This window comes from Abrus precatorius, unplaced genomic scaffold, assembly GCF_003935025.1.
Source record: "Abrus precatorius isolate BTA unplaced genomic scaffold, Abrus_2018 Scaffold10, whole genome shotgun sequence".
NCBI classification, from domain to species: domain Eukaryota; kingdom Viridiplantae; phylum Streptophyta; class Magnoliopsida; order Fabales; family Fabaceae; genus Abrus; species Abrus precatorius.
In genome coordinates this window covers 32,163,628-32,307,806 of record NW_020874292.1, presented here as the reverse complement: position 1 = coordinate 32,307,806, position 144,179 = coordinate 32,163,628, and the positions used below count along the sequence as shown (strand labels likewise).

Here is a 144,179-nt window from a genome sequence, read left to right as displayed (position 1 = left end):
AACTATTACTCTTAAGGTAATGGTTAAAAAAATAGTAGTAAATAAAATATTAATAAAAAAATTGATGAAAATATATAAATAATATTAAATATTATAATTTTTAATAAAAATTATTTTAAATTGTTATTACTGTGTTTAAGATAATGTTTAATAAAATCACTATAGTTTTTTTTCGTCTATAAAATAATAAAGTTTTTTAGGGGCAACTTAACAACAGAGCAAAGGGCCACAGTAAAGAGCCCAAACCAAAATATCATGTAGTCTGTTGCTTAAGTGGTTGCCTCAGTCTTTGTTATCAGTGTTATGTTTGAATATCTAATAATGAGTGAAATGTAATGAAATATAATGAAAAATATTATCATATTATTGAATGGATTACAGTTTTATTTTACTATATGAAAATTAAATAAAATAGTAAAGATTGGTGAATAATTAGTTGCTTCCATCCCATTCTATTTCTTACTCCAAATTAAAAATTCTAGTATCAGCTTTTATTTTAATCCCCTTTATTTCATTATTCTTTATTAAGAATTAATTACACTTATCTCTACTTGTAGTTTCACATTTAACTTATCTCATGTACTTTTTTCATCATTAAACTCCCTTAAAGTTTGGATTAAAGTGAAAAATATTATGACTACAATCAAAACTATGGCTTTTAATAAGATTAAAGTCATAATTAAATTAAAACTGAAGGCAATGAAATGAAGGTGTGGATTGACTTTAATTTATATAAATTGATAAAGAAAAACATTAAATAATGTATAAAATGTAATGACACTCATTTCTTATTTTTCTTAACTTTTATAATTTTTTATTGTTAAAATAATGTCACGTCGTACTTTCACTGTATTGCTATTAATTATTAAATAAGATTTAGGGGTTTAAACAATAAAAAATTATAAAAGTTAAATACAATTAATTAAAATGAAAGAGATAAAAAATTACTTAGACTAAAGTATGAGGGTTAAAAATGTAACTAGATTAAAATACTAGAAATGAAGTTGGAGCAAGAGAAGAAAATAATAAAAAACTATTTCACGTGATTTACTTGTAAGAAAAGAAAAATACAAAGTTCTAGCAAAAATGAAAGATAAAAGATTAAATTACAGAAAATATTAGTTACTCTAATCAAATGTAAATTTATTTAAATAAAATTAATTTTAGATTGTTGAACATGATTTTGTTATGTAACAAAATTGATATTAACCATAAGTTTTTATCAGGACATGCGTTTTTATTTTAAAATAAGAAATTAATTTTTTAATTACTAGAAATAGACTGGCCTTAGTTTTTAAGACGATATAGAAAAAAAGAAGATTATTCAATCCTTATCAAAGGTATTTTTGCCAAATATTTTAACTAATATAGAACATATAACACATTCTTCCACACCTAAAACAGACATTTAATGCATAAATTTGTAATATTGAAAATTTATGTGTACTTCAACGTTAAAATTAAATAAACTTTAATATTATATTGAAAATAAGTTATACATCACTTACTATCAAAATTTAACTTTAAAAATTATCCAACATTTAAATATATATATATATATATATATATATATATATATATATTAACCATATTATTAATGTCATCTCTAAAATAAAATAATGAGACACACTTTTTCTTTATTTACTGTAATTAATATTTCAACGATACATATAATACTTTAAAAATAACAAGTGGTTTCGAATTTAAATTTTTGTATATGTAAAAAAATCTTTAGTAAATTTAAGCTTACCTATCACATCCATGCTAACTCAAATCGAATCTGAATTAAATCAGATAAAAAAAAATAAGTGTAAGGCCCCAGTTATATTAAAGAAATGCTGCAAGATCTTGTAATAATATTTTTTCTTTTCTTGTCTGATGCTAATGTTTTATTTGTTTTAAGTAAAAATAAAATCAAGGGAAAGAATAAGCATGGATAGAAAAAGGGTCCATAAGAAGAAAAACCCAGTATGATGCAGCTCTCACCAAAATATTTTCCTTCAACATAATTTTGCATCTCCTTGTAGAATAAAAAAATCATGCTACCCACTATATACCTTTTATCTTCATGAGAAATTTGGTAAAAAAGACTATTAAAGACATTTTAATTTATTCACCAATCAATATTCTTTGACTTACCTATGAAAAACAAATAAACAATTTTTTCAATCTAAATAATCATATTTTTTTTTCTCCTTAGAACCTTTTTAAATATATTTCCTTCTTCTTAATTTTTTTTATCCTCTCAATTTTGTTCTCTTAAAAAGAGGACCACATCCAACGAGAGGATCCAGTACCCACCTATGAAAATCAATGTCAAAGGAATAATGGGAGTAATTAGGCACCTAGTCAACTACCCTTCTATTGCCCACATATAGGCCATATGCAATTTTGACATCCACAAACCCACTGAGAGATAGGTCGAAGAAGTTGAAAACATGGATGGAGTAGGAGAGTTTTGTTTTTTCTACACTCTTGTTTTTTTTCATTTTTAGCATACCAAAATGATATAACATAAAAAATAAAATAATACAAGTCCAATTTTTTTTAAAAAAATGCGACTTGCCAAATTAAAGTTCCTACTTACAAAATATCACTTAAATTATTAATATAATGTTTGAGTTAAATGTGTACCATGAATACTACTACTTACTTTCCAAATAATGGTTTTACAATCATATTTTCAAAATATGACTAATGTAACTTGTATTTTTGAAATACAACACAAGTAATATTTATTATTTTTTAAAAAAAGGTAAGTTCGATTTTGAATATGTGACTTATAAAACTTACTTAAGTTGTTTTTGTATTTGTGGAGATGAATTTATATAAAATTGAAAGTCTAGGGGTTGAACAGTAAAACTAAACTAAAAAATGGAATAACTAATTAAATTGATAAGCAAAGAATTTAACAATTACTTAAATTAATTGGTTTGATTTGATTTTTATTCTTATAATTACAATCGAACTGATACTTTTATTTATTCTTATATATTTCTTTAGTTTTCCTATTCTACCCCAATCCCAAAATTAGTAACTTTGATTATCTTCCCAACATGTTATTTTGTCCTTTAACTATACGAGTGTTATATATATTCTTTCTATATTGTAATTGACACTAATTTATAAGTTACTGCCATCTTTTTGGTATAAAATATGTATATTTATTTTCATAGTTACCGTATCATACAGGAATTTAATATCGTAGTGTATTGTTATTCCATTGGGTATAAATTTATTTTTAAATTGAAATTTTTTTGGAAAAGTAATTTTCTATAAAAACAAATTTAATCTCAGCTATATCAGCAGTTTTTTTTTACCTAACAGAGTCTATATAAGCATTGTAAGAGGTGATTAATGGAGGATGAGTGAGTACAGTCAATATTAGCAGTACAGCAGTGTTATGAAAAAACAAATTCAATTAGTCAATCTAATCCTAGCTGTCAATCATTCATTTTTTTTTATAAATTTTACATTATACATCAATCAAACTAAATCTAATCCTAAATTGAGATGCAATATTATTTTAACAATTGATTTAGATAACATTTTACCTCACAATCAATCATTATCATATGAATTTTCAAAAATATATTTTAACACATATCACTCCAATGGAAGAAAATAGCCATGAGATGAAAAATGCATATGGCACAGCCACCAAATGTGACAGTTGAGGCGTGCTTATTGCAAATTAAATTAGTAGAAGTGTAGTCTTTTGTATCCCATTTAACTTTTTCTTCCAAACATCATACACAGGACTATAACTGTGACCACCAACTCTCACTGGATAATTTTGCAAGTGTGAATGTATCTCATCGACGGGGAAGAAAGAACGAAAAAGAAAAAAGCATCGATCAATGTGTCTCCCCCAAATCAATCATTGCATGCCAAATGAAACATTATGACGAAAATGGTTGAGGGGATAATGTTGGAGTGCCTTCTATCTTTATCAATTCAATCCATCAAGCTCCACTGTACCCAATAATATAAATAGTACTATATAAGCACACCATCACAGCTGTATGCAAGTAGAATTTTTAATCTTTTCCATCGGAGAGAAAATAAGATACGTAGATCACTATGAGAAGAAAGTGTAAATTTTTAATTGTTAGACTCACTTTAATTAGTATAATATTTGTTTGATCAACAAAATTTAAACTTTTAAGTTTTAATGTCAATTTAAAATGTAAAATACATATCCTTCTTTTCTGTCTCTTCACATATGTAGGTTTTAAGATCTCTTTAAATCTTTTAAAAATTTGAGAAAAGTTTGCTTTACTTCTTTTTATCGCCTATAATTTAGATCTAAATTTTTTAAAATACGTAATACGATCTTTTATACTTTAAAATATGTGTAACAAAGCTGTTTCATTATTCAAACATTCAATGTTTTTTTTTATAAAAAAACACTTTCAAATCTTTAATCTTTTCTTTCTTTGTGATAATAAATATTTTTTAGTATTTTTATTCGAGAAATTAAACCCTTAAATAATAGAAGAATTTCTTTGCACACTTAAAAAAGTACAGGACATCGCGTTATATATTTTCAAAAGTTTAAAATCTAAATTAAATATAAACAAACTCATAAAAGGATAAAATGAACTTTTCTGAAATAAATATCTGAAGCTCAAAGTCACAGTAAAAAGAGGAGTTACTTGTGAATTATCAATATATTTGTTAAATGATTATGAGAAAAATTGATAAAATAAGTTATTTGACCCATTTAAATTGACCTGCTTGAGTGTTCGCTTTTAATGGGTAAAAAAAGTCTAAATTTAATTTGAACTTGCAAAAATATATCTAAACTCCGTAAAGCTTGATTTTTATAAAATTATTTTGCAAGTTTTTGTAGACTTAATATACATCAAATTTAGTTGGAAAAAGCTAAAATAACCTAAATTTAATACGAGTTCAAAACTTAAAATTTAAATTTTACATTTTATCAAACGAGTTTAAGCCAATTTAATTGAGCATAGCAGTTTTACTAGCTCTAGTTAATAGTGTTTTACTATTTAATTTAACCCATATTTACATATTATTTAATATATTACATTTAAAATAAAAAAATATTATTACACTTATAGTCTATCAACTTATAAATCTAATAACTTAATTTTTTTTAACTCAAAACGATCAAAAATCATAACTCATTATTATTATTATTATTATTATTATTATTATTATTATTATTATTATTATTATTATTATTATCCTTGTGATTGTGCCTCATTACTAGTAAAAGCTGTTTTTAAAGTTCACTAATCAACGAGTATCGATCATTGGCTCACAGTTTAATAGTTTTAATTTATCTTTATAATATTTAAATTTTAAAATGAGTAAAGGGTAAGTATCAATTCTAAGCATTCATAAGATATAAAGACTAGTGCTAAAGTTACGCATGTTGTAATAAATAGTCAAACCTACATGAGTGTAATCCCTAGACGTGATTCTCTAGAGGAGCATGACCTCTCCTAGTCTCTTTAGTATCCCAAGATGCTTTTATTTATCTTCCTACCAGCGTTGGAGGGTTTTTTTTTTCATTATAATTTATATATATTTTTTAAAAAAGTTACTTTATATATGTATATATAAAATTATAATTTATTATTTCATTAATTGTTATATTAAGTTAAATAAAAAGTACAGATTAAATGTAAGAATTTTTAAACTATATTATATACTAACAATGTTTTGAAATAACAAGTAAGATTGTGTTGTAATTTAGGTGTAACTCACTTGAATATGAGACTTATATGAGTCATAGTATCCTAACCTAAAAGTGTGTAGTGAGAAAAGCTTTAAGCTTTAAATTATTTGTTTAAGAAGTTTCACAATTTAAACCCATACATATTTTACTTATATTTTTTTTTCACTTGTTATCAACCCACTAATTTGAAATTTTTTATTATTTAATAATACTCTTTCTTAAGTTCAATACCATTCACTTAGTTACAACTTACATTCAAACTTTTTTCTTAGTCTAGCTAACTTTATACTTTAAGTTTAAGTCTTTCTCTTATTACTATTTTTTCCTCTTTTCTTCTTTTTTATTTTCTAATCATGAGCTCTTTTTTTTTAATTTTCTTTTATGTCACATGTATATTTTTTATCCCTTTAATATTATTACTTTTAGTTCAAGGAAAGGGATATTGGAATCGGAGGAGTGAGACAGCGGTAAGAATTTTGCATGTGGCAAAATTTGAACTCTATTGATTATATATAATCCCTTTAATTTACCACTAAGCTCATTCAACTTCACTATTTTTTTTCCCTTAATATACCCTAATTCAATAGTGTGGATAAAGAGAGAATTTTAAATTTAAGTGACCTATTTATATAAAATATCTTGACAATTTAAATTTAAAGTCTACTCACATATACTATTTTATTTATTATTAATCTGTCAATATAATTTTTTTATTATCAAATATATATTATTATGTTCAAATACATATTAACTTGATAATTGAACACGTAAATCAATTGATAGAAAGTTATTCTACTTTAATTTGTGATTTTAAATTTAAATTTTAGTAAATATAATTATATTAAATATTCAGAAAAAAATTATCGCTTAAAATCTCTTTACAAATTCCAACCTTCTCACAATTTTGTAATAATACGAAAACAGGTCGAATGACCCTACAATTGACCAAAAAAAATTGAGCAGGTAAAGTATATTAAACTCATTAACCAAACATTTATTTTGATCAAATTAAATAGCTACAAACAAGCTAAAACAACTTCTCAAACACATTCTTTGTATAGAATATGGTAGGCATCATCTCCATTTTTTTAGCAGGCCGTTTTATTTAAAACAGGTACCTATTCATACCATCAGGCATAAGCTCTGTACTTTAGGTTAATTAAAATATAAATCATAATTGTATGCTTATTCTCCTTTATATTATTATTATTATTATTATTAAAGTGTAATATAAAATATATGACTGCCGAAAGTGCTGAACAAATTCACGTGTTAACAAGCTATTGGAAGAATATTAATATAAAAAAAATAAAAAGTAAGATTATTGACAAAAATCATACTGTAAATACAGCTTTGTATACACCATCACTAAAAAGTATTTTTTCCAATTGAAAATTCATTCGATTTGGATATATAAATAGCGAGCTATTTCATTATTTTGGTGTAATATTATGACAATTAGGGTTTGGTCTACGACGTTTGTTGCGTTACAGCAGTTAAGATTTAATCTTAAATAGGTTTTGACCTGTGTTACTGTGTAGCGCGCGTATATAGGTTTAATCCAATACTTGCATATGTGAGAATATGCATCACTAGGTAAATTTGAGGAGGTTTCTGAAGTCAACTTAATTAGGAACATTTAAGAACGTGTAGTATTTTGAATATAGTGGAGATTAGGTAGTTTTGTGTCAATGGAAAATTTGCAACTTTGTTCATCTAAAATTATAAAAATTAAGATTTACAATTTCGTCTATTTAAAAATTGTAAATAAGATGGTTTGTAATTTTATATTGTAAAATAATAAATTATATTTATAGTTTGTAAGTATAGTCAAGAGATGGTAAATCATCTTAAAGTTATGTGTTTCTTCTCTTTTCATATTATTAATGTGTTTCTTTCTTAACTTGTAGTACCGTATCTCTTATCAACAGCACACGCCTCTCGATCTTCGTATCATTAGAAAAACTTTAACATAGTTAGGCACCCACCCATTTTCTATATCTACGAATTAATAACATAATTTTTCATTTTGTAAATTTTGAGGGAATGAAATTACAAATCATCTCATCTACAATTTTTAGATTAACAAAATTATTTGCCTTTGCAATTTTTAGATGGACCAAGTCCCTCTACACCAAAGGACTACGTGTTGTTTAGGTGAGACTTTGCTGAGAAATTATAACTCATAGTTGTAATAAATTGTCTTGTCTATTAAAAAATATATATACTATAAATATGTTTGTGTATAATATATTAAATTTAATGTCTATACTTAGTTATATTTTAGTTAGTATTATTTTATTAAATGTTTTCTTTAAAATAATTGTATACTAGTTTAATTTAAAATAAAATATTAACATAATCATTACTCAAAAAATAATTTTTCATTTAACTTAATACAAAACAAAACAAAAACAAGAAGCTTTTCAGATAAACTTTTTAACAAGTACTTTTTTTAAAAAATAAAAATAATAAAGTAAATTAAATTTCACTTATAAATTAAAATTAATTTAAAAAATTCAATTCATTTTAATAAGTACATTCTTCCCTGTAACATATCATTCAATAAGTTAAGTAAGTACGTGAAGTTACTTTCAAGTTATAAAATTTTAACTTTACATTCAATCTTATAAAATTTGTGTATCTACTATATAATGATTTTTCTGCATCAATTTTTAACTTCTCTCAAATATCTTTAGACAATTTTTAAAATCTTCTTTAACAATATTTAGAATCTTTTCAATATGAGTGGTTTCATCTTTAGTTAATGTGTTTGAATATCTAACACTATACTCAAAATTATCAAATGTATGTTGATCATTTTATGTTTCACCATATTTTGTCTAACAAGTATATTTTTTTTATCAATTTCATTAGACATTATATGTTCTTCCAATTCTTCCATAATTACTTGCATCATATTAAGATAACACCAACAAGGATATGAAATAAGATTTGTATTACTATCATACTCAATCACAAATCTAATAAACTCATTTATTCCATTTTCATATTGTTGGATCAAACGATCAGCGAACATTCAACTTTAATCCATATTTATTCAACCAACTAAAAGGATAATTACATATGATATAATCAATGTCTTATTTTGTTTAATATGGTAGGACCTATCTTATTCAAGAAGCAAGTATTTTCTACATTAATTAGCATTTACTACTTAAATATATATTATTTTATACTTGACAAAATTTCACATTCCTATGTAAGTACACAACTTAAATGTGATATCATTTACCATAATCAAGCATGCATCCAGGAACAATAAGAAATATCCAAACTAAATTTCTTCAAGTATAATATACAAAATTTTAAGAGGGTAATCAAATAAAAATAATTTTCAAACTATTTAAATTGGACAATTTAAAATTCAACATAATGACTTGTTCAATCATTATTTTGAGTTTCATATATATGTGTGTGTGTGTGTGCGCGAGCGCGCACGCGCACATACACTCTTAACAACAAAAATAAAGAAAACCTAGACTATACAACAATTATGTATGTAAAAACAATTCTACAACTTTGTGGATTTGTAATGTCAATAAAGTATTGTAAAAACTATGAAGAAACATGCTAAAAATGGGTAACTTATTTCAAAAGTGTATGTGACAAAACTCCACGAGAAACTTGAAGTGGGAAAAAACTTAATCTTAGTCATTTGAAAGTCTTCAGTTGTATTGCTTATGCACATGTCTTTGATCAACTGAGGAAGAAGTTTAATGACAAAGTAAAAAAATACATCTTTGTAGTATATTATGAATAAACAAAAGCATATAAGTTGTACAATCTAAAAATTCAAAAGGTAATACCAACCAAGTCAATATGTTACCTTTGATGCAGATAGAGCGTGAGATTGGTCAAAAAAAATAAAAGTTCCTACATGTGCTAATAACTATAAATGAAGAACTAAATAATAAAGCACATGAACCACCAATAGGTGTTACAAGTCTAAATGCATCAATATTAGATTCATCATCTCATAGATATCCACAAAGAGAATATTATCCACCTCCACACTTGCAAGATTGTGTGAAGTTGGTGAAGATGATGATCCTAATGATAGGGAGGAAGATGCTACTTATTATGGTTTATTTATTGATTATGATCTTGTGACATATAAAGAAGCAATCAATAATAATTGTTGAATTAAAGTAATAGATGAAGAAATTCATGCAATTGAAAAGAACATATAGGGGTTAACAATTCTTCCAAAAAGAAAGAAGTCAATTGGTGTTAAATTGGTGTACAAGACATAGTATAATCCAAATGGAGAGATAGATCACTTTAAAGCACAATTAGTAGCAAAATGGTACAAATAGAAATCCAACATTGATTATTTTGAAATATTTACTTCAATTACTAGATTGAACACAATATGTATGATTCTTTCTTTTTCTATCAAAAATCAATAAAAAAAATATTTTAAATAGATGTCAAGTATGTTTTTTTGAATGGTGTACTTATATATATATATATATATATATATATATATATATATATAGAGAGAGAGAGAGAGAGAGAGCAACTACCTGACTATCTAAGATAAGGAGAGGATATAAGTTAAAAAAAGAACTATATGAATTAAAGTAGGTGCCCAAAGCTTGATACACATATTGACAAATACTTCATGAACAATGATTTTCACATAAGTCTATATAAACATGCTTTATATGTTAACAATAACAAGCTTGGAGATATTATAATTGTATATTTATATGTAGATGATTCAATCTTCTTTGGCAATAACTATAAAATTTTTAGTTGAATTTAGAGAGAATATGCTCACATAATTTGAAATGACAGATTTTGACTTAATATCTTATTTTCTAGTTATTAAAGTGAAACAAACAAATGATAGAATTTTATTTCACAAGAGAAATATTTAATAGATATTTTAAAGAAGTACAAAATAAAATATTGAAAACCAATGCTAAACTTGTGGACAAAACATTAAAATCAAAAAGACAAAGTGGTGGTGATATTGTCAATTTAACTAATTTTAGAAGGTTAGTGGGAAGTTTTAAATACTTGATAGCAACAAAACTTGCATTGTTTATTATGCATTTAGCAAGCCAAAATCATTGACAAGCTACAGAACAAATTTTGAGGTATATTAAAGGTATAATTAATGAAAGTATCTTTTATTCAAATTCAATCCAAAGTTAACTGGATGCATACATAGTAATTGAAAAAATGAAACTGAACTACAAGTAGTTGTTGTATCAGTAACAAAGGTAAAATATGTAACAATGACAAATAGTATTACTCAAGCTATTTGGAAAAACAACACTAACAAAGTGGGTTCATGAAAATATTTTTGACAAGAATCAACAATTGTTTTAATAAAGAATCCAATTTTTCATGAATGTAGCAAACAAATTGATATCAAACATTACTACATTCAAAACTTGATTAAAAATAAAGAAATGGAAGTTAAATATTGTACATCCAAAGATCAAATTGCTTATATTTTTATAAAGTTACTTAAAACCAATTTGTTCTTCAAAATGGAAAATATGTTTGGAATGATCAACTAAGTTTAAGAAAGAATGTTAGATATTAAATTTGGCAGCCTAAAAAGGTGCTAGAATTACTTAACAACTTAAAACTTTAAATGGTCAAAATTTGCAACTAAGCATAGTGGATAATAGTTGTCTTATTATCACTTGAATTGTCAATTAAGTAGCTATAAATTAGCCTAACATATTTACATTGAAAAGTCAAAACTAATAGTTGTTACTAGTTGGTTATGTTTTGTTTTAGGAAGCTATTAACCTTTTTTTTTTTATAAAAAGACTAATAAATTTTAGGATTTTGTTAACTTCAAAGGATTGAAAATAAATCGCTAATAATAGTAAAATTTTATTAAAAAAAGAAATATTTATTATATTTTTATAACTTTAGTATTATAATTGTGTATTTTTTTTATAAATTTTTTTTATTTATATATGCTTAAACTCAATTCTTAAGGTTAATATTACCAAAACCATAAATTTTATTTCTTGAGTATTTGTATTTTTTAGGCAATTATTTAGTATTGTATCTGTTAATTTCATCAAAGTTAAAAAATTCTCAAAATAGCCAAAAATTAAAAATAATTATCATAAAAATAATTAAAAAAATTAATGTGACTAACCTGAATCAACTTTACTTTAACCTAAATCATCGTTTATGTTAATGACATGGATGAGCATGTATTGTTCTTCAAACAATGTTAAGACTGACTACAAGGAGCATAAAGTGTTGAGAGAGATGAACCATAAATAAGAAATTTACCTAGACAATGAGAATGAATGACAGTGCAAATAATAGCTAAAACTGTGTGCAAACAATAATGGTAAAACTGTGTGCAGAGGAGAGTAAAAATATAGGGACAATTGGAAAATAGGTTCACACGTCAATTGCTCTCTAAAGCAAGGACTTTTAAGATCATTTATATCTTAATAGTTTTTCAAGTGAATTTTAGAAGGTGATTCTTATTTACTTTTTAAGTGAGTTTTAAAGAATAATTCTTTATTAACTATTTTTCAAATTTATTTTAGAAAACATTTTTTTACTACTATTTTACAAGTTATCATTTCAAAAAATATTTGAAACAGTGTTTAAAACTATTTTTTACTACTTAATATTCCAGTTAAAAGCATATGACAGACCATAAAAGGCCATGAAGGAAAAGATCACAAACCCATGTTAGGGATGAAGTGTGTGACATTCTTTTGAGAGAGAAAGTGACAGAGGGAGAGAGAATCTTCTTATACAAAAGTGTGATGAGATGAGGCGTCCATTGAGAACCACAGGCTTTCACCTCCTCTTTTATCATCTCTTTCGAAAGTGATGTATGTTCATTATCTTTTCATAATGTGAGTTTTCTTTTGTAATTTTCTTATATTTTGCTCTCACCGATTTTATTTATAAGTTTTTAACTAAAATATATCAATTACAAAAGTTATTAAAATTATTTAATGCGTTATAATTTTTAAATATTAGTTGCTACTCTTTATCTTTACCTTAAAATTAAATTTTATTATCATAATTAAGTGGAACATGGCAAAAGAAAGCATAAGTTGCAAAAGTTGCAGCACCAATAATTAACCAATGTAACAAAGCAGAAACGATATTAATAGAGCACGTTGATTGAGAACATGAACCGATAATTAGATGGCATGTTGTGCTTTGATGACTGAGCTGTTACTTTCTAAGGTTCTATATATAAAAATTAATTATTAATATTTTTAAAATATTTTTAAAAAAATATAATAATTATTAAAATTAATAAAATTTATGTTAATAAGTGAATATATTTATTTATTTAATACATCAATCACTAATTTTATTATTTGATGTTATAAATAATATTCTGAAATATAGTATAAAATTATGAAAAAAATTTAATTTTTATTAATCTTGTGAATTATTAATATATTTCTTATAAGAAGGATTGGATGAAGTATATTTTTATATATTTTTTGTAATTTTTATAATTTTTGTTATTTTTTTCAATAAAAATGAATTATTAGTATAAATATTTTTTATTTTTTAAAAACAGTGTAATATATTATACTAACAAATACTTTTATTAGTACAAAATATTAATATATACTATTAATAAGAAATATTGGTAAGTATATTATTTATTCATATAGATCATAAAAGTCTTCACTGGTAATTTAAATTTTTTTAAACAAAAATTATATTAATAAAATTTATCATAATATATAAATTTTTTATTTATTAGTAAATGAAAATTTTTGGTAATGATAAATTTTAAAATTTAGTCAAATCAACCAAAAATTAAATAAATTAAAAATTTAAACACTAAAATATTATTAGATTGAATCTGAATTTGAATCTGATTTTAAAAATTCATTTAATCCAATATAAACTAAACATATAAATATATACCATTTTTATCATTAAAAATATTATACAACTCGTACTTGTATGACCAGAAATTATGAGATTATCATTACTTAATCTTCATGATTCATTTCAAGGATTATTTTTACTTAAAAAAACTTTTGAAATTTTATAAATTATTATATCAACTTTTTTAATAATTTAGCTATCCCAATGACTTCTTGTTAGAATGTAAATTAGTTTGATTTCAACGTTTTTTTAAGAAATTTTAAGCTCATTTTGATTAGTAGTTATAATTTTCCATGTGATAATTAATACTTTAAATTAATCTATACTATTATTACTATATATATTTCTTAAGTTTATTTAATATGAACTACATATTTACAAACAAATTATTTAGCTTAATCCAAATCACTTTTAAATTTGAAATTGTATTCAAATAAATAATTGAATCAAATGAACTTATATCTAAAACTCCATCTAAACCAAATCATAACAACATTGTTATGCTGGGTGGAATATGAAAACTAATTAAGATGAGGATGGGGAAGGAATTAAGTAGGTTTGACTTTTATTAAAGGTTTTTTTTTTTTCCATTGCTACTTTCTTACTTCTTTATTGTGCAGGTTTTTCAAAAGCATCATAAGGAACCATTCTAATTGAGTAGTCATCTAAGTTTTCTAGAGCCTTTTTTTTCTTCATCGTGAACAGGTAATCGAATGGTATTTTGATTATTTTAAGTTCTGTTATTTTTCCTTTTTGTTTCTTTCCTCTTTCCACTTAATACACACCTAATAGAAAAACAAGGTTCGATTATTATGTAATGACACTGAACACTGCCCTAGAGGAAGATTGTCACCAAATTAACCATGGTGTAATCTAAATTTGAGCTTAATTGCTTCCTAAAATTAACATAAGAAAATTATAAAATATAAAGCTTTTGTTTCGTATCTATTGTTCCAACACACCCCATGTGGAAAATAATGTTCTCGAATCACAAAACAATCACAAGCCATATTAAAAGTCGCAATCTGTATAAATATCAATTATTATTATTATATTATAAAAAATTTTAAAAATCTATTTATTAGTATATTTGATCTCTCAAAACCTTTGATTACCACGCACCTGTATTAAATGACATGAACTTATTTTATCTTAATTTGTCATTTTAAGTTTGATTTTGAATAATGCAATTGTGTTGAATATTTAAATAGAGAATTTTATTAATAATCTTTCCTAGTTTAAGATTGTCTTTTATAAATGATATTTGTGGTCTAATAATTTTTTTTTTTTAAACTCAAGTTTTTAAGATTGAGTTTAAGGATCTACAAATACATTTTTTTAATAAAAAAAACACTATATTTAAAGTTATAAAAATAGAATAAATGTAGTTTTAATAAAATTTTTATTATAATTAGTTATTTATCCTCTACCCTTAACTCTAAGAATTGAGGTTAATACTTAAAAAAAATATTTAATATAATCAATATTATATTTTTCGTGCTGGAGACAAAAAAAAATCAAGACCAACGTAAAAATATGTACATTAATAATATATTAAAATTGAATTCATCGTACAAATTTTGGTTTTCTTTTAATGAAAAAATTGTCAGTTATGGACATAAGAATTGGATTTTGTTAATATGTTTCTTTAAAGAATAAGTTAATAAAAAGTAATATTTATTATTATTTTAATTATTGTTAATATTTCTTATTATAAGAGGAAAACATATAATAAATACATATATTATTTTTAACATTTAAAACATATAATAAATACATATATTATTTTTAACATTTAAGGTTTTGCATAAGAATTAAAAGATTAATATTCTAAATTTTATAAAGAATCATTATTTGATTTTTTAATATATTTTTCTACTATATTAATAGTTTACTCATTTATTATTTTATACTAAATACACGTTAATTATTAAAATTAAAATTATAACAAGTTATTTGTTCGTTAATTTAATAAGACGAAAGTTTTGTATCCAAAACTTCTTTTGGATAGATATTAAATAACATTACTTTAAATAATAAAAGAAAACAGACCATTGATTCATGGGAATCAGGAATGCCAAATGCATAATCTTTCATATTTAATTTAAAATAAATGTTAATTAGTATAATAAATACACTAATTGAAAATACAAAATGAGAATTTTTATTATATTAAAAACATAAAATTATTTAAATTTTCATTAAATTATTGAAAATAATACTTTTATATATTATTTATTATTAAATAAAAATATTATAAACTTAAAAATATATATAAGAAAAATTAAAATTTTAGTATTTTAATTTTATTTTATATTTTTGTTTATTCTTTTGATTTTTCTATTTTATTCTCTAACTTTATTTTTATTTCAGTTTAATTCTTTATTTTATTTTAGTTCTTTGAGTTTTAAATGTCAGCCAAATAAATTTTTGTTATCCATTACTAGTTTTTTCCCTTCTCTTTTTATTTGATTGATATAATTAGATGTAGTTGATAAAAAAAAGTTTGTAATTAATACTTAAAATTTAATAAACAAAAATTAAAATAAAAAATAAAAAAGATTAAATCAAAATAAAAATAAGTTTTAAAAATAAATTAAAATGAAATAAAAAAAACTAAAATATTAATTTTATGAATAATATACTTTTCAGTATATTAAAAATAAATGTTGTGTGACAGATAGACTAGCGTACGGTGCTTCCATGGAAAATTACGTCCACAAAGAGAGAGATTCTGCGAAAGGTCTCAAATCCAATGATTCGCAGTGTTACTGTTTGGCCGTTGGATCAGAATCAGTGCATCGGATGCAGAAAGAGGGAATATTGCACGCCTGTGGTCCCCCCTTTCCCAGCCATTTCAATTCCCTCTCACCATATTCATTATTTATATCTGCAAAATAGTACTGCATGTAAAGATGTAAAAGTGTTTAAACTTTTAATTTTATTTATCAAATTATACTTATTTATTTAAATTAATTAAATTTAAAAATTTACTTTAACTTAATTAAAAAATTTAAGCTTAAATTTTACTTGTTAACTTATCCATATTTTTTTTATAAGTGTTGGATATTTTTTATTAATTTAATATTTAATAAATATTTTTATATTAAATAATAAAAAACTGTATTGTCTTATTTAAAATATAACTTTAAAAATTAAAAACACATAAATAATACACATGTAAAATAATAATATTAATAATAATAAAATATGTATAAATTTTAGTTAAATATAATAAATAAAAGAAATAGAATTCATTGACACTAAATGTAAGTTTAAAAAATTTACATCAAATTTTAATCGTACAAATTAAATAATCTAATAATTAAAAAGTTATTTTATTTAACTAAAATAATAAAGTACAAGTGTATAAAAAAGATAATTTTTTAACTGTTAAATTATTTAATTTGTACGGTTAAAATTTAGTGTAAATTTTTTAAATTTGTATAAGGTGTGAATGAATATATCTCTAAATAAAATAATAATTATTTAAATAAATATATATATATATATGTTATTTATAAAATTTAAATTTGACCTATTTATACTCATGACATAAGTTATTATTTATAATAAAATGTGTACAAGGATATAATAAATAGTTTATATATTATTTTTGTTACAAATATATTATTTAATATATAATTTTAATAAAATATTGTTATTGATTTTTTTTTATACACATATTTTAACAATAAATCATGAAATTTAAAAAGCCAAACTTTTGTTGTTTTTAGTTTGTGTCCACAATTGTTTTGTTCTTATAGAATTTTTAATGTGCACATATTTTAAATTATGATTTTTTTATTATTTAACTTTTTTTTACTTTAGTATTTTATCTTTTAAACATTTTAATTTAGTTCTTTAATTTCAAACGTTTTTTAAATAGGTTCTTTTATGTTAATTATATTTTTTATTGGATACTATTTATCATTTTTTTCTTACTCATTTTTCTCTTTCTCCACTTCTTCTTTTCTTGTATGTTAGTTATGTTAATTTTTTGTTTTTTGAAAAAAACAGAGAAAAAATAATGGAAAAGATAATGAAAAGTGCAGTAATAGGAAAGGACAAAAAAAAGTAATAGAATAAACTTATTTAATAAAAATGATTTATTTAAAATATATTTAAAAGTTAAATAATCAAATTAAATCTTTCAAAATTATAATTATAAATTTGCCCCTCTTTTTTACGCTATACTATCACTACATTTCCTTCTCAAATTATCATCCAAAGCTCTCAAATTGTTGCAAGAAACCTCTTTAATTTTTTCACAAATCATTTCCAACTATCCCTGTTTCTTGCATTTCTTTCCATTTCAAACACTTGATAACAAAATTGAAGCCACTATCATTGACCAAACTTTAGACATATCTCATCGTTGATGTTTTTATTATGACATTAAATATTTAAACATCTTTTGAATCGATAAAATTTGAAAAATAAACAAAATTAGAAGCTCATGAAACTTATATTAACTTTGGAGGATAAGTCGCAAGTGAAGTTTTATATCAAATAGTAATTAAAATATTGTCTTGTGGGAATTGTGTCATAAACGGTAAAATAATTGTGATTCGATTATCTAAATATACTAGTAAGTGAAATTAGTCAACAAAAAATAAAAAATTATAATTAAAGAACACTCCTCTTATTTTCTTACTTCATATTGCATGTGGGTTTGAAATATTAAGAATATGTTTGTTTTCGATTTTTTTAAAAAAATCTCTTTAAAAATAGAAGTGTTCTAAGTTTTTAAAATACTATTTTTCCTTTTTCACCTCTTTTATTTTTACTCGTTTTTATGCATGAAATGCAAAAAGTTCATTCTAGAATAAGAGAAAAACTAAGTTTTGATGTTATTGTAAGAGAAACCTCTAAGCACTTGCGGTAGAATCTGCTATTATAGCATTTCCTCAACCAACATTTAATAACAATTTTGAAAACAAAGAATAATGGAAGAAAGTTAAGTAGAAAATAGATAAAAAGATGAAAGAGAGTAGAAGGAAGAGGAAAAATTGTAAATTTAATTTTAGGATTTTTAATGGTAAGGTTCATCTTTAAAGCCTTTTCTTGATATTCAAAATAATGCAAATAAGGAGTTTAAATAAATTCACAAGTATAAAAAACACTAATAATTGATTAAAAAATTGAGACTAATAAAAGATAATAAAATATTTATTACATCATCATTAATGCTAATTTAGTTGTTCTTAGGCTCTAAAATATAAAAGGTTTTTAGTCATGTTTAAATGTAATAAATTAAATTATACGTAACAAGAACACAATAATATAAAAAAAACTGAGTAAAAAAAGTATTAATATCCACCCTTACTTGTATTACTCTTATGGACTTTATAATTAAGATGTCAAAACGAGCCAAATTATTTCATCCCTTCTAAAAAGTAGGCTAGAATTTTCACTGGCTTATTCAAGAGTGGCATGACAGAGTAATAGACTAACCCACCAAAGACTAAAAAATAAAAAAATAAATGATTGGTGGGCCCATAAGTTAATGGGTTAGTTCACTAAAAATTAATAAAAAATAAAAAAATAAAAAATATTTTTAAAAATATATTCATATTAATAAAAATTTATTTAATTAATAAAAAGTTATTTTTAATTTTAAAAATTGGCTTAATGGGCTTAGCCTGCTTTTGGTCTTTATTATGGTAAGTTAAAATGGGCTTAATAGCTATTGTTTATGACACTTATCTATAACGAGTTTATATATATATATATATATATATATATATATATATATATATATATATATATATATATATGTGTGTGTGTGTGTGTGTAATCCTAATGTATAATTTTTGACATGTAAATCCCATTAATGTGACACACATTTTTATTTATAATTAAGATATTAAAATCCTTTATAACTCACTCAATACTTATTAAAGACAAGCATGATGTGGATCATTTTAACATTGTTTTTCTGATGCTTCAATTATAGTTATGAAATTTTTCATAGACACACAGTTTACTTACAATAAATTTTAAAAATACAAGATAAAATTGTGTTAAATTTAAAATCTTTCCAAAAAATAAAATTATCTTACAATATTTTTATAATCTTATACTGTTACACTTTTTTAAGAATTGTTGTAAATAAAATTTATGATAATATAATAACTCATTCAATATTTATTTTTTATAAGAAAACACCATAGAATGAGTAGCTTTATTAGTGGCTATATAAAAAATAGCCATTTTAGGTTCAATTCGTTCAGTTTTCACTGTCCTGCTGTCAACTTATCTGGGTAATTATCATATAGTATCCGAAATTAATAATTTGTGTTGATTTAATTGTTAATAGGTTGAGAATGAAAATTATTTTTCTTAAAGACATCCTTTTTTACTTTAAAAATAATTTTTAACAGGTTGTGCTTATCTAATTTATTATTTCCAAATTGTGCAAAGTTTATTACACACTAACCCTTCTATTGATAGTTATTAAAATAAGATAACAGAACGATTGAGTTGACATGTTAACTACACCTATAAAAATGTTCAAAGTTGGTTATGGACTATTCTTTTGTTGATAGATATTAAGATTGTTTAACAACATTAATGGATTAATGCATTAATTGCACACATTAAACATTAGGTAAGTCTGGACATAAAGAAAATTATTAAAAAATTAAATAAATTACTAAAAGATTATAAAAAATTAATCTTCCAATTACCATTGATTTAGGATTAGTAATGATCATGGTTACTATGATGAGCTTGCAAATCAAAGTACAAAGTCTTCCAAAACTTGTGTTTTTTAAATGCAAGCAGTGATTGAGAATTTAAGTACAAAATTTGTAATCTCATATAGCTGGCAAATCAAAATACAAAGTCTTTCATAGTAATAGGGGGTATTTTTATATTTAAACATTTAGATTTATGAAGATTAAAACTAATAAGGAAATTTTTTGGAAGAGTAATATTAAAATGAACCAGAATTATTAAATTTATATTTACTTTAGCTTTATAATCTTTTCAGCTTTCTACGTAAATTGACTTGAACTTGCAAATAGATATTTAATAGACTTAAATTAAATAGATAAATTTTTATTTTAATTCTTAAAATATGTAATTTGACTAAAGTTAATCTTTAAAATTTAAAATTATAGTTCTTAAAATTAATAATTATTAGTTACATTAGTCTTTATTCTTAAAAGATATTAAATTTGAATAACAATTTGATTATATGTTACGTTAAATGACATGTGACAATCTATTCTAAATATACAATTATTGATGTTATTTTAAAAAAAATTTAAAAGATAAATTTTTTACCTTGTCTTCTATTTCTTTTTTTTTTCATGATATATTTTTTCTTTCTCCAACTACCTATAAAAATGTTCTCTTTTTCCATAATGTTTGTTTTACTTTCTTCCACCGTAATATAATTGTTTGAAGGAGCAAAAGGTGACACTGGATCAAGAAAATGTCAATAAAAGAGATAAAGAAATAAAAAGAGAAAAAAAGAAAAAAAATAAAAATAAAAGAGAAAGAAGGCAGGAAGAAGAAGAAAAAAAAGTAAATGAGACAATTTAAAATATAAAAAAATGATAAAAAGTTTCTGCACAATACACATGACAAACAAAATAAAACTTTTAATTGAGTTATTATTTTTAATAAAAATAACTTATTTAAAATATTTTTACAAGATATAAGACTATAAAATAAATAAAAAAAATTTTGAAGGAAAAAAAATTAAAATTTACCTTTAATTAAATTAAAAGATAAGAATATTTATTTTACTTAAAATTTAAGATTTGAGTTTAATTTATCTGTATATTATATATTTTTATATGATTTAATTTGACATTTTTAAAAGTTTAATTTGTTCTAAAAACCTATATAAATTATGTTTGTGAAACATGTATGATCTCAGCAAAGTTTAACAAATATTTTTCTTATCAAAATAATTACCTCAAGCAAGTAAGGTATTTTTTTTTTAATACCTGGGCCTAGAGCAGAAGAAAGTAAGGCATTTTTTTTTTTTTATCGTGAGTGTTTGGTTTAATTGAGTGACAATTCAACGAGGACTTGAAAAAATATGCTTAATAATTAAATGAAATCAATAAATTGGTTTAACCTGACTAATAAATCAGTCTTAAGAATTAGAAAATATTACAAAGAGATTTACATGAAAAGATCTTAAATCTAATTAGTTTAGATAGATTTGCAGTGTCACTTTTGTTATTTAACAAATTACAATAATTTATTATTATTATTATATATATATATATATATATATATATTATAGAACAAAAAAAAAATCATCTCCTACATTTTGTCTCCATTTTAATAAATGACAAGTACGATTATGAAATTGATTATTTTATTCTAAAATCATATTTCGAAGGAATTTTAAAATCAAGTTAATTAATTACATTGTTACATTAATCAATTACATTCATAAATTAATAAATGAATTAATCAACAATAAATTAACATACTAAATCATAGGGAATAATTAAAACTTAAAAGCTTTATCCAACTTACTAATTATCTCTTTTTGACCTTATCTCCAATGTCTTGTTCTTTGTATCTACACATGGATGGACTCTTTCTTAATACTGAGAGATCAAAGTATTATTTGATTTTCCATTGAGTTATCTGAGAACTTCAATTTGTTACTTTTTAATAGTGACGATGATAGGTTCTTCATTCCTTTTGTGTGATCTCTTTATGTTTTTTTAAGACTAGATGAGACATCCTATGGTTGATCAAAAGATTAAAAGACGTACTTGATATTTGTAAGTTTCAAAAAAGTTCATTTGTGAAAGTAAATACTTTTATTTATTAGTAAACATATGAATTAACTAAAAATAGTTGTTTCAGCTTAAATTTTAGTTTCAAATTTGATTTACAATGAATGCAAAATTTTAATCAACGAAGTATATGGTTTAGAGAAAGAAAAATAATTCAACATAGAGTATTTATATAAATAAATTAAATTTAATAAAAAAATTAAAATTCTATAAATAATTACGATATTTTTCTCAAACTCACACGTTTAATTATCAACTAATCAATAAAATCGTATCAAATTAAATTTGATAAACGACAATGGACTTTCACAAAACTACATATTACTATAAGTATTATTGCTTCCTTAAAAAGAAAATTACTTACTGCACTTTAAAAATGTTATAAATAGTTTTTTTCTTATCCAAATTTCAATTTAAAAAATTCTTATAAGTGAAAAACCATACAATAATTAACCCACTTGATTAATTAAATAAAAATATATAATTGTTTTATAAATGCATATATTGTCTATATAATATAGTTAACAACTTCAATAATTATTACTTCTTTTAAATAAAATATTAATCAAATTTGACTTCAAATCAATATCACAACAAAGATCGAGATAATATAATCGATTATCCACGTGAGATCTAATAAACTTTTAGATAAAATTATAAATTTTGTCATCTAAATTTAATTTATGTTTTAGTTCCATTTTTAGGTTTCTATTTAATTTAAAATGTACTCTATTCTTTAATTTTTTTTATTTAATTTAGTTTACTAAATTATTTTTATGTATTTTCTTTTTAACTTTGCTTTGTTTCTCAACTCAACAAAAGTTTTCTAAATATTGGCATTTTAGACAATTTTGTTTTATTTTTTACTTTTTTATTTACATTTTACAATCAAATTATTGTTCAAAAGTAATTTCCTGCAAATCATTCTTGATCAAATACACATTTTTACGTTTTTCACAGTTTTAAATACCTAACAACCACGTTGATGCCACCATTATTATCTCAAACTTCTATCATTATCATTATTACTGATTTTTTTTTATTATAAAATCTTATCTACATAAACATTGAAACAGCTTTTAAATTAATAAAATAAAAAGATAAAATAAAACTTGCAGGTTTAACTTATTCATCCATTTAATTGAATGTAATTAAAGAGTATATTAATATTATAAAATTGAAGAAATAATTAATATTTTATCAATAAAATTTAATTTAGTAGATATTATATGCTTTAAAATATAAGTAAATGAAGATAATATGCCTATTAATATTAAAATTATTTAAAATTTGATGTGCATAATCATTAAAATAATATCACATAATTAAATGATTGGATTTATTAAATTCACATTTTAGAATAAACTAATTAAATAAAGTAAGTTATCAGTTAGAATAAGTGAATTTCCACCCTATATTAGCCTTTCTTTCTTAATTTGCAATTTCTTTAGGATGTATTCATACCGAGAAAAAAAAAGGAGGGGTTGGATGTTATGTTAAATGGTCGTTATTTGATATATATATATATATATATATATATATATATATATTAAAATGCTATCATACAAGATTAAAATTATTTGAATAATATTGATCATAATTTCTTTTTAATGTGCATAATTACAAATAATGAAGTTTCATAATGTTTTATCCAACTGATGAATGTATCGATGGGATATATTAAATTAATTTGATATAAAAAGAACTATATTTTTATTTAAATATCAATATCAATTACTCCAATTTAAAATTTGTACAAATATCAATAATAATAAGAATTTACATTTTCTATGCCACAGAAAGACTTTATGACAAGTGGGATGTGTTTTCACTTCCTGATTGGTTCCTCGGGTACGTCATCGTACGGAGGAGGTTGATGTGTTTCTAACATTGTACTATTTTTGTTGTTTTTAACTATCTGTTATGCCCCACACTTCATGTTCACCTGCAAATGCAACCCCACACATTCTCGCTCTTTCCAAGTCTTCAAAATTTTCTTTCCTAAATCCTAAAGCACAGTGACAAAAAATTATAAACATTATTATTTTATTGTTCTAATTGTCCTTCTACCCTTATTTTTCATTATTATTATTGTTGGCTCATTTTGGAGCATCATTTCATTTTTAATATTTCCCTTCCCCTTTTAACTAAAACGTTTCTTTTTTGGGGCATAGACTTGGTTTTTTACCAAATCAAGAAAAGGATGAGGTTTCAATTTTCTATTACATTAAAACGCCTTGTTTCTTAATATGGTGGGGCTCGGGGAACCAATGGGGGATAGGTGGATGAATAAGGAAAGCTTGGTCTGATGAGTCTATATGCTTCCTTGCTTCCACTTTTTCTGAGTTTCTCTGCAGTTATTGCTACCTCTCTTTTGGGTGCTTCCTTTTTCCATTCTCAACTCAACACTTTTAATTTCTTCCCTTTTCTGTGCACAACTCCTTTATTCTCTCTTCATTGGTCAAAAGATTTCTGGGATTTTGCTAATTTGGTGCAAATCTGATTCCCTTTGACAACCCTTCTCTTGGCTTTTTGAGAAATCTACGACGATTTCAAGTTTCTTTTTTTAGTTGGTAAGAATCAATCAATCAGATATTAGTTTTTTTTTTATTAATAAAAAAACCCCATCTTAGGATATCTGTTTATTGGGGTTGAGATCCTTTTTTGGGAAGTCACATACATTTGCTGCTCCTTTGACAGTTGGGTTTGTTTCCTTAAAAATCTGCATATCTGAGCCCTGTGTGTTTGTTTCTCTTTTTGCTTTTTTCTTAGATATATGCTTCAGTTTCCCTTTAGCCTTAACAATATGTGATTCTTAGGTGTTGGAATCTTCTGTGCGTTCATAGCTTTTTCTGGGTCTTCTAGTCTTGCTTGGAAGGCACAAGTTTGGTGGAAACCTCCTATATTGGCTACTCATACAAGGAAGCATAGTTTGTGGTTCATTCTACTTGGTTAGAACTCCTTTGTAGTGAACTAGTTTCAGTTTAATGGGGGAAAAAGCGTTTTTTAAAGTATTGTTCATATTTTGTTGTGTTTTTAATTCTCCCTTTGTGTATGCTGATTCACTTCAGAAACGCTTAGAGATGGTGAGAGGAAAGACTCAGATGAGGCGCATAGAGAACGCCACAAGCAGGCAAGTCACTTTCTCAAAGAGGCGTAATGGGTTGCTGAAGAAGGCTTTTGAACTTTCTGTTCTTTGTGATGCTGAGGTTGCTCTTATCATTTTTTCTCCAAGAGGCAAGCTTTATGAATTTGCAAGCTCCAGGTATGTTGATTTATAAATGGATCCTCATAACAGTTTTCTTTTTCTGTTACTTTGTGTGATTTGCATCTGCATAATGCTAAATAAAGCATTATCCATCTTCATGCGAGGGTTTCCTTAAACTTTTTAGCTAGTAAATTTCAAGTAGACATATGTATGTAGTTTTACACCATGTAGAGACTCAAGGATATAGTTAAGACCTTCATCATAATCACCGAAGTACAATGGTGGATAAGATAGGAGCTAAGTAGTTTAATTAATGTTATGCTTTTTTTCTTTCTTTTGATAACCTCAGAAGTACGGTGGGGTATTGAGAGCAGCTAAGGAGTTCTAGTTGACGCTTTATCCTTGTCTCCTTTTTTGGGGGCTTCGAGGTGCTGAGAAATTCAGTTTACTAGGCAAACACATTGAGAGGGTTTTTAGATTCACGTATAAATTATTATAGATTTACATTTATTTAACAGTACTTAGTTGTAATCTATGCTTTAAATTTATGTTTATAAGTTTTTTAACTTATTTTCAGATATATTTTAATTTTACATCCAAGAGTTTATGTGATTTGGAAAACTCTTGGAACATTTTTGGTGACATTAAACGGTGTTTTGCATCTGCATTGGAGTCAATTCTATCTCTCTTTAACCATGCTTATAGTTGGCTTTTGGATTTGAGTGTCGTTTCTTTAAAACTTAATAAAACTTGCATTTTGTGGGTGGGATAGGCTAGTGTCTGTGTGAAGTTTTCAAGCTTTCTTCTACGTAGCTGATTATTTTATTACCCCATTTTCTATATTCATCTTACACTACTCCCTATTTCTTTCTTTCCTTTTCATCACATTTCCTGGTGCATTTAGCAAATATTATTATCAAACATCCAAACATCATTATTGTTTCTTCTGTGAGGCTCAGTTTTCTCTTTGTAATTGAATCAAAGAGGAAATATTTTAAAGGAGCTGTACTAGTTTCCTTAAATAAGGGATAAAGAGCCATCACATGCAGGCTATACAGCACTGTATCATATGTACGAAAACACTGACTTCCAATGTTGATGAGAGAGGCGCAATAGAGAGAGAAAGGATTCTGTAGATTGACATGCACTGCATAACTATGATTATATGCCTCTAGCAATTAATAATTTAATATTATTTTTTGTTTGAAGAAAAGAGGTCAGGACTCAGACTTCTAATATCACTCAACGAAGTGAGTGAACTTTGTTCAAGTGATATACTTAGCCAAAAGAAAAGGAAAATAAAACTTCATTTAGCGAGGAGCTTGTGAAGTTCCATGAAATATTGTGCAGTGATATCACCACAGTTTTCAAAACAACTAGATGCACATTAACCTCCTCACGAGGCTGTTGGTATATTATTCTTGTAATTATTATTATTATTATAAGCACATCTAGATCAGGGTGAAACTGCAATTGTTATTTAATTGAGGAAACTCTTAAATTGATACTTGTTTAATTTGATATTTTAATCATTGATATCTTAAAATATCTTCTGGTAATTTTTAATTTTGTAAAAATATATTCATTTTAATCTTCTTCTACTTTATTTTTTATAATTTTGTATTAAAAAATTAAATTGAATGTCATTTTTTCAAAATTAATAAAAAGATTTTAAAATCTTAAATTAAAATGTCTGACCTAATTTTGGAATTAACTTAGAAATATAATCTTATTTAATTAAGTCTAAACTGATTATTTAATAACCAAGTTGTAGTCATTAGTGACTAAATGGGTGATGTGGGAGTAGTTTAGCTTTAACAATTACTTTCAGAACATAATTTGAAAATCATATTCACCTGTACATGTCTTTCCTTTTCCATTCTCTCATACTTGTTGAGTTGCATATAAGGTACATTGCAAATATTGAGTACTTAAACTCATAAGAAAAATGACATGAACTGGTCAAATATATATAGTTAAGACTTAAATGAACTATTTGTATGCTTGTAGGATCATCTCGACCATTGATTTAACACTTGAGGCATGATATGATACTATTTTGCTTTTAAGTTGAAGTGTTTTCAGTGAACCTGCAATTTATTAGAAGCTTTGTTAAGTTTTATAGTAAAATTTCAAATATGGATTATATATACTTATAATCTTTTTTGTACATATGAGTTAGTTTATCTCCTGTCCTCAATTTCTAATAATATTCTTTCTTGTTGCTGACAAAAAAAAGAAAAAGAAAAAACAACCTTCTGTCCTATCTTTGGTTTTAATTTTTCGCTTGAAGTGATCAATATTTTGAATCTGAGTATCTACTTGAATTTTTTTTTTCTGCATCATTCCCATAAAAGAAAAGATAAATCAAACTTCTACGGGTAAAGGGCTAGAATGTAGTAACACCTCATGTGGTATATGTAGCTCTTCCTTCTGCAGTTTGCTCTTGTTGACTCACTGTGTTGGTGAACTAACTTCTTTTTCGTCCTCCTCTAGCTGAAATGAGAATAATTCTTACTTCTTAGTATTATATCAACCAAGATTTATTTCATTAGGTGAGGTCGTCTGTATAGATTATACAATGCCAAGGTCAGTAAAAAATTAAATTTTAAAAAATTTAGTTAATCAAAAGGTATCTTTTGATAACTTTGTCTGAAATATTTTTGAGTTTTACTCGACTCATCTTTACTTGATTAAGAGTTATGCAATATTCTTTTGTATACTGTCATTTTGTATCTTGTTCTTTATTGTGTATTCACTCATTCATATTAGTATTCTCATTCTTGTCACTCTCACTTTTTCTTGTTTTTTTAAGGCCTAACATTCACTATCACGTAGAATATAGGATAACTGGTTGTATTATGGTACAATAATTTTTTTTTCAGCTTAATAAGTACTTTACAATTACATATAACTCTCTTCGCTTTAACCACCCAACTTATATTATGTGAGTAACATTTTCATTAATTTTTCACCATTCTGTATAATTGATCTTAGGTACCTAAAACTAAAATTTGTGATATAGTTTCATATCTAATTTTAACTTTCTATGCATGATTCTCATCTTAATTTTTGTTAAACCTATAATGCATATACTTTATTATACTTTTACTCAAGTGAAATTCTTGTTCCTCATTAGTGAAGTTAACAACTCATATACTTTCACATTTGGTCATATTTGCTCAACTCTGCTCGCCTTGCACTACTAACTAATAGTTTGCACTTTAATTTGTATGTAACCTAGTGTATGTTTCCCATTTTTTTTAATTGAATTGACTGTGAAAGGTTTAATGTTGGAAGAGTGGATGTGAAAAGAATTATCTTGCATATAAAAATGATATTTTTAAATTTAGTTCAGAAGAATTGGTTGTGTAAATGAATAGTATGATCACTTTTGGAAGCCTCTCCCTCCATGTATATTGAATAAATTTTATTGGATGCAATAGTTAAATTGTATGGCAAGTATTTGTCTCATTTGATGTTTTAATGGAATTCCATTGAATACCATTGTGTGTTTGTTTGGTAGACGTAGGAGGATAGGAAAGGATAGGACATGCAAGACGAATAAAAATATAAGATATGAGGGTGATAAATTATTATTTTATTTTAAATTTTATGTATGCTAAGATAATAAATTAAATATATTTTACTATTCTATTTTATTTATTTCTAACACAAATTTTTTCATAAAATAAAATGTATACTAAATAGAAAAATATGATAATCTCTTAGAATATACTTATCATGTCGTGTTAACTAAATAAATATAAAAAAGTATTATATTTTATATGCTTATCGAGTTTACCAAACAAACTTTGCATTAAACAAGTTCTTAGTAGTCTCTCTCTTTTAATATAATATTATCAAAAGAGAATTTTTTTTTTTTTATATAGTGTTAGGAAGGTAGGAAGTAGATCAAAATTATAGCATGCAGCATATTGATTATTGGTTGGCTGCTTGATTGTAACATTTGCTTTGTGCCGCATGGAGGGAAGAAAACTTCAGATAATAAAACCTTAAATGTTACTGGTAACTGATATTAAACTGAATTAATCTGAGCTTTGCTGCAAAATTATTGATTAGGGCAAATAATATGAACGTGAAATTACTGATCATGAGCCTATATCAAGGTTTGGCTTGTGATATTAGCTAAGTACTTCAACTGTGGTTGATGACGAGCTAGGGCTTTGTAACTACTCACCTCAGTTTGATTTGACTAGACTGTTATAAAAATTGAGTATAAGGAATACTCTGACCGATACATAATACAACCAGCTTTTGCACTTCAAAAACTGTCAGTTTATAGTTCTAAGAACATTGATTGATATATTCATGAACCATTTTTTTTATCAGCAAAGGAAACTAGTGAGTATATAACCTTTTTAAAACTTAATAAATCTAAAAAGAATAAAATATTTATTATTAATAAGAAATAATTTATTATAAATAAGACTATATTAAAGAGATAAAATTTTTAAAACTACAATATAAATCGTGAAAAAAAAAATTAAAATAAGATTGCGTTAAAAAAAAATTAATATTAAATGCAAGATAAATCATATAGCGTGAGGAGAGGATAACTTGTAAAAATACTCTCATTTAAGATAATTTTTATAAATCATCCTTGATTAAAAATGAAAATTTACATTTAGTATACACGGATAAATAAATAAAAGGATACCAAACTCTTAAAAGCAACCAAAAAAATTATAAGCATGCCTAGAGTAAACCACCAACAAAATACAAAGCTAAAGCTTCAAAGATTTCAAGCAAATCATATTTTCTTTTGCCGATTCTATAAAAGAATGAGAGAAACCATACACATTAGCTTTAATCCAAGACCATGCTCTATTTTTACCAATTCAAAACAATAGTTCTATGTAACCATAAAGTTCAAATAGCAGTGAACCATATAATGATCCATGCCATTTCCCCTTTTTCTCCTAAGTTTGATTCCACATTCAAGGGGCCTAAACCCTGATTAGAAAATTGCAACTATCACGATCACAATCTAATTTTAATTAATCAAATCCATTATTCATAATAGATCAAACTCTCCTGCTCCAATCCTATTGTGTGTCTGAATAGACCATAAAGGTGAATCATAGGAGTTTTTATAGGTGGATTGACTCTAATTTACTCATTTTACTTACCTTTTTCACTTTAAGAGTTAAATTCTATTAATTTGTCTTCCTTTCACTAAACCCCTATATTGTAAAAAAAGCTTTTTACAATTTAGGGGATGAGCCACTTGAAAATCAAAATGGAGATGACCAAAACTAAAGTGGCAAAGAGAACTTACTTGTGAAAAGTCATGTGCTGTGAAGACTCTTAATTAGAATGAAAAAACGAATAACTTACTCAATGTTAAAAGACCAAATGCATTTAAATCAAACTAAGAAACATTGGGCGCACATCTTTAGAATTCTATTCCTAACAGCATTTGATTTGAAATGATTCTTCATCTTTACTTCCCTAACAAACATAACATGAGCAATTTATGGTTTTCTTATGCCAAGACACCACCCTCATTTTTCAATTCGCAGATATCTTCCCCATTTTACCTAAGTAATTCTTCTTCTCTCTTCACCTCCTTTCCACCAAAAGATCTTCGAATTCAGATTAAAGTTTAAATCACCTTTTTGAGCATTAAAAAAGAAAAATAAAAAATATAGTGCTAGTTTAGTTTAAAGTTAGATAGAATTAATTTTAAGTGCTTGTTACACTATCCAAACTTGAAAAGATATTCTCTACTTTTTTAGATTAATGGTTATAATTTCTCTAATATCTGATAAATTAGAGGATATTAACGTCTTTTTTAATTAAATTATTAACCCTACTATTCATTAATATAAAATTAACAGTAAAGATTATTTTATGTTTTATGTATAAAAAAGAATACCAAATCCTCTTAACTATAAGGGGTCTAGGAGATTTTACCTTAATTTTAATGAAAATAATATTAAGTCATTAAATATAATTAAGGTGCATTCATAAATTAATTTGAATCACATTTTTATAAGGATGTGAGTTTTTTTATTCAACAGTGTAAGAACACACAGAGGTTAGAATTTAATATTATCACAAATTATCAAGATAAAACTAAATTAAAAAATAGTACCAAAACACCTTAAAAAACTATACATAAGTTTTCTCCCTTAAAAAATTTGTTTGAATGAAGTGATCACCATGTTAATCCCAATGATCTTGCTTTTTTAGTAGTTCCTCTTTAGGTCAGGAATTAATCCAAAGCTTCTTAAAGTTGATTTGAACACCCACGCATTCTTCTCATTTCCCTTATCAATTTATCCTGTATTATAATCATATTGTAAATAAGAGATTTGACTCTTCTAATGTAAAAAAAAAAAAGTTGTAAAGTGGGAAAGTAAACTTTTTATTTACTTTTGATTTACAAGTTATTTTGATATTATAAATGCCTAAGTTCAAATTAGTGGTATATGCTATTTTTTTTCTTCACACTTCTCCTAACTTCAGAGGACTTAAATCTCCAATGTAATATTGCATTGCTTGAGAACTTTTAACTTGAAAGTTGAACTTTTCTAATGGGGCTCCCATTAACTAGGATAAAAATAATCCCGACACTGCATTACACCCCAGAACAAAAGACATATTTTAGGGAAAAATTTAAACATAGATATATCATGATCTTTTACTCCCTCATACGAGGATACAAACTTTTGATCATAACCTTCCCTAATCTACAAGGATTTAGCTTGGATTAGAGCCATGATGTGTTCCAGGTCAACACAACATTGAAGAGAAAATTATGCCTGGATAATTACAAACTCCATAATCCATATAACACATACAAATTGAGTTTCAAATTTTCCTATGCTTCTTTTTAGCCAAACCATTATGCACTAGCAAGTGTACTTTCCGTTCCTTAGGTAAAGCTAATTATTAACTTAACCATTTAACACTTTTGCCAAATTTTATAACACGTAGAAATGAGGAAAGGAGTTTTGAACAGTTTCTTCCTCATAAATTAATGCAGAGAACATAGCACAAGATATCGTTAGATGATAAAATACCTCTAATGAGCAGATTTATCCTAGTTGGAGTTATACCTAGTAAAGCTTTTCTAGCAAAAGTCTCCTAAAAGGTGGCTTTGAGAGAGCTAAACATGTCTATAAACCTTTATTGACTAGCTTTACATAAGACGGAAAAACATTGAGGTCCAAACTGATTTTTCAAACAATTAATGTATCCAAACTTGGAGGAGTCAAGGGACCAAACTCGTTCATTCACCTTATTTTTAATTATATGCACGCAAGAAAGCATATTCTGTAGCTCTAACACTCCTCCTGGATTAATAGTTTTCTTCTTCATTTAAACAATTACATCCACTTATCATCAATCCACCCTCCAATGTCAGCAACCAAATAACTTTTAGACTCATATATTGTACACCTACAAAAGAGATCCCTTAAACTTACTCCTCCAATTTATACATCCTCTCAAAATTTTGTTAAACTTCTGTATCTGAACTTTTTCTTTGTGCCAGCATAGAACCGATTTGAAGTCTTCTTAAAAACACCAATTTTACATATATCCTTTCACCATGAGGATGCATCCTTAAAATTCCCCCCACATGAGCAAAGCACTTATTACTACGATTCCCCTTGCATCTAACATTCAATACACAATACCATGAAATTTCCTTCTCCTATGTATTCTCGATGTTCATTTTTCTTGCCAACACATTAAACTATTCAAGGTTTCTTTACAAAGCTTCCCTCACTTCTTGGCTTACACACAAGTCCCAATTCACCCAAAATTTTTCTTTTATTGTTACTACTTTTCATATATTAATTGTGTGGTTGATAAAAAAAATTATATTAAAAGAGTTATTTGTAACAACAAAGTATTTATTAACCTTAAAAAAAATTATTGAATTGCAGTATGACTCACTATCCTATCTAGTTGGATTAATGTTAAATTTTAGAAGGATTACATGAAAAAAAAAAGTAAAAAAGTAGTATAAATAAAAGTGTTAAAATAAATGTAAAGTCATACAAGAAAAGATAGAAAAAAAATTGTATTTGATGAGAGATTGAAATAACGTCTATAGAGAGAGAGATTATAAAAGTTGATTAAGGTGGTTTGAGCTTGTGTAAGAAAGTTACCAAAAGCATGAAATGAAAAATGTTGATTGTATTGGATTTAGCCTAATAAAAAAATGTAGAGGGTGAAAAAAAAAACTGAAGTGACATTATTAAAAAGGATCTCATAATATATAATATTTTTGAGAATTAATTTTTGATCAAATTTAATAACGTCACACAATTTATATAATTAATCTCATCTAGTAAAATAAAAATTTGTTATTGTTGTATTATTACTTTTTATATATATATATATATATATATATATATATATATATATATTGGTTTGAATTCAAATTTTAAAACTCCCGTAGTTGTCTGAAAAAATAATAATAAATTATAGACTAAATTAATTAATTGATTCCTTAATTCTTAGTTTTGTTTCGATTTGGTTATTTAACTTCTTTTATTTATTTTTATTTTAATCCTTTAATATACAAAAGTGTTAAGTCTATTAAAAAATTAATGTTTATATTCCACTTTTGAACTTCGGTGAAAACACAGAATATATGTTCCAGCGAATTTTTTGAATATTTTTTTTTTCTTTCTTGCTTCTCTTTTATGGTTTGCTTTAAGAATTTGGTTAGGACTTACATGAACTAGATATTAATAATGCAAATGCAAGTTGGTGGCCAACATTCTTCATTCTAAGTGATCTTACCTCAATATTTACTACACTGATATAGATAGTTTAGGTTCATCATTTAGCAATGAATTTTAGACAATACTCTTTAGGTGGGTATGTCTCAAATGTGCTTTCCATATATGAAGAAGTTGTTATCTAAGTAAGAGGATCTAGAGTACAAAAAAGATGAAAAATACATAAGGTAGAGGAAGGACTTATTTGATTGGGTTATTGACCCTAAAATCACAAGCCAAAAAAGGAGATTGAGAAGAGAAATAAAGATCCCAAACTAAGAAATAGGTGTGCTACCAAAATTTTACTATACAAATTATTTATAGATAGGTCTCGATGTGAATAAGAAGTAAGAGAATGAAGAAAAAATAAATAAAAAATGAGACGATCAAAAAATTTACTTAAATATATCATGTTTTTCTTGAGTTCATAAAGAAAATAAAAATAAATAGTAATTTTTAATGAAATTAACATTTTTTATGAAAAAAAAAAAACTTATTTAAAACATTTTTTAAGTCAAGAGATTGCAATGAAAAAAGGTTAGATGAGTAAACTAAAACAAAACCTAGAATTAAAGAATGAATCTACTAATTTAGCTTAAATTAGATGACTTAAATTAATCTCTCAAAGTGCGTGAACAACCGGCTGATGTGTCTCCAATTTCTTGAATTAGCCTCTGTTGGGAAGGTTAAATTCTAGTAAAAGGAGGCAATAAAGAAAACTGAAAAGTATTATTGGATAATAATATAACATCAGAGGTACACGAAAGAGTCCTATTTGAGCTTTTACATATTGTTTATCGACCTTCTTATGTAGAGCTCTTGATACACCAGCTAATAAAATCATCAAAAACTTGTCTAATAGAGTGAAATTAATTAAAATGAATTGATGCAACTTGTGGCCTATTAGGCGGGATGAGGACACATAATGAATATGAAAAGTCTAGGGCTTAATTTCATGTATCAAGGATTGGCTTGTTATAAGAAAGATCTCTATGGGATACTTCAACCATTTTGTTGATAATGGGCTAGGTTTTTGGCTAGGGAGAGGCTGAATATCATGGGGTGAAAATGTCAAACAACACTCAATAATTTGAAAAAAAAAAATCTAGGTTCTGTTAGTCTTAGAAAATGTTTTTTTATTGGTTTTCTATTTATACTTCTAATCATAAAATAACTACTTTTTTTTTTTTATCGTTAAAGACTTTCATATTTATTTTTTGTTTCTTATACAAATTTTTTAAAATAATGTAACATTTTTATAATTAATATATATATATATATATTTTAGTTATTAACAGTTGAATATTATGATGGATCAGCTGACTGTAGTAAATTAGTAATGTGTTTCATGAAACAGCATGCAGGAGACAATTGAACGCTACCGCAGGCATAACAGGAGTGCTCAAACAATACACAGATCAGATGAACAAAATATGCAGGTTATTATATTTATACCTCCTATTTTTTTCCTTACCCAAAAACATCCGTTTTTTCTCTCCTAGTTTCATTGGATAGCCTTCCTATTCATCATCTAATTATTTAAATGCTGTTAGAATATCCTAAATATAATCACGATATTATAACAAACCTCTAGATACTCTAACTATGATCACACACCAGCAAATGAAAATGCCTATTTATGCTTTTTCTTTCCTTATAATGGTGTTTTGTTATCCAAGTTTTCATTTTTGGGAAGAAAACAAAATGCATGTTCTTCTTATTGTTCCTTTCAAGACTCAAGTCCGAACTAAATAACTATTGTTCATTTCCGTGATTGATTATTTAACTAGCTTTATAATTGCTTTTGATTCCAAATAAAAAGCTTGTCGATTAGTGAAAAATGGGTTACTAGGACAAAAAATTGGTGACTGAGTAAATATAAAGGTAAACACACATAATGTATTAATTTCAATTCGATTAAAGTAAAACTTTGATTTGAAACTAAGATTCTGTTAAGGAATATGTGTTATGCGGAAGAACAACATCAAAATTAATTGAAGAATTATGAGAAAAAAAATGAAATAATAGTAATATAATTTTATTAAGAAAAGAATACAAAAATTTTCTTATAATAATAAAATATAAAAAAAAAGAAATAAAGATGGACAATAAATTGATAATAAAAAAATTAATAATTAATTTCTATTTATGTAATATATAAATAGATTAAAACAAATAAATTAATTAAATGTTAATAAGAAACTAAAATTAATACCATTAAACTAATGGTAGAAAATAAGGTGAAATTTCAGTTATCCACTTAACAATTTCTATTTTGACTAGAATTCAATTAGATGTTTATCACCATGTCTTTAAACATTGTAGAATTTGACCAATATTGAAACTTGACATTTGGAAGAGCTTCAATAAGAATCAATGTTATTAAAAAATGGTTATGACGGTGCCATGGTAGAATGGCATGGTAGTTTTGAGAGATCCCGTTATAGGAATGGTGTGGCGTAACAGATTTTCGTGGCGATGTATAATGGTGGCTATGGCAAAAATGACAGAAATATGATATTTTTTGAAAAAAAAAAAAGGGTTGTTATTTGCAAGTTTGGGCCAACAACCCGACCTGGTCCAGACAACCTAACATTAAAGTTAAGTTTTTTTCCTCTCCTCCCCACGATCTCACTCTCTCTCTTCTTTTTGCTGATCTCTCTTTTTACGATCTGTTGATCTCTCTTGCTCTACTGAGATCTCTTTCTCTTCTGTTCTGCTGGGCTGTTTGGGTTTCTGTTATGAGGAAAGGAAGAAACATTTTTCTATTTTTTTAAAACACACTGTTTTGATTATTTTAAAGGTAGAAAGGTCATTTACCTTTGATAAAATATATATTTCCTCTTTGCATGAAAAGTTGAAACCTTAATTATAACTTTCTCCCATTCTCACTGACTCACTCACTCCATCTCACTGGAAAAATCAGTTTTTTTGGCGTTTCCTCTGCTTTTCTGTTCATTGGAGAAATCAGCTTTTTTGGCATCTATTTTGCTTTTCTATTTGAGCTTTATTTTACTATTTACTGATTATTCTTGCTTTTTTGTTCAAGATTTATTTTGCTATTCAAGCTCTGTTTAGCATTTTTTGTTAAATATGACATCTATGCTGCAGTATTTTTCTCTTTTTCACTGTTATTAGGAATGATGATGATGCAATCTTCAGAATTGCTTGAGCATTTATATTAAATTTTTGTGACCTATAATATTTTTTATATATTTTATTATATTTATCATATATCCGACATCACCCGCCATGGCAACTGCCAAAACTTTATGGCAGTTTTTTTTGGTTTCTGCCATGAGCTGCCATTTGTCATTGATAACATTGGTAAGAATATATGTTAGATTCTTGTATGTGTGTATCTTTTTCACTACAACTTTTCAACACTAACAATATCTTGGATAAAGTGATATTTTACATCAATGTGTTTGGTCTTATCATGATAACGATTATTCTTGATCAAATCTTATACTATCACAATACCCTGACCATCAATCGCAAAACACAAGAATCTTATGCTAGATCAAGTTCATTAACCAAACATCGAAATCAAAGAGCCTCTTTTACACACTCTTTTGCGACAATATATTATGCTTCTTTTGTAAATAATGGCCAATTGACTAAAATGTCACTTTCCAACTAATAGCACCATTGCAGAGAGTATAGATATAAATAGAAAGAGATCTTCTTTAGTCAATATCACCACCATAGTCTGAATTAACAAAACCTACATCATTGGTTGTAGTCTTGCTTCTGTCAAACACCAACCTAATATCAGAAGTACCTTTTCAATATCAAAAAATCTATTTGACTATATTCCAATGAACCTTGTTAGGATTATGCATATGTTGACTAAACATGCTAATAACATATGATAAATCAGGTCTAATGCACATCATTGCATTCAAAAGGCTACCAATTGCACTAGTATAAGGAATGTGTGACATATGCTCCATTGCTCCTTCTCTTTATCTTTTTGTGGGCAAAGATCTGAAGTTAACTTGAACTTTTCTTTACAGTTTCTCATATTAAAATTTTCAAGTACTCTTTTAATACATTTCTTTTGTGATAGGAATAATTTTTTTACTTGGTAATCTCTATGAATCTCCATATCAAGGATTTTCTTAGATACGCCTAATTTCTTCATATCAAACTCATTACTAAGTTAAGTTTTCAACTTCTCGATCAATAATGACTTGTCACATAATGCAATCAACATAAAATAATAAGTATATAAAAGATTTATTTAAAATTTTTTTGAAATAGACACAATAATCAAATTGACTTCGAGAATAACCTTGTCTAATCATAAAGGAATCAAATTTCTTTTACCATTGTCGAGAAACTTGTTCAAGAGAGTATAAATATTTATTTAATCAACAAACTAAATGCTCCTTACCAGGAACAACAAATTCCTTGGGCTACTTCATATAGATTTCTTCTTCAAACTCTATATGTATAAAAATTATCTTAACATTAAGTTGTTCTAATTTCAAGTAAAATAAAGTAATAAAAGAAAGCAAAAAGCAGAAAGAGGTATGACGAATAACACATAAGAAAATCTCATTAAAGCTATTATTTTCCTTTTGGCTAAAGCCTTTCATAACTAATTGTACTTTGCATCTAAGATCTTTAACCTCATGCATGCCTTCTTTTCTTTTATAGACCTATTTACATCTCAATGGCTTATTGCCTTTAAGAAGCTCTGTCAAAAAACCAAGTACTGTTCTTATGAAAACTCTCAATTTTTTCATTCACAACTACTAGTCATTTTGAAGAACCAGCACAAGAAATAGCTTTAGTATAGTTGCTTGGATCAACACCATAATGCATAAGCAGTTTAATTATTATCAATATATCTAGTTGGTCTCTTAATTTGTCTTCTTAATCTATCTTGGACAATAGTATATTCTTCTTGCGGTTGAATAAGAGAATTGACAATTTCACCATAATTATCACTACGAATATCAATGCTAGACTCATTAATAAAAGTATATAAAACATCAATATTAGGAACTCCATACTTCAAATCTAACACTACCTTGTCCCTAGTACATTGCAAATTACCTGTACTAGTAGAAGAAGTAATGGAAGATTGTTATCTAGAAGTGAATAATGCATTTCATTAAAAGTCACATTTCTACTAAAGATTAATTTTTGTGACTTAGGATCAAAATAACATAAATGATATCATTTAGACTTAGATGTATAACCAAGAACTATGTATTTAACAACTCTCAGAGCTAATTTACCATCATTGACATGTGCATATAGAACTTCCAAAAATTCTCAAATTGGCATAATCAACAGGATTAACTAAATTTCTTCTTTAACTTTGAAATTAAGTAACGTGTGTAGAGAATGATTGACTAAATAACAAGTAATAGATTCTACCTCAATCCAAATTAACGTTGATGCCATATCCTAATGTTTGAGAGCATACAACAAACTCTTTCAAGTAGAGTCTTGATTATACGTTTAGTAACACCATTTTGTTGCAGTTTACATGGAATGGTTTTTTGTTTAAAAATACCATGCTCTATACAGAACGCATTGAAGTTACTTTTACAAAATTCTAAGTCATTATCTATTTTAAGTTTTTAAGCCTTTTTTCATGTTTGGACTTTAACAAGAGTTTTTCAGTTTTTAAAATTGAAAAATGTCTCATTTTTATACTTTAGAAAGTAAACCTAAACCTTACGAGAAAAATCATTAATAATAGTTATCATGTAGTAACGTCCTCCATGAGAGGAAACTTTTGAAGGATTTCAAAGATCAGAGTAAATATAATCAAGAATATCTTTTGTACGATGAGTTGCCATAGAGAAATTGGTTCTTTTATACTTTCCAAAAATGAAATATTTCAACTTACTAATGTCATGTTTACCAAGATAACCTTACTTACTTAGGGGATGCATGTCTTTTTTCACTCACATGACATAAGCACATGTGCCATAATTTAGTGACGTCTTAATCAAACAATGAATAAGATATAGTTGTTAAACCTGTCACAATAGAATCTTGCAAGATATACAAGCTACCAATGTGGTTAGTTTCATTCAAGAATGTCAAGGGATATTAAGTTATATTTGAAGTTAGAAACATAATAAAGTTTAGTCAAAGTCTGTATAATATCATTATGAGACTTGATTTGGATTGTACTAATTCCAACAAGAGTGTTGCCAAGACTTGAATCCAAATGCTTCTTTTGCAGTTTTTTTATTGTCTGTCTAAGAACACATGATAAGAATTTTTAACTTATATAATAATTTTTTATTAAAAATCATAAGATCAATGCATTGATAATTTTAAAATGCTCTAATTTAAAAAAAAAAGTTAATTAATGATTTATTACGGTGTTTTTTTTTTTCAGGTCTTCTCCCTATTTTTCTTTAATAAATGAACTCTCCGTTATCACCATGATGCACCTAATTAATGTCAAGAAAATGACTTAAAAACCGTAGTCACTTATTGACTTCTCCATATCTTCTCTTTGTGGAGTTTTTCATTGTTTCTGCAAACAGTTTCTCTACTGCCCCGGTAACAGTTGGATTAGGGCTCAAGTGATAAATTAATTTTTACATTTAAATGGATCCATTAGTTTTCAATTTTGTTATATGTTAAATACTTTACTTCAATAGTTTTTGTGTATTAACTTCTGTTGACCAAAATAATGTTGTTTCACATTCTTCTTCCTCTGCCAAATGAAACTACTTGTTGTTGTTGTTTAGCTGGTGACAAACTCTTAGTTGGAATGTTAATAGTCTTCATAGCAGCCAACCTCTTTACCAATGTCACTTACGTACCACCCCCTCTAGCCACCCTTGCCGCCACTAGCGACCCCATCCTATTGCCGTCAACATTGGCATCCAATACGATAACAAAGAAGCAGCCTTCGACAAAGGTGGAGTCTATTCCATTATAGCCTCTTTTCTTTCTCTAGTGAACTAAGCTCCATGTACCATGACATCACCTTACCATAGGTTTATCAACAAATAAGACTTACGGAAAAACACGAAAGAAGGAAAAAAAAGATAACGGTGACAAATAGCTAAGGTTGTCGTAGTAAGTTTAGTAACAATGACGTCTAGAAATATTATGGGTGGAGTGGAGAGGAAACCTTGGAGATGGTAGAAATTAGATTAGTTTCAGTGTGAAATAACTTTATTTTGGCATTGCAGATGTCATTTAACAGTAAAAATTAATACCATTATAATAGAAATTAGTAATTAAATTGAAGTGTTCAACGTACGTTTGATAAAGTTAAAAATTAACTTGTGTATTAAAAAAATTTAAGAACTAATTTACTCAGCGCCTATAATCTTAAAATCTGAAGAAATAATTTAATAGTTTATTCAATTAAGTTTGGATCATGGTTTTGATTAAGAACCAAACTAAATGTTTTTTTTCTTTCTTTCTTTGACTGATCTATGAACTTTAAGCAATGTCTAAAATCTATATAGTGCTCTAGGTATATGCATAAGGGTGGTAGTACCCTTATACCCTCTATGATTATTAGTTTATTTGGCTGATAAAAAAATCAACAAAATTTACAGAAATCCTCCTGATTGAATTTGACCTTCTAAATTCATTTCACAACTTCTTTATCATTTATTAATTCTCTTTACGAGCTCCACAGTTCTGATCCTTGTCAATCATTGCTGTTTCACCTTATTTTTTTGAATTGGTTTTTTTAATACGTAGGAGGACGTACTGGAAAAATATTAAATAGTTTATATTAAATGTTTTTTTAAATTATTATAAAATAAAATAAAATAAAATAAAATAAAATATTATATTTTTATACAATAATTTTTTTAATAAAAAAATATGCTTTTATCTTCTTACCACATATATCCATATGTACACGTTAGGAAACACATTTTTTAAATAACTCGACCTCCTTAGTTTTATTGGAGTGTTCAGACAGATGAGGATGGAAAATTCCTCGTTTAAGTTGGCTATTTTTAATATGAGTTGGCTTAAATTGAACTTTATTCTCATTGCTCTTTTTCTGTAATTTTTGTTATCCTCCTAATTTCGTTTTTCATACTCGTCAAACAAAACCTTTATGATTGTAATACTTCCACTGTTCAAAATCTTTAATATACAACCTATAGCTTCTCAACATTTAAAATTTTTACCATACCTAACAAGAAAAGATGTTGAGAATGCCAAACTACTAAGCATGTGCTGAGAACTAAATTAGCACGTTGATTAATTATAAAAGGTTTTCGTAGAACTATTTATAAATCCTGAAAATTCTATATTCTAAAAGCCTCCTAATGCCTTAAACATTTCCAGCTTATACATGTTAGAGATATGAACATGAGTGAGAATTGGTTAATTGGCATTCCATTGATCTCTACTTGCTTACTGTATTCTCTTATCATAGACACTCATTCAACTTGGAATCCTGAAGACTGAATGAAATTCCTTAATATATGACAGCATTTGAAGCAAGAAACAGCAAACTTGATGAAGAAGATTGAGCTTCTTGAAGCTTCAAAACGGTTCAACATCTTGAATTCATATCCATCTTCATAAATTGTTTGTACAATGTTAGATTTCACTCACAACAAAAAGAATATACTGCATGTTACTATTCATCCCTCAGGAAACTCTTGGGAGAGGGTTTAGGATCATGCTCCTTAGAAGAACTGCAACAGATAGAAGAACAGTTGGAAAGGAGTGTAAGCAGTGTTCGTGCAAGAAAGGTTAGCTTAACAAACGTATAGAATTTTTTACTCAATATTTTTAATTTGATTAATATTGAACCCAATATTTTTATTATTCAGAATCAGGTTTACAAGGATCAAATTGAGCAACTAAAGGAAAAGGTAAGCTGTCCGTACATAGTTGAGGTGTTGAACTTGAATTTGTGAAGTTCATCTTGCATTTGATTTTGTAAAATGCCAACATGATATGAAACTGGAATTCACAATCAATCTTTTGAAATTTGACTGTTGTAAGAGCACATTATTTGATTCCAGGTTGATGTGGTCCAATGAGTCTCATATAGTGCACATTTAGTTTAGCACCCCTAAAGTAAGGAGTTATAATTTATAATTGAAAAATTAGTTTTAAGATTTACGCTACTGCATAATATTTTATATATGTATATATATTTAACCATGATTTCAACAGTTGATTTTCACTTAATGGTAATAATTCTTCATTTTACTTTCAGTAGTGAATAATGTACCACTTAGAAGAGTCAAATTTGTATACTCTACCTTTTCTAAACCCTTCCATATTAGGTCTGTGGACCTTACATTTAACAAAAAAAATGAAACTGCAAAAAAGAGGAGAAAAACAAACTTAGAAAATTAATGCTACTTGCTTGTACGTCAAATTTCGACTGGGGACAAAGTGCATAGGTGTCTGTTTCTCAATAAAATTGATTTAATTTGAACTGTTTGAGTCAAATTTAGATGAAGACCCTACAGAGCTGTGACTAATAAATATCTGAAATTGTTGTGTGATCAGCATCGTTCCTTACTTGAGTTTGTGTTTGGATTTACTTTTGCATTCTGAGTTCATGATACAGGATCCACAGAAAGATGCCTCAGTTTATTTTTTTAGTAAAGAAATTGAAGGTTCCTTTTTCCATTCAAAACGTTGAAAAGAAAAAAAAAATCTCAGCTAGGATTACATTAAAGAGATGCTAACTACTGTGTTTTGAATACAATTCAGGAAAAAACCCTACTTGCTGAAAATGCCAAGCTCTCTGAACAGGTGAAATTACACTTGTTACCACTGTCTAGAATTTATTTTGCAGATGTTTATTGAACACTTCATTTTAGATTTTGAGAATGCTAGCAACATACTGTCACTTTCTTTTCATCACAATTTTCGTTGTTGAGTTAAATTCATGTAAGTTTCTCTAAATAATAAGGAAATTTATTATGTAAAGAGTGATCCACATCATTTATTGAGACCTACATGAATTTCATCCAAGAATAAGAACCTTATTGAAAGAAGTATATGAAAAAGTGCATTAGTAACAAATATTTTTTTTGTAAGAGTTTAAAAAACACTTGAATTAGGCTGAAAACCTAACAAATAGTAACTGAAATTGGCATGCAGTATGGTATCCCGCCACAGCCAGCAACATGGGATCAAAGAGAAAATCAACCCTATGCAGAAAGCAGCCCAAGTTCAGATGTGGAGACTGAATTGTTCATTGGACTACCCAGATCTGGTTGAACATAATTTAATCCTTGTCTGTGCAAGTATGAAATAAGGGGAAGCCCAATTGTCACCAATGTATTATATAACATATGATTCCTAATGCTATGAGATGAATAATATTGACCCTTATAAAGAACCTTCTAACTGTATGATTATGGTTTAATTTAATATGTATGTACCTTTTCTTATTCCTGTCCTCTATTTGTCAGTACGTAGTAGAATTTTTGGCTTGTTATGGCTAATGGAGCTAACAAATGGATCCTTTAGTGTTTAATTAACATAACCTTCTCTGTTAATCAAAATAGTAATTTAAAGAAAATTTATGAAATTTAATAAAATAAGAGCGACAAAAATGCAATCAATATCTCCTAGATTTAATACAAAAATGTTGGATATTATTAAGTTTATTTATAGATTAATCTGAAGGCTTTACACACAGGAGAGTCATTTCGAAGGGAAATTGGCTCACAAAATTTGATAGACATAGAAAATGGATGAGGCCACTGGCACCTGTAGTTACTTATTCGTATATACTTTTGGATAACAATTTATAATTTTTTTATAATTATTCTAACCCAAGCAATTGCTATTTCTCTATTCATACTCCTAATAAATTAATCTTAATTACTGGTCTTTTTCTTTTATCTTAACAGCACATATATCAATAAAGTAAATTTCATTTAAATTTTTATTAATAATTAATAAAATCAAATTCACAAATCGGATGAGTGGCATTGTGGGATAATTAATTGTATTCATCGAATAACTACATTTATATTGTGCTATATAATCGAATTTTATATCATTAAATTTATTGCATTTTTTTTATTAGTGTGAGAATAGTTATATTCGCTGCTTCAGAGTCAAATTTAAAACTTGTACAATATCTAGATAATCGTTTAAAAAAGTAGTCCAAAATTTAAAAATAAAAAAGTAACAAGTGAGAGATTATCTGCATATATATAATAAAAAAGCAACATTAACAACACATTTTTTTAACATACGTTTTTTAGCATGTTATTAACTAAAATTTATTAAAAATTATTAAATTAAAAATAAAAAAGAATGATATTCACGTGATTATTAATAATTAGAATATATTATAGCGTATTTTGTTAACATTTCTGTTTCAGTATTTACTAAAAAGTATATTTTTTAGGAAAATTTAATTGGCAAATGAAAGTTATCCCATTTCAAAATTAGGACATGGCACAGGCTTCAAACTATAACATGAATTGAATCTAATACCTTTCAGTTGACCAATTTAGCTGCCAAATTGAGAAATGTTTCTTCTTATCTATCAGTTGAAATATGAGAACATAACTCTGAGAACCGTATTCTTTGTGGGGAGTGAAGGAATGGCCCCTCTCCCTGTCACTGTGACAGCACCACAAGCATTTGCAAAATCAAGAGCCTCCCTCAACCTTTTCTCATCCTGAAAGTGCCAAAGAAAGGAACACATAGCTTCAATTTCTCCCTCTGTCAATCACATTGGATCATAAATAACAATTGGGATAAGAAAGGTTAGAAACAAATTAAGGTTATATCAAGTGAATATCTTGACATGAAATTCTCCAAACCAAAGGTAAATGCATCAATATATATATTCCTCATGTGAAGCAACAATGTCTTTCTTGCTGGCCTATTACTCGTAAATGAATATCAAGCTTGGGCTAAAACAATACTTATTGGAGTAACAAATTATAAGATTAATGGAAGTTTAAAAGAATGAAAACGTGATAATCCCTTAAGGCCATTTTATCAGACACAAATTATCAAGATCATTAAAAGTAGTTATATATTATAAATTTATAGTGTATTTTAAAAATTTATATAATAATAAATGGTTAAATTAGTTATCCATATATTAAATGAAAGAATATTTAATAATTAGTATTTTTAAAAATCAGTCTTTATTTCTTATATATTTATGTCAAATAATTGTTTGTTATAATAAAGGACAAGAGGGGGGGAGGGAGTAATATTATAAATTTTAATTTGTAAATATTTCACTCTTATAATAATAATAATAAAGAAACAAATTTTTGGGCTGCCAATACCCTTTTTCTTTTAGAATAACCAACCATATATATTTTGACTACCCCAAAAGTTTTAAAAATCCTTTGGGGTAGACATGATGATCCCCAAATATAATGCACTCCATTCTTAAACTCAAGAATAAAGTTTCTTAAGTTTTTTTTTTTTTAAACAACATAATGAAAAATTATTATTTTAATGTGTCCAAAGCATAGAATAAGAATTTATGATTAGTAAATTTTTAATAAAATTTAAATGATATTACAAAATTCAATATATTAATAAAACAAATGAAATGTAAAATACTAATTGTCACCTTATAAATGTATTTGTGTGCAGCCACAATGCTCAAAAATCCACCTAGGAAGGAATCACCTGCTCCAGTTGTATCAATTGCTTCCACCACAAAACCAGCAACCCAACCTTTGAAGTCCTGTGCAACAGTGAGGAAAATCCTCATTTAATGCATTTAATTAGCCCCAATAAAATTTATTATGAGTGTAGGACAACATTAATTATAGATCAAACCTTTGTATAGTATCTACAGCCCCGTGCACCCTCAGTGACCAGCAAAAGTTTGAGATTATTATGGAACAGCTTCTTCATTATCATTATGTCGTCATAAGGATCATCACCTTCGCACAATATTCGAATTTCATCCACACTTACCTGTGCTTCAAAACAGACAGTATTTAGATAGAGTTAGTACCCATTTTCACCACTAAACCACAGGTAATCAATTTGGTCCTCCAATGAAAAATACATGAAAATGAAAATAGTCCTTCAATGTTGAATTGGTTCTTCAATTTCAGTTTTTGACATCAAATGGTTCCTTTAAGAGATGACGCTGAGGAACTTTTTTAAAAAAATACTTAGGATAGAACATTGCATCTTACACCACCTTTTATGTTTTGCTAATCGCACCACTCATTTTTTAATTTCAAAATGTATTAAAATCACTTCCAAAAAATTAATATTCTAGAAATGATTTACAAATTACTTATAATATTTTAATTCTGAAGTATATTAAACAGTAGCAAAATAAAATTTTATCAAAATAAGGTGGGTAGTGTGACTAACAAAAAAGACAGTGTTACTCCTATTAAGAGTGTATCAGAAAGAGTGTTACTCATATTTCTCATGTCTATAAACACACACTCAAAACATTTACCTTAATAATATCGGCAAACTTCCAAATATTCAAGATGCCTTCCCTAGCAGCTTGTGCTGATGACCACAGAGGCAATGCCAAATTTGGAGAATAAGAAAGGACACAACCAGACATTTTTGCAACATTCATTGCAGCAAGGTGAGCTGACCTGCAAGGCTCCTTAATCAAGCTAACTGAACCATAATGAAATATTGTGGCCTGCACAACATAACATTAATGAAACCAAAAAAACTAAAATATTGAGTTCTGTCAATTAAGGAGATATGGTTTTAGATTAAGATTAAAATGTACTATTTACTTCTGAAATCAATATTTTATTTGATAATTTATTTCAATCATTAATTTATGAAAATGAAATCGTCGATATATACTTTTTGCATCAATTGGCATTGCTATTACCTTCTTTACGAGGTTCACATCAATTTCTTCTGGATAAAGGAGCATATCAGCACTTGGGTTTCGGTAAAACATGAATTCAGGTTCTCCATCACTTTTAAGAGAATAAAATGCCAAAGCTGTCCTTGCATGAGCATCAAAGAGCAGGCCAGAATTGTCAACACCGTTTTGTTTCAGAATATCAGATAACATATGGCCAAATTCATCATTCCCCACCTTCCATGCAAATATTAGAGACACTGTGGTCAGACAAATTGATTCAGGTGGATTTGAAAAAAATAAAGAAATAAATAAACATTCACTTATAATTAATGTTTCATATACACATCGAATTTTGTTTCACTTAAGATGATAATGCTCAGTTCATAACACATACTATACAAAGCATTGAATTTGGATCCTTTCATGTTGATAAGTGACATGGTATGATCATGTTGGAGAGAGAAAGCCACAATCTTAATTAAATAAAGACCCACCTTATTGGTTGTAGGTCTCACTAATTAAAATTTATAAAAATTGTATCTTTCTCTCTCTATGGTCATAATATTAATCAAAAACATGAGAGGATCCAAATCCCAAAGCGTTAGCTCCTAAAATTGACATGACAGACATGAATCATAAAATTTGGCTAGTGTTATGTTGTATTCTATTAGAAATACTCTTGAATGATCAGGTGACCAGACTCTGAAATAACAAAATGTTCTGATTGAGATGAAGCTATCAAGAAAATATATCCCTTTTAATAGACAGGATCAATTTCTTTTGATGCATTAGACAAAGGATCAAATTGTTTTGATGTATTAGACTGATTACAGACATTTGATGCAAAATGCAAAGTTACCAGTACCACCAATCTGATTCTGCTTAAGCATTCTTGCAAACGGTAATAATAATAATAATAATGATGATTTTTTAACCATTACAATATTGCATATAATAAAAATGGATATATGCAATTTTTTTATTAAAAATTATAGGAGTTAATGCAATTCAATTCATTAATGCTATTAAATGCCACAAATTTCAAAACACAAAAAAATTACTATCTATTAGATTCTTATCATGTGCAGAATTAGAAAATTCATAATAATATTAATCCTGAAAAAAAAAACCTGGCAAAATATATAGTGAGAGCACAGTGCTAATATAATATTCTGAATGAATTTCACCTTGCCAATGAAAGTAGCTGAGCCTCCTAATCTAGAAATTCCAACAGCAACATTGGCAGTAGCTCCAGCAGGGGATTTCTTATAAGCAGCCGCATCTGCAAGGGACACTCCTTCTACTGAGGGAACTAATTTCATCATCATCTCCCCAAAACAAACAACCATAGGTCCTTTATGAATCTCCCTTCTCGAACGTTTATATGAACCTACAAATAAGAACTACTGTTAAACTCGTTATGAAATTGGACAGATTCAGTAGTTCATGTTGTTTAACTACAACCAATTTAGCATCTAATGAATTTCCTTAAAACAGAATTTTTTTTTAAGCTTAACATCTTATATCTCTAAAATTCAAGATTTTGTCCAAGAAAAATGATTGAAAATATGGGAATGCTGAAAGGTATTACGCATAGACATGTTCAAGACAAATATAAAATCAGATGATTGAACTCAACCTCCAGCTATATTCGAGTTTTTTGTCACCAAAATTGCAATTTTGTGTTGAGAATTGAGGGAGAAAAACCACGAACACCCCTATTCACGTAGTTCGAGATCTTTTTTTCGGTTGAAAATTATAAAAATGTCTTGAAGGGTTTTGTATATCTTGAAATTTGGAACCCAATGGCCAAAAACTACTCAAAATGGAAGTGAGATGAGTTGACTCTTTTAAAATATAGAAATGTGCAAAATAAGAAAATAATGGTGCATATGTCATTAATTTTAAGTATGCTAAATTTATTAGGTAATTCAATTAAAAAAATAAAAAAATACCCTCTTATTTTCTTATTTCACATTCTCATTTTTAGATGAATTAAAGTTAAAAATAGGCTAAATCATAGTTAATTGGGTAAAGAAGATAAGCTCTTATCCACACACAAGTACTCGTAGTTTTCTATAGTCCAAGAGTATATATGATTCTTCTTTCATGAACATTTAGATTGTCTTTGCCACATTTAGAATACAAGGTTTTTGTAGTGATGAAAAAAGATAATATTTTGTGCATTTAAGAATTCGAAACAGTCTCTTTTCTCATCTCACGCCCATTAATTATTCGTGATCGCTTGTTTTCAACCCAAATAAACCAATCAAAAACCCAAAATGTTCATAATTAACGTAAAAATATTAAAAACACACACACACACACATTGGTATGAATGAAACCAAAGAGAATCAAAAGCAATACCGAAAGAAGTACTTCTAACAAGCTTGAAGCTACCCTTGCGGGCCACAGGGAAGCAACAGCCTGCCATTTTTGGGTTTGTAGAAACCCTTTGGAGAGCTATGAGAAATTCACCATGGACATGGAGGATTTAACAAGTTCATAATTGGTGTGGTTCATCGTTGTTAAATAAATTACAGGAGTAAGCGAAAATGGGCATGTGTTCATACTAATCATTGTTACTATTTTTTACCATTCCTCCGATTTCGTGGGCAATCTCAAATCTTTGTCTTAAATTTGATTACGTTTTTACTATTAATATGATTGATTCTCATTTGATCATTTTGTTCCGAATCTAACAATGTCACGTATCTATTGTTTTCCAACTTCCGTAACATAAAAAAGTGCCGTGGCAATGCCAAGTCGGATACAAATTGGCAATTCAAATTTATGTTTTTTATACTTATTGCTTACCAGATATTTTGTGTACTCTGAAACCAAAAATCTTTTAAAAGTCTTCTCTCAATAACTATTTTAATTTTTATGCCATCTATTAAAAAAAACTGTTTTTATGGCATCACTTTAAGAAATTATTTTCTCACGAGAAAAAATTATCTCCCACCAAGAAAATTCACAATTATTTAATTTTTTATGAACTTACATGGGTTTCATCTAAGATGTTTATCTTTAATTACATCTATAAGTTTAAGTTACTTAAAACCAGTTTAGATAAATTTATTGAGAATTTGTTATAGAAAAAAATTAATATAAAAATAAATATTTTTTTATAAATTAAAAATAATTTATTTCTTTAAAATTTAAAGAAGTTAAATTAAATAATTTTTTAGAACTTTTCAAAAATTAGACAAGTATAAGTTATTTTTAAATTACAGGAGAAGTTTTATTATTTTTAATACAATTATTTTCTTGTAAATATTTTTTTTAAAAATTTTGCCCAAATTAAGCCTAAGTTCGTGACAACAATGTGATGCAAATAATAGACTTACGTGAGTTGAGTTCAAAAGATAGAGTTATTTAAGTGTCTAAAATAATGATTTAAAATAACAACTCAAGTCTAATTTATGCGAATACGAAGTTTATGCAAGTTGATTCATGTAATAATAATACAAATATTTTATGCAAGCCAACCGATTTTGAATCCATTTTTTTATATGAATTTTCTTCAGTTAAGCTTAAAAAGTTTAAATTAATTTAGACGTTGATTCATAATAAATTGCCACGTCTCCATCCCCTCTCCAAATCTCCAATGACCAACATGGGTAATAACTTCAATATTATTATATAATACTTTACCAGTTAAATACTTATAAACCCATGTAGACGAACTTATTACTCACATTTTGATTAATTTGAACATAGTCTTTTATCATGGATTGTTTGATAAATCAATAAAATATGAATATTATGAATATCAATGATAAAAAAAATCTAATAAAAAAGAATATTGAAAGCCGGTAAAATATGCAATTTAATTAAAGAAAATATTCAAAGATAACATCCATATCCATACATATATTGACAAAATTGTATGAGTAATTAGCAATAATTAGACTCGTTTGATAGATAAAACTACCTTTATGCATTGTAAGCAATTTTTATAAGTATTCATTAGATATAGATCCGATTGTCATTCCTAATTTCATCGTCAATTAAAAATTTGATCCAAGCCAAGCTGACTTGAATCGAACCAGGTAACTGTTTTGATAACTCTAATCTGGCAATTCTAATCATATAATTCATCTTTGAAAGGTTTATTTGAGCGGGAGAAAATTATTGTAAATATTTACTAATTTAGTTTAGATAAATTTAAACCTGTGAAAGTAAGATTTATGTCATGATTTGATTTTAATAAATAATTTGGTTAGGGAAACTAAAGAAAAATTGACAAACATTATAATTTTCAGAATGCTTTATGATTATTATTTACTTTCATTAGTGTAAATTTTATCTCAATACATAGTAGGATTAACAAAGCATCTGATTTTAAATAAGCCTTTTAAAATAAGATTTTAAGATTTGACGAGGAGTGTTAAAAATATACTATCTATTTTTTTTAACATATTTCTAATTAATGAATAAATTTTATCAAAAATTAAAAATATAAAAAAATCAATAAATTAGAAGTGAGAAAAAATAAAATGTATATGATTTTTGTAGTTTTTAATAAATTTTGATCATGTGTTTAAAAAAATATATGTTGTTAACATTTCTCTAAGAGTCTTGTTACTAAAAAATATCCATCAATTTAAGTCACTAAATGTGTTTAATTCTAAATAATGATCCTAAAATCAAACGAGAAAATGCACAGCTTAAAACAATATTTCAATGCTTCAAAGAGTAAAATAGTAAGACATATTCTATATCTGGATCCCATTATAGACAATGTTATAGAAGTCTGCTAACATCCCACACAGATCAGAAAGCATACATTTTTGTGTTAATAACAGTAATTAAGAATCCAAATTTAAAAAGCATATAGACAACAAATTCATGTACTCCAGTACTAAGTGAATCAAATAATCCATCCTTGGATAAAGTTAGTCTCATCAGCCATGTTCCTTGGAACATTAGATGGCTCAGCTTGAGAGTACCTGCAAGAAAAAAAAGTGAGTTTATCAAAGTTTCTGACCCTTCTTTTTTGTGCTTTACAATGCCTTTTTTTGGAGATACTGATCTGCCATTTGACACTTCAAATAGAAATTTGACCAAATGATTCAGGATATTTATTTTACATCTTTCTATGATCACAGAATTAAACCTGTACCTAACCTGCACATCTTCTACCTTCACATATACTTGTACCAGCCATATACATATATAGCACCACCTTTCTGAATCATTGATTAGACCATGATTATATGGTTCTTGAACTATTAATTATTTATTGGAGTTACATGTATAATTAAAACTTCGGCTGAATAATAATATATAGAAACTATCTTGTATTACGCTGAAACTTCTTCAAACACAGACCATATAATCATGATCTAATTAATGTGATATATAACATAAGACAGAGGGAAATTTGGAATACCCTATTTGCAAGAAAGATTCAGCTTGGAAATCCATGGGATTGATTTGAGAATGCAGAAAGGGAAAGCTGCCATCTTCAGAAGCAACAGAGGTAGAGCTCCACAGACTTTCAATTGCTTTAAGATTAAATCCATCTTCTTCAAGCTGAAAAATGAGGTTTCAAAGCATGATATATAATACTAAATCAATTGAAATGCGGGTCTGGAATATTGTATAGTTTACAAAATGCAAAACCTTTAGTCTAAGTTGCTTATTTATGTCTCCAAGATGGCGTTCCTGCAAGATGAATGAGATCAGCAACATCTAGTAAATAGAAGGATTCAAAATGATGAGCAAATAGAACCTAAGTCAATAATTTACCCTAAAAATTATTCCAATTGAATATAAAAAAAAAATTACAAGAGTAAAATGATGATGAAAATGAAACCTTTATCCAAAGCTCTTCCATTTGTTCAATCATAATTTGTGTCTGCAAAAGTAACAGACTTTCACGCATTGTCATCTAATACCCATGTTTCATTATATCAGCTGTAGTACAATAATCTTAAATAGCTTGAAACCAATAATATGTCACATATACAACAACCTTCATTCGGAAAACTTAAAATAAAGAGCTTTAAACAAAGATTTTGTGCAGAAAATTTCTTACTAACATTATCACTTCTCACTTATTTATTGCCATTGTCTCTCAAATTCAAGTCTCGAGTTTCAATCAATAGAGCCATTAATCACTTCTCGCATATGGCGATGGCAATGAAGTGAGATGATCGAAAATTCAGATTGATAGACACCCATGTATATAAATCATTTGAAAAACTTTGTACTAAGTAGATATTTTTCGTATTTCTAGCTATATTTTTTTATAAATTTTAATTGTTTTTGTAACAAAATGAGAGATTTCCTCATCCTCTCATCTTTCTCGATCTTGAAGATTAGAACCATAGAAATGAACAGAGGATTTTTACATTTAAGCGTACCTTCCTCTGCCGAGCTTGTGATAAAGCCCCTTCAAGTTGCTTCTCAATATTTTGCAGCTCTTTTATGTTCAGGGGTCCAAGATCTTCCCCAAGCAAATGCCTGAAATGACATCACATGCCAAAGAAAATGCTACATGCTGTGATTATAATATCCTATTCTCCAATCCTACGACTTTAAGTATCGAAGCATTTTATTCTGCTTAATGTAGGATTCATAACAAAATGTTGGTGCGTGAGATTGTTAGAAAGAACAATTATATAGAAAGAGCATAATTTATAACCTTTGTGTCATTTGAAGAGACTCGTATTTTGCCTTGAGCATTGACACTTCTTGGTACCAGCTCTGATTGCCAAAATAGAAATTCATAAAAATTATTGTTATACAAGATTGAGCTAATTATAGTGATTTGTATTATGAGGTATATATATTAAAATTAAGAATGAAATAAAGAATTGTACAGCATTACCTAATAAATTAAAGACATGAAAATGTTTCTGTGTGATCCTTTAGAAAAGAATGTAATTATTTTTATATGAAAATTTGTAATAATTGTTAAAGGGTTTGCATTCATTAACTAATGTCAAAAGACCATAAGAAGAACACAAATATCAAATGCCAATTACTGTTAAAGACAAAATTCTTGATATACTGTTTGGAGACACAACTGTTAATTTTTTAATATTTACTATTGAATATAAATTATTATAAGTTTTCTCCAAAAGGCGTAAAATTAATTTGAACAGATGGAATTAATGAACACAAGTACCTGAGTTTCACGTTCAACATTGTTGTCTAGATGTGTAAAAGAGAACCTCTGATATCGTTCAAGGGTTTTGGTAATGCTGAAAATTAAATGAAAATGGTTAAGAGTCCAAAACAACCTCCTTTAGACGTATGGTATAGCTCTATGCTATGGTATAAAACACATAATATTAATGTTTCATATCAGCAAATATGTGCATTAAAAAATTTGAAAAAGAAAAAGCAATGATCACAACTGCAAAAGGTGAGTTTTTTTTTCGGTGATGAGGTAGAGAGAGATACCCAGAACCAGCACTTGCAAATTGAGTGAGTTTGCCACGACTTGAGAAAATGATAAGAGCAACCTCAGCATCACACAGTACTGAGAGTTCACGAGCTTTCTTCACCAAACCATTCTTTCTTTTAGAGAATGTAACTTGCCGGTTTATTTTGTTCTCTATCTTCTTCAGCTCAACCTTCCCTCTACCCATTCAAACTTTTTTTTCTCTGTCGAGCTAGATTAAGATTATAGGGTCACACTCATATATATAAGTATAGAGAGTAATAGAATGCAAAGTAATTGCTGTGGTATAACACAAACATGCACATTTAAGGGGTCTTATAATGATGTCGTTCTCTTCTACAATTTTAATTTTAGCATTCACACCGCAAAGTGGGTGCACCACACCCATGTGGAGAAGTAATTTTGGCAATGCACTAACCGCTACCTGCTCATACACTTTACTACTTTAGTCCATAATGGGTAACACACAAATCACTCTGATTCCAGAATCATTGTTTTCAGAACCATATGTATGCTGAAATTTTGAAGGGTCTCTCTGTATTATTCTATAGAATAGGTAAGTTCTTATGAAGTTAAAATGTCATATTAATTTTTTATAAATAAAATTTTATTGATCTTCCTAAAATAAAACTATTTATCTCATGAAGCAACTCACACAAACTCAATTTTAAAATCAAGATTTAACCAAATTTTTAATCTTAAAAGTCAATAATAACAAATTTGTATAAATTAATTTTTGCTAAGTTCAAATTAATTTATACAAATTTGTTATTATTGACTTTTAAGATTACTTATAAGTAACTATAAACAACATTTTTATTAAAAAAATTAAATTTATTATATGTTTAATAACAATTCTAGTTTTTAAAAGTTAATATTTTATTGTAATTTTAATCAAGATGAATGAAATTTTTTTATTTATATTTTATTTAAGTATTTAAAAAAATTACTCTTTATTTTATATATAAAGAAATCAATAGAGCAAAAGTGGTGCTTTTATACCTTAGACTCAACCAATTAGTGTTGACCTTGAGCAAGGAAAAGAAAAGGCACAGAAAGCAATCGGAAGTTCTCTACTTTCAGAACAATACACGTTTACAATGTGATGGGGTTCTCTCTTTGAATTAGGGCTTTTTTATATGCAAAACCAGAATCAAGCATGTATCATTTTCACCAACTATCCATTGGTATAGATGTGCATAGCATATCCATGCATAGTTATATAATATTATATTTTATAATTTTAAATGTATTTTTACTAATTTCTTATTTTTGCTCATCCCTGACAAACTTGCAAAAATGTTATCTCTATGTAACGATCGATGTCAATGCAATGAAAAAATTCTAGTTAAAAGGTATTTTCTTGCACAAATCTCACTTATTAAAAGTACAAGTGTGCAAACCCAACAAGACCTACTCCTCAAAGCCCAAAAATTTATAATAAAATAATAATATAAATTCACATGTAATAAAAAATTATTAAATGAACATCTAATTAAATTATGTTTACAAACTTACCGTAATCAATTTTGGCTGGATCTCACGCCAACTAGCTTTTTGGTGGCATTGATAGGGTTTACTAGGCCTCTATAGGTTTACTAGACATCTTGTTGCTCATAATGCCTACATTCATAATGTTACCTTCAATAATAATGCAAGCTTATATAATGATCAACGAAAAGTGGGTAAAAATAGATGAAATTTTGTATTAATCTTTTTATTTACATAAAATTTATTTTCAAATAGTAATAAACTTACCTCACTTATCCCCATTGTAACTTGTGAGTATTTATTTAACTGACTTTTGGGCAATAATTAATAACTCATTTAATTCAACAATTATTCACTTTCGATTTTCAGATAAAGATTATGAATCATAAATAACTTTTCAATAAACATCTTATGAACTATATATTATGACAATTTCAAGATTTTCGATGAATGAAAAAGTAATAAAGATTATGAACTATATAAATCATAAATTCTGAAGAATTCAATTTGTTATATGTTATCTTCCAGCACAACTTTTCAGATAAATTCTATTTATCGAGGTAACTTAAAACAATTGTCAATAAGGACAAAACTATTAATATTTTTTTTCTATTAATTGATATTTTTATAGTAAATAATTTGAGTCATGCTTAATGAATTAAAATTGAAATATTTTACTACAGTAAAAAAAAATTGAAACAGGTTACATCAGAAAAGCTATATTCAAATATTTTTGTTTTGAGACGTATCAGCTAAGTCAAGGAATTAGAAAACAACGGGGTAGTTGTTACTCTTTTGGACTGGTTATTGCGTCACGAACTATACAAACTATTTCTTTGTTGATGGAAGGGTAGCGATTAAGAACTCTTTTAGCTCAAAATCATATTTAGAGTTTAGGATTATTGTGAATTACGATGCGTGCTGCTGTAATTAATTGAATTGCGCGCATGATATCTTAGTACATAATTAAAATAATAATTTTATTAATCTCCGTTCTTAACGAGTTCAAGTATATAATATAATTATAATAATAATTATTATTATTAAATACTTAAACTTAAATAATAGAAAAATGTTTAAATAATATTACTTAAGTAAAATTTTAAGTTTGAGTTTTCATGTATGTAAAAAGTATTCAGCAATAAACTTCAGATTAAATTTACATTAAATCGTTTAAGAAATAAAAAAATAGTAAAAGATTTAACCATATTGATCAAATATACTTAGCAATTATCAAGTATCAAATTATGATGAGGGTAAATTAGTAATATATTTTAATAATTTTTTCAATTTTTTTACCAGTAATTAGTATTTTTTTAAAAAATTAAAGATTTTTTAAGGCGTATTTTAAGAATATTAGTTAAGAAAAAATTAGTAATTTTTGTCAAATAATTTATTTTTAATTATTTTTAATATATCAAATTATGTGTTTTTATTTTATTATTATTTAATTTTTTAATTAATATTTTAAAAATACTTGTTAGGAAAATAATTAAATAAAAATTTAAAAAATATTTTATTTTAATCTTATACGTGAAAATTTTTTAGTCATAGATCAAATCAGCTTTCAAAGTTTTTCTATAATAACAAACTGTATTACAGCAACTTGTTGAGATTAGATTTGGACAATTTGGTGGTAAATCTGGCATTCAGCCGACAAGGATTTAATTATATTATAGTCCCATCTTTGATATAATTTTTATCATTAACATTTGATTTGATAAAGAGGTTCAACAAATTAAAGTGCTCGATCCTAAAAACATTGTTGAAATTAGAAGGAAAAGAAAAAAGCAACACACAACTTTAAATTTAAATATCAATTACAAAAATTATCTAATGGGAAATAACAATTCTTCTGTGATAATTAAAATATATAAATAAAAAATAACAAAAGTATAAAATATTATTATTATTATATAAAAAATTGAGGTTAATTAAGTTTGAGAACTTAAATTTTGGCCTGTTGATTTACGAGATAGTTATTTATTGTTTTTAAATTACTCGATCATAAAATAAAATTAAGAAAACGTTTAAATAAGAGGAAAGCGAGTAGCAAGGGACAGAAAGAAACAGGGTGTGAGAAAGCGAGTTGCAAAGGAAAAATTGACGCAAAAATTCCAGCCAAACAGAGGAGAAAGGGAAAGCATACAAAAATTACACATAACAACACTACACTTTCCTCTCTCTCTCTCTCTCTCTCTCTTTGTGTGGTGCAATGGTGTCAATGGATTTAGAATAGCATTACGCTGTCTTAAACCCTTACTTGACTCACACTTCGATTCAGATCCCGTTGTTGAGTTATGGCAACCAACAACAGAAGCAAGGGATCTCGTTTCCCTCTTCTGTCTTTCGTTCTTATTTGCCTTCTCGCGCCTCTCATTTTCTTCTTTTCAACATCTCTTCGCATTTATTCTGGTTCATTCTCTCTCTCATTTAAACTTTTTTTTTTTTTATGATTTACTGTGTTATTTCTCAAATGTTGCATGTTTTGCAGATCCTTCAATGAAAATAGAAACATTGGTTTATTTTTAATTTTTGCTTCTTTTTTTCCCCTGTAATAAACTATATCAGTATCTATAAAGGTGTAAAATAATGCGGAGCTTTTTTTGTTGTGACTTAGATATGCTTGGGACATTACTGATGGAAAACGTAGTGTGTAAAATTGAAATCAGATTTGAAGTGTGTAATTTTTGTCCCGTACAAAAGTTATAGTTGTTGATGTGTTGAATTCTCATTTTTGTTTGTTAGAGACTTCCAAATTGTGAAAAATTATATGCGGTAGAATGTTCTTGACAAGAGAAATAAAAAATAGGAGAAAATATTGTGATTAATGTTCTTTTGAATTTTTCTTATATGTGCATATAAATTAGTTTATTTACTTCAAATACATTGTGCAGATCGGGACTATAATTCAGGTGATACGAGCAAACAGGTAGCCTGTTTTGTACATTTTCAGATTTATTAGTTATATTAACTTACACATACAGCTTATAGCTGTTTGTAGATGGTTGTTTTAATGTCGGTGACTGTTGCAGGGTTCCAAATTGAGAGAATGGCAAGCATTGCAAGACCTTAAATTGCTTTTTTCAAAAGAGGCAAGCGGAGGCTTATATTTACTCTTGTTTTGTTCTCATAATATTTTTACGTAAGAGTTCATTCACTTCTTGGATTTCTAATAACTATTATAATTTAGGTTCTTGATGTTATTGAGTCCAGCACAAATGATGTGGGGCCTTTGAGTCTTGAGAATTTCAGAAAAAATAACCTGTCTGCTTCATGGAGAGTTGTTGGGTTAAGGACTTCAAATGCTACTCATCAGGTTTGGAAGACTGATGATGTGCTTCTGCTTGAATTGAAACTGTCATTTCCTGTATCAGAAGAAAAAAGTGCATTCTATTGCTTCTTTATGATAATCTATTTTTATTTTTAATTATAGCTAAACCAACCAGCAAACCATGTTAGACAAGAGAAGCAAAAGGGGAAGGGAGACAGATTTTCAGGTAGTATCATGCTATCAGGTAATGTGCCTATGTTGTATTGTAGTTTGCTTTCTCATTCAATATTTTTTTATGAATGCAGTTGGTCGTGCTCAGTGGACTGATAGTCCTGCACAACTTGCCAGAAGGGTGAGCATCATTGATCATTCTTTGATTTAACTTGCTTACAACTTGTTTGGAAACCATTTACCAATTTAAGTGGGGTTAGGTGTTTTTAGTCTTACTATAAATAAGCTAAATTTGATTCTTGTCCTTCAAAAAAAATTTATTTGTTTTGATGCTCATAAAATTTAACAATAGTGTTATTACCACTTATTGATGGAATGACATGCATTTAGACATGTCACCTCAAAATAATTGCTAATGTGACATGATTACATGCATGCCATGTTACCACTAAGTGATGATGGGAACCATGTTAAAAAATTGTGTGGACCAAAACAAACAATTTTTTTTTTGGGGGACTACAACTAAATTTAGTTATATTTATAGGAACTAAAAACATATTTACGCTAATATAAGTATCTACTTGGGATAGCCTGCCACACCTCATAACTTGGTGGTCGCAGTGGCTGTTATGAAAACAGCCTCAGCTAACACACACACACATATATATATGGCCTGTTTGTTTTAGTAATGCAACAGAGTTACTTTCAGTGAATGGAGCTTTGGGAATGGTGTAACTCCATTTGATGAGAAAAACAAACAGGCTTATAACCCTTATCAAACCCCAACCTGTGGTGATGGTAGCCTTACACACTAGGCTCTCTTATGATACCCCACATAGGCTTTAGAATATGATTAGAATACTTATTATAAGACAAGCAATCTTTTTAAAAAAAGCTAGCTTTTGAGAGTGAGTTAGACCCAAAACATTTTTAATACTATTTGTTAATTGTTACTACCAGCTGAATAAAAGTTGTCCCCGAATATATTTTGACAAATTTTTGTCCATACTTATAATATAAATATTATCTCATTAAATTTATACTAAAGTAATTTAATGCTATCCTAATAATGCTCATACAAAAAAACTATCTTAATAATTCATTCTTATAACTTGTGGCTGATGATTCCTAAACACAAAGCTTATTCATCTTCCAAGTATTCTTCCAAAATACTTTTGACTCAAAAGCAACTGTCCACCAATTATCCTAAAATTTGTATAAACTTCAATGTTGTTTGACCTGTAGAGTGAGAATTTGTTTTGGAAACAACCAAAAAAAATTATGGAAATAAACATTCTTTTGTTCTTTGTAAATATTTTCTGTAGCAATTAATAGAGAAAAGGAAAGAAAAGCGTGCTGCTGAGCTGAAAAAACAGGATGATGATGTAACTGTAAAACTTGAAGATTCAGCTATTGAACACTCAAAATCAGTTGATTCAGCAGTTCTTGGTAAATACAACATTTGGAGGAAAGAAAATGAGAATGAAAATGCTGATAATACAGTACGGTTGATGCGAGACCAAATCATTATGGCTAGGGTATACTTGAGTATTGCCAAGATGAAGAACAAGCTTCAACTGTACCAAGAACTGCAATCTCAGCTTAAAGAGAGTCAACGTGCACTAGGTGAGGTAACTTCTGATGCTGACCTACATCACAGGTATGAAGCTATGTTCTATTTTCTCTAAAGTGTATATCTATCTACCTTTACCAACTTTACTAATCAAATATTTAACTATCTGTAGTGATCATGAAAAAATCAAAGTTATGGGCCAGGTTCTTTCTAAAGCAAAAGAGCAATTGTATGATTGCAAGTTGGTTACAGGGAAATTGAGGGCAATGCTACAAACAGCAGATGAGCAAGTTAGGGGCTTGAAGAAACAAAGCACATTCCTTAGTCAGCTGGCTGCCAAGACTATACCAAATGGAATTCACTGCTTATCAATGCGCCTTACCATAGATTACTACCTCCTTCCTCCTGAACAGAGAAAGTTCCCGAGAAGTGAGAATTTGGAGAATCCTAGTCTTTTTCATTATGCCCTGTTCTCAGACAATGTCTTGGCTGCATCTGTTGTCGTCAATTCAACTATTGTGAATGCAAAGGTGACTTGGACCATCTTTTACCATATCAATGCTTGTGCACATGTCTCTATCAAGTGAATTTTTTGTTATCAATGATTAATAATTTGAGGTTGCACTGTATGATCCACACATATTTTGCTTGTTTAGTACATCCCTGACTCGCTAAATAATATAATTAAAACCTGCTCTTTATTAAGTTTTTGTGTTTGACATTGCAGGATCCTTCAAAGCACGTGTTTCATCTTGTTACTGATAAACTAAATTTTGGAGCCATGAACATGTGGTTTTTGTTGAATCCTCCTGGAAAAGCTACAATCTTTGTTGAAAATGTTGATGAATTTAAGTGGTTGAACTCATCATACTGCCCAGTTTTGAAGCAGCTTGAATCTGCAACAATGAAAGAGTATTATTTCAAGGCAGGGCATCCCACCAATTCTGGAGCTTCTAATCTGAAGTACAGGAATCCAAAATATCTGTCAATGCTCAACCACCTGAGATTCTATCTCCCACAAGTTTATCCAAAATTGGATAAGATTCTTTTTCTCGACGATGACATTGTTGTTCAAAAGGATTTGACTGGATTATGGGCCGTGAATCTTAATGGAAAAGTAAATGGTGCAGTTGAAACATGTGGTGAGAGCTTTCACCGATTTGACAAGTATCTTAACTTCTCAAATCCACATATTGCAAAAAATTTTGATCCAAATGCTTGTGGTTGGGCATATGGGATGAACATGTTTGATTTGAAGGAGTGGAAAAAGAAGGACATCACTGGTATATATCACAGGTGGCAGAATTTGGTAAGCAGTTGAACATAAACATTTGTTTATATCATGTGTCTATTCTTACATAGATATGTGATCAAAACTGGATTGAACGCCTCTAAAGTGAGGGGTAAAGTTTAGAGGATAAAGTGCAGAGTCATAACCATTATTTGGAAACTCAACAGTTGTAATTTTAACCACTTCATAGTTTGTTATATATTTTTATGCATTTTACACAGTATCAATCGTTGATATTATATTAAACAATAATAACCTTCACTTAATGTTCTATTAAGTGAGACACTTTAGAGGAGTCAAATCCACTATAAATGATCCCTTACTGACCATTTTTTCCTGTTTGATTCCAGAATGAAGACAGGGTTCTGTGGAAACTGGGGACATTACCTCCAGGGCTAATGACATTCTATGGATTAACACATCCACTAAATAAATCATGGCATGTACTTGGTCTAGGTTACAATCCAAGTGTGGATCGTTCAGAGATTGAGAATGCAGCAGTCATTCACTACAATGGTAACATGAAGCCATGGTTAGAGATAGCCATGACAAAGTATCGGTCTTACTGGACCAAATATGTCAAGTTTAATCATCCTCATCTACGGAATTGTAAGCTGCATGAGTGATCATGACAACTAGGTCCTAAGAACAGAGAGCACTCTTTTTCTGCACTATACCCTCCCTCTCTCCTTTGTAGCTCGGATTATCAAGTGAAGGTACTATTCTGGTATGATCAATTGTCTGAGTGATAGGGTCAATGCTTGTTTTGTAGCTACCCCTACATCATCTCTCTCCCACATCATTGATTTTTGCTTTCAATTCATTTTATTTGTTTACACCACCCTCACTGATTTGAAACAAGGTACATAAGTAGTATACCTTGTTTACTATTATAAAATCCCTTCATTGTACAATACTCTGATACTAAGACTGGACTAGAAATAGAATAACAATTTTTATGTATTCTTTCGAAAATTGCTTTCTTGTTCAGATTCGATAACCTATTTGCATATTGTATTGAATTTCGTGTGATAAAATGCCAAGTATTGTTCTCACAATATTCGTGCAATTATCAAACGATGATAATTTAAATTATCGAAGTTAATGACTAAAAACTAAAGTAAATTAAGCAAATTGAAATTAAGTCTTTGGTTTTTTAAAAGTTAAAAAGTGTATGTACTTATTAATAAACTAACACGATTTTTAATGTAGATATGTAATTCGGATACATATTTTAATTATGTATAACGATTTAAAATTAATTGAACCCATTCTAAACCGAATGGACACCAAATAAGCAATAATAAAATAGTTTAATAGACGAACTTCAATTAATCGAACTTAGGTCACGGGCCTTCGTTGTTCCCTAAGTCCTGATTTGGCCGTTCAGTCTCCTCACCTAAAGCTTCAAATTAGTTTTCTTTAAATTTTGGTTACAAACGCATGAACTGCAATCTTTCTGCATTGATCATCTTGTTATGGGTCATATGATTCAAAATTCAACTGCAAATTTCATGTAATAAAATATACAAGTTTTCTTGTGATTTTAAAATTAATATTTACATTAACTCACTTGTGTTATTCAATTAAAAATATAAGTAAACATTTACACAAATGCAAGTTAACTAAAATTTTAATATACGTGATTATCAAAATAATATTACAAAATTTAATAATTAAATAAATAAAATTTACTATTTATAAAAATTATTAAATTATTTATCTATACTTATATGTGTTTTCTCTCATATACATATTTTTCACACACACGCCATGTACAATTTACTAATTTGATCATATAATTATATATAAATTATAAAAATTAATTTACTAAATTATTCATTTAAATTTATGACTAAAATTAACTTGTCACACTCTTTTGTATGTAAAAACTAAATCTTAATTTTATAATTATACATGAATTTTCTAAAACAAGTTATATATTTATTTTAACTAAAGACTAATAATTTCTCTCACCTTTTATTGCATGGGTATCTCTCACCCCCCCTTTTTTTTTAGAATCAACATGTATTTCGTTTATGTCCAAGAGAATAACAAGCCCCCTCCTTTAGAACATTCCATGCCTTTTCAAACATGAAATACAATAGAGTAGAGTGTAGTAACTTACAAGTACGAAGTAAACTATGGTTAAGAAATCTTATAAATTGGTCTTTATTGATAAATTATGTGACTAAATATAGAATTTCAAATAAAAATTACCTAGTTACAACAATAGTTTGTGAAACATAATTTTTTGTTTTTGAATCACCTTGATTTTCAATTAAATAAGAGAATTTTTTACAATACGTTTTATTACACATCCAGTGAAAGATAATTACAGAAAAGGATGGTAGTATGGTACAACTAAAACTAGAGTGATGTTTCTGCTATCATTGTTCAACTATTTGCATTAACAACAGCCTCAGATTATAGAAAACAAACAACAAAGGTAATATATATCTACTGTGAAAGCTTAAGCTAAACATTCAAGGTCACTTCATGACTCTTGCAGTGTCCATGCAGTAACTGCTACAGAGGCTTAGCACCACCACCAGTCTCCTCCACATTATTGACAGGAGTAGATGAACCACTCCTTCTGGATACACCTTGCCCTGTGATTGTCCTTCCCATAAACCTTCCTGCTTTGCTTAGTCCACTACCAACAGCACCAAGACCACTGCCAACAAGACCAACTCCAGTACCAATGCCACTGCCAACAAGCCCAGCTCCAGCACCAATTCCACTTCCCACTAGTCCAGCACCAGCAACAACACCAGTGCCAACCATTCCAACACCAGACCCAACTACCGATGCCGCTCCATCTAGTGCATCCATTGTACTTCCTATAACTCCCGCTTCTTTAAGTTTCTTCCTTTCTTCTAGTATCCTTTTCTCTGCTTCTAGTGCAGCCAACTGTTCTTCCTTGTCAAATTGATGATAAAAGACCTGAAATTCCAAAGAGGTTATAAACTTCAATGAAGTGAACATAGGAAGGGTCTAAAATATGCCAATAGTACGATCAGAAAAACTGGAGGGAAATACAGAGGGAGAAAAAAACCTCATTCTTACTCAGTTTTCATCTATATATATATCAAGGATAGCCCCAGAAATTTTGTAATGATGTCATCCCCAAATACAAATAAATCAATGCATGTCTATGTATACCTTTATTGTCAAGGTTCCTCGATCCTTCTTGTCTTTCACTTTCAGAGTATCAAGCGATGACAGCAGCCTCAATTCAACCTCCTTTTCAGTTTCTGCTTCCAGGTCAATAAGTGGTAATTTTGCTATTCCCAACCGCTTATCTTGCCCAATGTCTTTATCATAAACCTATTTGCAGAGCCATGAATGAAAATCATTTATGATAATTTTATTAAATAAACCATGGCACCAAAACAACTTACGAAGAACTGTGCAGTTAGAAGGAGAAAATTCAAAGATTTCAAACCAAGATATTGACAGCTGTAGGTCTTCCGTGACATATTAATAAACCTTCAGGGGGAGAAGATAAAGTACCAACTATGGTCCAGATTGCTTAAAGGAATCTAACATAAAATTTCTAAGAACTCATCACAAAAGAAACCTGCCATATCAGCAAGTAGACAGTTTATGATTCAGAAAATTTTATTAGGGGGAGCAAAATATCACTAATACAAAAACAACGGCTTTTCTCACTTGGTAGAGTTGTTCAATGTGTTACGTCAGAAACCTTGTTAGAAGAGACCAATTAGGTGCAAGTCCTTTTTATGGTTTCAATTAGAATTTTTCTTGGTCTTATTCCTACCCCTAACTATCAGGCTATCCTACCTCAAATCAATTTCTCATACTGGGGCATCTATAAGTCTTCTAACATGGTCCAACCTTCACAATTGCAATTCTACCAGTTTTCCTTCATAACCATAGGTGCTACTCCTACTTTCTAATATATTCATTCCTGATCTTATATTTTCCTGTATGTGCACTCATTCTTTATGACACTTTGGCAGCGTGTGCACTTTATTGCCCAACATTCAGTTTCATAAAGCGTTGCTAGTAGCTGTAAAACTTTCCTTTAAGCCTAAGCAGCACTTTTCAATAACAAATTAAACATCCCTTCATCTCATTCACCTAGCATGAATCATCTCCCTTGACCTCTTCATCATTTTATATGACATGTAAATTGTTAACATTGCAATCAGGTGGTATTGGCATCAGCTTGCAATCGACTCAACTAATATTAAAATAACTAACGATCACTACAGAATACACGTAACAAATAAAATGGTACTGCATTGTAGAAAGTAGTTATTCATACAAAAATCAAAATTTTGCATATTTGCTTGAAATAATCTCTCCACAACATGATATCCACACTTTCTATTACAATTTTATTATCAACTGTTATTGGTAGTGAATACTTTTGGGAAATAAATTTTGTCCACTATTATTCTTACAAAGTAATTGTATAAACTATAAAATAAACCCTACACATGATAATATGATGTTTGAATGTTAATTTTGAAAAACTTATGTTACTACTAGTTGAATCAATAGCACTTGAACAGACTAATTTGGGGCACCTTTCATGTTCATATATTGTGAGTACTTAGTAATGAGGGAGAATGAAATAGCACAAAAGTATAATAGAATATGTAAAACCTCGAGAATGAGTGATTGGGTCTCCTTGTCCTCTGCAATCATTTCAAATATCTCATTCCAAACAGGGTTCAAGTTGTTATCAATCACCTTCGTTTTAACCTTAAACAGTGGTCGAATATAGACAACTACATAAGGATCAGACTTCCCAATCATTTCCATATTCTTTAAATCATTTGCTTTCAGGACATTCACTGTTAGCCTTCCCTGGGGTTTAAGCTCCAGTTCACTGCAAAAAACAAAAGTGCTAAATAGCAGAGTAAAATATTTGAGCATTGACATTGAAATTGGTATATTCCCACATTTCGATTAGCTTTTCTTTTGCAAGGTGGCAGAGGAAACAGAAAATGAAACAGAACCACTTTTCTAGAGGAATACTTCCTCCACAACTTCAAACAATTTGAAAAATTGTTTATCCGATATATTAATAAACCACATGCTTTGTTTTGCATACAGAAAGAAATATAACATAACAGACAGAAACTTCCATAAGATCACGTTACCTAGTATCAACAGGTATACCGCCAAGAGGAACAACAATCCTATGAGGCCATTGGAGCATATCAGTAACAATTGTTTTCACAGTATCCTATGAAATGTTGGGGAAAAAAAAGAGTGGATTATAAGCATTAATTCAAAATCAGTAAAAGGGAAAAGAGGGAAAATTCATAAAGTAGAACTCACATCAATCATATCAGAAATTCCAGGCAGTGCCGTCAAACTTCCACCAATAGCCTTCAGAGTGTAATCAATTCTAGGCTGGGGCTGGTTAAACGTTAACAGAAAAGTCAGTAATTCCAAAACTGAAAATTAATATTAACATCTGAAGTTACTATCTTGCAGTAAGTGCTGCATACAAAAGTAATTCATGAATTCAATTAAAATATTGACTAAGGTGGAGTGAATAGAACATAAATTATAAACAATCATGTCCAAGTCCACTTATTTACAATCTGGGCATTGTACTAATGATGGTGGTCCTACAATTGTCACACTATGATAAATTGGGAAAACCACTTAAGTTGATGGTAGCCCTTCCTTTTCTGGAATTTTGTTTAACCAACAATACATGAACTTCTAACAGAAAACTAAGTAACTAATGCCACACCTTCAAATGACAACATGCATATCCAACTGCTCAAGTTAATAATCTACCCAATGCTTTTAGCTTGATTTGCACAATGCATACCACAACAGGGTTTGCACAAATGAAACCAGAAATGGGATATTGTGAAACTCAAGTCCATCAACCCCCCCCCCCCCCTCCCTCTCTCCCCCCTCTGAAAAGTTACCTCAGCAAGTAGGGCAACAACAACAGCAGAAATGCAGGGGATCTCTTCTGCAAGCTGGAATATAACACGAATAATGCTGAAAACCTGGAGATCCTTCAACTGAAGCAGAAAACAGTGAAGAGCAATTTAATATATATATATATATATATATATATAGGAATGTGAAAATCAACACAGAGAAACACTGCTGAGTCTAACCTGAATAGGAATTGATGCAACAAGGGCAGCTTCAACACCTAAAACAATATTGGGATCACCACCCCAACGGAAATCAATGTCCATTATGATTTGACCTTGGTTAAGACTCTGAACACGAATGCCTGCATGGACGAAGCAATATGAATGGATTAATAAATGATATGAAAGAATGATTCAACAGAAGAATTTACAAAGGGAGAAACAATAAGGATGGTAAAAAATTGTATCTCATAACATTTTGTTTTGCATTACTGAAAATTATTGACATGCATAAGTCAAACATATGAGTAACAAATTCATCCATGGTGCTCTCATTTTCATATTTTTATAGTTTCAAAAAACACTATTCTTACAAGGCCTATGTTTCACATGACAGACCTAATGTCCTAAAATAATTTGATTTATCCTAAAGCCACACACAACACCAGATCATATTTATCCATTTCATGTCAGTAACTTTGATTCAAGACATGTTAAATCCTGAAAATCTCACAATCATTGTTCTCCCTGATTTTGAAATGATATAATAGGACTGTATTGCTTTTAGATATAAAGTCTGGTTAGCTGTGCCTGGAACACAGATCTGAACACAGCTTAGTGCTTACCAGTCGCTTGCAAGAGCATGAAGAGAAGTCTATAACGACCAACAAGGGCAAAGAAGAGTTGATAGTCAGAAGGTGTTTGTTCAGAAAAGACAGGTTCCTTCATATTATGTGGGCTGTAATTGATGATGGGAATTCTCTTTTTTACTCATGGAAGTTTTGGTTGTAGTTGTGCATTGGTTTTAGTTCATGTTTTATGTTTGCATGGATTCCTCTGCAAAACTTTAAAATAAATACTATAATTTTATCTTCAGTTATTAATATATTTAAGATGGAAGAGTGGTTAAACAAAAAAGGATAATAGAAGAAAAGACCGCATACAAGAGAATACTATAGTAGTACCTATTGTGAAAAAAATGACAAAAAATTAACTAAAGTAGTTCAGATATGTGCAAAGAAGGCCACTAAAGGCACCCGTGAAAAGAGTGGATGACGAAACTTTTAATTCAGTGAAAAGGGATAAAGAGAGACATAGAAAAACTTTGAAAGAAGATATTGAAGGGAACTTATGGTAAATAATATCTCAGAATTTGGTTTTTCACCAAACTTAATGGCATCATGTGATCCATGTCGTCAACCTAATCTAATAGAATAAGGCTCAGTTGTTATTATTATATTTCAATAAAAAAATATATCAAAACAAAAAATGTACTTCAGACAGAAGAATCTTAACAAGAGAGAGAGAGGAAAACAATAAGTCAAAGTGGCTCAAAAATGCACCAAAACTGTCCAATCTCTTTGAATATTAGTTAGAAAATTTACTTTAAACAACCATGAGAGCACAGGGAAAGCTGCAAATAACTATAATCCCATAGCATAGAAAGGCCAAAGGTACAAATTAGAAAATAAAGGCACTCCTCTTTGACCAATTGAGATACATAAGAAAGAAAAGGATAAGAGATGAAAAGCATTGTGCATAACAATTGGACGCATAAAAATTATACACTGATATTGTCGGATGCTAAATTTTGCCACCTTAAAATGTTAATACTAAGAAATAACAAACAAAAGATTATGGTAGCCCACCCCCGCCTTCCAGGCCAAGATCAACAGTTTGTCAAATGGCATAAACAGGGAAAATATAAAAAAAAAATTGGACATAAAAAATTTGGATAGCCTGCTTCTGGAAAAAGTTCCAATTTTTGTTACATATGAAAAGAAATAATGTCAAAATAGACTGACAGATCAACCTCATGAATTTATACACTCCTTTAGTGCAGTAGTAAATTTAATGAGGAAAAGAATGAAGAGGGGAATTACAGTTGATTACCTTCAATTTTTGGAGCAACAGTTCCAAGGGACAGTTTGCTGAACTTCAATGAAGTAATTCCAGGAGGTCTATACTCTTCCAATAGTGGCTCAACAGATTCTCTTATCACCAATGTTGCTGCCTAAAAGTAAACAAAATTCAAATCAAGATAAAGTCAGCAATTTATGCAATGCAGGAATGCTGCTCTGAAACAAAGCTGCAAGAAAACCAAAATAGGTAGGTCTCCAAGAGCCTAAGGAAAGCAAGAAGCACACTGCAAAGATCATCCCCACGCTTCCTATTTTTGGGGATAAACTATGTATATTGGAGACACCAAACAAACCTAGCCCATATATTAGCAATGCATAGATAAGCTTCATTCACAGACATACTGAATCTGAAGCATGATACATTCAAGACAAAAAAGGTAATGTCCAAAATGAAAATATCACTCATTAAAATAAAACATCACCCATATTTACTGTAAAATACACTAAAGTCAACTGCATAACATAGGCAAACAACTTCACGTGATAACATGATTAGCATCTAATAATGTGAAGATGTAGATACAAAACTAACTAAACACCAAAGGACATCCAGTTTTTATGGTTTTGATTTTTTTCGTTTCTATAGCATATTCATTCTTCTGTATGAAGAATTCTCAAATTAGTCTCTCCCCATAATCATCAGATCCAATATACTCTTTTATCATCTAAATTGCATAATTGAGGAGTTAGAAGCAATATAATGCCATACTACCATAATAAATAATCTACTCATAATCGTGAATAAAACATATCCTGTTAAAATACATACTACGGAAACAAGGGACACATCAAGATCTAACCTAGAAAATAAATAGTCATAATCAATGAACAACACCACAACAACTGTTGTAGATTATTATACAAACATATAACATGCATGCAAGTTTACTCACATCTGCCACAAAAGGCCAAAGTTTGGACAGCTGCTTGTTTAGCCATTTCACCTGAAAAAGCCCAAGAAAGGGAGGTCATACACACAGAATGCACAGTACATCAACTGAGAAACAAGAGATGGAGTTCCTAAATTTGGACTTTGCAGCTGCATTTGATGTTTACTAATAATATATACTGGATTAACAGGAATAATGGGAGAATTGTGTAGAAAGCTAAGTAATAACAATCAAAGGTGAGAATCTCACCTGCTCATATACAGGAAAAGATATCCATTCAGGAAAATTATCTCCGCAAATTTTCTTTAAATCATCTCTGTTAAGGGACCCAAGGAGTTTAATGTCAACTGCCTGCAGAGACAAAAGAAGAACGCTAGATAGGGGAAAATATCTATATGCACAGATTAAAACACATATTTTTTGTTAACTATAAATGTGCTCAGCCCAGACAAGACGGGCCTTTGAGAAGATATTTTTGTTAGGTCTGTACTATTCATCATAATATGACTCCTAATTTATGATGCCTTCCTTTTTAAATTTTCCTTTTTATCTCCCTATTTTCTTATCTTCTTCCAGTACTATCGTTTAATCAGTACAGAATCCAGGATCAAGACCCCATGCTGATGTCCACAGGCACAGGAGAAGTGACTGGGTTGTGATGCTAATATATAAATTATGTTAAACTTGTAACTAATTGCACATAGATAACAGTGTCAGATGTTATTTAACAAGCAACATTTCTCAATTCGAATTTTGCCATCATACTCCCCTGATAATAGAACACTGTGTACTGTAGTTTCACACATTTACATTTATGCACTTACAGAATTATCTTCATCAAACTGTGTTCCAAATTTACAAATTTCTCTCTTTACAATTTGTTTCTTTCTCATGACTCATTATTGATTAATTTACATCACTTTTAGGCCTTGTTTGGTTCATAGAACAGACAGAAATAGAAAGGGAATTGGAGGCGGATATGTTTGAATGCTACGTTGGCTCTGAAGGCTAGAAGGGAAAGCAAGGGTATCTGTTCTTTCCCCAGCACCGGAAACAGCAGAATAGCACTTTACTTCTTGTTAAAATTTGTCAACTTACCAATTTACCCAATTATCCAAAACTATTAACAACAACCAAGTCTATCCCACTAGGTAGAGTCAACTATATAAAAAGACAGGCATTGAAACCTTTGAAACCCTAACTATGCAACCTAGATAAAATGACATTCATTAGTCTTCACCAAGAAAATTATATCCCTGAATCTTTAACCTTTAACAGTTCCTCAGTCCTTTCACATTCAACCTGAACCTTAAAGACAGGCATTGACCAAAGAAAGATCTTTTGAATCATTCCTACACAACTTGTTCTCAAGACGTTTTAAGATTTAAAATCAGCAGCAGCAAATGTGAGTCTGTGTAAAGCAGAAACAGCTTTGGAATGAAGGTTTTCATTGTCTCAAGGACATGCAAGCTTGGAGTTGATCATTCAGATAACAGAAATTGGGAGGTTTATAAAGGTCTAAGGGCTCAATTCCTATAAAAGTTACCCTCTCTTCATTTAAGGCAGTGATTAATTGTATTTCTCTACAAGAAAATTTCAAGTCAGAGATACTTCTAATTTAATAGAGGACATCAATTCTGTAAATTGACAACGTATCTCCTCACTACTTTTAGCTAAACCAATTGCTTTACAAAAGCATACCCTGTCTATTGCCTTCCTTCCATATGATTCTATTTCACATCGATTATGCCTCTTCTATATGAATGACATCGTGCTTTATCATAACACTAAAAAAAGCACTACTAGGTTAGTATTACCTGTTTCAAGAACCTCTTAATGATCATCTAGTTTTCTTTCAAATATTCAAAGACTCACTCACTGATTACATCTAATTCATGGAGGAAATCCATTAATTGCCAAAACATTGATCATCGAAACCCAAATTCAAGACAAGCAGAACAAACCATCATACCTTTGCAATTCTCTTGGCGCTACGGTACCTGATCATGCGCTGCCACGCAGCCATCAATGCTATGCCGAATGCCATCCCTAGAAAAATCCCGGAAAACAAACCCATTTTTCCAGGTTTCAAACAGCCCTACCCTTTCAATATAGGAACTGCAAAACACACACACACAAGAATAAATAAATAAAAACACCATAAACAAAACAAACAAATCAAAACCACAGATACCCAAATAAAAAAAGCACACAAATTTAAGAAACAGAGGTGCAAAGCAACGCATTAATGAAGCAAAAATATAAACTTACTGTGAAATTTGAGAAAAAGATCAGTAAGGGTCAATTGGGATGAGAACTGAAACAGACACCAACAGGTGCTAGTAGTGAAGGGTTTTATTTCAGTTTTGTAAGTTATTGAAGACTCTCTTTCTCTCTCCTTACTCTATCTTTCTCTCTTTGTGTGCAACTGTAAACGTTTCAAAACAGTGATCTTTTACTTGTTAGTAACGTAAAATAGAGGGTTTGTGGTGGGTTCTTTGCTTCTGTTCTCCTCAAGAATGGAATGAAAACTGAAAAGTAATGTTAGGAGACAAACCACACTCGTTCAGCATCAATTAATCAACCTTGGATACTTTTATCCTCTCCCAGGTTGCATTTCTTGGATTTTTGCGCATTTCCACTTTTAGTTCTTTACAAGTTTCATTTTCCTGCATTAGTGAATTCAAAAAATATGTGCACCTTTTCGTTTTCCCCCATGTCCAAACAAAAGAAATAAATTTATCCGTTTACCTAAAACATCGTTAAAGTTTTTCGGGCTTTTTTATTTAATTAATACATTTTTAAAAAAAAAATTCAAAATATAATTATTTTTAAACTAATTTTCTGTCTGGACTTTTTTTTTCCAGGTCAGAGGTAATATCGGTCATGTACCAATGATAGTCTTTTTTTTTTATAATTTTTTATTACTCTATCGCCCACAAACATTCGACACTAAGGCATAATCTGACACGTAGATTTTTAAAACGGCAGAAAAAATAAAAAGAAAAACAAATATTAGTATCGGCCATTTTTTGACGATAACAATTTGAAATGGACGGTTGGAAATGAAGTTCGTCACGTGTCGAGATTGTACGTGTATCGGCTCTGACACAGCAACAAGGCTATCGTCGCATCTGGAGCGATACTCTTTGTGATGTTGACACGTGGCATATCGGGAACCGACGTCGCTCACGGCTTCTTCCCTTCCTCTTCCTCAGTTTTCTCCATTAACATCGGAACGCAAGGTGATTTTGAGCAGAATTTGTGAAGAAATAGGCTTTCATTTGCAATCTTGTGTGAAAAATTGGAAAGTAAGAATTAATTTATTTAATTGATAATATTTTTGTTGAGTTTCATTTAGAAAAGAATAATCAATTTGAATTTTAATTTTAGGATTTTCGTGTGATGAGGTGGAATAGAAATTTTTGTCGGCATTTGAGGTTATTGATGAATAGATAACATAGTTTGATGTATTTTTCCAAATATTTTTCAATTTTTAGTATGTTTTTTTGTATTTATTATGAATATTGTGAATATATGAATAGAAAAACATTGTACATTTGGCTGGAAACGTAAAATAAGGCAAAAATAATATATAGAAAATAATTTTTTGTATTTTTTTAAGCTATAATTTGTTTCTAAACTGTAAATTATAGATAAATTTTATTTTGTTGACTGTAATTAATATAGTTATTAATTTATGATGAAAAAGATTATATGTAGATGTTGTTTGATATTTAAAAAATATATGTATAAGTAGTGTAATTTTGTTATTAGTTGTAATATTATGTTGTAGAAAAAAAAATATAAATGTTATGATAATTAAAATATAAATCTAGTTAAATCCAGTTAAATCATAAAATATTAAATTAGACAATTAGTTATATTAATAAAGATAATAAGATAAATATATTATTAAGTAAAAAGTATGAAAAATTATATTATATTAGTTGTAATATTATGTTTAGGGAAAAAAAATATAAACGTTATCATAGTAAAAACATAAAGAAATATAAAAATTTAATTATATAAAATATAAAAATTTAATTATATCATAAAATATTAAATTTAAAATACACAATTAGTTATATTTATAAGATAACAAGATAATTAGATTTAGAAATAAAATTGTTATTAAGTAAAAAGTTTGAAAATCCTTTATATATTATTAGTTGTAATATTATGTTTAGGAAAAAAAATATAAATGTTATGATAGTTAAAATAAGAAAAATATATAAATTTAGTTGTGTATTTTAAAATTAATTTTAAAATACACAATTAGTTATTGGTAAAAGATAATAAGTATAACATGAAATGTTGCTGTTATTGGCTTGATGCATAATTATTAATTTGAAACTTTTCATTAAAATTTAATATATAGATATATGATAGAAATTTGTATACTGATATTTTATGTGAGACATAAAAATAAAATACATAATTATTGTGTTAGACCTGTTATATTATTATCAATTTTGAAAAAACCTTTAAAGGGTTATATAATTGGGATTATATATTTTTTCATTTTATATTCTATTTATATTCTGTTAAATTTAATTTAGAAATTGTATTAGTAGTAGTTTAACAAATTGTATACATGGATAATTGTTTTTAATGTGTTTATAATGATATTAATGTGTTTATAATGATATTTAATTAGTAATTTTTATTTTTATTTATTTAGATGGCTTCATCTTCATATCAAGGTATGATAATTAATCCTGAACCAGATGATCCATCTTTGTTGCGTTTTCAAAGTATACATGTCTATGAACACATTTGGGATGGGTGAGAGCATCCAATGTTGAAGGTTAGGAAGTCTCAATTCATACCAGCTGGCATAGACGGTGTTCCAGCAGAGATTGTACCTCATTTGGAGATGGTTGGCTTTGGTGGAGTTGCTCACCTTGCTAACTTTCCATTGGATAGAACTTTGATAACTGCATTGGTTGAAAGATGAAGACTTGAGACTCATACATTTCACATGCCACCAGAAGAGTGCACAATAACGCTTGAGGATATAGCCATCCAGACAAGTCTTCGGGTTCATGGGCTTCCAGTATTTACAGCTACCGGAGGTAATTGGCCGCAGATGTTGAGGACAGTCTAGTTATTAGACCACCACCGGAAGCTTTTGTGGGGAGTAGCTTCAAGCTTAGTTGGTTAGATCATCATTTCAGTCACATTGCCATGCATAATCATGACGAGGTTCAGCTTACGAGATTTGCTAGAGCCCATATTCTTAGACTCATTGGAGGGTTTATGCTAGCAGATCACTCTAGTAGCAGGGTGACAGTTCGTTACTTGTTGTTGCTTGAGGATTTTGCCATCACAGGGCAGTATAGCTGGGGAGGAGCAGCTCTCAGTTTTTTATACAGAGAGTTATGCATGGCAACAAACATTGATAGACATGTCATTGGAGGTTTAACTCCATTGCTGGTTATGTGGGCGTGGGATAGGTTCCCATGTTTGGCTCCCCCTAATCCTCCACATTTACGACATGACCTTCCTTATGGTGCCAGGTATGCATACTATATCATAAGTTTCGTAATCATTTTTCATACTTTCATTAATACTTTGGAGTATATTTATACGTTATAAATTTTGGTGGTGTTTAGGTGGTTAGTAAATGGGGTGCCTAGAAAAGAAAGATGTTGCATTTTATAGATATAAACTTGATCGTCTTAAGCGTGATGAAGTATGACTTTTAATTTTAATTTTAAACATTATTTGTTGAATTTGTTATTTTAAAAATATTTTTGAATTTTAAACATTATTCAATGTGCAGATCATATGGCAGCCTTATAGTCAACAGTTACTTTCTACATTGCGTCCAATTTGCTTAGAAGGGATGATGATTTGGAGGTCAATGGTGCCCCTTATTTGCATACAGATTTGTGAGTGGCACCAACCAGATCGTGTAATGCATCAGTTTGGGATGGTGCAACACATTCCTCGACTTCCTTACCAACCTGATGCATTACATGACATCACACTCAGAGGTAAGACTGGAGAGAATTGGAATGATAAGTTCAGACATGTCTTAGCATTATGGGAGAGGCGCTTGGATTGAGTTTTCAGCAACGACCCACAGATTGACTTATTAAGTTCCAATTCAAAGTACATGCGATGGTATTCTCGTCATACTAGAAGTTGGATGACGAGAGATGCAGCTATATTTTCATTAATGGTATGTATATCTGCCTAACAGTGCCTATAATTATCTTGTATTTTGTAAAGCAAGCATAATTTTATGTTTGTGTAGGGAGATGCACATGAGAGGGCATACTACTTGGCTAATGATGGCCAACAGTCATTCACTTTTGATGAGCTACGATCATTAGCTGAGACCATGTTGTCTTTACAGAGTGAACAAGCTCGGATCTTAGAACCGTCGCAAGGAGTTGAGCCACCTGTCCAAAGTGGACACACTGAGGAGCCACAAGTTGATATTGGACAGGCTGAGGGACGCAAAGAAGGGCGAGGTTTGCATTGACGGAGGAGACAGGTGCAAGCCGCCACATGGTCTATACCGCCTTTGCCAGTAAGACAAGATGGTGTGTATTTTGTCCCGTCACAGATGCCTTCCATTCCATCTCAGTCTACACAAGCTTCTTACTTTCATTCATCACAACCTACTAGACATTCTACATCTCCATTAAGTAATGCAGAAGACTATGTTCCTGACTTTTATCATTTTATGACCCCACCTCCGTATGATCCATTACTATTCACACCCTCTGCTCCAGGTCCAGTTACTGGGTCAGTAGGAGAGCCTTCTATGGTTTCTTTGGGGGATCAAGGCATTGATCTAAATGCCCAATTTAGAGCAGTTGCAAATCCTGACATAACCCTCACAGGGAGGCCAAAGATCGACCTCGTCATTGCATCCTCACACCACATGAGGACCATGACGACCAGGGCAGACAAGAGTGATATTAACATTCTATTTATATCTTTGGTTATTCTGTATTATGACTATGCGATGCTTTGATGAAACTTTATTAATATATCCATGTTCATTCGTATTACCAACTTGTGAGCACAACGTAACAAAAGACTAATACCATTAACAATAGTTAACAAGTGTTACAATACTTAAGCTGAAAACGTAACAAAATACAAAAATTTAAGTAATGCATTAACAATACGACTAAACTGTCATATAGGTTGATTATGCCTAGGACAATGGCGTTGGTTGTGACCAGTCTGTTTACATAAACGACATCGTTGACGTGGTTGAGACTCCACCCAATTCATTTCATTCCTAATACGCGTTGATTTTGGTTGACCTCTTCCCCTTGATCTTTGCTCGTCTGGTACTAGCTTCCATTCATTTAAAGTCAAAATATTATTGTCATTTCCAAGTGGCGACCAGTCAGATGAGTATGCATTAACAACTGATTGCATAGAATAAACGGGATCAACCCATTGCCAATAATCAATACTCACAAATGCACAAGCAGCTATGACATGTGAGCAGGGGTAGTGATACGCCTGAAACTTTCCACATTCACAAAATATATTGGATAAAATCACAGTCCACTTGTTACCACCGCGTTACGTGATAGGATTAAAAGCCTCTTCTACTTCAAACTTTGTTCTTTGTATGTCATATCGTCGAACTTGATAGGAAGAAACTTCCTGCTGATTTTTCTCCATTTGTTGCATTAACTTACGACAATATCTACTTCCATTATTAAGCTCTGTTGTTGCTTCCTCACCACGTTTCACAAAATACTCTACTAAACGTGCATATATACATTTGACTAATGCTGTTATTGGCAAATTTTGTGCTCCTTTTAAAATTTTATTCACAGCTTCAGATAAATTGGTAATCATATGTACATAACGTCTTCCTTCCTGATCATAAGCCAAAGACCATTTTTCTTTGGAGATGCAGTTAATCCACCTTGTAATGTCCTGTGACTCATTACAAAACCGTTAAAGTTTTTCTTCAAATCTTTGCTTGCATGTTTCATATCCTATAAGATAAATGAATCAATATGACAATAAATCAATATGACAATGACTGAATAATATTTGGAGTGAATCCAAAGCAACATTCGTACCTAATTTGATTAATCCTTTCTTCAACTCTGCATTCTTGAATCGCTGATTAAAATTACTTGCTATGTGACGAATGCAATACACATGATACGCGTTTGGTGGTTGCCACCCAAGATGTGGATTAGAAATAGCACTTTTAATACTTTGATGTCTATCAGAGATCAAACAAATACCTGCCCTTTCAGTGACATGAAGACGGATCAGAGCCAAAAACTATTCCCATGCTGACAAAGTTTCCCCTTCCACAATGGCAAAGGCAATTGGAAGGACACAATTATTTCCATCTTGTGCAGTTGCAATCAGCAAAGTTTGACGGTATTTACCATACAAGAAAGTACCATCTACTTGTATTAAGGGTTTGCAAAAGTTGAAAGCAGTTATGCATTGTTTGAATGACCAAAATAATCGATGAAACACTCTATATTTGTTATCCACTTGGTGACCCCTCACATAGTCATTGGTTTCAATTTTGTATACTGACCCAGATGAATGTAATTGCATGTACTCTAACCATCTTGGCAATGTGGCATACGATTCATCCCAATCACCAAAAACTTTTACTATAGCTTTTTGTTTTACCTTCCATGCTTTCTTGTATGAAACTTGATAGCCAAATTGACCACTAATTCTTTCTTGGATTAATGTGATTGGCACCGATGGTTGTTCTTTTACCATACCTACAAATAACAATATCATTATGTATAATCTTCTTCAGTAATATATAGACCATTAAACGTATTGTAATAAAATTAGTGCAACTTACCAAGAACGCAACTGCAAATGAAGTTTGAATCCAATTTTTTTTTGTCAAGAGACATCATTTGCATGAACACACGTATGTGGTCCACCACACCTTGTGATTTTCTACTTGTTAAGATTTTTGCCCAAATTTGCTCTAACCCTCCAAAAACATCCTGTACTATGGTTTGGGCATTTCACATGAAATTTTGTTGGTTTTGATTCTACCACAATATAACTTTGATGTGTTTTCAATGCGAAGCTTTTAATTGCCATTTTAACATCTTCTTTACACTCAAATATTTGCCCAACAAATAATGCATCACCCTCCTTCCATGGTTGATCAGGATGAACATCTACATTTTCCCAGTTAATATAAGTATAATGTGGAGTAGAATTCCAAAAAGGAGTTTCAACCAACCCTGCATATTACAACATAATCAATTTAATTTACATTATTATTGAAACATATTTTATAACAACTTAATGTACTTAATACCTTCAACTCCAGCATTATCACTTATATTCAAGCTACTACGAATTCCATCCTCCATATCAGATTCAGATGAAGTTTCTTCAGGATCCCCCAATTCAATTTCATTGTCATCATCATCTTCATTCTCATATTCACATTCTACACAACCATGACATTTATTGTTAGGTAAACATACTTACAATAAAATTAACTTGATATATTTTCATCAGACAATATAAAATTACAACACCTGATAAAAATAGGGGTTCATCTGCCTCAGACATGTTATCACGTGAACCTGATAAATTTAAGTCCACATCTTGTGACTGAATACAAGAACTCTCACCAGACGCAATATCTGTATATACTTCAATTGCACTTCGCTGATTTTGTTGAAGAAAAGCACTTAACATGCAATCAATATCTTCATTATCACATATATCCATAATTGTGTATTGTCTAACAATCGGATCTATTAAAAATCATAAAATTAATCTAGATATAACCTGACTACTAGACAATTTCAATTTTGCATGAATCTTTCTCTTCAATGTCTCCAAACTTATTTCACGTGCAATCTTTATCATTTTATTATTTCCTTCAAACGTAACACCTTCATTACTTGAAAATATTCGACCGTTCCAATATACAATTATCACAAAATCAGTCATCTTGCATCAACAAATTATACTGCTCAATTAAAACACATTTATTTATGTAATTGTTAATAACAAATGACCTCATTCATATTTCAATTATAATTATAACATTTCACACATTTCCAATAATTTAATACGTGTGCCATCTATCATAATAGGAAAGCCTAATATGTATAGCATAGTATATCTCTAACCATGGTATGACATAACTGTAATCAATCTCAACAGTGATTGTAGTCTATGTCAATTAACGTTTGTCATTTTACTTTAAAGAAATATCCAATAGGAAGGTGTTAGGTGTGTTCTGAATGTAAAATATCATACACTAGCTTGTTCAATTCTATGTTTTAATCGGATTTATATACCTATCTATTAGCAATTTCATTTTAATTATATATATTAAATTATTAGCAGCCAGCCACTAAATAGCTAATGTGTGAATAATCCCCTAACAGCTTTACATGTTTATCACCACAAATTTTTCCTAATTTTCTTCCATAAACCTATTATAATAAATTATAAATACATACTTATCAACAAACCTACATATATATTATATTAATTTTATTTAAATCCTTCATTTATTTTACTAATTTTCAATAAATAAACAAATTAATTTCAATTTTATACTAAATTTATACTATTAATACAAAAATATAAAATCAATAATAACATATACTAACCTCGATGTTCTTCTGCTCCTCCAATCCAAATTGAATTTTCAGAACTTCCTTCATCTATATATACCAAGTAAAATTGGGTAATATCCGATATACAGTAATTAACAAATGGATAAAGGGATGCATTGTGCCACGTGTCAGCACACTAGCAGTATCGCCCCAGTCAAAGCGATAGATGTAACGTCAGTTAATCACCGACACCGCTATCGTCGTAAAGAGTCCGATACTCTCCCCTACTCGCCATGTGTCAGAACGTACACTAGTATCGCCCATCGATGAGCGATAGACTTTAAAAAATATTAAATTAATGTTTATCGTTTCTTTATCTCCGATACTCATATTTGTTTTTCTCTTTATTTTTTCTGCCGTTTTTAAAAATCCACGTGTCAGATTATGTCTTAGTATCGGACGTACGTGGGCGATAGAGTAATAAAAAATTATAAAAAAAAAAGACTATCGTCGGTACATGGCCGATATTACCTCTGACCTGACAAAAAAAAAAAGCCCAGACAAAGAATTAGTTTGAAAATAATTATATTTTGAGAATTTATTTTTTAAAATGTATTAATTAAATTAAAAAAGCCATTTTTTCGGAAGGTTTTTATGTTTTTTTTTTTATTAAAATTGGATATTATGTCAACTAGTGAGCACTTTTTTAATCTACATGTATTATTAAATTAAAAAATAATGTAAAGTTACAGTCTAGTAAAAATCGTTACTTTTTTAATAATTAATATCAAATTATATTTTATATTTTCAGTATATTAAAATTAAATTATAAATATTTTACTATATTAAATAAAATAAAATTAAAGAAATGAAATTTTTAAAATTAAAAAGATTGGATTAAAAAATTAAATATTTTAAAGTAGGAGAAATCACGTAATATAATAACAAATAACTAACTCAATATAAAACAAAACAAACTCTTGAAAAAATTATTTACAATATTTTTATTCATAAATTAAAATTATATATATATATATATATATATATATAATTTTAACATTTAAGGTCAATTTTTATTACCCAGATTATAAAATAAAAATTTCAATTTGTGTAAAAAAATTGATAGCACAAAATATTTAAACTTTTAATTTATATATATTGACAGTGTACTATCTAATTATGAATTATTATATTAATAAAAATTATTTTTACAATAACTAACATAAATTATATTCACATGTGTTTCACAGTATATAAATTTTATATCGATACTACGTTAAAATTAAACTCTATGTTTTTTAAAAAATATATTTAAATTTTATTTATAATTTTAATTTTTATAAATGAAATAATTGACCAGTTTTATTTTATAAATATGCAAATTCTTTTTTTTTACATGGTTATTGAATTTTTACATTGAATTAATATTTTTAACTAATACTTAGTCAAAAAAACATTTTGTTTTCCTCAAATATTAAATTAATATTAAATTTTTTATTAGTATTACATATAAAAATATTTGTAAATCATCAATAAAATGCTTTTATTAAATAAATTAAATTTATTTTTAAAAATTAACAAATTTAAGTGAATGGTTTTTTATATTTAATTTTTTTAGTTAGACCAAGGATTGGAGTAATGCTAAAGGATTAGAATATGGAAGCCTCATTGTTTGTAGAATGAATGGGTGATGTCGTCATTTGGGTAAAGGATATTCCGGATTCAGTTATTCTTTTATAAAAAGAAAGTAAAATTTATTTAATTAAATAAAATTCGGCAGGATTTATATATATATATATAAATCAAATTGTAAAATGTCAACTTGCATTGATTGAATCTTAATACTGTTTTTTAATCGACTAATATTGAGTTCCAAATTTTATTTATGGTTAATTTAGATAAATTTTTATTTAAAATAAATCCAAAATCCAAACGAAATGAGAAACAACGCACCCGGCGAGCAGCATTTAATTTAACGTACTTAATATTTTTATGAATCATAAAGAACATCCATGTCTCGACGGTGGTCCAAAAATATAAGTATATGATATTATTATTAAAAAATTTAAGCAAACTACAAAAGAAAAGTTAAAAAATAATAATAATTCTATAATTTTAAAGATTAATATGGTATTTTATGTATTTTTTACTCAGCTGTTGATAATATATATAATAAATAGTAAAAATTAATAGTCTATCTTAAAAATATATAAATATAAATAAAAAGTAAGAGAAAGTAAGAGAAGTGAAAAACCATAGTTCAATAAACTTTGTCTCCGTGGAAAGGAGAAACAATAAGCAATAAGCTGTAATAAAAAATTATCATATGCTGCGCACCCACCGTAAGCTAACATATTCCTCACCAAAACTGCAACAGCAACAACGTCGCAGCGAAGCTGTAAACCGCCACGCGCACGTTAGCGCGGCTCGCGAGCGCGCCGCCGCTGGGAGCCAGCGCCACCGTGACCGGTGGAGACTGAGCGGTATCAGGACCTGGCGGCTCGATGTACGGCGGCGGTGGCGGCTGGTTGAGGCTCGGCGGCAAGCCGAGGCCGCGCTGGACGTTGATCTCAAAGGCCAAGCCGCGCTGGCACTGGACGCCGTCGTCGGCGTCGGAGAAGAAGTAGTTTGATCCAATGATAGTCAACGGAACTGGAATAGTCAACGCTTCGCCGAAACGACTGTTTCCGCCGTCGTAGACAAAGGTGCCGTTGTCGGAATCATCGGCGGTGCAGTTCAGATAAGAGGTCTTGTTGTAAGTCTGAATCACCGTTTGGTTCGAGTTCGTGTTGAAAACTGAAAATTAGCAAAACAAAAACACGCAAATTTGAATTAAATGGTTTCGTTTGGTTTCTGAGAAAGTTAAGAAAATTGCAATTGGCAATTGCTTGATTGCAATCTTCAATTATATATATATATAATGGTTTTCAATTTCGTATTGTTTTTCCATTTCGTTTTCGCGGCAACGGAACGGGGTAAATTGGAGTGATAAACGACGTCGTGTTGATTAAAGCGTGATAATGTAATAGTAATGATAAGAGGAGAAAAAGTGAGACAGTGACTGAGCTTACTGAGATAATCGCCGAGGTTGAATGTTTGAGTTGCGACCCAAGAGGAGTAGTTTGTGGCGGATGTATTGGTGGTGGAGTTGAAGAACCACCCGGCGACGCCGCCTACGGTGTGGTTGTGGTATCCAGTTGTGGCAGCGGCGGTGGTGACGAAGAGGACAAAGACCGTGAGGTGCGCCGCGATGGGTGGCGCCATGGGCGGTGATCTGGTTGCGATTGGTGAACTAGTGTTAGAAGAAAACGTAGCTATATAAACTTTGTAGCAATATTAATTTATTGGAATTTGAAAATTAATATATTTGCCAAACGAATACTAGCGTATCTTAAAGACAAAAAAAGTAAAATAAAATATTTAATTAAAAAAATATTTCTCATACTTTTAAATTAATTTTATTAATATTAAGTGTCAAAAATAAATTTAAACAAATAATATTAATATTTTTATTAGAACATATGTATTATATATTATATTTTTTAATATGATAATATATTTTAATAAAAATACCAATACTAATATTTAAACTCAATTAAAACTAATAAAAATATTTTTAAAACACTGATTAGTAATTTTTTTTACCTTTTAGTGTATCAATGGACCGAGTGATAGGAGGGACCACTCGTGTTTGGGAATTCAAAATTTGTGCCAGAAGTGTTAGAATTTTTATTTATTTATTGGGTCTAGAAATGTTACAATTTATAGCGGAGCACGTAGGTTCCACTTTTGGACTTTTGAAGGTCAACATGGGTTGTGTCCCTTTCTGAAAATTTAGAATATTTATTTATTTATTTGTACTATTTTTATTTTTCTAAAAATTAAATTTTAATTATTCTTAAATTAAAATTAGAATTTTATTTTCACAATATATATAATAATACATACTTTTTAAATCAACGAATATTATTAAAAAAACTCAAATTTTATTAAAAAAAATAATACTAACACTACCTATTATCCAACTAATTTTTATTTGCTTAAATCGTGATACTTTTTAATCGTGCTAGTGTACTACATGATCGACAACCCCATACCCAATGCATTAATTATTCTTTTTGGCCGTAAAACTTTCCACGTGGCAATTCTCCTCATCTTTCCATGTTTATTAAAAAAATAATCTGAAAATTGGAATACGACAGGTAGAAGAAGCTTGGAAAAGTAGGCTTGCCTTCCCCATATGTGACACCCCACACCCTTTTTCCTATATTTTATTTTATTGAAATTGTTTTTTCTTTCTTCTAGAAAATATGCATTTTAGGTTATTTATTGAACTTCGAATTTTTTTTTTATATTTGTAGATTATTTTAATTTTCAATAAAGAAAATAAAAAGGTATAGAAATTTATATTTATTATTTTATTATTTTTTAAAAATAGTGCAATAATGAGATAAAGAGAAACTAAAAATCTAAAATACTAGCCGTCAAATGCACATACTACATAAAATTTAGAGTTAAATAGAGTTTCTGGGACTAAAGCTGCTTTCTATTAATCCTTTAATTGAGGGCACGCCTCTCTGTTTAGAAGGTAAGGTAAAGGCATATAAAGTTCCGAATTTATCAATCACAGATTTAGAGTTTATATGACATTCTTTTAAGAAAAGGATTATAATGGAAGGAAGAGAGAAAATAACGAAAAATTATAGAACATTGTGCAATCATATTCAACAATTTCAGATTCATAACTGCATAAATTGTTTTATGCTTTTTGAAGTCATTCTACAAATCTGGAAAACGATGCTACAATTTCTGATTCATAGCTCATGTTTGCTACAAATTTGTACCTAATAATGCAACATGAACCCGTTAGAGTGTGTACAACAGAGGTTAGAATCATACCCAAGAAAATTTTGGTTCTGCCAAGCCATGCATACTAGAAAGAGAGAAATGTTAGAAGGTTAAGATCAAATGGATGATTTCCGCCAACAATTCTTCACAGTTAAGGAAATGTTAGAAGGTTCAGCCATTGCACCATTCGCATATTCCTCCTCAGATTTCCTCTGTGCAACAGGTGGAATGAGAGAAATGCCAAGCTGACCAAGGCACGTGCAATGGCGTTGTGTGAAAGGGTTTTCCCACATAAACGTGTTCATGGATGGTGCAACAAAGAGTGGCCTTTTGTAGTCCCAGGATTGCACTATGCATGTCACTAGATTGTCACAAACCCCCCCTGCAATCTACAACGCCATAGCTCTAGAATAAGAAATAGAGGAAAGTGGCAATAATTGTCAACTGCAAATAATGCACATAAAATAGAAACATGCACTTTAGCCCTATACAAGATGTAAACATGACAACTGAACATTACATTATACATAGGAACATACATATATGATAGGTGACTCATCAAAGTGCGTGTTTAGATTCACATTTCAACACTACTAGTTGTAGCGTGTGCATTTGATTCACGTTTACAGGTTTTTCAATGCATGCTAAATTGTATATAAGCAAGTCTTAGGAAAGCCAACTTGATTAGTACATAGTAAAGTTTCTGTCATATGACAATATCAAAAGAAAGAGCCAAAATCACCTAGACAAATATGGTGTTTCTCAGTTTGATTACCTTGGCAAGGGTATTAGCTGATAATGGAGCAATGACCATGATCTCAGCCCATTTACAAATCTCAATGTGAAGCACGAAATCACCTTCCTTTTTCCAACTATGCTGTTCATGCTCATCATAATAAACAAACACATCCTTGGGAACTGATAGTGCATCGAAAAAACGTAAAGATGATTGTGTGACAACTGCTCTCACTTCAGCCCATTCTATAAAACAATGACAAAGAAGTGAGAATTTTACAGCAGCAACGCTTCCCGTTGCAGCAAGTAGAATTCGAGGCTTCCTCTTAACACCAAACCCTGCCTCATTGTTTGCTGCTTCACTTGCAGGATCTGAGCAATCCATCATCCACAGATTTCACCAATTATCTTAGTCTTATTATACGTAGCTCAAGACGATGTGCATGCACCAGAGTCTTGATTTGTCATTATGTAACCGTAACTCGGTTATATCTTCTAGCAAGTGCAGTATCTATATCCACATTAAAGTATCAGAAAACCAACCATCACAAGTTCATATTCACAGATGCACGGATCAAAAACTGTAACTTGGAGATTTTAATCCAGTGAGGATAAAAGAAAAGACATTCTTGTTGCAGAATCACAATACCCTCACAAATATGTAAAGCATACCAATATACCATAAACCAAAGGTGTGTTTGGAAACACATTGATAAACGTCTATTTAACACATAAGCTATAACTAATAGCATTGAAGTAAATCTGGATCACGACAATTTAAACATGAACACAAACCCACTATCAATCACTTAGAGAGAGATGCTTGTAACAGTGATCATAGGGAACATAATGAAAGTTGATAGCTAAAACCAACAGAAATGACCCAGTTCAGTCCAAGATAAACACAAGATTGACACCTTATGATGCATATTCACAGACCATCCGTGACCACAAAAAAAGAGACAGAATTGAATCTTGAATATTAAAACAGATGAATTTATTTTCTCATGTATATGACACATAGCAAGAAGTGAACGACCCATGATTGAAAATTGCATAAAGATTGGGAACTCCCATCGAAGACTCAATTTTGAAGCCGTTAACGTTAATGGGGTGCTCGAGAATTCACCAAATGAAACACAACCAAAGGGAAGAAAGAAAGAATAAAAAAATAAGAAGGATGAAAAAGAAGTTCCATCACCTTGTGAGCTATAATTCTGGTGATTGACGAATCTCTCTTTTTCTTTCTTGCAGCATTGAGAAATGGAAGAAGAACAGTCAAGCTTTTTGAATTGTTCTATATATCACCTTGTGTTGTAAGAGTCAAACATCTGTGTTGGAATAATAAAACATTCAAATTGTTTGAAATAAATAAAAATTTAAAATTTTAAAAGTTTGAATTATGAAATTCTACATTAGGAATTATTTTCATAAATATATGATAGTATTAATTACAGTTTAATTTTGATATACTATTTATATAAAAAAAAATTCATTATCAATCAATTAAAATATACCATTAATATGATTTTTATATTAATTATTACTACAATCAACAAATTTTTTTTTATATGATAGTATATTGAAACTAATTTCTTAATAAGCATTCAAATATTAAATTATTTGTAGTAATATAGTAATAAAAAGTCACATGATAAAAATATTGCAATTATATGTGTTAAATATTAAAGTACTAATAATAAAAAAGTGATAGACTCATTCAACACATCTAAATGCATTATCTGAATTATATCTAGATTAAATTGGATGAGAAAATAATAATAATAATAATATATAGAAGTATTAAATTTTAATTAGACTAATGTTAAAAGTTAGATTGACTAATCGAATTTTTTTTTAAAAGAATTTTTTTTTATATTGGGTTGATAACTATGCATAGCACAAAGTTATACATAAAAAAAATTCCATTATTTTAGTCTAGAATTACATATATCTTTCAAGAAAATTTATTTTATTTAATCGAAAACCCACATATAATAAGGTAATTATGATAATAAGTTTTATTTTTCATACACAAGATTTTAATATAAAATATTAGCAAAATAAATTAAATATGTATAACATAATTAATTATCCGTTGATATCAAATTTGTTATTGTTCGTGTTTTGTTTAAAAATTTATTTGCAAGAAGAATTTGAAAGGACAAAAAGATAAACAATAATTTAAATTTTAAGACTTATATAATTTAATGAGTTGGTCTACTGAAAGAATTGATAAAAATATAAAACAAAAGTGTCATTTAAAACTTAGCATGAAATATAATATAAAACTTGATAAAAGTTTTGGTTAAAATAATTTGTTGTTATTTAAATTTATTTAAAGTATTTTTTTTTTTGGACTTCTTTATCCTTTATTTTACTCAGTTTAATCTCTTTAACATTTTTAATTTAATATTAATTTAATATTACTTAACAAAAGCGACTATATCAAGAGAAAGTATGTTGCTAGCATTTTCATTCTTGTCTCACCACCTCGGCTTCTGACAAGTCCCAATTGGCTTTTATAATGTTCTTTAATTAACAGTTTTTTAATGAATTAAATAACACATTATTAAAAACGAAGAATATTATTTTATTCTCTTTCCAACATGTGATTGTAGAAAGTCTAACTAAGAAAAAATTTACGTCCAGAGGAATAAACAAGTACAGAATGTTATCCACTACCATCGTGAACCTTCCTGAAATAACAACTAGTTTATTGCCATGATCGATAAGGATGTGACAAATGCACTCGAGTGTACATCTATTTTAATGCCAGAAGTTAAAATTTCATATTTAAACATGGTTTAACGTGATTTTCATAAGCCTCAAACACAGTCACACAATTCGTTAAAAAGATATCAAAAATTGATTTCTTCTAAGAATATCATACTCAGTGAACTGCAAAGTTGTTTTATGCTTTTAGAAGTCATTCTACAAACCTGTAAACAAACTCATTTTTGCTACAATTTGGTTCCTACTATGCTATTTGAACACATTCTCATTCCAGTGTGTACAAGGGTTTAAGATCATAAACGAGACAACCCAGTAAAAGATCACACTGGATGCAACAAACAACATATGAAAAAGGAGCCAATACAAATGAGCTCCACACTTACACCATAATGGTCAAAACTTCTAAGGCTAAGCGCTACCCCTATTCTCAATATTCCTCTCATGAATGTGTCTCACAGTTGAGAAAATAATAAAAGGATCAGCCATTTCAGCATACACACATTCCTCACCAGTTGTCCTCTGTGTGACAGGTGGGATGAGAATAATGCCAAGCTCATCCATGCTAATGAAATGTTGCTCTGTCAAAGGGTTTTGCCACATATGTGAGTTCATGGATGGTGCAACAAAAATTGGCTTATTGTAGTCCCATGCTCGCACTATACATGTCAATAGATTGTCACACAACCCTCCTGCAATCTACAACACCGTATTTCTTTAAGTTAAAGTAAGAAATAGAAGAATGAGGCAATTGCAAATGATGCACTCCAAATAAAAAAAACATGCGCTTTGAATTTGGATAAGAGATATGGTCACATTAAAAGAAAAAAAAAATACAACTTTTATTAAATTTAACAATGTTCTAATACGTGTAATATTATTACACATGATAAGAATTTATATGGTAAATTTATATTAAAAATTACACAATTTAATGCTTTCATGTTATTAAATATCATAATTTTTAATAAAAATTTATTATTTATTGATTTCTTATTTATATAATCTTGCATATATGTTAGAAAACCGTAAATATAATTCAATCCAGTGAGTATTTGATAAAAAGTGTACTTTTTATCTCCAACGTGACCATATCCCACTACTCAACAACGGAAAGAGTCAAATCCAAGCATGAAAACTGTACGTTACACAATTATTAGGAACAACCATAACAGATAATTAATCTTAATTGCATAAACAGGTTAAGTCTTAGGCAAGCCATCCTATTTAAGGCATAGTAATGTTTTTATCAGTTTGATTACCTTGGCAAGGGTATTTGCTGATAATGGAGCTATGACCATGATATCAGCCCATCTACGAAGCTCAATGTGAAGAACACAATCACCTATTCTTTTCCAATTACACCATTCATGCTCATCACAATACAAAAATACATCCATGGGAATTGTTAGTTTATCAATAAAACGTAAAGATGATTTTGTCACAACCACTTTTATTTCTGCCCATTCTGCAAAATAACTACAGATAAGGCCAAGTTTGACAGCAGCAACACTTCCACAAGCAGCAAGTAGAATCCGAGGTTTCCTTGGAATAGCAAACCCTTCATCAGCCTTTGCTTTTTTACTTGCTTGATTAGAGCAATCCATCACTCACAGATTTCGATAATAATCTTGGTCTTATTACCGTATGCACCTGGAAACATACAATATCTATATCCACATTAATACAAAGTATCAGAAAACAACTAGCGCAGGTTCATATTCTCATATGGAAGAATAAAAAACTGAAGTCATCGTGTTGAATATTCAACAGTTGTTGGAGATTCTAATCCAAACGAGAATAAAAGAGATTTTAGACCATCAAGACAAAGAAAGCATATTTATTAAACCAAAGGGAGCATGTATACCATCTCTAGAAGAAGGTAAAGAAGATTCATTCTTGTTGCAGAATCATAATCACAGCATCACAAATATGTAAAAGCTTAAACCATTTGTCTAGAATGAAAGGAAACATGAGTCAGAAGCATGTGAAGCGAAAAAGTTGAGTCTACCTAATCACCATCAAAGAAGCAACAATTTTTAGCATACAAGAATGCAACAGGACAAATGGATAGAGAGTCTACGATCAGAAACTTCGTTATTTTTAGTTTTTGTCGTACTTTAAAAAAATAAAAGAAAAAAATCAGCAAAATTGTCAGAAATTGGATCATATACCTAAGGCAGTCGTAAGGTTGACTCATTTACACACACACACAAACACAGAGATGCTTGGAATAATAATCATAGGGACTATCAAGAAAGTTGATAACTTAAGCAAACAGAAATTACACAGTTGAGTTGAGTCCAAGACAAGTCAAACAAACAGAAAAAAATTATTTACACGTTGAAATGAAAATGATTTTTCTTAGTTGTTTCACTTGAACGGTGATTCACCATGTAACACCTTGCAATGCATATTCAGAGACCATATATGATCACGTTTAGAAGAAACAGAAATGCATCTTGAAGCACGCGAATTTATTTTTCATACACACCACACGCAACAAGTGTACAACCCATGATTTAAAATAGCATAAAGATTGGAAGCTCCCATCAAAGACTCGATTTTGAAGCTTTAAACGTTAATGGGGTGCTCGAGAATTCATCACCAAACGATGCAAAACCAAAGGGAGGAAAAGAAAAGAAAACAAAAGAATGAAAGTGAAAAAACAGTTGAATCACCTCTTGAGATATATTTCTCTAAAGATTGGCAAATCTCTCTTTCTCTTTACCACATCATTGAGAATCAGAAGAGCAGAGACACACCAAGTTCAAGCCTTTTGAATTTTGTAGCAGTATCCCAGGAATCGCGGTTTTTTGTGAGAGTCAAACATTTTATATTGGACCTTCAAGAAATGAACACAAATTAAGCCCAAACCCAAAAGAACAGTAACGTGTGTGTGTGTATATATATATAAAGGAAAAGTAGCTCTTTAAAATTGTTTTTTATGACATCAACAATTCAAGATACTTAGTGTCGAAATAAAGGTACTAATAAATTCTTTTTAAAATGACAATAAAAATTAGAATTCAATTTTATTGCAATAAATAAAGAATTTTAGATTTTTAAAATTTTGAATTGTGAAACTATCCATTAATAATTATATATTTGCATAAATATGACCCAGTAGGTATTCAAGTATTGGATTTTTTTTAGTCATATAATTATGAAAATTTAAACATTGAAAACATATGGAATGAAATGTGTTAAATAATAAGATAGTAACCGGAATGTTAAATTTTAAATTAAACTAGTTTGACAGGCTAGAAGGACCAATTGACAAAATATGAAAAACATGGATATTTTTAGGAGCATAACCTGTTTTTATTTAAATAAATATCACATAAATACTACTTTAAAAAAAAAAAAAATCAAACTTGATGCAAACGTGCATGTACATCGTTTAACTATTATATAAAAAAAAAATCCTTATAACTTGGTACAGTTCTGTTTCTGGAGTAAAATATAGAGTTTAATTATTAAAATATGTTAGTTGTATTGTTTGATTGATTAAAGTTTTAATCATACAGTTTGGCCTTTAAATAAATTAACTTGTTAGCAAGATTATAACTTTGAGACCCATCTGAATTGATAGAATTTTGTAGATACTAAACTGATATAGGCAGTAATTTAAATTTAATTGAAATCATGACAACTCAAGATTAGAAGAGTATTAATTTGATAAAAAAAAAAATGTCAAAATTGTTATAACAATAAAAATATCAATAATAGATATAACAATAATTATAGTGAAATAAATGTATCTCTTATACCTTTGAGTTTGACAATTTTTTCTATTTTAAAGTAAAACATTAAAGATTGAGATTGATATGCATTTATATTTATATTTAACTCCTAATTTTTAAAACAAAAATTTAAAAATTGTCATTCTCCTTTTTAGGTATTGACTGTCGCATATTTTACTTTTATATATTATTTGTTTGTATTTGTCGGTTAGGAAAAAGTATAAGTTGTCTTTCACTTTATAAGGCCTAAACTTATTCAATTCTCAAATTTTAAATTTAAGCACACTTCATTACTTGATATAGATAGATTTTAAGACATTACTTGAATTTTTTAAAAGATTAGTTTATTTTTCAAATTTTTTATTTAAATTACAAATATTTTCTATAACAAATAATTATATTTGAATCATGCCAATTAGTTACATGTTTAATGATTTTTATAAATTTATATAAAAATTTTTTAATGATAATTTTTTAAAATAACTCACAAAGTTTACTTATAAATGACACAACGAATTAAACCTCTATGTGAATTATCAAATTAATTGTTTAAATAGAATAAGTATATAAATAAAAACATTACATTAACGAGGATAATTATATAAATTGGAAAATAATAATATTATTATATTATTTGTATTATCTAAATATGTAGTTTCAAAAAATTATAAACTTAACTTATTTAAAGCCTATTTAAGGTCATTTTTTAGTTTTAACCTTTTTTTTTTTTCAAAAGAAGCTATTATTTAAATTTTAGTTTTGCAGTTTTGGTTTATTTTATATTATTTAAATTTAATATTTAATTTAAATTTAGAGTATAAAAATTATGTATCAGAAATTATGGTACAAAAATCAAATGACCAATGAGAAAAAAGGAAGGTAATAATTAATTACAATGAATTTGATAACAACAAAAATATCAATCATAATTATAACAATAATTATAGTAAGAGTAGTAAAAATGTAATGGCAGTGGTGAAGAATGAGTGCGATAGTAACACTGTCCATGGAGATGAGAATGACTATAATATTAATAATCATGAACTTAGTAGCAATTGAGATAATAATAGATCATTACAAAAATAGCATAATAATAATAATAATAATAAGTATAAGACACTTAACTTAAGGTTGATGACAATGACAATATAATAACAAGCGTGATGATAACATGTAACTTTTTTTAAGAAAAACGAAAAGATTACACTTTTTGTAATTAAAAGTTTAAATAATATTTTTTAATAAAAATAAAGTTAAATTTATTCAAAACTAAATTAAAATTTAATTTAACTCTGTTTTAGTCTCACAATTTTATATTTAAAAAACAAACCTGCAACCACTCCTATACTTGGTATAAGTTAGGTTATAGAACTTTACCAAACAATATGACTTATTTTTCTTACAAGCAATATAATTTATTATTGTCCATGCTTCATCACAAAAATATATATTCACATTTTATGCATTTAATTTTAACTTCAATTTAAACTATTTTGAACTAATTATTTTTTTTACCTGAAATCTCTATTTTTTATTATGAAACTTTTATTTTAAAAATATAAATATATATTAAACTTTATAACATCGCGCAGGTGAATTGAAATTTAATTAAATTACATAAAAAAATCAAAAAGTTAAGTTTCATTGAAATTTTATAATTAATTTATTTTGTTCCAATTTAATCGGCACCATAAAACTTAAAATTCATTTATTTATAACTTAACTCATGGGAAGTTAGTAAAAATTATATAGGAGTGAGTTCTCTTTTGATTTAATCGATAAATTAATGAGTTTGCTTATGTAATTGGAAAAAAAAAATCGTGACAACAAATACTTAAGAAAAATATTATATTTCTGGGAATAAAATATATTTTTATCAAGAAAATAATTTATACGTAATAATATAAATTTTGAATAAAAGGTGAAAATATCTTATATTTTAATGTATGGTTATAAGTTTCTAAAAAATCATTAAAAGTATTTTTTTAGAACCAATCGGAATGTCTGTCACCTAATGTGTTTTTTTTTTCCCATTAATTTATAATTTTTTTAAAATTTGTAAAACTTGTTTTGATAAGATATGTTTTTGTAAACCTTACTTTGATTCAATCACATAACAAATTTATTAAAAGCGACAAAATTTTTGGTAAAGTTTAATAGTTATATTTTTAGAATGACATTATTTATTAAATTAAATTAGTCTTTTATTATTTGATTCACACTTTGAGATTGTATTATTTTAAATAACATTTTGTTTATCTATTAACTGAAAAGGAAGATAATTAAAAGGATAAAGTTTAAGATGAAGTATTTTAAGTAATCTTGATAGCATTTTTCAATAAATTTTTTTATCTTAATAATAAAAACAATAAAAGTTAATACTAAAGATCGATATTATATTTTATAATAAAAGCTTATTAAAAATACTTAACAAACTAATATAATTATCTTTTCATGCTTATTTCTAAGTTAGGTTCTCTAAGAAAAATTTATTACATCAGTCTAAAAAATGTAAAAAATAAAATAAAAAATATCGGATCTTATTATTTCATTCCATGGACCAAAACGGCTGTGGAATAAAGCAGATAAGTTTTGTCGTAAATAAGAAGCACAGCAGTTAGGAAAGAAACATTACAAACTGAACCGGTTAGATGAACCGGTGGCGGTCTATCCGGACCGGAGCAGACAAGGCAAAGAACGGGTAAGAAATGGGAAGAGAGGGGTAATTAGCAGACAGCAATAATCAATAACATAGCTGCAAGCAAAGTCACCAAACCAACACTGCAACACCAACCTCTTCTCTTCTTTTTCTCTCTCGCGCCCAATTCGCCTTATCCATCTCCCATTCACTCTCTCTCTCTACTTCCTCTCTCTACACTTTCTCTCTCATTTCCGTCAAATCGCCGATCGCAACTTTGACGATCGAATCCAAATGGCACTCCGCGCCGGAATCTTCTAGAAGGTACGCCGCACTTGAATCTCAGTCTCTTTCTTCTTCTCCTTACATGTTTCTGAAGCAGCAATGTCGGTTTCGTTACGATCGGTGCAATTTCGTTTTCTGAATTCGGAGTTCCAATCGAATCGCGGGCGAATGCACGTGATGTTGCCGAGGGATCTCCTGTTTCTCGATCTGTTCTCGCAATGTGAGGCGATCCAAGTGGATTCGGTTGCTTGAGTTTGTCGTTCGAGCAAGATCCGGGGACTACTTTTTGCGTTTTACTCTAAACGACGACTTTTTGGATTGGATGATCCTAGTGGTTCTCGTTGCATTCTTTGTTTTTTGTGTTTTGGTTGGATTTGATTGAACACACTTAAATTGAATAAGAATGTTTTTATTCTGTGTTTGGTAGAACTACTTTAGATTCGCTAACTAGTGAGGCGGGTCTTAGTGTTAGTACTTTTGAACTTTAAGTAGTGTACTTCCTTTACTTCTAGAAAATTTGTTCTCAACTCGAATCTATGCGAATGAACTACCTGTTCAAGCTGCCCGAGCAAGTTAATGAATTTTCTACTAGTTAGTATAGACTTTCTTATATGTGAAGATTTCTTCCACCTGTATAGTAATTTCTTCCGTGTACCCTCCCCCCTCCCCTGATGAGTTGTCATTGTCGAACATTTACCGGTTGTTAGTTTACTGATGACCATTTGTGGGGAACTCATCAAATCATTAGAACCTAGGAAAAAAATGGGCACCAGAGTATTCACCTTTATTACTTCATATTAAAACATCGTTATGTACGTGTATATTGAGTACATGCGCATGTATTGAAACGCTTTTGTACTTTCTTTCTGATTGGTTTCTTTCCATTTGAAATGTGGTGTTCTTGTTTGAAGATTGACATAATGTCTGTTCTTTCAAAAGGCTTGCAGAAAACTTACTGTTCATTATGTTGTTTTTCTGGTAATTTTATTACTTGCAGGCGGATTGGGCTGTCATAATTTGAATGAATATTTGTTAGCTTCTTCAGAAATAGCATAATGGAAGATGAGGAGGAACCAAAAGAGATGAAAATATCTGATAATGGATTAGATACCCAAGGAGTAGTAGATAGTGGTGTAAAACAATCAGTTGAGAGCCCTCATCAGGACAATGTAAATTCTAGCAGTAGTTTTGGGATTGAACATGTAGATGAAAGGGTAAACTTGCAAGAACAAGGTATTGATTCTGTCACTACAGTTATGGACGAGGACCAATTTGAGCAAGTATCTTTGAAAGATCAAGACAAGAATAATGAATATGAGGAATCAAACCTATCGTCTGGTTCTGATAATAAACAACACCCACTTGGTGGAAATGCAGTGGATCTTCGATATTCATTTGAGTCGTACTCGACAGAGCATGATACTTCCCCTGTTGCTGACTTGCATCATGATAATCTTTCTTATAGCCCTGGCTCAGAAGGACATTTTGATCATACATTCAAGCAGTTTTCCTCGTCAATTAGTTTTGATTCTAGTGGATATTCTACTGTTAATTCTCCACCAAAGCCAAGGCAAAAACATGCAAAGCCAAATGTATCTCCAGAATTGCTACATTTAGTTGATTCTGCTATTATGGGGAAGCCTGAAGGTATGGATAAGCTGAAGAATATTGCAAGTGGTGTAGAAATATTTGAGAGTGGTGAAGAGATGGATAGTGTGCCTTTCTTAATTGTAGATTCACTTCTTGCAACAATGGGTGGCGTTGAAAGTTTTGAAGAGGATGAAGATAATAATCCTCCTAGCGTTATGCTGAACTCCCGGGCTGCCATTGTAGCAGGTGAACTTATTCCTTGGCTTCCTTATGCAGGTGACACTGATGATGCTATGTCACCGAGAACACGGATGGTTAGGGGACTACTTGCCATATTAAGGGCTTGCACTAGGAATAGAGCAATGTGCTCAATGGCTGGCCTGTTAGGAGTATTGTTGAGAACCGCGGAAAAAATTTTTAAAGTGGATGTTGGCTTAAATGGGCAAATGAGGTGGGATGGGACTCCTTTGTGCCACTGCATACAATACTTAGCGGGCCATTCTCTAAGTGTGAGTGATCTTTATAGATGGTTTCAAGTCATTACAAAGACACTTACCACAATTTGGGCTCCACGATTAACACTAGCATTGGAGAAAGCTATAAGTGGAAAGGAGTCAGGGGGACCAGCCTGCACCTTTGAGTTTGATGGTGAAAGTTCTGGTTTGCTCGGTCCAGGCGAGAGCCGTTGGCCATTTATCAATGGATATGCTTTTGCAACATGGATCTACATTGAATCATTTGCAGATTCATTAAATACAGCTACAGTTGCTGCTGCAATTGCTGCAGCTGCAGCAGCTAAGTCGGGTAAATCATCGGCTATGTCAGCTGCTGCCGCAGCTAGTGCACTAGCTGGTGAAGGTACAGCACATATGCCGCGGCTATTCAGTTTTTTGACTGGTGATAATCAGGGTATAGAGGCTTATTTTCATGCTCAATTTTTGGTTGTTGAAACTGCTAGTGGAAAGGGAAAGAAGTCTTCTTTGCATTTTACCTATGCTTTCAAACCGCAATGCTGGTACTTCATTGGTCTTGAACATGTGGGCAAGCATGGAATTCTTGGGAAAGCAGAAAGTGAAGTCAGGTTATATATAGATGGATCTTTATATGAAAGTCGTCCTTTTGAGTTCCCTCGAATTTCCAAACCCCTTGCATTTTGCTGCATAGGAACTAACCCTCCTCCTACTATGGCTGGTTTGCAACGCCGTCGACGTCAATGCCCATTGTTTGCTGAGATGGGCCCTGTTTACATCTTTAAGGAACCAATTGGCCCTGAAAAAATGTCATCCCTGGCTTTTAGAGGAGGGGATATAGTGCCTTCTTTTGGTAATGCTGCTGGGCTACCATGGCTAGCAACAAATGCCTATATGCAGAGCAAGGCAGAGGAAAGTGTGCTTTTGGATGCAGAAATTGGAAGTTGCATTCACCTGCTCTATCATCCTAGTTTGCTTAGTGGGCGTTTCTGTCCTGATGCTTCACCTTCTGGTGCTTCAGGTTAGATTAATTATTTTGGTGGTTTAATTTTTATGATAATATAATGAATAATGAGTTTTTTATACACTGCATAAATGCATATTGATTTTTCATGCAGAAAGGCCCCTGGTACCTGAACTAATCTCTGGAAGGTTAGTTTGTGGATTTATATGATGGAAATTAAAAATGGTTTACTATAGTTTGGGTTCCAGTGTGTTAGCACTACAACGGTTGTTCTTTCCCTAGTGGTTAAATTTTTTTGTTGGTTTATTAATAGGATGCTTTGTACTGTAATTCATTGTTTTCTTTGGTTCTTCTCTTTAATCTGAATTTTTTTCCCATTTGTTTCAAAATTATATAAAACAAATGTTTGTATGTTCAGAATTATGAACAGTTAGGGACTTGTGTTAAGCTTATTTATCCATGCATATAAAGATGCATTCTTGTTTACAAAGAAGTTTTAAAATGGATATTAATTAAATTAAAGAGTGGGTAAAAGGTAAGGAATTTGTCAAGAAATGGAACTTATTATTCTTAACTGGCCTGTTTGTGTGAAGCTCTGTCTTGGAGGATATCGTGCAGAGTGTAGTTGATTATTTAATTGCATTCTGTTTCTCTCATTATATCATGGCTTTTAGTCTTATGATTACGCAAATAGATTAGCTAAGCTGGTAACTTTATGTGCCATACCTTTATTGTTTCTTTACTTCTATATCTTCTTAACAGTCCATGGGCATAGATCTCTTTCATCTATTTCCAGTATTTTATTATGGAACAACCTGCTGTTTGTTGGATCATAGATGCATTGATCTCAGAAAAAGTTTTTTGTGATAAGCATTTCTGTATTTAAAATATAAATCCATAAGTTTATTAACACATTTTTACTGTCACTGCAATTTAAAATATCTTTTATGCCTCAAGGAGTAAATAATTTGCTGCATCATTGTCTACTCTTCTTATGAATCCTTTATCATGATTCAGGAATGCTTCGACGTCCAGCTGAGGTTCTTGGGCAAGTCCATGTTGCTACACGAATGCGACCTGTGGATGCTTTGTGGGCATTGGCCTATGGTGGTCCCTTATCTTTGCTTCCCTTGACAATAAGCAATGTACATGAGGATACTTTGGAACCACATCAAGGGAGTTTACCTCTGTCTTCAGCCACCGCATCTCTTGCTGCCCCTGTATTTAGAATTATATCCATGGCTATTCAGCATCCAAGGAACAATGAAGAATTGTCTCGTGGCAGAGGGCCTGAGGTTCTGTCAAAAATTTTGAATCATCTTCTTCAAACTCTATCTTTGCTTGATGTTAGAAAGGATGATGGTGTAAGAGATGAGGAACTTGTTGCCGCCGTTGTTTCCCTTTGTCAATATCAGAAGATTAACCATGCACTTAAAGTGCAGCTCTTCACTACATTGCTGTTAGATTTAAAAATTTGGAGTTTGTGTAGCTATGGCATACAAAAGAAGCTTTTATCATCTCTTGCAGATATGGTTTTCACTGAGTCAATGGTAATGCGAGATGCCAATGCCATTCAAATGCTTCTTGATGGCTGCAGAAGATGTTATTGGACTGTTCCTGAGATGGATTCACTGAATACTGTTTCCCTTACTGGGGCAACACGTCCAGTAGGGGAAATCAATGCTTTGGTTGATGAGCTCTTGGTGGTCGTTGAACTTCTCATAGTGGCAGCACCTCCTTCATTGGCCTCAAATGATGTCCAATGTTTACTTGGATTCATGGTGGACTGTCCACAACCTAATCAGGTAAAGCAGTGACATTAAGTGTTTTTGGCTTTTCTTTTTTGTGGGGGAATTAAAAAGCATTGTCAGCCAGGATGCTATTAAGAAACACAGATATAACAATGCAGCCAGGACTATCTAATGCATTTGTCTTGTAATAGAATTTCTGAGTATAATTTTCTGTGGTTCTTATGCGTCATCTAGTTGCATGATTAGTTGTTTGATGTTGTCAAATGAGTTTTCACATTATTAAAAGTTTGTTTAGAAACCCAATATTTCTTTATTATGTGATAGGTAATTGGGTGCTAATTTTGTCTGGCATTCAGCTTGTGGGTTTGTTCTTTTGAAGAGTTTGATGAGAACTTTGAGAGAACCACATCATAAAAGCTAGGTAACAGTTGGAGAGGCTAAGGCCTTATAAACCCCACAGTAGAGTCCCATACTTTCAGTGTGGGACTCAAGTTTCTTACCTTGCAATTGGGACCTAGCAGAGTCTTACAAGGTTGGGGGCTTTGGTACTGTATTTCATGTTCAAGCAGGCTCTTTTCTTATCTATATCTCTTAACATATTCATCTTATTACAAGAAAAAAGCCTTTTCTTTTGTTTTGTTGTAAAATGGTTATAATTACTTCCTTTCTGGGATTCTTTCCCAGGCAATTCTCTTGTCATGTGTGGCATGGTAAGGGTACTAAGGTTATATTGCCTTATGAAATGAGAATTTTATGGCAGCAAGCCAAAAATTTGGCATAATAATATGGCAGATGATGTTGTGGCTTATGGCAGAAGCATGCTAACACACACATACAAATGAAATATAGTGAAGATATTGTTGAGTCTAAGAAATAAGAAAAACTAATAACATATATCACGAACAATAAATTAGAAACATTGTAGGAAATAATATTTAACAAAAAGTATCACCAATGCAAGGAAAATAATGTGCAGAGGGAACATAACTGAACTCGGAGGAAATAATGGCTGGAGAGATCAGAGAGAAACATAAACTGGAAATAAAAAAGAATAAAGAGATGGCGCAATTAGATGGAGAGATTAAATGAGAAAATCAAAGTCTAGAACAGGGGAGGAGAGGAAAAACAGATGACTGTTGTTGGAGATGGGCAGGACAGGACGCACAATTGCCAGAGTTGGTGGATGTAGTTGTGTAGTTTGTTCAGTTTTGCTAAGAAGAGGTTGGTTGCTGCTGAGCAGGTTGTGAAGGTTGTTTGAGTCCCTTTTAAATAACAAGAGCAGAAGAACTTTTAGGTTTTCTCAAAGAAATGGACCTTATGTGACCCAGTGGTGGGGGTTATGGGATCCTGTCGTGGTACAAGTTTCTTAGCTCCCGATGTTAAGGTTGTGTACATTTGTTTCTGCTCAAAATTCACACCTGTGGGAGCCATGTGTTAGGCTGGTTCTTATATGGCACAGTGAGTCACAGCAATTGTGCCGGGAGATCTCTGCTGTAAATTGTATCACAAGCTCTATGTTTTTTATTTGGGGGGTGGGGATGAGGAACTTGTACCATAGCCTATACTGTATATAAAATTGTCCAGAAAGAATTCCATGTTTCAATTGCCCAAAAAAGTTTTTCTAGCTCAATCATACCTCTACTCTAATGTTGTAATTTCTTATACAAAATATGGGTATTTGAATAGCATATATAGGGACTCTTTACCATGTAAATGCATGAATTTTTCCTATTTTTTAACCAGTCAACTAGTGAAATGCCTAGCTTGCTGAATGCCTGTTGAAGCACTTGGTTACTAGTATGTTATGTTCTGCTGTGTGTTGTGTTAGATTGCAATATATTTATTGCAAGTAATCTGCATGTTCTGATTATCGTGAATCTCAAGTTAGGTTGTTCTTTTTTAATTTGAAAAATCTAAAATGTTTCATATAATGCTTTGGTTTGATTTTAATTATTGTAATCTAAGTAAAATTGTTCTAATTTATCAATCATTTCATTTTCAGGTTGCTAGGGTGTTGCATCTCTTCTACAGGTTGGTTGTCCAGCCAAATACATCTAGAGCTCACACATTTGCAGAAGAATTCCTAGCATGTGGTGGCATAGAAACTCTTCTTGTTTTGCTCCAGAGGGAAGCTAAAGCAGGAGATAGTGATGTCCTTGAATCATTGTTAAAGAATCCTGAACTTCAGAAAACTGGTATTGATGGTAGTAATGAAATCACAAAAGGAAGTCAGGATGATGAAGGATCTAAAGAGGAAGATGAATCCATCTTACATGACAATGACCAAGGTTCTCAATCTGTTGATAGTGGCAATAGCCCTGATCTTAGTTCTCCAGATGTTAACAGTGACAAGATGACATTTACCCCTGAAACTCCTTCTGGCAAGAATTTGGGAGGCATAAGTCTGTCTATTAGTGCTGACAGTGCTAGAAAAAATGTTTACAATGTTGATAAGAGTGACGGCATTGTTGTTGGGATCATAGGTCTCTTAGGTGCTTTAGTAGCTTCTGGACATTTGAGATTTGGTTCCCGTGCTGGTCCTGATACAACAAGCAACCTTTTGGGTGTTGGACTCCATGACAAAGGTGGCACTATGTTTGAAGACAAGGTTTCTCTTCTACTTTATGCTTTACAGAAGGCTTTTCAAGCAGCACCCAACAGGCTAATGACTAACAATGTTTACACAGCTTTGTTGGCTGCCTCGGTATGGCTAACTTCCTTCACCATATCCCCACTCCATATACCAATGTAAACACATACTAATGACATTATCCCTATACTGTTGCACAAATGGAAATTGTCTTTTCTTTTTATTGTTTTTACAGAAGTTCTATCTGCAATGTTTGTAACCATGCTTTATTCTATATAAGCCTGTTCTTCATATTTGGCCATTATAAGCTCATATATATTGTTCTGAATATTTTCAGCATATCTGCATAAACATTAAAAGATATGAAGGCATTTGCATTTGTAAATATGAGCAAAATTTGTATTTCTCATTTTTTGAGATTTGACCTATCAACATGCTTCAAGTTAATTGAATTATGAATTTATCAACTAATAGATGAAATGGGAAACTTTAGTTTATCAACCTTTATTTATAGTAATACTACTAGATCACAATCCTAACTAAATAAGGAAATAAATCATAAGATACTACGGAAATATGAAAACCAAGGAAATAGGGAAACTAATCCTTAGAAATATCTAAGATACTCTAAAAATAAAATGTTACAAATTATAATATTAGATATTATGATATGTTTTTCATATATTCTAACAGTTATCAAATACCATGGTGTTCAAGATTCCCATGACTGGTGCATAGTTAAAATTATTAATAGAATACCAATGCATATGGTGATAGTTGATTATCAGGTCTAAATAGGCATGATCTTGGAATGCCAAAATCTAAGTTATTTATTATGTACTGACTAAAATTTTTTGTTTCTCTTAGAAAAGAGAAACTCAATAGTTGAAGGGAGAAGAAAACTTGCTAATATCAACATAAAATATCCCGTTATTAACGATAACAAAATGAGAAAAACAGAAAAATATAGAAGCCTTCAAGTCTCTATGAATGTGTAGTCTATTGAGGAAACTCACTTGAAAAATGTTGTTAGCTGATCAAGTTGCTAAAATGGTATTACTATCCTCAATAGCTGATGTTTTCAATTTCCTTTTTGGCTTGCTTTCTTTCCATTTCAGATCAATGCCTCTTCTTTAGAGGATGGGCTGAACTTCTATGATTCTGGTCATCGCTTTGAACATTCGCAACTTTTATTGGTGCTTTTGCGTTCCCTTCCATTTGCTCCTAGGCCTCTACAGAGTAGAGCACTACAGGTATTTCTCATTTTTCACAACACTCATCTAGTGTTTACAGATTGTATTTGATTTGATTTATGAGGTGGTGTTTTTTTTCACTTGCTTGATGCATGTAATTGAACTTCTCGATAGAGCTTACTTGTTCACTGATGAACTGCTTAATTTATGCATTTGAATTTCTTGTTACAGATTATTTTAGGTTTGTTTAGGACTTAAGTTTGCTGTCATTTTAAGATCTGAAAAATCATGGTGGGACAGAGGCTTTTCTTGACCAAGAGCTGTTATAAAACTAAAACTAATGACAAGATCGCTGGTGGAACAGAATGATAAGCTGCATGTTTCTTTTCCTTTTGGAAGCATGATTAATTGCTGTATCTTAAAGACTTGCTTTGTAACAATCTTTTTTGAAGCTCTCGATGATGTTTAATTAGAGTAGCTAGTCATCTGCTTGTGTAGTATTTCTGTTCTCTGTTACATTCAGTTAGAGTTGGTTTTAACTGATTCAAAATAACTGCTGTAAGCTGTAGTCAGTTGATTTTGGTTATCAGTTAGAAAGATAGGTCTAACTTTATACTGTGGTTGGTCTCAATTCAGAGAAAATCTTTGTCCTTAACAGAGTTCAAATTACACCTCAGATCTCTCTGTTTTCTCTAGCTTTGTCACTCTCCCTCTCATTTTATTGGAATCTCTATCTTTATAAATGTTCAACTCATGGATTCTTTCAGAGAGTCCCACTGGCAGACCTGCAGAGGGACCAGAAAGGAGATTCCTTTATTTTTCCTTTGTTTCTATTTCACATATTCCTTCTTTTCTCTATCTTTTCTTCTCTTATCAAACAGAACAACTAAAATTAGTGGGTATTGTATCTTAAAGTGCTTTCTTTAGAATCACACACTGAATTTTTTTCAGATACCATGAGAGTACTCTGTTCTTTTTTTGTCCTTAAGTACTTTTTCACTGTAAGAGTTACCTTCAGGAAGGTTCATGTTTATGCCACAGTCATGTAGAAAATTTGCCATAGAACTTTTTCAAAGGAAGTAAGACTTCCAATTATGGATATAGTTCCTAGTTAAGATTTTTTAATGACACCTAGTTTTGAATTGCGTGTTTGTGTAATGTTTCAGGATCTTCTATTTTTGGCTTGCAGTCATCCTGAAAATAGAAGCAGTCTGACAAACATGGAGGAATGGCCTGAATGGATTCTGGAAGTCCTTATCTCAAACTACGAGGTAATAATTTGAGTAAAAAACAATGTTAATTGCTTCTTTTTATCCAGTTTTCTTCTTTTCGCTTTGATATTTTTTTTGTCATACATACATAAGTATATAATACATACAAAATAAATTCATGCCATCTTGTGTATGACATACAGTCATACACACATATTGGTATGGTTCTTGTGTAAATTCTTTTACTTTACTGCTTGTGTACTTTTGTTTCACAGGTGGGTCCAAGTAAATTGTCTGATTCAACAACAATTGGAGATATAGAAGACCTTATACACAACTTCCTTATTATCATGCTGGAGCATTCAATGCGCCAAAAAGATGGATGGAAGGTTGATATTCATTTGAAAGTTAACTTCTTTCATGTCTATCTGATGTTGATGTTACTGCCGATTCTTGCCCATTTTTCTCTTTCATCATGTTGCTATTGATAGCATGTACATGCCATAGTTCGTTTCCTGTTTCATGTCTGTTTTTTTTTTTTTTTTTATAATATTTTGTTTCATTGACTGGGGTTGTAACTGTTGAAGATCAAATATTAGAGCTAGCTGGAACTTGCAATGAATTTGCAAATCCTTTTTTGATGACATATATCGTCCTGTGTGATAAAATGAGTGTCTTATGAATGTACTCTGAACCTGTTGTCTTTAAGTAGTGAATTCTCTAGTATTAATTTTTAGTTTAATGACTCTTGCAATATTTTATTTTGTTACTAAATAATTGTCGTCATCCATAGGAACCAAACTTTTGTCCTTGACCTGAAGTTTCTGTATGGAGAAGCAATTAACTACTGAAATATTGTAGAAGGTCTTAATTATAATATCATATCAGTCTACTGGATTTTCACCTTCTACTGTCCATATTTGTTTGCTTGCATGATTTCTGGTTTTGTCAGAGCAATTCATACTGCTTAGCGTTGCTCATTGTCTCCAGGATATTGAAGCGACTATTCATTGTGCAGAATGGCTTTCTATTGTTGGTGGATCTAGCACAGGAGAACAGCGAATAAGGTAAGTTTTTATGCTTCCATTTCAAATTATCTGTCATTTAAGATAATGCACTCCTAAAAACTAGCTTAAAGGAGAACTTTTATTTTTTATGTATTTTTGACATATTCCTAATTAATGTCAGAATTCTTAACACATTTTCTGATAGCTAAGGCTAAACATTTAGTAAATCATAGAATATTGTCATCAATCCTAATTCGAGCAACTTTCAAATGATAGAATAATATTACTTATTTATGGTCTGATTACAAACCAAGAAAATAAACTTAGACATAATAAGAAAAACAAGACCAATAAAATATTAGAGTAGAAAGGAGAAATAATTCTGATCTCGACCTTTAGGGGAGTGCATTGCTAAGTCATTCTAAAATCGTACCCCAAAAAGTTTACTTTCACTTTGATGTTTTTGGGTTTCATGGGTAACTTCTTTCTTTACGTGGCATTTTCAATCTCATCACTCTCGCGTCAACCGAAAAGTCTCCATAGCCAAATGTTCCCTTTTTCTTCTTCTTTTAGGGTTTGTGTAGATAAGACTTCAACTCTTCTCTTTTGGCCTTTTACAGAGAAAGTCCAAATAATTTTAGTAAGTGTTGTTTCCGCTTACCATTGCAACCATAGGTGTGTCTTGCAACAAAACCTGTGTTCTCTTCTTCTTCCAAGCTCCTCCAGACCAGACAGGAACATAGGTGTGTTCCTTGCCATAGACGAGCTATATACTTTATGGTTTAAAGCTTATTCTTTCAATTTTAGCTTAAAAAACTCTTAAAATTCATTCTCTTCATTTCAATCTCCAAATTATTCAAGTTTTATCTTCAAAATTCACTCTTCTGTATAAAAAACACAAAAAAACAATTTACTTGAATAAAACAAGTAAAATATTTAATAAAATTAGATCTAAATGCAATAATGCATGATTTAAGTAGAAATATAATCTAGAAACTAATGCAAGAATTGCACCCATCAATCTCGGTTATCTTCCTAACCAATGTGGGATTACTTTACTTAACATCGCTTTGACATTCAACCAAGGGATTGCTGCCAAAATGGTTGGGTTGGGAACCATAAAAGATTGTTGCATCTCATAATCAAATTGAGATGATGACGTTCCATAAATAGGATTTGGTAACTAAGGGGTTGAACTGGATATTTGATAGTGAATGGATGCATCATGGCCAAACTTGTCGCAAATTTGGCACTAGGCTGAGCTTAGAGAACTTAATTGCCCATTGCTTTGCGCTCTTGTTGTGACCTATTTGTCCAGTTCCTCTACCTTGTGGCATATCAGAAGAAAAGTTAGTGGAACTGGGAATGAAGCTCTGTAGACCATTTGTGATGTTGTCTTGCAACATTTGAGGGTTCTAAGGTGTTTGTGAGATGTAAGCAACGTTCACCAGAGTGGTTGTTGAAGAACTAATTGTTTGTTCTGTGCAATTTGTGCTTCTTGCGCTAGATGAAGAGATCCAATAGAGAGAGGATCATATTCTAAATCTAAAGGTAGTTCACCAAAAATTGCATCAGTATGGTCATGTCAGTTATTGGGTCACTAAGAAGTGAGGCAGTCAACAATAATCCTAATTTGCATGAGAAATTCAGCTATATCACTTGATCCATTCTTAGTAGTTATCAGTTCCAGGCTATACTGAGTAGATTTGGGACGAGTTAGGGCATGAAAATGGCTATGCAGTTCATCCCAAACCTGCCTATAATATCAACATTTAACTACACAGGCATGAATCAAATCAGACCATGATGAAAGTAGCCAAGAAAGCAATAAAGAGTTCTGCTGATCCTGTTGCAAGTATGCATGATTGACACACTCTTGATTGTGATCTTCATTTGTGAGATATTGTGGTGGAATTTGGGGATTCACTACAAACCTCCAAAGATTGTGGCTTTGGAGTACAGCTTCTACTTGCTGTTGCCAAGTCAAGAAATTCTTATCATTCAGTTTGTAAGGTACTGATTGAGATGAAGTTACAGGAGTGCAAATTGAATTACTTGAAGATGCCATGGATCAGGAAAAAAAGGCTTTCTGCCACCATATTAGAATATCAACGAGATTAGGAGAGAGAGAGAATTGAACATATCACTATAAACTTATATGTTTTCTATATATTTTGTAAGAGTAGGTGTAACATATTTATGAGAAGTCTATTTACAGTAACTAATTCTGTTACATTAGACTGTTGTAAACAGACTGACAATGATAGTTATAATGAAAACTATAGTTACATTACAGTTATATACTCTAATATTACTAAAGAAAAAATATGAAAAATTTAATGTTCCACTGGAGTTTGTGTCAGGTGTCTAAAGGTTTGTTTGATTCCACTTACTTTGAATAAAATCAATTATTTTTGCCACGTTCTTGAGAGAGCTTTTGAAAAATAATTGTTTCTCAAAATTTAAGTGTTTCCAAACGTGCAGTAAGACGACCTTGAAGAAATTGATGTATATAATGGTGATCCTAGAATCCTAGTCTAAGTTTGTGGATAAGATTATGAAGAATTTGAGGAGTTTTATGAACTCTTGCTATATTACCATATTGTTTCGTTGTTTGATTCAACGTTTCTGATGACACTTTACAGTTCTCTGTTTTATGCCATTTATATAATCATTCTTTTCTGCATTGATTTCTGTCTTGAAGACGCGAAGAATCATTACCTATATTCAAGAGGAGACTCTTAGGTGGCTTGCTGGATTTTGCTGCTAGAGAATTGCAAGTTCAGGTACATCTTGTTTTCTATCCTTGTTGATTTTCCTATGAAGAGTGTGGTACATCATATGCCATGGCATGATATGGTCTTTCATTCTGATATTCTTTCCCCCCAGTTATTTAAGGTTCTAACTTCTTAAATGCCTATGCATACCTAATAACGAAATCCCTCTTATGCCTAAGTGCACATAAATATTAAGATTATGTACAAGGTTGAGTACAATATCTATGTTTCTTGTTTTTGTTGAAGAGTGGAAATAAAAACAGTGATACTGTCTACTTACATCTTTTACTTAACTGCAGACTCAAATTATTGCTGCGGCTGCTGCTGGTGTTGCAGCTGAGGGATTGTCACCAAAGGATGCTAAGGCTGAAGCTGAGAATGCTGCCCAGTTGTCTGTGGCTTTAGTAGAGAATGCCATTGTGATACTTATGCTTGTTGAAGATCATTTACGGTTTCAGAGCAAACGATCCTCTTCTTCACATGCTGCAGATGGGTCACCATCCCCACTTTTATCTGCATATTCTATCAATAATCACTCAAGTTCATTGTCAACAATTGATGAATCAACAGAAGTTATGGATGATCGCAGATCACTAGCTAGTGACTCTGAGGGAGTTCCTCTAGATGTATGCATACAGTAATGTATAACTAAATATGCACACATGTCATAAACAGATATAGACGTGTAATTTTTTACATTGGTCTATCCACAATGCTGTTTCTGGTGTTCATTCAAAATGCATGAATGGTGACATACTGTTGATTTCTCCAAATATTTTCAAGAAAAATTTTAAATTATTATTTTTCAATACTTTTTCTGTTTTCTCCTTATTATCTCAAACTTTTGCCTGTATTTTTCAGATTTAAGAAAACATGTGTACACTCTTTTTTTGTTTTCTTTACTTTCCTTACTATTCATTCCATTTTGATTTGAAATATTTATTTAGTTCTCATTTTCATTTTTCTTATATAGCCTTGCATATTTACTTTTATATTGGTGAAGTCATGTTGTCCTGATTTTTTAGGTCCTTTCTTCAATGGCTGATGGAAGTGGTCAGATCCCTACTTCAGTGATGGAAAGGCTTGCTGCTGCAGCAGCTGCTGAGCCTTATGAATCTGTTTCTTGTGCTTTTGTGTCATATGGGTCCTGTGCTAAGGATTTAGCCAATGGCTGGAAATATAGGAGCCGTTTGTGGTATGGTGTCAGCCTTTCTCCAAATCCAGCTCCATTTGGTGGTGGTGGGAGTGGATGGGACTTTTGGATGTCTGCTCTGGAGAAGGATGCTAATGGCAACTGGATTGAGCTTCCTTTGGTGAAGAAGTCTGTGGCAATGCTCCAAGCATTGTTGCTAGATGAGTCTGGACTTGGTGGTGGTCTTGGTATAGGTGGGGGATCAGGTACTGGAATGGGAGGGATGGCTGCATTATACCAGCTATTAGACAGTGACCAACCATTCTTGTGCATGCTTCGAATGGTTCTTCTATCGATGAGGGAAGATGATGATGGTGAAGATCATATGCTGATGAGAAATGCAGGTATTGAGGATCTGGTGTCTGAAGGAAGAAAACCACGGTCAGCACTTTTGTGGAGGTAAAATGACCTGTTCACTCTAAAATATTTGTTGTCCATATTTTGATCCTTGAATGATGAATGACCGCTTGGATAATTTGGATCGTTACTTGATCAAGTTTCATGCAAATTCAGCGATGTTGGCAGTTACTTGTTTTCCCTCTTTCATTTTCCCTATGGTCAACTGGTACTTAAGATATATTTGTTTTTACCTCCATTTGAAACTTTATCCTATAGTTGTTTAAATCGGTCTTACAATTTGAATTTTCCATTGTGTCATATTTCTTCTGCCCTAGCAGATAAAATTTCATTATCCTAAAACATGAGTTTTACCACAAATTGATTCCGAAAGCATGATACACGAATGACATGTCTTGATTCTGAGTCTAGAACATAGGATGAAAACTGTAGGCCAACACAAACAAGCTGATATGACCCTTTCATATATTTGACTAATAATATCACCCTTTCTCTCATTAGATAGGTGCCACATATGCATTCATTCTTCTTGTTGTACCGGACTTCTGTTTCGTTTCACTCTATATTTCTATTTTCATCTTAAAACACTTGGAAATGGATGATTCTTGGATCTTGTGTTTTCCTTACATGACTGATATGCAAGTGTGCTTTCTTGGTTGCCTGATTTATTAATTTAAGTATAATGCATATGACAAATCTTGATCTTTGGATATTACATGGATAATCAGGATTTGTAATTACTTGAAGGACACACAACCATCTAAAAGAGTCACTGACTTTAAGTTCCAAATCTTGACCCCACATGCATGATAAAAATCTCACTATTGACATGGTCTTTTTAAGGGAGAACATTAAGGAGTTGGACTTTTCTTTTTCTTTTAGACAAAAAAAGAAATTTCATTAAGGATGACAAATTTTTAGATGCAGCACTTGCTTATGAGATGGTGGAAGATATTAGAAGTAGGAAGAAACTGGGTTTGGATTTAAAGTTGGATTTTGATAAAGCTTACGATGGTATAACTGGGGAATGTGGGTGAATGTTATAAAAAAATGGATTGGTTTCCAGACAGAGGAATTTGATGTTTAGTGTGTTTATCCTCAGCTTCTTTTGCTGTCATTGTAAATGGAGTGTCAAAACGTTGGTTTAAAGGTTAGAGGGGTCCTAAGCAAAGGGATCCTTTGTCTTCTTTGTTTACTATAATGGTGGATGTTCATAGCAGCTTGGTTTTTAGGGCTGTTGAAAGAGGACTTTATAAAGAAATTTGAGATTGACCATCTTCAATTTGCCAATAATAATGTTTTGTTCTTAGAGATGGATGCCAATTTCTTTATTATTTTCCTTTTGATTCTTAGGTTATTCAAAATTATTTTGGGGCTAAGGATTAACCTTTCTAAAAGTGATTTGGTGGCTGTTAATGTAGATGAGCAGAATTTAACTACTTTTGCCTCATTAGCTGGCTGACAAATTCTTCAATGGCCTCTTACTTATCTAGGAATACCTTTGGTTGGCAATTTCTGTGTCCATTCCTTTTGGGAGCTTGCCAATCACTAGAAATGGTTCGTTCTTTTCTTCAGTGGTCTATATCTCTCATGCAGTCATTTCTATGTTTCTTGCTGTACTATCTGGTTGAGGACAAATGGGTTTATGAGAGACCATCTTGTTAGGTGGAAGATTTGCTAAAGACCTAAAATAGGATTAGACCTTGGAAACTTGGTTTCCATAATCATTGTTTTGAGTTTTGACTGGTTAATGGCTTTTGCTTTTTCCTATATATACTACTTTATGGCATTAAGTTATCCAACATATGGTTGCAGTTCAATAGGTGGGAAGCCAATTTAGCAGTTAAAGCTATGTGTGCTAGTCCTGGGAATTTTATATAAGGTTATGGTTCTTTTACATTTCTCATTTCCTTAGGTTTGAGCAATGACTTCAGTAGTAAATTTTTGGATCGTGCAGTTCACCTAACTTCTTTGCGGTGTTCTTCTAATGGTCTTTTTAAGGGGTTGTCTTTGTTAGGCAAGACATGAACTTCCAAAGACTAACAAGAGTAGCTTTTCTTGCTGACTTAGTGTCCCACCTGTTTTTTAATGCAAACCATGCTTTAGATAATTTTCTGTCACAATGAAGAGGGCTGTAAAGGAAATGTCCCCACTCCCCAGGGGACTTAGTTGCCAAAGCCTCATATTTTGACACCAGATTCTAGAGACCCAACCCCACTCCTTATTTTGGGGCTTTGCTCCATTGATGTTTTCTCTTTTTCCTTTCTGTTTTAATTTTTCTTTTTTCATTATGGAGGATCCCTAATGCTCCAAATTCCTTGTAATTTTGTTCTATCTGTCTTAACGAATTTTTTCTTTAATAACAATAATGTATTATCTTCCTTCATTTGCTACCCTTGGGAGGATAAAATAAATCTATTATAAGACATTCGGTTATAGAAAAATGTTTATAGCATAATTTTCATTTTCTATTTGCCTTATTTGAACAGTTGTTTAAAAAATTTCTAAACTTACAATTCGAAACACACTCACTGAATTGGAGAAGGGTTAATCTCGTTTTGATAATATATATGTATTTGTAAATTGAACAGTGTTCTCTCACCTGTTCTCAACATGCCACTTTCTGATTCTAAGAGGCAAAGAGTTTTGGTAGCATCTTGCGTGCTTTATTCTGAGGTTTGTATTGTTCATTTTCATTCTTTCTTACTTCAATGTGCACATCATGTGCCGTTGTCTTTCATTTGTGCACAATCATTGTAGTTACCATAGTACAACATTTTGGTCAGGTATACCATGCTGTTAGCAAAGATCAAAAGCCTCTTCGTAAACAATACCTTGAGGCTATTTTACCACCATTCGTTGCTGTTTTAAGGAGGTGGAGACCCGTTTTGGCTGGCATTCATGAGCTTGCTACTGCTGATGGTTTGAATCCTCTTATTGCGGATGATCGTGCGTTAGCTGCTGATTCCTTGCCAATTGAGGTATCTTACTTCACTTGTATATAAAAACACTGCAACATATGTATGTGCATACATACACACAGACATCTTCGTGTGTGGAATATAATGTGTATGTAACTAGTTTGGTACTCCTTTTGATGTATGGGTAGACTGAATACTAATTTGAGTAGTTAATATAAAAAATGTTAAATATTCGTTTTTATGATTTATACGTTAACAATTTTATGTAAATTTTTTATTTGCATTTGATAAAAATATTTTCCCTTATTATTAAGAAACTAATTCATGTAGTTTAGATAGAAATAAATCTAGTATAAACTTTTTATCTTCATATTCATGTTTTATACTTACTCACATATATATATATATATTTTGTCAAGTGAATAATACTTAAAATGTGAAAAAATATCAATGCCTGACTATTATTATTTGGGTTTTCTTTAAAAAATCTTATAGTTTGTTTAACTTAAATCCTTCAACAATTAAAAATATTACTCTTAAAAATTATATTATTATCACCTTATGTCTTGTGTTGTGTAAAAAACTAAAAATAAATTAATATGCTTTCTTTTTGAATAAATACTCAATTATAAAAAGTATAATTTTGGCATTAGTATTTTTTAGATAGTTTATTTAACTTAAATCCCTCAACAATTAAAAATATCACGATTAAAAGATTATTTATTATAGTATAACCTTCTTGTGATGTGTAAACATAAATTAGTATGCTTTCCTTCTGAAAAAAATCCATGATTGTCGAAATTGTTTAAAATTATAAAAGAGTTACACAAAAATTGTGCAAACTAAAGGTTGGAAATATATATGGTATGGATTAGTTGGATGAATAGTGAAAGAAGAGGTACAAGTAAATACAAGTATTTGGATGCTAATAAGTTATTTTGTTGGTTTGATAAATAGTAAAAGAAGAGGGAATAAGTTTTTTGACTTGAATGATTAGTGTTTCAAAATGGTTGAAAATGATTATAGTACAGACATAGATGGGAAGGGGTTGTCCTAGTTCAGTGTGTTAGTTTCAACATATTAACTTTTATGTTCTGTTATGGTTAGGCTACTTGTATTAGTTATTAGTTGTGTTGGAATAGTTGGTTGTGTGAAGCTTGCTAAAGAGCTTGAGTCATATATTCTGTTATCTGTTACTTCTGTAGTATACTTTGTTATCTGCTTCATTCTGATAACTGATAAATGCTGGCTTACTTCAGTTAGAGTTGCAACTCTTAATTACATATAGTTGTAACAGATCTCTCCACGGAGATCTTCTTTTACAGAGTACAAATCTGAATCTCTGTTTTCACATCCTCTGTTTCTTTAGTCTCTGTAGCTTTCTCTCATTTTCCATTTGGTTCTTGAATCCTAAGAAGCTGCAGCAATTCTGCTTAGTTGTAATTTTTTACAGTCTGTTGTTACAGACTCTCAGCTGTAGCAGCTGTTTGTTGCAATCTTTTGCGACTGACTTTCAGTTCCAATAGCTGAACTGCATACAATATTACAATTACAGCTTCGGTTAGGTGCCTCAGAGAACACACTCTTGTACCAGTGCTGAGAATATAGGAAAGATATCCAATATCTTGATTATATCTGACAGAGTAATTTAGAGTATCTTGGATTAGGATTAGTTTTAATATTTCTTATAGTTCATTATTTGATTCCATATTTAGTTATGATTATGATATATTATTATAAAGGTTAGTGCTTTATGCCTTTTGTATAACATACAACACATTACAATATCTATGTTTGGGTTGATGAAATGGAGTGGAACGGAATAATTCTAGGTTCTATTGTTTAGATTGTTCAAAATAAGATGGAATTGAACTTGATGGAATGCATTACATTCCATCCAATGCCCCTTTCTTTTCCCCTTCAATTTTTAGGTGAATGGTACGGAACCAGCCTTCTTTTTTTAATTTCATCATAAAATTATTTAGACAATGAAATGGGAACTTTGTTCCATTCTATTTACTCCAGGCCACTCCACTCCATTCTGTTCCATTCCAGTCCACTCACCATTGATATCCAAACATAGCCCTTGAGAATATTATTCAATTCATGTTCTGTAACTTCTGTTACATTTGTTTTTGTCTGCTTGTTTTCTTGTTACAACAACAATGAAATGCTAAAACTGAGTTTTTTTATTGTATTAATCTTATATTAACAGAGATGTGCATTTACTAACTGATATTTCTTTCAGGCTGCTCTTGCTATGATATCTCCAGCCTGGGCTGCTGCTTTTGCATCTCCTCCTGCTGCAATGGCATTGGCTATGGTTGCAGCCGGTACTTCAGGTGGTGAAAGCCAAGCTCCTGCAACAACTTCCCAGCTTAGGCGTGATAGTTCATTGATGGAACGAAAACACACTAAGCTTCATACATTTTCAAGCTTTCAAAAACCTTTGGAAGTCCCTAATAAAACACCACCCCTTCCGAAGGACAAAGCTGCTGCAAAAGCTGCTGCTCTGGCAGCTGCTCGTGATCTTGAGAGATTTGCAAAAATTGGTTCTGGAAGAGGTCTCAGTGCTGTTGCAATGGCCACATCTGCCCAGCGAAGGAGTGCTAGTGATATGGAGCGGGTTAAGAGATGGAATATTTCTGAAGCCATGGGAGTTGCCTGGATGGAATGTTTGCATCCAGTTGATACAAAGTCAGTGTATGGGAAAGATTTTAATGCTTTTTCGTATAAATATATTGCTGTTCTTGTTGCCAGTTTTGCCCTAGCAAGGAATATGCAACGGTTGGAGGTTCGTTTGCTAACTGTTTCTATGGCATTCAGATTATGTTGGGAAACTGCGTGTTAACTATTTCTTGTTTACCAGATTGACAGGCGTGCTTATGTAGATGTAATTTCTAGGCATCGAATCAGTACTGGAGTTCGTGCATGGCGCAAACTTGTTCATCATTTAATAGAAACGAGAGGTCTTTTTGGGCCTTTTGCAGAGCATTTATACAATCCACTCCGTGTATGTTATGATACTATTCTTCACATTGTCATTACCAGACTCATTCTTTGCAGCATATCCGTTTCTACTGTAAATTATCTTTTTTGAGATATAATAAGCAAGTGACTCTAAGTAGATCTGTGTTGCATTGCTTACTGTACATCCCTGGGATAGGATCAGAGAATTTTAAAACAAATTTCAGCCTTCTGTTTTGTGTTCCTGACATTTATATGAGGACCTTTGGTTTTACTAGGAATCGGATTGCTTCTTTAATCTTTTGCTAGTCTTTATCTTTTTCTGTTTTCTTTTTCACTTTACACAATAGTTGGAGGATGTATTGTCTGGCATTTTTGTGTTCATTTTTCTTGTAAATATTAACCAAATAAGAAAATATTTGAGTTCATTTCATTGTACTAATTATTTTATAAATTTCTAGGTTTTCTGGAAGCTAGATTTAATGGAAAGTTCTTCAAGGATGAGAAGATGTTTAAGGAGGAATTACCATGGCTCTGATCATTTAGGTACTGCAGCCAATTATGAGGATTATGTTGGGGAGAAAAATGACCAGCACACTCCAATTTTGTCAGCAGAAGCAATCTCATTGGAGACAGTCAATGAAGATGAAGAACAAGTGGAAGTAGAAAATTTGAATGCTAGGGTTAGTGATATTGATGTTAAAGGAGACAGTCAGCCTAGATTGTCAGAAACAGCTGAGCAAACTGTTCAGGCAGCTTTAGAATCTGGTGCTACTCAACATTCAAGCGATGTACACCTTCTCCAGAGTCCTTCAGCCATTGCACCTGGATATGTTCCTAGTGAGCTTGATGAAAGAATTGTTATTGAGCTGCCGTCTTTGATGGTTCGACCACTTAAGGTTATACGGGGAACCTTTCAAGTAAGTTATATGGGACTTATTTTAAGTTAATATAATTTTGAATTGACAAAGATGTTTTGAGTTGTACACGAGAATGCCTCCCCATAAACTGAAATTATCCTGAAGATATATTGCATGTGGGATTGTAGATTTTGTGTAATGGGTATATATTTATTGAATTTCAAAGCCAGTTGGAAATATGTGTGAGCTTACTAAGGTTGATGAGTGGGTAAATAAGAAGAGATTCAAAGTAGGTATTATAGTTATAGATTTGAGAGAAAGATGTAGTCATTGCATCATATTTTAGTGTCACAGTTGTTATGTCTTAAGGTTGTCAAAATTGAGTTTCAAGGTTGGAATGGAAGGGGAGGGCGGGTGTTGAATCGGTGGATTGTAACATGAATCGTAAGAGTCAGCAAAAATGTAGAATTATATAAACACATACTTATATGCATAAAAAAATAGTTAAATGTTAATGCAACCCTTAGGGCTGATTTTAAGCACCTAAAAGTGGTTAGACTTTTGTTATATTGAGAATATAGAAGTAACCAACATTCAAACTGAATAGACTCTAATACTATGATAAGAAACTTTGGTCTAACTCACTCTCAAAAGTTAGTTCATAGGAGGAGGACTATCTTAGTCCTTATAAGGAGTATTTTGGTTCTATTCCTAGTCAATGTCGAATATTTTAACACTAGCTAACACCTATTATTTTTCCAGCAAATTCACACTTACTTGGTCATATAGTTGATGTGGGATCGTGATAGTTACTTTAAGCCTTAATTCTATGTTTAGTTTAAGACTTGTGACTTTTTATTGTTAATTAAGAATATGTCATGAATTTCAAGTATTTGTTTAAATTTTTGAACATTTATATGTATATGGTACATGGTAGTGAAGAGGGGACGCTATCATGGCTCGTTGCTGCTATTACTAGTGCATAGTGTTGTGGTTCAGTGTAGCGGCTAGAGTGGTGTGAATTGCAATTGTCGTGACCACTACTAATGCACAATGAAAATATCAAATTTACTCTTTTTTCTGAACATTAGAAGGCTTTTAAATGGGGCAATTTTGGGATTTTTCTCCCCCTTTACATTGTCCATTGCTGCATGTTGTATCATTCAAACTCGATACTCTTGAACCCTGTGTGCTCTCATTCACCATCTTCGACAACTTATACTTCATCCAACAATTTTCACAGTGGCTGACATCCTTTCCCGGCTTAGTTTTGGTTATCTTCTTCATCTTTGGCGACACCTACTCATTTCTGATATGAACCATTTGTGTTAACAGCTACTTTCCATCCAAATCTGACTTTGTTCACTATATTCAGCCAAGTTATAGTCATCTTCATTTCCAATAAGAGCCACACATTTTCTGGCCAGACCATCAGAATTTGGGGGCTTTTTCTAGTGAGAAGTGAGATCACTTTGTTTTGTTCTATTTTTCTTCTCTGTTGTGTTTTGACTTTTGAGAACCCCCCAAATGATTGAAATTTAAAATTTTCAGCATATATATGTGTAGCATAGTCTATATTTAGTGTATTTTAAATTTCCCCCCCCTCAAGTGTGGAAAATTGTATTATAAATCCATGACACTTACAAAGATTGCTATTTTATTCCCATTATCTCACAGAAGTGTTTTAATTCTTTCACATTAAAGAGATGTCAAAAATAAAGTAAAGAAACAATATATCAAATAAGTTTGTTCTATCATTTATCAAGCATTTTATTTTATTTTTTCATCTGACTAGTAGGTTTTGAAAACTAAATTTACAAAATAGTTTAGAAAAAAAAAAACAGAAACAAAATCAATCACACCCTTAAAAGAAAGATGACTTTCCAACCATTAGTATTCTGTTCCACATAATATCATTTTCATATCCTGTTACAAAGTAGTTAATAGCAGTGCTATAGAGTCATTCTGGTGTGGCCCCTTGGCACTCCACTGAAACTTGCAGCATTGCAGTTCAGTGTCACAGCTGGAGCAGCATTAATCAGAGCCTATTTTGCACCTTCAATTCCCACGGTGGGCAGAAAGCCCTTTTTGCCCTCCATTTACTACTGTTTGAAAGTGTTTTAGCTGTCCAATAGTTTTTTGGCCCCCAGACAAACCAAACTCTCTGCTCCATCAACCCACATTGTTTTCTGGCCAGACTGTGGCTCTTATGGTCAGATTCTGGTGGTTCTCACCTCTGTTTAGTTGCACCCTTCATCTCTGGCTAGACCTACCTCTATTGAGGTCATTTTCCAGCCTCCCCAGACCATTTCTGGCAAGACCCAATTATGTTTGTGGTGTTCTCTGGTGTGTTTGACATGCGTGTTAAGTTCTTAAACACTAAATTTTGATCATTAGTTAAGAATGTCTTTAATTTGGGTATTATTTTTATTTTTCAGCATATATGTACAGATATATCAAGTGTTTGTTTGTTATAGCTTCAAAATAGCAGTTATCCTGATATAGTGTTTTTGGTGTTGGCTGCTCATCCCACTTTGGGATTGACTACTATGTTCTCTATTTTTCACCTTCCCTGCCTAAGCTACAATTTAAACAGTTTTCTTGTCTTAGGCATGGTAATAGCACTCATGTAAAGCATTATTTTGTCATTGTAGGTAACCAGTAGGAGGATAAATTTTATAGTTGATAATAACAGTGAGACCAGCACCACAATGGATGGGTTGGATTCCAGTTCGGAGCCAGGGAACCAAGAAAAGGATCGTAGCTGGCTAATGTCATCTCTTCATCAAATTTATAGTCGGAGGTGAGCTCATTTTGTAGACTGTATTATTATCTTTTTGTTTTTTGTGTTTTTCTGTTGTCATTCAAATATGGTTTGATGTTGAATGTGCACTGAGCTATTTGTATGTGAACCTTTGAGGCAATAGTGTTGATTAGTTTTAGTTTCATCAATAGTGATTAGTTTTTTTATTGTAGTTTTTAATAATTGAATACTTCTGCCACTTGAAGCACTGTCTTCCCCATTTTTGCTTAGCTACATTAAGTTGTGTCATAGTTTTTATTGTTATGCATAATTGTCATTCATTTGTAGTGTATGTTTTCTAAGCGTGTTTTTGGTGGTTTACAAGTGTAAAGTTCCTGTTACAGATACCTTCTAAGAAGAAGTGCTCTAGAGCTATTTTTGGTGGACCGATCAAACTTCTTCTTTGATTTCGGGGTACTTCTTCTTACATATACCAGTTTCTTTGCTTTTATTTGTCAAGAAAATGGATTTGGCTCTTCTAAAATGAAGGGGGTCCACTTAAGAAGATAAAGTACATTTATAACTATTTATTAGAAATCAAAATTTGAGATTGTAATTATATGCATTCATGTGTAAAACAAACTATGGAGTTTCAAAATCTCAACCATTAATTTTCTAATCTGCAGTTATAGCTGCACTTTATCCTCTAAATTGTACCCTGTTACTTTAGAGGAGCTAAATCCTTAAATATCATTTTGTTTTTATATCATTCTCAATGGTGATGACTGTTAAATATTGTACACTTATAATCCTTGTGAAAGACTCTCTTAAAGCTTAAGCTGTTACTTGGAGGTTCAAGAATAGTCTTATTTCTCTAGGACGCCCATTCTAGCAAGAATGTTTTAGTCTTAAGTTGCGGACAAGGACAATGCATTGTCCCATTGAACCTTGTGCTTAAATTTGATTTAATTTTGCAGAATGGAGGTGGGAAGAATTTGACTCCTGACCACTTGGTCTTTAATGCTCTTATTCCATGTTAAAGATTAGCTCTTCTAATCACCTGTGCTGCTTAGATAATAGTTTAATGTCACTTAATATTTTCCTTGCTAACTTCCTCTTCAGAGTAGTGAAGGGCGAAGAAATGCATATCGAGCAATTGTTCAAGCACGACCTCCCCATTTAAACAATATATATTTGGCTACTCAGGTAATATCCCCCCTATGAATTTGTGTAAACTTCTCTGCTTCCGGGCTTAATATAAGAATATATGTGAATAAAATGAACAACTTTTTGTTTTAATGTATGCAATGTTGCATGTGTTGTCAGATATATTTTTAGTGTAGTTTTTGGGTTATATTGTCGTTTGAGAATCTTAAAAAACTTCCTTCTTGTTGCAGAGGCCTGAACAACTTTTGAAAAGAATTCAACTCATGGAGCGCTGGGCTAGGTGGGAGGTAAGAACCTTAGTTCATTAATATACGCATTACTTAGGGACATGACTACATGATTTTTGTACTTTGTTTGTGCAGATCAGCAATTTTGAATACCTAATGCAGCTCAATACACTGGCTGGGCGTACATATAATGATATTACCCAGGTGATCCCCCCCCCTCCCCTCTCTTAATTTACTTTATTTCATTACACTATTTAATCCTATCTTCATGGTTTTTATTTATCATCATTACCTATTTTTTGGCAGTATCCAGTTTTCCCCTGGATTCTTTCGGATTACAGTTCAGAGAGCTTGGATCTTTCTAATCCTTCTTCTTATCGAGACCTTTCAAAGGTGTTATATACTGAAGATAGCTTTAATCAGTTTAAGGAAAAACATTTATAGTATTAATTTTCATAATTTAATCTTTTGATTTGATGCAGCCTGTGGGTGCACTGAACCCTGATCGTCTGAAGAGATTTCAAGAGAGATACACTAGCTTTGATGATCCAGTCATCCCCAAATTCCATTATGGATCACACTACTCAAGTGCCGGAACAGTGTGTTCTCCCCTTTTCTATATTTCCAGTGTCTTTCTTTTTATCATAATAGTTAGCATTCTAGCTAATATGCTCTTTGGTATCTTAAGTGATGCTCATGTCCTACTCCAATGTTGATTTGCTTACTCTGAGTTTCATTTTTCAAATTAGTGCTGTGCAAATAGTTTGATCCGTGTGGAGGTTTTTTTTAGAGGTTAACTGAACACACATCTAATTTGATGTTTGACAGTATTTTGTGTGTATGTGAATTTTGTATGTCCCAATGTTGCTAGCATCGTTTTTGCAACATGCTAACATAATTGCTGAGAGAAATTATCCATAATTATGAATGAAATTGATCTTAAATTGTTCTATGTTGCCCTTGGGGTAGATGATTTTCAAAAGGCAGCTTTACAGACTATTATAATAATAGCCGTTTAGTTAGTCATGTTCAGATAAATTTAAATGGATTATTTTGGCTCACCTCTCTTTCTGTGTTTCTTTAGATTGTTAAGGCATGAATGCAAGCAATTGAGTAAAATTGGAGGCTGCATAGGTTTTTTGAACGATTAATTTGGGTTTTTAGGGTAGATTTTAGTGAGAATCAGTTATGTTTTGACAGAATGAGTTTTTAATGCTGATTGCCTAACAGTGTGTGTCAGTGAAGACCAGAATTTTATAGGAAACTGAAATGTGAATAAGATTCTTCACAGAAGTTCCATATATATGGTTTCTTTGGCACCACATCTTAGTTTTGATTGCTTTGTGCAACCAAATTGGAAGTTTGGAACCATTTTGCTGAATAACAATCATAAGAATTCCCAAGTAAAATTTAATTTTATTCATCAATACTAATAAAATTTATAAATGAAGAAATAAGCATCACATCTTTTAAATAAAACACATTTTCAAAAACTTCCTGATCTTATATAGAATTAGACTTGTTAATAATAGTTCAATAAGGAACATTTAATGTTTAAGCAACTTTAATCCAAGTACTTACACTGAAGTGGACTATATGTTAACAATTTAAAGAAGCAAATAACCATAAACAATTTTGATCCAGTAAAGTGTAAGGACTAGTGTTATTGCCCCCTCAATAAAGAACTAAATCAATATGTGATAGAATATTATCTTATGCTTTTTTGATATTTTACTGTCTACTTTAGTGTTTCTAACTGTCTTCTGATGCTTGATTTTTCACTTATGTTTCATAATAGAACAGTGAAAGAGTTAATTGCCCAGTATGTTAATGCTGTTGTCTTGCATGGATTTTTTTAGTTGCTGATTCTTGAGTAACTAGTGTTAGTTTTCTTTTACAGGTTTTGTATTATCTTGTTAGGGTTGAACCATTCACTACCCTTGCAATCCAACTGCAAGGTGGAAGATTTGACCATGCTGATCGGATGTTTTCTGATATTTCTGCTACTTGGAATGGAGTTCTTGAGGATATGAGTGATGTGAAGGAATTGGTATGTATATGCTTCTACAACATGGTTTGTTGATATACTTGTGTAATTTAAGAAGCTTCTTTCTTGGTGTCTTTCTCAGGCATCAATGCTTTTATTAACTTTGAATGCTTATCATGGTTTTATTGAACTCTTCTCTAAACAGTGTTATTTCCACTTTTTAGGTTCCTGAGCTATTTTACCAACCTGAGGTACTCACAAACGAAAATTCAATTGATTTTGGCACAACACAAATGGGGGGAAAACTAGGTATATTCATTGAGATTTTCTGCATAAGCTTTTTGTGAAGACATTGTTGTATCCTCATAAATGCATATCATGGGTAATAGCTTACTTCTGTCTTACCAGATACTGTAAAACTTCCTGCCTGGGCTGAAAATCCAGTTGATTTTATTCATAAGCATCGGAAGGCCCTAGAGAGTGAGCATGTATCTGCTAATTTGCATGAGTGGATTGACCTCATATTTGGGTAGGTTTCTAACTATTTTTCTATTTTGCCTAATCACCTCCATGTTTGTATGCATGTGCATGTTTTGGTATGCTTAATTTCGTGTCATAAATTTTGTTTTTCATAACTTGTGTGGCATCCGGTTTATGTTAGTGAGTTGATCCACACAGGTATAAGCAACGGGGCAAGGAAGCTGTTACGGCAAATAATGTTTTCTTTTATATTACCTATGAAGGGACAGTGGATCTTGATAAAATCTCTGACCCAGTATGTCCTCCTTCACTTCTCTGTATTTGTAACCCAATTATTTGTTGTAGTAAAATGCAGTCCCTAAAAATGTTGCATCTATAACTCTCCTGTTAGGTAGTATGTAAATATGGTAATTATATGTTGTAAATTTTATATTGAAGAGATTTCTGTAAATTTTAATTCATGGATTAGTTGCTTGATCCAAGTAAGCTCACATATGACCAAGGCCACAGCATGATACTCTCAGCATCAGCACTACATCTAGCTACTACCTCTTGTTTCTTAACTTTTTCAAGAAACAAGATTACCTCCTACCAGAATGTAGTATTCTGAGGTAAAATGTCTATCGGAAGGAGATTCAGCCCTATCCGCAACTGAGTAACAATTACCTTTATTTTCATGGGATAGACCTTGATCAGAAGATCCTTTGACATGCATCAAAATGTGAATAGCTGCATACTAATGCCTATCACAGGGAAATTGAAGGAATTGGTTCACCTCTGAAACAACAGAAGAAATATATGGATGAGTGATGGTAAAATAATTTAGTTACCAATTAGTCTCTAATACCTACCTGGATCAGTCAATGAATCTTCCTCACCAGGAAGAAGTTTAACTTTAGTATCCATTGGAGTGTCATGGGTTTGCAATCTGACTTGTTAGATTTCTCAAGAATGTCCTGTTGAGATCCCACATTGATTACAAATGAGCTTATAAAAGTTTAGACAATCCTCACCTTATGAGCTACCTTTAGAGCTGAGTCAGGCCAAGTCCAAATTTCCGATGATATTAGAGCATATTGTAGATTTGATATTGGGTCACCTTTGACTATTAAAAAGGAAATATAATAATCCCATAGATTTTTCTGCCATGGTTAATGTGATTCTATGGATCTCCTAGTGTAACTCACCTGGCCCTGCGACTTTCTAGATATCAAAATCCTAAACATGAGGAGGTGTTGAAATTCACATTGATTACAAATATAGTCATAGTAAAGCTCATAAAGTTAAGTTAATCCTTACCTTACAAGCTAGCTTTTCGGGTTTAGTTAGGGCAAGTCCAAATTCAAGTTGTACAATACATACTTCCTTTTAAAAACAATAACACCATAATTAGATTTATCTTCTTCAATACCTGAAAAGTATTTGAGTAAGCTCAAGTCTTTAGTTTAAAAGTGATGAAATAAGTGTTTTTTCAACTTTCTAATGCCATGTTCTCACTATGACAATATCATTAACATAAACTACCAAATAGATGTATTTTCCATGGGAGTAATGTCTATAAAAGACTATGATTTGAATCGAAGTAAGAAGTGCTATATTCTTGAACTACAGTATTGAACCTTCCAAATCAGGCACGAGAAGATCACTTCAAATTAAAAACCAAATTAGATCTCCCTTGAGCAACAAAGCCAGACAGTTGCTCCACACAAATTCCTCATTAAGTTAACCATCAAGAAATGCATTCTTAATATCAGATTGAATCAAGGGCCAAGCACGGATGACAACCATGGCTAATAAATGACATCTTGGTCACTGAAGAGAGTGTATCTGTGTAATCTTGGCCATAAATTTGCTTCTATCCCTTACTAACAAGACAGGCCTTAACCTGATCAACTTAACTTTCAAACCAACTTTAATTATATAAAACTGATGACAAGTAACAAAATTTAACCCTAGAGGAAGAGGGGCCAACTCCCACGAACTATTAGTGTGAAGTGTAGTTATTTCATCCACCATGGGCTTATGTATCCAATTCCCACTAATATACATTAACAGAGAGTTTGTGAATAGCATGATTCTATTTGGTTTAAATATGTTTTTGGTCCTTCAAAATTACTTTTTGTTTAGTCTTTACATTTTACAAAAATGATGTAGCTTTGGTTCCTCATCCCAAACTAAAGACACATGATTTTTGGCAATTTATAGGGATGAAGTGAAAAATTTTATGAGGACTAAAATAAAAAATGTCATATTTTCAGTAATTAAAAATATGTTTAAGCCATTATATTCTGTTTATGGGAATCGAGATCCAATTTTGTCACGGAGAATTGACTGATGGATTGGAGGTAGTTGATACGAGGAGCATATGAGATAGAAAGTAACTTGTATTAGTAGTTCTGTATTAGTTGTCAGAAGCTGCTTGTTCGCAGTTATTTTTAGAAAACAACCAATAGAAGTTATGTATCAGGATTTTGTCTGACAGTATGGTGTGTAATTAGACAAGTGCTTTAAGCTATTTTCAATTTGGGACAGCTAGTGTATTTCTGTTAATATCAGATTTATAATATTATGTATTTACCATACCTAGAATAACCTTAAATCCTTTTATTTATAAGTTATGGTATAAGTGTCCTCTGCTGTATAATTGATACATACATATTTCATTGTGCCTCTAGTTTCTCTCTTCCCTTACAATGCCCCTACATGCAAGGGCCCTATGGGTTGGAAGCCTTGTCCACTGTACAAGTTGACTGCCCAAGTTGAACTCTAGAAGAATGGGATGATAAGGATTGAACTCTAGACCATTTGATCATGAAGGCTTTGATATCATGCCACGAACCAACTTTGCCAAAATCTGTTTGGTGAAGAAACATGAATAGCTTTATATTACATCTCTAATATTTTCTGCTAACTTTGTAAGAGGAAAATTTAAAGTGAAAAAGTTCTGCAGAAAATTTATGAGTTATAGGTTTACTTGTCGATAATATCACAAGTAAGATGAGGATTATGCGTTAAAATATAAAATTGGAGGTTACGTAATATCACTGAGTTTTAAAGGTACAACACAAGAAAAATGTGAAAATTACATAAATGAGAACTCTAAGATAGGAGAGTGGTTACATGAAAAAACACATAATAAGAAATAATTGTATACATGAGAATATTGGAGTAACATTTATAGAGAAAAAAATGACAGCAAATTGATTAAGTAATTTGGACACACGCAAAGGTTAATAGAAGCGTAGATGAGAAGAGTAGATGGAATGACTTAGTCCAATGAAAAGAAGTAAAGGAAGGCCTAGAAGAACTTGAGAGAAAATTATTAAAAGAGATTTAGTAATAATAACATATTAGAAAATTTAATTTTTGATCGAGTTCAATGACAACATCCGATCTATGTAGTTAACTTCACTTTGTAAAATAAGATTTTGTTATTGTTGTATAGATTTACCTATCGCAAAATGTTTATTGGAAACATTTACTGCATTATACCCAAATAAATAATAATTTATTCATGTTTATCTAGCTTATTATTTTCTTTCATTGATGACAAGTAAAGGTACAACAACGTGCCATACAAGATCAGATTGCTTATTTTGGACAAACACCATCTCAACTTCTGACTGTTCCTCACTTGAAAAAAATGCCATTGGCAGAAGTTCTGCACTTGCAGGTAACCACTGGTTCTGTCAGTTAGATGTCTTTTGTTAAGAAATTACATCTTGATTGAGCGTTGATAAATGCCTGGGGGTCTGCTAGTGGTACTTAAAAGTACTAGTTAATAACTCATGTAATGCACAGTTTTTTTTAATGTATGTTTAAATTGCAGTTTAGAAATTTGATGTTTTAATTTGTTAAATGATATTTTCTTATGAAATTCATATAGGATGTTGTGAATTTTAACTCTTTGATTTGTTTGTATATTTAAAATGATAAAGACAGTGTTCAGTGTAAAGACACATAGATAGAGAGAGAGAGAGAGAGAAAAAAAAACAATGAAGTCAGAGGTGAAAGAAATGAATGTTGATGAATATAAAATTAGATGCTTTTGTGCATTACTCTATACTTAATGCGACTAATACACACATAATTTTGATACAGAAATTTGATATAGAAAATAAATAGGTCATAAGTGGATTGTATTTTATACCTGATAATAAGAAGAAATAAGAGATTGAATTATGAGTTTATTTTTATTTTTAATGTTTATTTATTTATTATTATTATCTACCTCTATATATTAAACATGAGTCCTCCTTCTTAAATGATTGTTTTAAAGAGTTATCTTAAATGTGAGCATTCTTAGGAGTCGTTCTCTTTCTCATTATGCCACAAGGCTTATCCAGCAGTCAGCACTCATGAAAGTGTTACCAGACTTAGTGGTAGAATACATGAAAATACAAGATGTCATTTTCAATGTTAAGTTTGCCAAAACCTATGATGAAGTGTTGTTGAGATGCCCTTCAACTCTTTCATGTTTCCTTAACTGTTGATGATGAATGGATGTGAAACATAATGATAATGCATATTTTTCTTTTCATTCAGACAATATTCCGCAACCCAAAAGAAGTCAAACCATATACTGTTCCATTCCCTGAGCGCTGCAATCTTCCTGCCGCTGCCATTCATGCATCTTCAGACACGGTTGTGGTTGTTGATATGAATGCACCAGCAGCTCATGTAGCACAACACAAATGGCAACCCAATACACCTGATGGCCAGGGTACTCCTTTCCTCTTTCAACATAGAAAAGCAACATCAAGCACTGCTGGTGGTACACTTATGCGCATGTTCAAAGCACCAGCTGCATCTGGTGAAGAGTGGCAATTCCCTCAAGCTGTAGCATTTTCTGTCTCTGGAATCAGAAGCCAAGCTATTGTTTCTATAACAGGCGACCAAGAAGTTATTACGGGTAAATCTAGAAGAGCTAAGACTGTTTGGATATGCTGCCTTCTAGTATTTATTTTATGAAAAGAGCTCTTCTGATGGATTTATACTGATGCCATGCAACATTGGGAATTAATTAGATAGTGAAATTTATCAATTCCAAAGAATCTTGCTTAGGGGATGAACAATACACGTTTGGGATCTTTTAGATGTTATAAATGTTCACTTATGTAGCCCATGATATTCCTCAGGTATTCCTCATAAAGATGGAAAATTGGATATTGCAGGGCATGTAAGCTCTTGCATCCTTCTTGTTCAATACAAATGAAAAAGGAAAATTGTTAAGAATAAGCTGCATGTACAAGAATGAGGAGGATACAATGGCTCGTAACAAATTATAGTTCTCCAACCTCTGAATATTTGTAGCAAAACAGAAGTGGCTGATAACACAAAGTAGCAATCATTTCAAGTATCTATGTATTTAAATTTTAGAGAGAGAGATTTCTAGAAGGACACAGTCCAGATGTCACAGGCATTTTGGCATGGCTATTGGATCATCTTTAAATGAAACATTCCTTCAACGTGGAAATGATTGGCATAACGGTCATATTCAATACCCACAATCATTAGAATCTCTAGGTACAGATGAAACCTTTTTCTGTAGGTCTGTAACCCATAAATCATGACAGGTTAATAAGAAGCTCATAAGGCTAAATGTGGTAGTCCAAGATAGCATATTCACGTTGTCAATCAAAACTTGAAAATTTACAATTATAGAAATCATTATAAATTAGAATATAATTATTCATAATCAGGATAATATGGTTTTTAAATTCTTTTTATTCCTGACCTTTCCTGTGTCTTTAAATTTGATTGATGATGTGGGATTGCTGACTTGAATTGCCATATTTCCAAGTCCTGGGATGTATAGGATTTCGTAAACCTTTACTGGGAAATAGTTCATCTGTTTTTTCGTTTGATGATAAATTATATTTTTTTCATCCTCTTGGCCCTTACTCAGTTTTAGATTAGAAACTTGAACTACATGTTTAGTAGTTGCTTTTTGTGTACTGAGTGTTTGACATCTAATTTTGATGTTTTGGCTTCTGATTGATTTAGGTGGGCATGCTGATAATAGTATTAGGCTAATATCCTCAGACGGAGCTAAAACATTAGAAACAGCTTATGCGCATTGTGCTCCTGTAACTTGCCTTGGTCTTTCACCTGATAGTAACTACCTAGTGACTGGATCTCGAGACACAACAGTATTACTCTGGAGAATACATAGGGCACTTGTGTCTCACTCAAGTGTCATATCAGAACCTTCCACTGGGACAGGCACACCATCTTCAACTGGTAATAGTTCTTCACAGTTAATAGAAAAAAACCGCAGACGTCGAATTGAGGGTCCTATTCAGGTACTTCGGGGGCACCACAGTGAAATACTCAGTTGTTGTGTTAACTCAGATCTCGGAATAGTGGTTTCTTGCTCCCATTCATCAGAGGTCCTCTTGCACTCTATAAGAAGGGGACGTTTAATAAGAAGGCTGGATGGTGTGGAGGCCCATATCGTCTGCCTTTCCTCTGAAGGGGTTGTAATGACTTGGAATGAATCACAGCATACTCTCAGTACCTTTACTCTCAATGGTACTCCAATTACCAGCACACAATTATCTTTCTTTTGCAGTATCAGTTGCATGGAAATTTCTGTTGATGGGACAAGTGCTTTGATTGGAATTAATTCCCTTGAAAATGGTAGAGCCTACCGTAACAGTTCAAATTCACAGCTGAATAAGTCAGGTGTTGTTGACTTTGATTCAGAATCAGAAGAAACTTATGAAAGCAATGGAATAGATGTTCCTTCACCGTCAATTTGCTTCCTGGATATGCACACTCTGGAGGTAAAGGATTAAGATGTCAAATATAAATTTACGTTTACATTTTATCTGACATTAAATTTCTCTGTTCTATTCCTCATGTTCATACACCATAAGCAAGCATGCTATCAAGAAGAGCAACTATCGAAGCAAGCCTTTTTTCCTTTCTTCTGGGAGAATTATCATTAAAAAAATCTGCAAATTTGAATTTTTTTCAAATAAAATAATTGACTTCTTGTGAAACAAAATAAATGTTCTTGGAACGGCATTGTCCCTCAGTACTGATAACTCTGCCATACTATTTTTTGTAGATATTTCATGTTTTGAAACTGGGAGAAGGGCAGGACATCACAGCTCTTGCTCTAAACAAGGATAACACAAATCTTTTGGTTTCAACTTTGGATAAACAATTGATAGTCTTCACTGATCCAACTGTAAGTTCCTGATTCTTGTAACTTGGTAAACAGGACAAACTTCATATATTTCCCTTGCAGTGTAGTTTCATATGAGTGTGATCATGGTTGCACATGATTGGGAGACACTAATTCACACCTGTGCAGTTTGGCCGATTTTGATGTTTCTGTGTATCTCTGGAACCAACTGCACAGAATCAAAATATTCTGCATTATGCTAGTGAGAGTGGTGTCACTTTAACTGGTGTTGAATATCCATTATTCTTCTTAAAATTACTTAAACATCATATGTGATTTTGATTCTCCAACAATAGGTCCCTCCTCAGATTTAGTCCACATTAGAAGTTTAGGTGATAATAGCCCCCATTGAGTTGTAATTTGCTACGTGCATGAATGGCATTTATCTATAACATTTGCCCTCCATTTTCTCTACTATGCCTTTAACATATGTTCTTCAAATGCATAAACCATTCCGTTGTCATTAATACTGCCACTTATTTTTTGCAGTTAAGCTTGAAAGTGGTCGATCAAATGCTCAAGCTTGGCTGGGAAGGTGATGGGCTTCGGCCACTCATAAAATCATAGTTTTTAGGGTATACATGAATGGATTACAGGTCTTCTACATATAATATCAGTTAGGAAAATTAGGTTGAGGTTATGTCACATGTTTGTTAGCATTCTGGTTGCGTCCCTATGGTTCAGAGATGTCTTGTGAGTTGTGACATATGTAACATCCCATTGTTACCACTAGTGTTAGATTCATAGTTTTAGCAGGGGGTTCTTTCTCCTCCGGTTGTGCTATAGTGTTGATGTTGGACAAGCTTGTAATTTCCGACTGAGGTTTGAGCCATTTTTGTCCCACAATTTTTTTTATTATAGATAATGAAAATCTAATAGCTATTCTTTCTTGTCATGCTACTGCTCTCCAGCCATTGAGATTTATTAGATTTTTTGTGAGGTTTGAATCTTCAGTATTTGTTAATAACTAAATTTCAATTGTTATTACTGTTTTCTGTCTTATTTTTCATTTCTTTAATTATAACTCAATTGAATCAACGTTGACGTTGCTGTTGAAGATAGGCTTCACTAGTAAGATCATATTGTGTTTGGTTCGATTTTTGTTTATGATCCTTTATTATTAAGTAGTTTGTAAATTAATAAACAAAACATGCTTTGCTCAGATGGATTACGTCAAAATTTCAAGACTCCTGTTTTGGAAGGTGAGAAGATGAAAAATAATATTCATTTGGAGCTAAATTTATACGATATTTTAATCTATATCATCCGTGGATTAGATCTTTATTTTCGCATTTTATAATTTTTTTTTAATTTTAAAAGAACTAAATTTAAATTTTAAAATGTGCCAAAATCCCGCAAAACTTTATAGGAAGTTTGAAGACATTAAAGTATGGGCAATTGGTGTGCATGTGTATTGAGATTTTTCTTCCGCTTGAACAATGAGTCATTCGAGCCAAGTTAATCTAAAAATAATTTTCTTTTTATCAAAACTACTTTGTTTTATTAACTTTTTTATGCATGTTAAATTTTATCAATCTAGTTTGATGGAAAATTTTATATAAATAAATTTATTTTATATATAATATACTTTTTTAAATATCAATAAATATTGATTATAATATATATATATATATATATATATATATATATATCTTCACTTTTTTTTTTTACCATGTTGTCATCGTATCAGAATCAATGACTTTCTTTAATGGTTAAATTTGTAATTAAATTATTTGATAAAATTTTATTAAACAAAATAAAAGCATTAAGTCTTATACTAGTGTAATTTAATTTTTTATAATTTAAATTTTAATTAATTCTTTATTATCGTATTACTTTTTACTATAAATAATTTTTCATTATTAGATTACGCATTCAAAATTTTATCAAACCATCAAGATCGATAAAATTGCCTTAGACGACATCGTCTCGGAAATTGTTAAAACGACATCGTCTCGGAAATTGTAATAGCCCCATTGAGTTGGTTTGACAGAGTAGGGTTCTAAGGAAGAGAGAGAGAGAGAAATGGGAGGAAAGGGAAAGAGAAGGAGAGAGAAGAACTACAGAGCTGCTCATGGCGGCTACAATGGCCTTCCTCCCCCACCCCTTCCTTCCCAAATCGACGCTTTACCCTCTAAACTTCGCAAAATCATCTCTTTTACTCAAAATCAAAATGGTTCTGCTCCTTCTTCTTCTCTTTCACCTTCCATCTCTTCTTTTCTGTTTCTCATTGGTTTCTTATCTTTTCAGGGGCTACTGGGTCGTCAAAAAACAAAATAACCGATGATGGGCATGCTCAAAATGTAACCCTTAATTGTTTTTTTCCCTTTTAAAAAAAATTATTGTTTATTATATATTTATTTGCTTGGCTTTGAATAAGTGACAAGGAAGACTTTGGTTGATTTGTTGTGATTGCTGTAAAATGTGTTTGTTTCTGTTCTATGAAGCTGTTGCTTACTGTGTCTGAGTTGCAGAATGGTTCTTATATGTGGGCACATGATGCATTTCTTGGCTTCATTATTAATTAGGTGACTCTAGAATTGGATTTTAAATTTCCTTGTTTCGCTTTGCATTTTCAGTGTTTGCACTTTAATTGTTTATCAGATGTTGATTTTGTTTGAACTCTAAAGTATAATCCCATCCTATTACGTCTACTCTGGCCCTCAGTGCAACTGAAGGTATGCATAATTTTGTCAAGGTATTGATAAAAATAATCTCACCAACATGAGAAAACTGCAGCCTCTAACAAGAGTTTAGTCAAGATTCAAGAATTTTTTACTAATGAATTATTACATTGTTTGTAATGATTTATATATGTATATATATTTTTTACTTTGGGTATTTATTGAATGATTATTTGTGCAGAACACCCCTCTAAAGGACAAAGGTAATGTTGGTATTGCAGATGTCAATCAGGGGCATGCTAATGGGCAATTAAAGGCACCTCAACATGCTGATAGGGTTGATGAAAGTAATGCAAATGATAAGAAAAGGAAAAAAAGAAAGAGGAATGAGGTTAAAGATCTCAGGTTTGCAATGGAAGTGGATCAAACGAGCACCCAGTTAAAGAGACGGGAGCGTAAGAAAAAGTAAGTGAACTAAAACCTATGTAGTTGTCCATTTTATACCGATATGCATAAATGACATAAATACTAAACATTATAATTGTGATGGCTTATATGGTATTCGAAGTTGAATTTGTGAAATTTCTCTACACAGAAAGAATAAAGCACCACAATACTTTAGCACATTGTATAATCTCTATCATGATAAACTATTCAGGTATTTAGAAGCAAAAAAGAAGAAGCACAAAAAATCTCATGAGGAAGAAAAGTTGGACTTCCCTGGACATGAAAAAATAAAATTTGGAGATATTGTGCAAGCCCCACCAAAATTGGCTGTCACTCCTAAGGTAAGTACTTGAAATTCTAATTTTCCAAAATGGATCATGCATTCAAGCCATATTTATTTGAGGAAAATGTTTTGCTTGTGTAATGAAGGCATTCAAGAATGCTCAAGATGCTTCTCAAGAGAGACTTAGACTCCGTGCTATAGAGGAATACAGGAGTCGCAAAGGATGGACGTCGAGGCCAGGGAGTCACCTTCCACCTGTGGTGACTACATCAGACACTTAAATCACTCACAGCATGTTATCAAGCATATTATGCTTAGTTGAGGTAGTCTTACAAAGCATGCAAGATTATGCATTGCATGAACAAAGAAGAGGAAATGAGCATGGCTCTTTTGTTTTTCATTTTCTTGGAGGTAGATTTTTCTTCATTGAGAGGCAATTTATGGGTTCTCACAGGAAGTATGATCTGATGCAGACTTGTACATGTCTGGAAGTCGTTAGTTACATCAAATGAAAAGTCAATTACTGAGCTGATATGATATAGCTAACGTTTGTCAGAATATAAAGAAAAATAACTCAAAAATGATGTTGCTATTTAGATTACCTTGTATCTCTAAATATTCTTTAATGCATGTTTTCCTTGGTTTGCTTTCAACTTGCTCTAACTGGAAAATATAACTAACAAAACCCGTATTAAAATATATGATATATCAAACCAACTGTAGTATAGCAGAATTTCACTGCATGAATTCTCTTGTCCTTTGAAGCAACAATCAAAATAGAAGCTAAAGGTCGAATTAACTTGTGGAGATTGAAGTAGTTGAATGTAAAAATGGTTAAATTAAAGCACTGACACACCAGAAAGATAACGCAGTCACGAGTCACAACGTTGGCTTCTCACAATACTGAGATTTTATGTTTGATTTACTTGTGAAAATTTTTCGGTTTTTAGATTTTGATAATAAATAGGTGCTGAGAAAAGTGTTCTTAAATTGGTTCATCTGGCAAGACTTGGACTTGTGCGAATGTAAATTGGCTTTTAGATGTCTAGGATCAGGATAAAACTAAATATTCTCAATAAATTGGTAAACATGATAAAATTTAATATTCACAAAAATTAATTAATGGAATAAGTCAAATCTTGTCTTAAATAAAAAAGTTTCAGTGTCTACGATAATTGCAGTAACATGAGTGGTTCAGCTAATTGCTCTCAGAACATTTACTATACAATTTATTTAATCATTTTTAAACAATAATTTATATTACATATTTATCGTTAAAAGTATTATAATAAGTTAAAAATAATTTATTTTAATAAATTATATTAAAAATTGTAGTATAATTTATTAAAATAATTTAAAAGAATTGCCATTTAATTTTCACAAACTATTCACGTGCACTTCTAATGAAGTACGTATCATCGTCAATGACAAAATTTGAGAAGATCTTAAGACTATGGACTGAGACAATACTGTTAACCATTCAAATTGTGCACAGGGGATGCCAACGAGTCTAACATGTCTTTTATCATCTTTCAACGTGATTCATTTATTTTTTAAAATTTAAAAATAATAAATAAATACTATATATATAGTATTTTTTATTTAGTCTCTTGAAGTGTCAAAGAAACTAAAAGAAGAAGAAACAATAATCGCTTACCAGTGACATAAAATTTTATAAGCTAAAAAAATAGATGTGTTAATTAAATTTTGAGTCAAAAGAATTTTTTATTCCTTTAGTTAAATTTAATAGATAGTTATTGGTTTAAAAGATTTAAGATTATTTACTGACATTTTGTTTTAAAATTTCTTTGTAAAAATTGACTTTTGATAAAACACTAAATTTTGTTGCTGTAAATTCAATTTTTGTTAAAAACTAACCTAACTCTTTGTAGGACCACAAGATTTTGTATGAAAATTTAAAGAAAATGGTAAGGAACCTTGAAGGAAATAGAATAGAGAAATTCAAATTGAATTAGGAAGAATTCAAATTCAATTTGTATTCTAGATATTTTTGGTTAAGAAAGGTAATTAGGACTTAAATTCTTTTAAGTAATATAAAGAAGGGATTAGAACATGTGTGTCCTTGGAAAACACTAGAAAACTTTAGAAATTTAACGATTAGATGAATTTACTTGTAATTTTTGCAAAAGATATAAACCTAGCTGTAATTTAAAAAGTATTAGACATATTTTTAGATAATTTTTTCATATTTAATTTAAATAAAAGACTATTTTAAGAGTAAATAAAAATTGATTTAATTAAATTTAGAGTTAAAATAAATTAAATATAAATTATTTATTATATTTTTTAAAAATTAATGTCAATGACCTTTTAGTGGAAGCTGGAGATACGTAACCTATATATTAACTATTTGACTTATGTTTGTATTTATATATAAAATTAGACACTTAAAGGAAAATAATAAAATTAGTTTTGTAATTTTTTTGTTTGAATTGAATTAGTTATAAATTTTTCAAGTTGAGACTCTATACGAAATTTAGAAGAATGAAAAATAAAATAATAATAATTAATCTTTTTCTTAAAAGAGATCATACAAATACTTGATAAGCATTATTATGACTCTTTTGAAGTAAAAGTGATGGGTTATAAAAAAATTACCTATAATGTACTAAAATGAATAATAATAATTACATAAATGGTTGAACTATGTTTGGTACAAACGAAGGGCAAAAAGTGATTGGTCAAGTTCATGACTAATAGAGATAGTATGATACTCGAGCACTAGCAATAAACTAGGACTAGCTACCCTATGTTTGCAATAAGGGACAAAATGCTAGACCATCTTAATTAGTAATACTTGTGTTTAAGTGTGTACCGCTAAAAGTAACCACACAGAATGATGATGTACATAGTAAATGAAGACTATGAAGAGATCAATGTACTATCTAGCACTGACTAAATTACTAGTACAGAAATCATAATTGTTCAACCATAAAACTTAAAATAATAATAGATAATAGATTATTCTATGGAGAATTTAAAAGAAAAGACTATTAGAAAATTGATAAGCCATGAAATCTTATATAATAGTTATGATTATTTTACTCATTAGTATTGTATATTTCTTTGTGAGATATAGTTTATGGGTTATGTGTACTCACTTACCATTTTGTGATGTTTCCATATCATCATGAGAAACAAAATGACCTTCAGGGGTGAAGCACAAGAGTGCATGGTATTATCCTTCAGAGGAGGAAGATGAGATTTTAATACTATGAATCATACCATAATCTTTATTGGTGATATTATCTATATACTTAGTCAAATTAATAATCCACTAATAAAGCCTAATGTTGTGTCATATGTCTTAAGGTTAAAATCTAATTTCTTCTTAGTTCTGTCATGCATTATTTAAATTTTCAGGAACCAATAAAGATCAATATAAGAGATAACGAGGCATGGCTCAACTAATACTTTATAAATGAAGGGTGGTAATAAAAATTTTAGGCTTCTATAATCTCTCCTTTGTAATATAGCTTAAGTAAATAAAGACTAGTTGTCAATATTTTTTTAAAATTAAAATTTTAACTAACCAGTACTTTCTATTCTATTCATAAGTTCTCTAAAATAAATAAAATATGATAGGCCGGATCCTCCCCCTCCCCAAACAATAGCTCAATGAGAATGGTTTTGCCAATATAGTTTTTTGGAAAACAACTTGCAAAGATCTCTTTAGAAACTCTAAAAAAATTTCTTATTGATTTCATGTGTAAGCTCAACCCTTATTTCGCTATTCATGTTAAAGTATTGGTAAATAAATACTTTAACTTTTTAAAAAATGAATGAATCATAATATATATATATTTCTCAGGCCACCGTTAAACGCACCGTCCTGTGGGCTAATGGCAATCATACACCATTAATCTTTTGCCTGCCGCAAATGGTATAAAGCTCAAAATCATTTAGCTTTAAAATCAATGTCAATCACACTTCTCTTTTAATTTTAATCAACTTTTTCATGTTTATCATCTTGAGTTTAATGAATAAAATAAAATTAAAAATTATTCCCTGTCTGGAGCAAATTTTTGCCACGTAAGCATGTATTTCGTATATAAATAAGATGAAATTAATTTTTATTTTAAATTCAATGATTTCATCTAAAAGAGAGACAAAATACTCCACATCCGTCACTTAATTCGTATAAATGAGAGACGAAACAATCGACAGGTGTCAAGACACTAGTAATTCGTCTTAATTCAGGACAAAAGCGTAGGATCTGGACACGTGTTTGCATCCTAATTATTTCGTCCACAAATGAGACGAAAAGCATATTCATTTCGTCTACACTTGAGGCGAAACCATTTTATCCACTAGTCCCTCTTCTTCCGCTGCATCCTTTTATCCAACTAAATTTGACTATATAATGTTTGAAATGTGGAGATCTATCTAAATCACCGTGAGAGAGAAAGAGGTTTGAAATGTAAAGATCTAAATCACGTGAAAGAGAAAGAAGTTTCTAAATGTTTGAAGATTGGAAAAAAAAAAATTTAAGATTAGTAAATTTTGAAACTTTTTTTAATATTTTTGTTATTAAAAAAATTTAATTATTATAAATAGAGGTAGTTAAAATTTATAAATATTTAATAAATATATTTTTGTGTGTATTGAAATTAAAAATTAAGGTTTTATATAATTATTAAAAAAATATAAAAGTTAGTAGATATTTAATATAAATTTGTTTAATTAAAAAATAATGTTATATTTATTGTGAATATTTATTTCATATATGTGGAATATGTGTAAAAAATAAAATGATGTGAAAAATAATAGTATGTTTGTGTGTGCTAATAATAATTGATTTTTATTATTTATATAAATAAGTATAATTGTAAATAATTGTTGATATTTTTTTTTATATAAATGCAGGATGAATGAGATTATTATTATTATTGTATATTGGAATGGAAAAATTGTTGTTGGAAATGAAAGTGTGACATTTGAAGGTAACAAAAAAATGATAAAGATAAGAAGAGGAATAAGTTATATGAATTTAAAGAAAAAGATTCATGACAAGTTGAATCTTAGTAATAACCATGTCATATTTAGAATAATTTTTCATTTTATGGTTGATTTAAGCGCTAAATAATACAATGCATTGGATATATGTGATGATGAAGACATTGATTGTATGATTAGATACGCAAAGTATTACAAGTCTTATTGAATTATATTTGGATGTTGCATTTGGTGAGAGTTCAAGAGGTGGGTCAAATATGTTAGACTTAAGCTTATCAATGTCACCGCTTAACCTTATGAAAATGGTCAATATAAATGTTACAGAAGGTATAAATTATACTGTTATAATTTATTTTTAATTTTTTTTAGTGACAACACATATTGAATAAGTGTTTGTATTTTGAAGGATGTGGAGATCTATGCAGTTATGAAGATGAAGATGAAGAAGTCAATAGTGATGATAAGACAGATGATATTGATGAAAGACATATTTCATTAGACAGCTCGTCAGATATAGACATCGATGATGATTTTGATTCAAATTTTAATTTACAACAAGAAAATGTTAGAGGTAACATTTAAAAAGTATATTGATTTAATTATGTATTTTATTTTAATGATGAATATTGTATGTTTAAATGTAGTTGTAGGTGAAATACCTTTTTGGAATGTAAGTCCACACTACAAATCTATTAATTGGGACCACCCAGACCAAGAAATTGATGGTGAAGAAATTAGTGAAGATATTTTATAAGTTATTAGAAATCCGTTACATGTGGGTTTGTTATTTGACTCAAAAGATGAAGTTAAAAATGCCTTAAAACAACATGCAGCGAAAATACATCAGAATTATTTTGTTGTTGAGTCAAAACTAACAAAGTTGCATGTAAGGTGTTTAAACCATAACAATGGTTGCCCATAGAGAATAAAAACATCATTGCTTAAAAAATTAATAAAGTGAAAAATAACAAGGTGTGGGGGTAAGCATACATATCTCAACCCTACAATATCTCAAGACCATACCAAACTAGATTCAGATTTGATTTCTTCATGCATAATTGGTAAGTTTTGAATAATATCTTATTTCATGATTTCTTTTCTCAATAAAGATACTTAGTTCATTTTTTATTTTGTTTTGTATAGGTATGGTTAATCTTGAACCATCATTGCCTATAAGTCTAATTCAAGAAAGGATGATAAGTCAATTTGGATATAAAATTTCATACCAAAAAAGCTTGAAAGACGAAACAAAAGGCGATTATTAGAATATTTGGTGATTGGGATGAATCATATGCTACATTGCCAAGATAGAGTATATGCAATTTCATGCTCCAGGGTCTATTTATAAGATTGAAACGAAACTATTTATTTTTGGGCATGAAGAGGACAACAGATTTAGAGTATTTGAACAATTATTTTGGTGTTTTCATCAATGTAAGGAAGCATTGAACTTTTGCAAACCTATTGTTCAAGTAGATGAAACATTTTTGTATGGTAAGTATCGTCACACATTGTTAATTGCAACAACACAAGATGGGAATAATTGTGTCCTACCACTTGCATTTACTATTGTTGAAGAGGAGACTCTGTCAGCATGAGAATGATTTTTGGCAATGATTTGTGTCCATGTAATAGCAAAGATAAGAATATGTTTAATATCTGATAGGCATCAAAGCATTAAAAGTGTTGTTTCAAACCCACATATTGAATGGCAACCTCCTAATGCATATCATGCTTATTGCATTCGTCATATTGCAAGCAATTTCAACTATAGATTCAAGAACATTGAATTGAAAAAACAACTGATAAAATTAGGTAACATTATTTAATTCATATCTGACTTCCTCTGACTTTATATTTATTTTAATTGTGAAGTCATATAATATTTGTACATTGCAGTATATATACCTTCGAAGCTTGTATTTGAAGAGAAGTTGAGAAGATTCCGCACTGAATCACCAGAAATACAGAGGTGGATCGACAATATATCGAAGGAAAAGTGGACTTTGAGTCATGACATCAATGGACGCCGTTATGGACATATGACCACAAATTTGTAAGAGACTGTTAACAAGGTATTAAAGGGAGTAAGAAACTTACCTATAACTACTCTGGTTAAATGCACTTATTGATGAATGGTTGAATATGTTGTGAAGTGTGGAGAGGACGCAATGAATGACCTAAACCATGGTAAGAGGTTTTGTTCAAAACTAATGTTAAAAATGCAGAAAAATCAAGAGGAAGCATCCTCGCATCAAGTGAGACAATATGATATAGCAAGAACAACATTTGAGGTTGAAGAAGCCTTTAATCCTATCACGCAAAGGGGTGGTAACAAATGGACTGTTATTCTATGTAGAAGATACTGTGAATGTGGGAG

The 144,179-nt window shown here is 30.2% G+C and overlaps 9 protein-coding genes across 23 annotated transcripts; 4 read left to right on the top strand and 5 right to left on the bottom strand.

Annotated features, from left to right (window-relative positions):
* Positions 1-24,482: 24,482 nt before the first annotated feature.
* On the top strand, positions 24,483-44,736 carry LOC113853171 (MADS-box protein SOC1-like). 11 transcript variants are annotated; one of them, XM_027483664.1, is made up of 10 exons: positions 24,593-24,947; positions 25,221-25,325; positions 25,446-25,639; positions 35,705-35,786; positions 42,796-42,860; positions 42,965-43,064; positions 43,146-43,187; positions 43,898-43,946; positions 44,044-44,085; positions 44,437-44,715. In XM_027483664.1, exons 3-9 carry the CDS (start codon positions 25,458-25,460, stop codon positions 44,061-44,063), a joined length of 540 nt encoding a protein of 179 aa, XP_027339465.1. In that variant the 5' UTR covers positions 24,593-24,947; positions 25,221-25,325; positions 25,446-25,457; the 3' UTR covers positions 44,064-44,085; positions 44,437-44,715. The 11 variants fall into 11 exon arrangements, with proteins under 11 accessions (XP_027339470.1, XP_027339460.1, XP_027339462.1 ...); XM_027483665.1 differs by having other exon boundaries at positions 24,604-24,752; positions 25,194-25,325; positions 42,799-42,860; positions 44,437-44,727; XM_027483669.1 differs by lacking the exon at positions 43,898-43,946 and having other exon boundaries at positions 24,483-24,947; positions 25,194-25,325; positions 42,799-42,860; positions 44,437-44,736.
* A 1,105-nt stretch (positions 44,737-45,841) lies between these two features.
* LOC113852304 (probable fructokinase-7) lies at positions 45,842-50,561 on the bottom strand. Its single transcript, XM_027482538.1, has 7 exons — positions 50,495-50,561; positions 49,315-49,517; positions 48,149-48,361; positions 47,750-47,947; positions 47,107-47,247; positions 46,895-47,011; positions 45,842-45,976 (listed from the first exon to the last, which is right to left on the bottom strand). The coding sequence occupies exons 1-7, from the start codon at positions 50,559-50,561 to the stop codon at positions 45,842-45,844; spliced, it is 1,074 nt and encodes a 357-aa protein (XP_027338339.1).
* Positions 50,562-53,003: 2,442 nt separating this feature from the next.
* LOC113848434 (agamous-like MADS-box protein AGL6) lies at positions 53,004-55,734 on the bottom strand. Its single transcript, XM_027477945.1, has 8 exons — positions 55,547-55,734; positions 55,269-55,344; positions 54,783-54,844; positions 54,502-54,601; positions 53,952-53,993; positions 53,759-53,800; positions 53,526-53,668; positions 53,004-53,082 (listed from the first exon to the last, which is right to left on the bottom strand). Exons 1-8 carry the CDS (start codon positions 55,732-55,734, stop codon positions 53,004-53,006), a joined length of 732 nt encoding a protein of 243 aa, XP_027333746.1.
* A 3,444-nt stretch (positions 55,735-59,178) lies between these two features.
* LOC113866832 (polygalacturonate 4-alpha-galacturonosyltransferase-like) lies at positions 59,179-64,342 on the top strand. Of its 2 annotated transcripts, none has more exons than XM_027501639.1 (10): positions 59,179-59,453; positions 59,936-59,970; positions 60,074-60,133; positions 60,232-60,357; positions 60,475-60,538; positions 60,618-60,664; positions 61,809-62,143; positions 62,229-62,586; positions 62,784-63,365; positions 63,698-64,342. In XM_027501639.1, the coding sequence occupies exons 1-10, from the start codon at positions 59,339-59,341 to the stop codon at positions 63,971-63,973; spliced, it is 1,998 nt and encodes a 665-aa protein (XP_027357440.1). In that variant the 5' UTR covers positions 59,179-59,338; the 3' UTR covers positions 63,974-64,342. The 2 variants fall into 2 exon arrangements, with proteins under 2 accessions (XP_027357440.1, XP_027357434.1); XM_027501633.1 differs by having other exon boundaries at positions 59,190-59,453; positions 60,582-60,664; positions 63,698-64,316.
* Positions 64,343-65,590: 1,248 nt separating this feature from the next.
* LOC113864537 (synaptotagmin-4-like) lies at positions 65,591-74,977 on the bottom strand. 4 transcript variants are annotated; one of them, XM_027498401.1, is made up of 13 exons: positions 74,821-74,960; positions 74,535-74,691; positions 74,236-74,381; positions 72,513-72,614; positions 72,267-72,317; positions 71,345-71,465; positions 69,473-69,594; positions 69,275-69,373; positions 68,667-68,747; positions 68,486-68,571; positions 68,073-68,211; positions 66,513-66,677; positions 65,610-66,293 (listed from the first exon to the last, which is right to left on the bottom strand). In XM_027498401.1, the coding sequence occupies exons 3-13, from the start codon at positions 74,338-74,340 to the stop codon at positions 65,877-65,879; spliced, it is 1,488 nt and encodes a 495-aa protein (XP_027354202.1). In that variant the 5' UTR covers positions 74,341-74,381; positions 74,535-74,691; positions 74,821-74,960; the 3' UTR covers positions 65,610-65,876. The 4 variants fall into 4 exon arrangements, with proteins under 4 accessions (XP_027354176.1, XP_027354202.1, XP_027354185.1 ...); XM_027498392.1 differs by having other exon boundaries at positions 65,680-66,035; positions 66,069-66,293; positions 67,986-68,211; positions 74,535-74,891; XM_027498375.1 differs by having other exon boundaries at positions 65,591-66,293; positions 67,986-68,211; positions 74,535-74,977.
* A 12,821-nt stretch (positions 74,978-87,798) lies between these two features.
* On the bottom strand, positions 87,799-88,802 carry LOC113852303 (probable phosphopantothenoylcysteine decarboxylase). The gene is made up of 2 exons (XM_027482537.1): positions 88,458-88,802; positions 87,799-88,071 (listed from the first exon to the last, which is right to left on the bottom strand). The coding sequence occupies exons 1-2, from the start codon at positions 88,800-88,802 to the stop codon at positions 87,799-87,801; spliced, it is 618 nt and encodes a 205-aa protein (XP_027338338.1).
* A 2,616-nt stretch (positions 88,803-91,418) lies between these two features.
* Positions 91,419-95,558, bottom strand: LOC113852302 (probable phosphopantothenoylcysteine decarboxylase; the record flags this gene model as incomplete). The annotated part of the gene is made up of 4 exons (XM_027482536.1): positions 91,419-91,478; positions 91,610-91,849; positions 92,413-92,699; positions 95,531-95,558. Coding segments are annotated over 4 exons (615 nt in total), but the record flags the coding sequence as incomplete, so codon positions are not given.
* A 3,271-nt stretch (positions 95,559-98,829) lies between these two features.
* LOC113863833 (BEACH domain-containing protein C2) lies at positions 98,830-134,451 on the top strand. The gene is made up of 31 exons (XM_027497570.1): positions 98,830-100,900; positions 101,861-102,648; positions 104,597-105,298; positions 106,303-106,437; positions 107,544-107,648; positions 107,864-107,977; positions 108,579-108,655; positions 111,300-111,381; positions 111,672-111,998; positions 112,398-112,963; positions 115,513-115,597; positions 115,708-115,902; positions 118,091-118,636; positions 118,712-118,855; positions 119,271-119,729; positions 122,324-122,472; positions 122,817-122,886; positions 123,535-123,618; positions 123,810-123,866; positions 123,942-124,010; positions 124,113-124,199; positions 124,289-124,405; positions 125,707-125,856; positions 126,018-126,102; positions 126,202-126,322; positions 126,472-126,568; positions 129,833-129,946; positions 130,819-131,185; positions 132,280-133,061; positions 133,349-133,471; positions 133,958-134,451. Exons 1-31 carry the CDS (start codon positions 98,875-98,877, stop codon positions 134,033-134,035), a joined length of 8,901 nt encoding a protein of 2,966 aa, XP_027353371.1. The 5' UTR covers positions 98,830-98,874; the 3' UTR covers positions 134,036-134,451.
* A 984-nt stretch (positions 134,452-135,435) lies between these two features.
* Positions 135,436-137,472, top strand: LOC113852609. Its single transcript, XM_027482923.1, has 5 exons — positions 135,436-135,644; positions 135,719-135,771; positions 136,334-136,557; positions 136,751-136,880; positions 136,969-137,472. The coding sequence occupies exons 1-5, from the start codon at positions 135,494-135,496 to the stop codon at positions 137,101-137,103; spliced, it is 693 nt and encodes a 230-aa protein (XP_027338724.1). The 5' UTR covers positions 135,436-135,493; the 3' UTR covers positions 137,104-137,472.
* The last annotated feature ends 6,707 nt before the right edge of the window (positions 137,473-144,179 follow it).

Bases quoted from the DNA above. Each gene is read 5' to 3' on its own strand.
- LOC113853171 (XM_027483667.1), top strand. From the start codon at position 25,458: ATGGTGAGAGGAAAGACTCAGATGAGGCGCATAGAGAACGCCACAAGC. The intron at 35,787-42,795 runs GTTATTATATTT...CTTAATATATGA, and splicing joins CAGATGAACAAAATATGCAG to CAGCATTTGAAGCAAGAAAC. The intron at 43,188-44,043 runs GTAAGCTGTCCG...AATACAATTCAG, and splicing joins TTGAGCAACTAAAGGAAAAG to GAAAAAACCCTACTTGCTGA.
- LOC113852304 (XM_027482538.1), bottom strand. From the start codon at position 50,561: ATGGCAGGCTGTTGCTTCCCTGTGGCCCGCAAGGGTAGCTTCAAGCTT. The intron at 47,248-47,749 runs GTAAATGTTTTG...TTTGAAGCACAG, and splicing joins AGTTTGCCGATATTATTAAG to GTAAGTGTGGATGAAATTCG. The intron at 47,012-47,106 runs GTTTGATCTATA...ACTGTTGCACAG, and splicing joins GCTGTAGATACTATACAAAG to GACTTCAAAGGTTGGGTTGC.
- LOC113848434 (XM_027477945.1), bottom strand. From the start codon at position 55,734: ATGGGTAGAGGGAAGGTTGAGCTGAAGAAGATAGAGAACAAAATAAAC. The intron at 55,345-55,546 runs GTATCTCTCTCT...TTTAATTTTCAG, and splicing joins TTTGCAAGTGCTGGTTCTGG to CATTACCAAAACCCTTGAAC. The intron at 54,845-55,268 runs GTACTTGTGTTC...TTTGGCAATCAG, and splicing joins ATGTTGAACGTGAAACTCAG to AGCTGGTACCAAGAAGTGTC.
- LOC113866832 (XM_027501633.1), top strand. From the start codon at position 59,339: ATGGCAACCAACAACAGAAGCAAGGGATCTCGTTTCCCTCTTCTGTCT. The intron at 59,454-59,935 runs GTTCATTCTCTC...TACATTGTGCAG, and splicing joins ATCTCTTCGCATTTATTCTG to ATCGGGACTATAATTCAGGT. The intron at 60,665-61,808 runs GTGAGCATCATT...TATTTTCTGTAG, and splicing joins CTGCACAACTTGCCAGAAGG to CAATTAATAGAGAAAAGGAA.
- LOC113864537 (XM_027498375.1), bottom strand. From the start codon at position 74,340: ATGGGTTTGTTTTCCGGGATTTTTCTAGGGATGGCATTCGGCATAGCA. The intron at 72,615-74,235 runs GTATGATGGTTT...TTGTCTCTGCAG, and splicing joins GCGCCAAGAGAATTGCAAAG to GCAGTTGACATTAAACTCCT. The intron at 68,572-68,666 runs GTGAGTTCTACT...AACATTTCATAG, and splicing joins GAATTTCTGATATGATTGAT to GATACTGTGAAAACAATTGT.
- LOC113852303 (XM_027482537.1), bottom strand. From the start codon at position 88,802: ATGGATTGCTCAGATCCTGCAAGTGAAGCAGCAAACAATGAGGCAGGG. The intron at 88,072-88,457 runs GTAATCAAACTG...ATGGCGTTGTAG, and splicing joins CAGCTAATACCCTTGCCAAG to ATTGCAGGGGGGGTTTGTGA.
- LOC113863833 (XM_027497570.1), top strand. From the start codon at position 98,875: ATGGAAGATGAGGAGGAACCAAAAGAGATGAAAATATCTGATAATGGA. The intron at 111,382-111,671 runs GTACATCTTGTT...ACTTAACTGCAG, and splicing joins CTAGAGAATTGCAAGTTCAG to ACTCAAATTATTGCTGCGGC. The intron at 126,103-126,201 runs GTATATTCATTG...CTGTCTTACCAG, and splicing joins ACAAATGGGGGGAAAACTAG to ATACTGTAAAACTTCCTGCC.
- LOC113852609 (XM_027482923.1), top strand. From the start codon at position 135,494: ATGGGAGGAAAGGGAAAGAGAAGGAGAGAGAAGAACTACAGAGCTGCT. The intron at 135,772-136,333 runs GTAACCCTTAAT...TTATTTGTGCAG, and splicing joins ATGATGGGCATGCTCAAAAT to AACACCCCTCTAAAGGACAA. The intron at 136,881-136,968 runs GTAAGTACTTGA...TGTGTAATGAAG, and splicing joins AATTGGCTGTCACTCCTAAG to GCATTCAAGAATGCTCAAGA.